The sequence below is a fragment of the Hibiscus syriacus genome, unplaced genomic scaffold (assembly GCF_006381635.1).
Source record: "Hibiscus syriacus cultivar Baekdansim isolate YM2019G1 unplaced genomic scaffold, ASM638163v2 tig00116997_pilon, whole genome shotgun sequence".
Classification (NCBI taxonomy): Eukaryota; Viridiplantae; Streptophyta; class Magnoliopsida; order Malvales; family Malvaceae; genus Hibiscus; species Hibiscus syriacus.
The window spans coordinates 1946692-2090870 of NW_024063513.1; the positions used below are offsets into that span (position 1 = coordinate 1946692).

The window sequence follows — 144179 nt, forward strand, 5'->3', positions numbered from 1 at the left end:
GGTAAGGTAGCCTCCTTTCAGTTTTCTTTGATTTACTGCCCTTTTTCGTTTGGAATCCGAATCTCTAAAAGGGATGTTTCACACAGAGAAAAGGAGGTGGGTTTATTTTAATTGGATATTCTTTGTTTTTTTAAGAGACCCTTCTTCTGTTCTTCCCTTTAGTAAAAGAAGTTTAAGGTGACATGACTTTTTTGATAAATCTATATAGCTGAAAGTTTCAAACTTTAAATCCACTTCTGCAGTTAATTGTAGATAGTGTTTTACGTGTCCGAAAATCCAAAATCACAGTACACTGATGAAGTAGAAGAGGATTTTGTTTTATCAGTGCAGAAAATGGATGCAAAAGCTTTCATTATGTTGAAGGATTTTTAAGCCAGATTGAGTTCAAGACAAGGGACCTAACACGACGGCCTAACTAATGGATATATTCTTTGCCGACAGCTGGATTCACGTAGATTCTTCCTACCCTGTTTCCATTTTTACACATTTCACTAGATACACGTAGTTTGGAGGTCAGAGGTATCTGATTAAGGCAAATCTCCACTACAAGCAAAGTGCATTCATGAGTTCCGGTCCACTCGTATATCGAATGTCGGCAAACCTATTCGATTATAAAGGTGTTGGATTATTTGTAAAGAATAAGTAGTGTATTTGTTGCTGATGAACTTAAAGGCAAAACTCGAAGCCAAGATATGCCTGCAATTCTTGGTTAACTTGATGCATGAATAAGAAGATTTTATGAGGTTTTAGAGATGAACAAACCAGGCTGGTTCATTGTAATATCTAGTAACTTTGAACTTTGTAGTTCAAATCCTGAAATCCACAGTCCAAAACTAAAAAAAAAAAATAAGAAGAAGAAAAGGTTTCCTAACCACTCAACCCAGGGCCGAAAAGTTACTGCAGCAACTACCAGATACCAGTAGATCTTTACTTGAGGACACATAAAACCCAGATCTCAAATGATGTGATAGAGGAAAGGTGACACAGGCTGAAAGTTCATGTGATGGCGATCATAGGCTAACCAAAAATCAAAACACTAACTAGAGTTAAAACATCTATTACCATGTTCTCTAGGCATATCCCTTTTTTCATTTTCTTTTCCTTTCCTGTGTGCTAAGCAGATCTAGCTACTCTTTCCTATTTCAATTGGTAAAAAAGATTGTTCATTGGAAAAAAAACCTTTCAGATTTGAAGCACTATGTGACAATTACCAGAGAACCAAACAACCATGTATAAGCCACCTTCAGAGAAACTAGCAAACTGAAAGCTTAAACGCAGTCAATTGGTCAAATTCCAACTGATGTTTAGCCAAAAAAGCATAAACAAGTCTATAATCTCAATTCTTCAGTAAACCGTATCTTAATCTTTCAACAGTACAAAAATAATACATAGATATTCAATATTCAAATTTCCAAATAATGTAGAAACTCATTGTCTATTCTCATTTTTGACAAGCAAAACCTGCCCATCATGACTGACGATAAAATCCAAGAATTCCCTAACTTCTCCACAATCCTCAAGACACTGAGGTGCCAGAAGATCACTATCCAAGTTGTACCAAACTCCATCAATCCTTCTTACAGCAATCCAATACCTACTTTTCCAAAGCCCAGCATATCGTTTAACAGGAACATTGACCACAATTCCCATCAATAATCCATCGTCGAGATCGATACTTGATGCCCCGTTTCGACCATCATGCCAAATCACAGTCTTCCCTCTCCCTTCTAGTGCAGCAATTAAAACATTTATATCATAGTTTCCAGTAAGTGAATTGTGGTGAGGCTTGAAGACTAAAGAAAAGGGTGTCCAACTTTCCTTTCCTGGGTCACCAAGAACGAGTCTTTCGGCTACTGAATCCAAACTTGCACGAGTAAAGGCATCCTTTTGCTGAATTGTAACAAAAGATACGAATTATTAATGAAAACCCATTGCCAATACTAGGAAAGAAAAAGGGGGAAGGTACCTGAAAGAGATTGTTAAGCGAATGCAAGAGGCAAAATTGTAATCTTTGCCTTTCGTGATAGATTTTATTATGCTCGCTTGCCATTGACCAGAGGTTTTTTATTTTGAAATTTGATTCCTGCAAACGAACCCTAATAGCAGATTGGCTCGCCAATTTCAAGGATTCTGAAATCTTTGATCAGAAAGCTCAACTTAGTGGCTCAAGCTGCTGGTTTTACCGACTTTAAAACAGGTAAATAGATTTCTTCAAAAAAAAAAATAGTAAAAAAATAAATAAGATAAAAGATGTCGTTTTCATTCTCGAACTGTTGAATAAAATTATTTAGTTCGATTTGATTTTTCATTTTAATTAAATTAAATTGTTGATAAATAATAATAGTAATTTATTAAATTATTCTGTTTTATAAATTTATTATAATATAAATAATTATTTAATACATATGATATATTGATTTATAGACAAAATTGTCATAATAATTAATATCCTATTAGTTCTAACTTAAAATTTTCCAAAAAAATATATTCCAATTTAAATATTTATAATTTATTTTTTTATGGCACAGGTAAAATTTTTGTAATAAACATATTACATATCTATGCACTTTAAAAAGGTAAAATAGACTGAGTTAATAGATGAAACCAAGACTTGCCTAATTTCAGTTTAAATCTATATTACAATAAATAACGTTATCGATTCACCCGACTTTAAATTGTTGAAAGCAAATGTCCTTTCAACGACTAATATTTGTTGTTAGGTATATTATAGAGAATTTAAATTTGAACTCGAATTTAACATAGATAATATACAACACAACATACACTGGAGACCAACCTGGATATCCACACCATGTCCAAGGATGGGGGACACAAGCTTGAAAGCAATCTTCAGGAAATTGATCTTCAGCCTCTTTCACTATGTTTCCTTCTGGTAAGTGTTGTGAGAATAAAAGCAATGAATAAACTTGATACCGTTAACAATAAAAAAGCCAAAATTCACCTTGTTTGAGATATACAAAAATTTGTCAAGGGAGCCCACTGATGGTAACCCCAGGAGGGTCATATGATCATTGACGTGGTTCAAGACCTGAAGAAAGCTGCAGTTGACACTAAATGAGCATTATATTCTTGCCTGCCTCTGATGAAGGCTGTTAGTTCCTCAGGCGCAGCGACCAATTTCAACCATTCTTGAAGCTTTTCACCTTCAACTTTCTCAATTTCTGAATAAAAGGAAAGCGTATACAATGAAGCGTATACAACCAATTAGAAGTATCATAGAAATAAAAGTGTAGATATTATTAAAGTTATATTTATAATTCGATAAGGGGCAGAGTTATAAGTACATACAATAACTGATTCTTAAATCAGCTATATAAAGGGGTTATGGTCCCAAAAAAATACACAATCTCGTATTTACTCTCATCTCCATCCAAGAATTTATACTCAAGAGAACTCTATCTTCTTGGACGATCACAACCAAAGAAAGATTCAAGTATTTCAATCTATCAATTAATATAGATACGCTTCCGCATTCTAGTATTTTATACTTAATAATTTGACATAATTAGATCTGAATTAATTTTCATATTTATTATGATTTTAGTTCTAACATTATGCTCGTATTATATGTTCACGAGTCTATAACTTGAAATCAAGTGTACAAGAATGTTTTATATATTCTCAACTATATATTATAAACGAATCAATTGAAACTATGAAATATTTTAAATTTATTATTTAAGAAGGTATATATATATATATAAATATCCACAATTTGCATAGAGAATAACAAGAAATGCATTATTAGATGAACAACTATCTTAACATAATAACAAAATTCAATTTTACTATTAAAGGTTGGATATTATTTCAAATGGTTTCAAATGGACCTGACATATAAAATAAGGGATGTTGACAACCTAATATAAGGTTAAGGAAAGGTATTACCGGGAATGTTACTATTTTTTAAATATTTTTTGTAGAACGGTACCTAAAATGTTATTTTTTCTATAAGAAATATTAATATCAGGTGCTACCTAAAATGTTATTTTTTTCTACCGAAAATGTTAATATCAAAAATATTCATTTTAAGTGGCGAAATTAGTGTTTCCGGTAAAAAAAATAACATTTTAATTAGCGCTCTATCGAAAATATTGAAAAAAATATTAACATTTCTGACAGTGTATTTCCTTAACCTTATATTAGGCTACCATACAACAAAACTACATATAAAAGAATATTGACCAACACATACTCATTTGATGATATTATTTTAAGATGAAGATTAAAATTAGGACACAAGTACAGGTGGCATTGAATAGTTGTGTAGAAATCCAATGTCATATGGCTAAATTAGACAGCAATATTAACTACCATATTCCCTTACATGTACCGGTTTTCTATTTTGCTCTGTATATATTCCATAAATCAAGGGAAGCGGAGAAATGAAAACGGCAAAGGGAGTTCTAAAATGGAGGATTAGAAACCCAAAATCACTCCTCACCTCTCTTCTACAATTTTGCTTTGTTTTTCTCCTCAACACAAAAAATAAGGAAAATATCTTTTTTATCGTTATTTTAATTATGTTGGAGATTCAAGTTTGAGCCGAAATTCTTCAAGTTCGGGTGGGGTTATAGACACTTATATTTGATTATTTATGCCCGGTTATGTTGTTCATTTTATTGGTTTGATTTCTAAAAATTTAGGAAAATAGAAAAGAAATGGGTTTTGGTGCAAAAGGTATTGGACTTTTTGTCTGCAAAATCATTCGATTTTCTGGAAGTTGTAGTTATAAATTTGTAAGAAAATATCCATTTCTGTCAGGTTTTGTTATCTGTGCTTTCTTCGTGTACACGTATTTTCCTACTTTTTTCCCCATTTTGATTTACTTTTCCCCGATTATTATCTGCACTGCGATTTACGTCCGATTTTATTGGAAAACCAAACATCCTGAAGTCCAAATGGTTGAGAAAAAAGACAGTGAGGAGAGATCATCTGCTTATGTAGACAGATCAAACGAGGAGAAACGATCTCCCGACGTAAATAAACTCAAGGTCCCTTCGTTACGACACCAGAAAAGTGTTCGAAGAAATGCTCGAAAGGAAGTCCTAGAATGGGATAGAGACGATAGTCCACACGTGCTTTTTTCGAGAGGTATATATGATATTCAGCCCGGTAAATCCAGTTTGTTGGAAGAAGATTCGAAGTTGGCCTTAGATGTGAATGGAAGCTCTAATATGGAACTTGGAGGGAGTTCTTCCCAGAATGAGACTCGAAATGATCAAGCACTGAATGAGGGGAATTCGCTCTTTGATAATGAGACGTCGGAACCTCGTAGCGTGTTGGGTGATAGCTTCGGAGGCCACTCAGGAAAAAGTCTTAGCAATGGTGGTCGGGGTGGGACTGGTGGTGTATTTGATGTAGGAAGATCGGAAGAAAGGAGAAATGCTGAGGACGTAGAGGTGCAGGAAGATAGGAATAAGATGGTTGAATGGACGAAGGAAGATGAGAAGAATTTAATGGATCTTGGGTCAGAAAGACACCAAAGGTTGGAAAGTTTAATGGCTAAACGTAGAGCAAGAAAGATGTTCAAAATGGCAATTGAGAAAAGCCTGATGGACAAGGGCATTGTTCCCCATAGTCAAATTGCTCCAATTCTAATAGTTAAAAACAACATTCTCGGTGCTTCAAATAATGCCAATGATGAAGGGTTACAAATGCCTGGTTCTGCCCCTTCCGTCTTGCAGCCTACACAGAATCCATTTGACCTACCTTATGACCCATTTGAAGAAAAACCAAATCTCACGGCTGATAGTTTTCTAAAAGAATTCATTCCAGCCAACCAAAAGGAAATGCTTTTCTGCAGGCATGAGAGCTTCTGTCATGGACCGTTGTTTACATTCGATACCACTCCAGATCCCAATGATCAGTTTAATCCCTACTATGGTGCAGAAAATAGGCTTGTAGGAGGTCCTGCAGTCGATAGATTCAGAAGGTCACCAGGTAAGCAAAACATTAAAAAATTCAGCATTTTTCTCCATTGTCCATCTCCATTTTTTATATTGTTAAAAGGTCCTTGATATCCATAGTTTCTTGCTACACTTATCCATATTGGAAGTCTTATAAAATTTTGTGGATATCAATGAAAAGAACGAATTTCCTGAAGGCTCTGCCTAAAACTGTGCTAAAAAATGGAACTTAAAGATTTTAAACTACCTAAAGGGGAAGAACATGTTTAGGACAATAATTTGATTGTGCAGTCTACTGCTAATTATGTGTAGGAAAAAAATTCTTTCTTTTTGTAGTGTGTTATTTCCTAACGGAATTATTTAACACTTACCCTTTTCTCAGATGATGGAGGTCCGCTTCGGCAGAATTCCATTGCTTTTGGAAGTGAAATTGATGTTATTGAGATAGAAGAGTCCAATCACAATGAGGAAATGAACTCGTCGGGAGAGAAAAATGAAAAGATTACAGAAGCTGCTAATGATAAGACTGAAATAGCAGAAAACAATGAAAACCCTCATGTTTTGAGTGGAAGTGAAATAAGAATGGATATAGATTCAACAAAAAACAATGATTCATGCTCCTCACCATCTTCATCTGATGACTCTGCATCAGGCTTAGATCAAACGACTAAACCTCTGACTCTATGTGCCAATCAAGTCCGAAAGGCTCTTAATCTTTCGATTCCTCCCAAGGGGAGAAATTTTAGCAAACTTCCATTTGATCCCAGCCCATCTCCACGCAGGACTGAATTTAATTTGTTTTACAATACATTTAGGCGACAAAGTCATACTCGAAACTGTTCCATAGCTTCTGATTTGCAAGTTGAAGTCTCAGAAGTTGGTTCAACTACCTTATCAACCGATGGAACAGGTTCACCTGTTGAAGGTGATGTTACATATGATGGAGATGTTGAAAGGGATATCAATTCTGACAATGAAGAATTGTGGTCAGGTTCCTTTAACTTAACAAGAGAGGCAAATCAAGAAAAACTGAGAGAATTGGATGATATTATTGAAGAGGATTCTGTTGAAGTAAAGCTTTCTGGTTTAGACAAGAAACCTGAGGAGCCAACTGCATCAATCTTTCCATCTGAACAGGAAGCCACACAAATTTTGAATGACACAAGTTCACTATCTTCAAGGTTAGATACAACTGAAGACGGTGCATCCTATCCAGCAAATATTAACCGTGAAACTCATGAAGATGCGACTCCCAATGTTTCAGAAAATATATCACCTGAAGATCAGAGAAAAACCATGCAGTTAACAGAGAAGTCGTTGGTTCGTTCACCTCCTGAGCCTTGTTTCCAGCAGCCAGAGGTCAGTTAGTTATTTCACTACTGTTCTGAGGTATTGAGAATGTAAACTATATTTCCCAAACTCTTTATTTTTCCTAAAGTAAATGTATTCTTTGAAACTTGTTTGCAACACATTGATATTGGAATATGATCCTCCAAATATATGAGTATACTATTGTCGGATATATATACTTGTGTCAGGTACTCGTCTCAGAGTCTAATCTAAGTAATCTAAATAGTAAAATAAAGCAAACACAAAACTTTAGGATTGATTAACAATTTAGCCTGTGGTCTGTCAGTTATTTCATTTTGGAGAAATAAAAGCAAACATAACTTTTAGCATTGAAATGAAATGAGATCAAGTTTTTCCTCATATCCAGTTCTTATTTAGGCTTACTTCTGTGTTTGCAACTTTATTACCTCCTTTTGTGGAAGTTAGGACATTTGTTTTACCTTTATTTGCTGCTGATTTCTGAATATCAGGAAAATGGTGTTAAACTAACCTACTGTAACTATTCAACAGCAGAAGCCTATAGAAGAATTGAACATCGTTTGTAATGTGAAGCCGATAACTCAAGGAAATGCTAACACTTTAGAATTGAAGTCATCTGAAACCAGAGACGATGGAGCCCAAGCATTCATCGAACCGGCAGCTTTAGGAGAGATGAGAAAACCAGATGAGGCAATCAATTTAGATTCCTGCAAGTACAAGCACTGCAATATAGAAACATCTCATGAGTCTACAAGAACTATAGACTCTCAAAAGAAGATGGAGGAAAGCCAACAGTCGAAATATGTTGAAGAAGATACTCATAACTTAACTAATAATGACACTGCAGACACACCAAATGCAGTTCAAAGTAGAGACCAACCTTCAAAGAATATTGGACAAGATACACTAAACTTAACCGAGTATAATAATGGGGATGCACCTAATTCTGTTCAAAGCATAGTTAATCAAGATATTGTTGAGGATAATGTTTCTGGAGTGGAACAAAGATTAGAAAGTTCTATTGCAATGGATCTAACTCACAGATTGGCGATTGAACAAACTCATCTCAGCTCGTATGTGTCGCCAAAGTCTGTGTTACCACAAAACATCCCGGTACAGAGAATACCCATATCAAATGTGGAGCAACAAAGACAAAACGGTCGGCCACAATCTGTTATGGAAGACATAGAGAGGTACAATTCAGCAAGCAACCAACCACAGGAGAGCTCAACTTTTAACATGCTCCCAATTTCACAGCATTTGGTTGAGAATTCACTAGATGACTCGTCCAGTAATTGCAATCCTGGAACATCAGAGGTCTGTATGAGAGTATCAATAACTGATTTCCATATTTTTAATGCATTTCACTGTTCATGAAATCATGTTTAACGTTTGAAGTTTATGAATTCACATCTGGAAATAAATACTTTTTCCATTTTCTTTTGTTCCTACACCTCCATTCTCTGCACCTTACACTTGTATGGATGTGTATTTAGTAGTCTTAAAGTACAGTTTTAGCATGTTTTGACTCGCATAACAGGGTTCGTCTAGCACAACAAAGGAGAGTCCTATTGGTAGCCCTGTCCATAACATGAATGAACTTGTCCTAGAAGGCACTCATGGAAAGGAAGATTCTTCTATAAAATCCAGTAAAGATGAATCTAAAACTTCGACGAATTCAATGGATGCGAAAGAAGCATTAAAACCATATGGTGAAAGTAATCCTGATTTTATCGAGCGTCTTGGAGGATCAGAAAAATTGACTGAACATAACTCTGGAACTGATCCATCAAAATCAAATGAAGGAAATGCCAAGTCAGCTGATCCTAACACTATGGAGACAGAAAAGGTAATCCCACTTCTTAATCTTAGCACTAAATTGCAACAACAATACAGTATCCTTTGATTTTATGTTTTAGTAACTTCTATATCACGTCATTGTTTCTCCTTTATGTTTCATGGAATGTCCCCCTTTTAATTCGTAATAGATGAAAATCTTATATCAACTAGCTATGCTGTAAACTAATGCAGCATGTTTCCAGTTAAACTATATCAAAACCACCAAAATTTTGTCTGTTCCCAATTATTACTCTACTTATTGATCAGAAAGTTATATTAGTTATTCATTCTTTACTGACATTGAGTTGAAACCTTTCTAATGAAGTCTGCAGCAAAAGTTGATCTAATCTGCAATGTAATTGAGTCCTTAACTGATAAGATGGCCAACAACGAGTGCTTGACCCATGTTCTTGATGGAGAAGGTGAGCCCCAAATATCCAGCAGCCAAAAGGCTATCATGAAACCATCAAATATCAGTGGGGCAACTAGTGCAGGATCTGTTAAAGATACAGAACATGAATCCAGAACATTAGCCAAAGCCAATTCCAGTGTTGGGCTACCTACTTCAAAAGGAGAAAGTATCAGCTTGAAGGACATTAAAAATAGTGGAGATGCACAAAATTTGAGTAGTCAAGAAAGTGTTTCAGGTGCACTGGAATCAAAGGAGGATAATCCCAAGGCCATTGGTCAAAGCATCTCAGGTGTAGATACTACTGCAAAAAGCATGCTGGTAGACCATACGACCGCCATAGAAGCATCTAAACCGGAAGAATCTGAATTCAAGGCTGTCAACACCATGGAAAATGATAGTAACGAAGTGGCAAAATGAGGCAATATACACAATATTGGCACATCTAAAAACCATCAGTTCGGGGACAGAAACAGTTTAGAGTAACTTTCAGCATATAGAAAAGCTGAAACTCTTCCATGAATTAATGTAAGCAGATATATACTGTAAATCTTGAACATATAGACAAAAGTAGGATATACGTTTAAACTAGAACTGCAACTAAATAGTAAAAAAGAAAACCCCAATTGTTCCAGTTACCTTGAAGATAAGTTAATGTTCTAGTTCCATTGCATCATAAATTGAATGTTACAGTTGAGAGGAAATAAATTTCTTCATTTTTTTTACCTAAGAAACATCTAGGAGGTTTCTCCACTGTGACAATGCTCAACTACTGTAGAGCTTGAAATAGTTGTTTCAGTTTTGTTTTAAGCCTACAATCCGTCATTGAAATTTTCATACATGACACATGTATTCAATACATAGTCGGACATATGTATAAGAACACTAAATGTACCAGGAAAATTTAATATTGTAGAAGTATTTTGTACTATTTGATGAAATGAAAAGAAAAAAAAAGATTTAATGGTTTTCTAAGGTTCTCGAACTTTAAAATAAATTAGTTATCTCTGAATTTTTTCACTCTCAATTAAGCCCTTAAATCCATAGTCGTTATTGACCGTTATAGTACTGATGTAATAGTTTACGATGCTAATGTAAAGGTCCACGCAGGTCCGTCCATTGACAAGTGTAGCATGTGATGCGTCACAAAGCCTCAAAGTTTCGAGGTCTATACTTTAAAAAATAATCTGTTAACCTAGAAATAATTATTTTCCTTTGACAAAATTTAAAAAGTATAAGCTTCTATTTTTTTCTTTATTGTCTCAAGAATTCAATTGTAATAATTTCTTTCTAAAAATATCAGTAAATTTATGGTGTTTATCGGACAAAAAAAATCTTATTTATGTTCATCTTAGATTCAATCTTCTTAAATTTTAATATGTTACAATTTCACCTTATTATAAAACATTGTAGGAACCTCATTATAAAAAATAAAACAAGACCTACATATCTTTTAGGATGAATCTAGGTCTACGGTAATTGATAGTCTGAGGTACTAATGTGATAGTTCACATGACGTTACAAAGAGATTTAATTTATTCGTTTAAAAACGCCATTATAGGATTATAAAAACACCACTAAAAATATGTTTTTGCTATAGAGTGCGAGAAGAAACTCTTGAACACAAAACGTTAAAGGACAAACACTAATTACGTTCAAATATACTGGTATGCCAAAACGGTACAAAAAGATTAATTAAGTTCAATGATTGAGATTAAGACATTCAAATATAACATATTTTTTCTCGTAAAAGTCTCCTCATTTATGACAGTTGATTTCAACCATCCACGTTTATATTTTGAATTAAATCAAATACTTTTGTTTGAGGATATATTAAATGTTTATTTTATAGACCAGACTATGAATTGCCTAATATTTATCGATATGGATAATGATTTATCAGTATGTATAATCCATGTATACACCTATAGCCATCGTGAAATGTTTATTTTATAAATTTTGTTAAGATTATCCCATGAAAATTTAAAATTTAAGAGCAGGCGATAATTAGGATAATTCTTTATAAAATACTAATAATATAGATTTTTAAATGTTAATGTCACATTCCAAATTACAAGGACTGAATTAAGGTGTTTTAAGATTTTGGTACAAATTTGGAAACTCTAGAAAGTGTGAGGATTTATAACGTAATTTGCTCATACGTTATTTTAAAACCCTATCCTTTTCTTTTTCACTCTTTTTCCCTGGTACGTGTGATTCCCCGCCATTCTCTCTATCATGTACTCTCTCTCCCAACCATCTTTTGATTTGGTTTTTTTCTTCTATTTGTCGCTAATTGTGTTGTTGTGTTTTACACCTCTGGCAGCATTGTGTTCTCGTCGATCCCGTTTATTTGGTGTTATTGGTTCGTCGTCCGCTGTTGTCATTTGTAATCGGAGAAGGGTTAAATATTCGAGTTTCGCTAAAATCTCATCTCCGTCAATCTTTTCGAGAAACTGACGTTTGTAAGTGATTCACGTATTCTAAAATATTTTCTGGTGGCCCTGAGTTGATCTAACCTCTGAATCGATCTGAGAGAATTGCTAATTGAACTGGATTAGTGACCGTTAACTGTTGACTATGACATGTTTCTGCAGTCCGTTTTGCCAATCTAACCCAAAAATCTTGTTTTACATTATTTATTGCTTAAAGTCTTAATTATGTTAAATAAAATGTGACTTTTAGACACACTTTTTGGTGTTATTTTCTGAAAATGATTTGAAAAGGTGTCGTAGCGTACTTTGCTTATATTCTGGATTCGAGGAAGTCTATTATTGAAATTGAACAGATTCATACTGTGAGAGATTTTTCGAATGTATTCTTGGAAAAGTTATTTGTTGTACCACCTAAGGGGAAGTATAGTTCGGAATTGAACTAAATTTGAGAGCAAATTTGAATAATGATGCATATATGTCATTCTGCATTGGATTATATTCATGTCCTGATTCTGTATGAAATTATATTTTCATTCTGATTCTGCATTGGATTATATCCATGTCCTAATACATGGGATTATATCTCATCATGTTTCTGCATTAGATTATATTCACGATCCTGTTTCTGTATGTGATTATATTCACGTCCTAATTTGTTTAGGATCCTCTTCGGAGGGCTAAATCCCCGTTCTGACTTCTGTTTGTGATTGGGATACTCTTCTGACCCATCCAATTATCCGTTACAAAAGGTAAAGTTGTGTAAATTTCATGTTATATCTTTACTGTTGTTTGATTTTATATTGCATCATTAAGATATTTTTGTTTTGCTTTAGAGGACACATTGGACTTTATAACTCACTCTTTTAGTTTGTCTTTTTAGGTCCTTTTGACTTTTAGATACGACTGATATTTAGATGATCGACTAGTCACACATTTTCATTTTAATATTGTATGGACTATTTTAGATTTTTTTTACCTATTATTCCATTATTTTATTTTTGTATATTTAAAAGGGAATTTGGGTTATTATTTTATTGGATTTGGACTTTTAAACTCGTTTTATGATATATATATATATTTATACTATGAATTTTACTACAGATTTAAGATCATATTATTTTCTGACAATGATGTTATAATATGAAAATTATGTTATTAACGTCACGAATTGTGGAAGATAGATCCTTTATTAAACGCCACAAAATCTAACTATTTTGCTATATATGTGTACAGGAGTGGTAGGGATGAACGAATTCCTGATGAAGTTCTTCCCCAATGTATACATTAAAAAGCACCACGCCCATGAAAACAACTACTGCAAATTCGTCGACGAATATCTTCAGCTCTTCACGTCGTCCCTCTGCTTAAAAAACATAGAAAAATCTAAAAAATAATGTAATTTTAAAATTTCAGAGAGACTACACTCACCCGATCCCCTCGGTCCATCCATGTGTGCAACCTCCTTTATGAGCAAGAAATTTGGTCGAAAACCAACCATGCAAGCTGCCTCTATCTTCTTCTTCGTTGGAGCTGTTCTCAACGTTACGGCCAACAAACTCGGTATGTTAATCCTCGGAAGGCTATTCCTTGGTGCCGGTGTAGGCTGTGGAAACCAGGTAGTCCCACTGATCATTACAGAAATTGCACCGGCGAAATATGGAGGAGGACTCAATGTTTGCTTTCAGTTGCTTATCACTGTCGGCATCCTGATAGCTAACTTGGTTAACTATTTCACATCGAACAAAAAACCCTACGGTTGGCGTATTTCATTGGGCGTCGCCGCCGTGCCAGCCATAATCATCCTTGTCGGGTCTTTCAATTGTGGAGACCCCGGCGAGTCTAATAGAAAGAGAAAGAAATAAAGAGGTCATAAAACTCATAAGAGAATTAGAGGCGTAGATGATGTCGAAAAAGAGTTCGAAGAGATCGTTGGTGCCACCGAAATCTCCGATAAAATCAAACACCCTTTCAGGGAACTAACCAAAAAGCAAAGCATCCCGTCGGTGCCCTGCGGCACCATCATTCATGTTTTCCAGCAGTTTACAGGGATCAACGTGGCCATGTTTTACGCACCAGTGTTGTTCCAAACCACGGGGTTCAGGTCCAATGCATCGCTTTTATCGGCTGTTATAATCGGCACGATCAATTCATTGTCAACACTAATTAAGATGATATTGTTTATCTGTAAGGGGAAAAACATTTGAGCAAAGTTTTTATTTTATTTTTTATATAGATCAGAATCAAAGTGTTTGAAAGTAAATGTTGAAATATTAAGTTTTTAAGATGATTTTAACTACCGCTAACGATGAACACACTAATTTAATTTATAAAAATTTAAAATTCTAAATTACTCGACGTATAATTATAAGAGAAAATAACCTCAGTGACCAAAAATCCCATATAATATACGATTTTAACCAACTTTTTTCGGATTTGCCAAAATGACCAACAAAATCGCAATGCGATCGCTAATTCGCAACGCGATCTCCATTATCGCAAATTCGCGTTGCATTTCGCGTTGCGATAGTTGAAAATCGCGTTGCGATGGTCTACAGTATCGTTGCGATTTTCCCAATTCACAATGCGAATAAGTAAATCGCAACGCGAATTGGGAAAATCGCAATGCGATACTGACTATCGCAATGTGATACTTACTATCGCAATGCGATACTTACTATCGCAATGCGATAATACAAAATCGCAATGAGATACTGACTTTCGCAACGCGATAATACATAATCGCAATGCGATTTTCAAAGCGCCATTAGTATCCTGGCCAAGTATTTTATTTTTAAATTCCAAACACGAATATTAATATATTGGAACACTGAACTGTCCACAGTATATCCCGTAATCGTAACTCATAACCTAAAACCTAAAATCACAACTCAGTCCCATCTCCATCTCTCACTCTCTCACCCATCTCCGACGAAATCCGTCCCCATCTCCGGCGAAATCCGTCTATCTCCATCTCTCAGAGCCACCCTCACAATCAGAAATGGAAAATCAACCAAATCAACCAACGAGAGTTAGTTTTTTTAATTATTTTCTTTTTGAAATTTTTGCATTATTAGGTTTTCATATTGAAATTGATGATAAGTTTACTGGTAATTTCAATAATAGATTAACCATTTCACTTAGATTGCTTATTAAATCAACCGAGAATCGCAACGCGAAATGCAAATCGCAACGCGATTTTAGTTTCGCGTTGCGATTCTCTCGTTGCGATAGTCAAATTCGCGTTGCGATAGTCATTTTCGTGTTGCGATTTTCATTTTCAGAAACTATTCTTCTTCTGCAAATTGAAACTTGAATGAATTGCATTACTTCAACCAAAAAACAAAGACAACTACGAAATTCACAGTGTTGCAAATTTAAGTTTGAAGAATAAACTACTACTCTTTATGTTTATTATTGTTTTTGGTATATCTTCACAGTGTAGTTTTTGGTATATCTAACTTAGTATGTTTATTGTTTTTGTAGAACTTTTATTCGGCTCAATTGACCTTAAGAAATAAAGTCAGCCTGGCCAAAACAATTGCGTCGAAGCTTTCACCTGCACAAAGAAAAATGTTTGAGGATACATGCTTCGGGCCATGGCTGAAAGTACAACATCCCGGTAGAGATGCGATATTGACACACCTGTTTCTTCAAACCATGACTAGCGATCTAACAGAGACTATACAACGTCGTGATGAAGAGATATGGTTTGATTTTCCACCGACGTATACGTGTTTTGGGCGGGAGGAGTTTTGCTTAATCACCGGTCTACGCTTCGGACACGATGATGTAGGTCGGTACACTAGACACATTACCCGCCCATCATGGCTATCCCGGGTTTTTCTTGAGCTGGAGAGGCCGAATCTACACGTAGAAGACCTGACAAGATTGTTGAATAAGAAAGATGGTTTTACTCGGATGGATGACGTCGACGTTGTCCGAGTATGCCTTCTAATTCTTTTGCATGCCGGTTTTTTAGGCAGAGAGGCCAGACAACCTATTCCAAATGATCTAATCAAATTGGTAGAAGACCTAAATGCATGGAACCTGTTTCCGTGAGGCTCGTATTTATGGAAAGCTACATGGAATAAGTTATCGTCTGCCTTGGATGATCGAAAAAGTTTGCATGGCGATGGTTCCAAATACACTTTTACAGGCTTTATTTGGGCCTTTAAGGTAAGAATTTTTATATAATGTTTCCAAAATTATAAGTAATTATTTAACAATTACTAATGTTTGTTATTATATTGTTTGTAGATTTGGATATTTGAGGCCTTTCCCTCCATGAAGACATATGCAATAAAAACTTCAAATGATATTCCTAGGGCTATTTCCTGGAAGAGGAAACGGACCTTGCAATGGGAAGATTTACTACGGTATACGACAATAAATAATGTAAGTTAATATAAATACTACCATATGTTTATAAACAAGTTATTACTAGTACACGTTTAACTTTGTTTGAGCTTTTATATTGTTAGGAGGCCAACACTCCTCTACAGAGGCTGACACCCACGGAAGCTGAGCTTGCCACTGATTGGTGGCAAGCTAGTAAGCGTTTTTTTGATGGAACAGTTGATGAGCAGCCTCTACTTCGGGAGCCATCACCTCGCCCAGAGCTATCACCTCACCCAGAGCCATCATCTGATCGACCCGACTATACACCTCCACAACGACAGCCATCACCTATTCTGTCACATCATCGAGCCTCTTCTCCACCATCACCGCAAGATAGGCGACCGGCAAAGATGCCACGACGTTTATCTCCATGTTCTCCACCTCCACCTCAAAGGGATGAGTTAGGGGAGTTACGTGATGAGGTCAATGCCTTGCGTGAGGAGGTCGGTACTTTACGCAAAGACGATGGTGCATGGCGTGTTGAGGTGTCTACATTACGCGGTGAGGTAGCCGCTCTACGTGAGATAGTAGCATCGTTGCAGAATGAGGTTCATACTCTACGCAACGAGGTAAGTTTAAGATTTTTCATACTCGTAATTCATTCGGTTGCTGCCAATACTGCTAAACTGTTTTTGTTAGTATTTGTTTTTGGTTTTGTTTTTGTCTTTTGGTTGAAGTAATGCAATCCATTCAAGTTTCAATTTGCAGAAGAATAATAGTTTACTTTCGCAACACGAAAATGACTATCGCAACGCTGAAATGGCTATCGCAATGCGAAATGAAAATCGCAACGACAAAATCGTAATGCAAAATGAAAATCGCAACGACAAAATCGCAACGCGAAATGAAAATCGCAATGCGATTTGTGTTTCGCGTTGCGATTTTGTCGTTGCGATTTCATTTCGCATTGCGATTTTGTCGTTGCGATTTTCATTTCGCATTGCGATTTTGTCGTTGCGATTTTCATTTCGCATTACGATAGCAATCTCCGCGTTGCGATAGTCATTTTCGCGTTGCGATTTTAAGTTTCGTGCTGTGAAAGTAAACTATTCTTCTTCTGGAATGTTTATATATGTTGTCCTTTTAAATGTTTATATAAGTGCTTACTTCTGGAATGTTATCTGAGCATTTTGTGAACTATGATAGAATAATGACTTGGGTGAATACAATGCTAGTTTGAAACATATTTGTCTTTGTTTAATATCATGTTTCTTTATTTACTGATTTATGTATTAATTTTTTTAGCGGCTCGATAAGGTGGATGCTTTATGTCGGGTTTTCCTTGAACGACAGAGTTCACGCATCAGACGGCGTGGACGTGCTATTACGTCTCCGTTCACCCCAATGGTGCGAAGACTCTGCAAGAAGAAGCCCGACTCACCTGTCATCCCTCAAGAGTCCCCTCCAATCGTTCAAGAGGCCCCTATCCTCCCTCAAGAGTCCCCCCACCGTTCAAGAGGCCACTGTCATCGTTGAAGAGGTCCCTCCCACCATTCCAGAGCCCAATTCATATGGGGTAATATATCGAAGTATTGAGAAACCCCCACCGGTTCCGGACATGATGGATGAGAGTTGGCTCTCGTATGAGTTACCGGCTAGTACCCTTCCGGTATCTGAAGTGGAGAGGAGACAACTACCGGAAACAATTGTGGATAATACCCTTTGGGCTAAGACCGCAGTTGATTTTTATCTACATGAGCGGAGCCAAGGGTGTTACACTGACATAAGCAAACTCAACGATGAAATGTTTTTGTTGCTTGATTGGTCTTGGTGGGGTGTGCTATTAGGGGTTGAAGACAGTGGCTATTTCGATGGGGAGGTAAGTATTATATTTGTCTTATATATGATTTTGATTAATTGTTTTTAAAATTAATGTAATTCACTAATATATGTATTTTTTTGTAAAACAACATATCGATGCATGGGTGTCACGTCTACTAATAATAAGGAAGCTTAGGAAAAATAAAAAAAAATTCGAGATATACAATAATGCCGGCAGCTTTTCACGTAGTTCACTTGAAGAATCAACGAGATGAATCATTTTCGTTGGGCAACAGACAAGCTAAACTTTATCCTGCATGGTGGGAGGTCGATACGGTTAGTGTTTATTTTTTAAATTTTTTAAAGGTGTTCATAAATAAGTGCGCAAATAAATGAATTATTACTTATGATTGTAGGTGTTTATCCCTGTTTTGGAACGTCGTCATTGGTTTCTCGTCCAACTTCAGCTCCCATCCCTGAAGATAATAGTGTATGACAGCATGATAAATTACATATCACTGTCTGATTTGAGAGATATGATCAAGGGATGGAGCTCTCATTTGGCTAAATTCTTGGATGGGATTAATTATTGGACTCATTCTGGACACAAGAAGCCAAAGAAGTTCAATGTCACAGTTGTCAGAGACGAGACCGCGCCACAACAATCGCTAGGAGCCAGAGGGGATTGTGGTCCTCTCGTATTTTTGTGCTTGGCGCGTTTGACGACGGGAAGCACATAATTTCTACCTCCCACCGATAAAGATAGAGCTGCAGTAGGCTTGTGGTTTCGGTATTATATGGCTAGAGCAATATATTCGAGACGTTGCCTACCTGCATCCGCCTTATGAAAGTGTCCATTGTTAATTGGTAAGTCAAATGCAAGTTTTGTTAACATATATACTCATTTTGGTTTGAAAATGTTTGGTTAAGTACCTAGAATTCAATAATTTGCTGTTTGTAGGTTTTAGATGTGTAGGAAGTCTTGTTTGAGCAAATGTTTGGTTTCTGCAGGTTAATCCTTAAGTGAGCTGCGTGAAATGGATGTACGGGGTCACAAAGTTGTTGATTCATTGATTCAATTATTTATGAAGAAATAAGAATTATTATTATTTTTTGATTGTTTAATTGATTTGTAAAAGATGATTTGTAAATGTTGACTTGTTTAATTGATGTGTACATAATTCTTATTTGTGCTTGTTTAATTGATTGAAATGTAATAGTTGATTTGTTGATTTTCAATCTGCATTATGTTGAAGGCAAAATAGACTATCGCAACACGAAACTGACTATCGCAACGAGAAAATCGCAATGCGAAATAAAAATCGCAATGCGAAATAAAAATCGCAATGCGAAATGAAAATCGCAACGAGAAAATCGCAATTTTCGCATTGCGATTTTCTAGTTGCGATAGCCATTTTCGCGTTGCGATTTTTCATTTCGAATTGCGATAGCCAGTTTCGCGTTGCGATAGCCATTTTCGCGTTGCGATTTCCCCGTTGCGATAGTCAAATGAATGTCTAATAAGTGATAACAACTGAACAGTTCATAGCAATGTTCAAACTCAAGTTACTAATACATGCCTAACTGAAAATGTTAAAAGTGCACACATAAAATACACATAATACAACGTTTGCATTTAAAAATCACCTAAGTTAACAGTCCCAAAAGGTGAAGCCGGTTGTGATTGGGATTTTGAAGATGATTGCGATTTTCAGAATCTCGTTGCGAAAGTCAGAATCTCGTTGCGATTTTGTATTATCTCGTTGCGATAGTCAGTATCGCATTGCGATTTCCCAAATTCGCATTGCGATTTACTTATTCGCATTGCGAATTAGGAAAATCACAACGCGATACTTACTTTCGCAACGAGATAATACAGAATCACAATGCGATTTTCAAAGTTCGCAATAGGTTTTAGTTTCGCAACACAAATTTTTTGTGTATATATCTACGCAGAAGCAACAACTCATAACCTAAATCCCTAAATCGCAACTCATTCCATCTCCATCTATCACTCTCTCCGGCGACATCCGTTCCTATATCCCGTTCCTACATCATTCCCCATCCGGCAACAGGTCTTAGTTTCACAGCTCGTTTGTTTAGTAAATTAATTTACAACCATGAAATCATCTAATGTTGATCATGTTTGGATAGATTTGTGTTTTGGAGGGTCATGGGAGAATGTTCATGGTGTTTTACAATATATGCCTTTACCCATGAATCTTCAACTAAAACTGTCATTAAAAAAGTTAACTTATGAAACTCTAATGTTACGTGTTTCAAAGAAATTGAATTTAGAGCCCCTAAGTGGATTTAGGCTATCTTATCAGAGGAATGATAAAGTTTATTTGTTAACCGACAATGAAGATGTTTGAACGATTCATTGCTTACATTAGTGTTTCAAGTGATGATGTTACATTGTATGTTGTTGAACCTAGAAGTAGTATTGTTGGGTCAGTAGCGGATAGTAATCAACTAAGTTTTTCTCAAAACCCACAACCTTTCTCTAATCCAAATCCCAATCAACTTTCAGCACCAAATTCCGGTTTTCGTATTGACCAATTAGACGATGATGAGCCAAGAGAAAAAATTGTGAGTACTAGTCAGTATTCGAAATATGATCTTGGTCAATACCCGGACTTTGATATTGGTCAATACTCGGATTTTGATGATGTTTCAGAAGAAGAAACAGACCCTGCGTGTAATGATTTTGATATTGGTCAATACCCGAATTTTGATGATGAAACAACCGTTGCCGAGGAAGATGTTATTGATGATAATGAGGAGAAAGTGGAGGCTGTGAATGAACATGTTGAACATCCATTCTGTAATTCACATAATCCTGAAGAAGAAAAAGAAGAAGAAAAAGAAGAAGAAAAAGTTCCCGAAGAAAAGAAAATGCCACGAGAGTATAACTGGAATATGCCAGAATTACTTCAGATACCGGAAGAAGAGTTGGTAAAGAAAGCAGTTGATTGTTACACAAAAGTTATTCGTATCAAGAAAGATGATTGTTTTGATACAAAGGAAGACTTGAAGATAGCTTTGTATACGAAATGTGTGGAAGATGGCTATCAACTAAAAGTTAACAAATCAAGCAAAGATCGTTTCGAAACAAGGTGTATGATTGACAAAAACTGTACGTGGTGTATGATTGCAAAGAGGATAAAAGATTGCGAAATGTTTCAAGTTAGGACTTTTATTGATAAACATACATGTTCAAGAACCCAAGTTTTTCCTCACCATAGACAGGCAAACAAAAAGGTGTTGGGTGGTTTCTGGCTGAGTTAATGTTTTTGAATGGCAGGGTATATCGGGGACATGAAATATGACTGACATGAATGCTCGGTTCAAGATTAGTATATCATATCTCAAGCTTGGAGAGCCAAATGTTATGCCTTGGAATTGTTGAGGGGGTCGCCAGAAGCATCGTTTGCCCAACTGCCGGCTTATTGTTACAATTTAAAGCTGAAAAATCCTGGGTCGGTAACTCATATCAAAACAGATAGAGATGGACACTTTGAGTTGCTGTTTATCGCCATTGGTGCTGCGGTTAGTAAATCAATATAATTCTGTTGACTCATTTCTGTTAGTTACATGCATTTCACATTTAAATGATTATATTTCTTGTGTATATTATTTTGTAGATTCGTTCGTTTATTACTTGCATGCGCCCAGTTATTATAGTTGACGGAGCACATTTGAAAGGTCGATACCTTGGAGTAAACTTATTAGCAGTAGCCATGGATGCTAACAATGGGATATTGCCAATAGCTTACGGGGTTGGCAAATCTGAAACCTATGATTCATGGACATGGTTTATGGGGCATCTTAGGGATTGCATAGGTCCTATTAGCAATCTGACAATCATATCCGATAGGGCAAACTCAAATGACAACGCTGTTAGAAGGTGTTTCCCAGATGCTTTTCATGGACTTTGTGGTGTTCATTTGTATAGAAATCTAAAATCAATGTCTGCTGGTATAAAAAAGCACAAATGGACATACTGGAAGGCTGTAAAAGCTTATCGGGAAGTGGATTTCAATAAGCATATAAACTGTTTAAGACGTGTTTTGCCTCAGTGTGCTCAAACACTAGAAGATGTCGGGTTTGAAAGATGGTCAAGAGTACATCAACTTGGAGCAAGATATGGTTTCATGACGTCTAATAGTGCAGAATCAATCAATGCTCTAAGTTGTCATTCTCGGAAATTACCCATTACTATGTTAATGGAGTTTTTTCGAGCCTCTATTCAATAGTGGTACTACAAGAAAAGAAACCATGCAGGTATTATTTCTTTGAATTCGTAACGTATCATATATTTTACTAAGTATTATTATTTAAATTTACAGGAACATTGGAACATCGTGTTACACCATGGACTGAAAAAAAGATAACGAAACGTGTTGTGAAGTCAACGTCATGGAGAGTTGAACCATGTTCAAACACTTTGTTTGAAGTACTGGATAATAACTTAAATGAGCTTGTCGATCTAAATGCAAGGACGTGTAGTTGTATGAAATGGCAAACATCTGGTTATCCATGTGGCCATGTTATAAAAGTTGCTCTTCATCTAAACCAAGATGATTCAAGCACATACGCTATGGATTGCTACACTACAGAAGTATATCGACAGACTTATGCCGAGATTGTCTACCCCTATTCCACATCCTTCTGAGTGGGACATACCAGATGACTTACAAACAATTTTGCCACCAGCCATGGACAGAAGGCTACCTGGCCGACCCAAAAAGTCACGATCGTATACCGTCTAAGGGTGAAGAGAAGAAGAGATCGACATATAGTCGGTGCAAGGAAAGTGGTCATACAAGGTTGACATGTGGATCACCAGTGCCATCACAATCATCTTTTCCTCTACCAAAATATGGATCATCATCAAAATCCAAAGCTCATATGGTGTCAAGAAAAAGGCAATCAAAATCGCAATCATCTTTAAAATCCCAATCACAACTGGCTTCACCTTTTGGGACTGTTAACTTAGGTGATTTTTAAATGCAAACGTTGTATTATGTAGATTTTATATGTGAACTTTTAACATTTTCAGTTAGGCATGTATTAGTAACTTGAGTTTGAAAATTGCTATGATCTGTTCAGTTGTTATCACTTAATAAACGCGAAAATTACTATCGCAATGCGAAATGAAAATCGCAACGAGAGAATCGCAATGCGAAATGAAAATCGCAACGCTAATTTCGCATTGCGATAGTACTTTTTGCCTTCAACATAATGCAGATTGAAATCAACAAAATCAACCATTACATTTCAATCAATTAAACAAGCACAAATAAGAATTAGTTAACATCAATTAAACAAATCAACTTTTACAAATCACCTTTTACAAATCAATTAAACAATAAAAAAATAAGCAATAATTCTTAGAGAAAATAACACTTCTACTATTGAATCAACTTTTGCAGCCATACATCATTTTCACGCAACTCATTTATGAGATTAACCTGCATAAACCAAACATTTGCTCAAACAACACTTTCTACACATCTAAAACCTACAAACAGCAAATTATTGAATTCTAGGTACTTAACCAAACATTTTCAAACCGCAAGCCTATAAACATACCAATTGTTTATGAACATTTTTATAACGCGAATGCAGGTAGGCAGCGTCTCGTATATATCGATCTAGCCATATAATGTCGAAACCACAAGCCTACTGCAGCTCTATCTATATCGATGGGAGGTAGATACTTTATACTTCCTGTGATCAAACGGTCCAACGCCAAGCATACGAGAGGACCACAATCCCCTCTGGGTCCTTTCGTTTATTGTGGTGCGGTCTCGTCTCTGCTAACTGTAATATTGAGCTTCTTTGGCTTCTTGTTTCCAGAACGAGTCCAATAATTTATCGCATCCAAGAATTTAGCCAAATAAGAGCTCTATCCCTAAATAATATCTCTTAAATCAGCCAATGATATGTAATTTATCATGCTGTCATATACTATTGCCTTAAGGGATGGGATCTGAAGCTCGACGAGAAGCCAATGGTTACGTTCCAAAACAGGGATAAACACCTGCAATCATAAGTAATAATTCATTCATTTGCGCACTTATTTATGAATACCTTTAAACTTAATCTAAAATAAACACTAACCTTATCGACCTCCCACCATGCAGGATAAAGTTTAGCTTGTCCATTGCCCAACGCAAATGATTCATCTCGTTGATTCTTCAAGTGAACGACGTTAAAAGACGTTGGCATAATTGTATATCGTGTATTTCTTTTATTTTCCTTAAGTTTCCTAATTATTAGAAGACGTGACACCCACGCATCGATATGCTGTTTTACAAAAAAAGACATATATTAGTAACTTACATAAATTTACAAAACAATAATCAAATTAAAATATAAGAAAAATATAAGACTTACCCCTCCATCGAAATAGCCATTGTCTTCGAACCCTAATAATACGCCCCACCAAGACCGATCAAGCAACAAATAGATATCATCGTTGAGCTTGCATATGTCAGTGAAACACCCATGGCTTCGCTCATGTAGATAAAAATCAACTGCGGTCTTAGCCCAAAGGGTGTTATCCAGAATTGTGTCCGGTAGTTGTTTCCTCTCCACTTCAGATACCGGTATGGTACTGGCCGGTAACTCATACGAGAGACAACTTGAATCCATCATGTCCGGCACGTCAGAGGGTTTCTCAAGAATCCTACATATGACGCCATGTGAATCGGGCTCTTGAATGGTGGGAGTGACATCTTCAACGATGACAGTGGCCTCTTGAACGGTGGGAGGGGACTCTCGAGGAATGATAGGGGCCTCTTCAACGATAGGAGTGGACTCTTGAGGGATGACAGGCGAGTCGGGCTTCTTCTTGCGGTGTCTTCGCACTATTGGGGTATACGGAGACTTAATAGCACGTGCAAGCCGTCTGATGCATGAACTCTGTCGTGCAAGAAAAACCCGACGTAAAGCATCCACCTTATCGGTCCGCTAAATAATTAAATACAAATATCAGTAAATAAACAGACATGATATTTAAACAGTGAAAACAAAGACAAATATATTTCAAACTTTCAACCAAAAGACAAAACAAAGACAATACTAACTTCACAGTGTTAAAGAATACACAGTTTGCAGAATTGGCAGCAACCGAATAAATTTACTTCAACCAAAAGATAAAACAAAAAGACAAATACTAACTTCACAGTGTTAATAAACAGTTTAGCAGTATTGGCAGCAACCGAATAAATTTTCTAAGCAATCTAAGTGAAATGGTTAAATTAAGTGAAATTACGAGTAAATTTATCATCAAGTTAAATATGGAAAATCTTAAACTTACCTCGTTGCGTAGAGTATGAACCTCATTCTGCAACGATACTACCATCTCACGTAGAGCGGCAACCTCACCACGTAAAGTAGACGCCTCCACACGCCATGCACCATCGTTATCGCGTAGAGTACCGATCTCCTCACGCAAGGCATTGACCTCATCACGTAACTCCCTTGACTCATCCCGTGGAAGTAGAGAATAGGGAGATAGAAGTCGTGGCATCTTTGCCGGTCGCCTATCATGAGGTGATGGAGAAGAGGCTCGAGATGTGACGGGATAGGTGATAGCTCGTTGTAGAGGTGTATAGTCGGGTCGATCAGGTGATGGCTCTGGGTGAGGTGATGGCTCTCGAAGTAGAGGAAGTGGAGGCTGCTCATCATTCGTGCCATCAAGAAAACGCTGACTAGCTTGCCACCAATCAGTGGCAAGCTCAGCCTCTGTGGGTGTCAGTCTCATTAATGGAATGTTGGCCTCCTAAAAATATAAAAACTCAAACAAAGTTAAACGTCTACTATTAATAACTTTTTTATATATGATAGTATTTGTGTTAACTTACATTATTTATTGTCGCATATGGTATTAAGTCTTCCCAATCCAACAGACGTTTCCTCTTCCAGGAAATAGCCCTGGGAATATCATTTGAAGTTTTTATTGCATATGTCTTCATGGCGGGAAAGGCATCGAATATCCAAATCTACAAACAATATAATAACAAACATTAGTAATTGTTAAATAATTAATTATAATTTTGAAAACATTATATAGAAATTCTTACCTTAAAGGCCCAAACAAAGCCTGACAAAGTGTATTTCGACCCATCGCCCCGCAAACTTTTGCGGTCATCAAAGGCAGACGACAACTTAGTCCAGGTAGCTTTCCATATATACGAACCCCACGGAAACAGATTCCATGCATTTAGGTCATCTACCAATAATATTAGCTCCTGAGGAATAGGTTGTCTGGCCTCTCTGCCTAAAAAGCCGGCATACAAAAGTAATAGAAGGCATACTCGGACAACATCGACGTCATTCATCCGAGTAAAATCATCTTTCTTATTAAACAATTTCTTCATGTCGTCGACGTGTAAGTTCGGCTTCTCTATTGACTCATCAGGAAAAACCCTGGATAACCATGATGGGCGGGTGATATGACGAGTGTACCGGCCTACATCATCGTGTCCGAATCGTAGACCAGTGATTAAGCAGAACTCCTTCCGCCCAAAACAAGTATACGCCGGTGGAAAATGAAACCATATCTCTTCCTCACCACGTTGTATACTGTCGGGTAGATCGCTAGTCATGGTCTGAAGCCACAAATGGGTCAAATTAGCATCTCCACCCGGATGCTGTACTCTCAGCCATGGCTCGAAGCAGGTTTCCTCAAACAATTTTCTTTGTGCAGGTGAAAGCTTCGAAGCAATTGTAGTGACTAAGCTAACTTTATTCCTTAATGTCAATGAAGCAGAAAAAAATTTCTACAAAAACAATAAACATACCAAGTTAGATATACCAAAAACTACACTGTCAAGATATACCAAAAACAATAAAAATAAATAGTAGTTTATTCTTGAAACTAAAATTTGCAACACTGTTTTGTCTTTTGGTTGAAATGAAATCGCAACGAGATAATGAGAATCGCAACGCGGAAATGACTATCGCAACGAGAGAATCGCAACGCGAAATGACTATCGCAACGAGAGAATCGCAACGCGAAATGAAAATCGCAACGCGAAATGAAAATCGCAACGCAAAATGAAAATCGCAACGCAAAATGAAAATCGCAACGCAAAATGAAAATCGCAACGCGAAATGAAAATCGCAATGCGATTTGGTTTCGCGTTGCGATTTTATTTCGCGTTGCGATAGTTATTTCCGCGTTGCGATTTCATTCTCGAAACTATTCTTCTTCTGCATTACTTCAACCAAAAGACAAAACAAAGACAAATACTAACTTCACAGGCTAAACAGTTTAGCAGTATTGGCAGCAATCGAATGAATTTAATAAGAAATCTAAGTGAAATGGTTAATCTATTATTGAAATTACCAGTAAACTATCATCAATCTCAATATGAAAAACCTAAAATAATGCAAAAATTTCAAAAAAAAAAAAAACAAAACTAACCCTCGGAGGTTGATTTTCCATTTCTGAATGATTGTGAGGGATTTTTGACTGTGAATGGTTGTGAGGGATTCGCCGGCGATGGGGACGGAAATCTTCGGAGATGGGACGGATTTCGCCGTAGAGACTGAGAGATGGAGATGGGACTGAGTGTTGTGATTTTGGGTTTGAGGTTATGAGTTGCGATTACTGTGGGCGGTTCAGTTTCCGATTTATTAAGAAAAAATTCGTGTTTGGAATTTGAAAAAAAATACGCGTTAATACGAATGGCACTATGTAAATCGCGTTGCGAAAGTCAGAATCGCGTTGCGAAAGTCAGTATCTCGTTGCGATTTTGTATTATCGCATTGCGATAGTAAGTATCGCATTGCGATAGTCAGTATCGCATTGCGATTTTCCCAATTCGCGTTGCGATTTACTTATTCGCATAGCGAATTGGGAAAATCGCAACGATACTGTAGACCATCGCAACGCGATTTTCAACTATCGCAACGCGAAATGCAACGCGAATTTGCGATAATGGAGATCGCGTTGCGAATTAGCGATCGCATTGCGATTTTGTTGGTCATTTTGGCAAATCCGGAAAAAGTTGGTTAAAATCGTATATTATATGAGATTTTTGGTCACTGAGGTTATTTTCTCTAATTATAAATCAGTTAAAAATTTAAAGATAAATTATTTAAGACCACCTAACTATTATCTCTTTTTATTTTGACTCAACGTATTTGAAATTTTGTCAATCATGTCACTAAACTATTTAAATGTATTCAGTTAAGTCACTTGCCGTTAATATTTAACGGAAAAGCTAATGTGACAATTAAAATATTTAATATAATTACACATTTGGTCCATGTTACTTATATATTCTATGCCAAAGTAGTGACCAATTTAATTCATGTTGCACATTTGGTTCATTTACTTGTATAGTCTATCAATTTAGTCTTAATTTTAACAAACATAAGAGAACGAATTTTAAATAATTACATATAAGATGTCAATTACCAACCTCCACCAAGAAAAATTAACCACCTAAAACAAGAGAAGAAAACAAAACAAAAAATACAGTTTAACTCGTGGAGTATTTTACAATTAAACCCTATATTTATAACTACCACCGTTTGTCGATTTCCCGCTTTGTGAATTGGAATGACAGGATAATTGCGTTGACCATTGTGCAAATCCGAATCCATTTTCCACAATTGAAGCATATTTTAATGAAGAACCGTCCCAACTACAACACAAAAGCAATGAAACATTTCTTCTTATCTGCTTTCTCTTCCACTTCAGCAGTCAGCGGAGGAGATGAGTTGCGTTTACAAGAATCCAAAAGCGCCAATAGAAGATCGAGTCAAAGACCTTGTTTCTCGGATGACCCTGCAAGAAAAGATTGGTCAAATGACACAAATCGAGCTCTGTGTTGCTGTTCTTGACGATGTCACGAACCTTTCCATCGGTACAGTTTTTAACTTCTTTTGCTTCACATGCTTGACTTTATTTGAAACTTAACGATGAGACCCCAATTCCACTTGGGGAACTCTCAGGAGTCAGGATTGATATGTAATATAGACTTAAGCTGGTATTTGTGAGGTGTCTTGCCCAATTCAACTTGAGGAACTCTCAGGAGTCAGGATTGATATGTAATATTGGTATTTGTGAGGTGTCTTGCCCAATTCAACTTGACTAAGATACTAGTGATTTAAATAGCCGTTTCAGATAGGTTTTGTCGTGGTTACAGACATAATGAGTCGCATTGCAGTTGCTATTTAGATCCCTGACGTGAACCTTAACAGTTAACACACATGCTTCTACCGCTATGATTTCCTTTTTCAAGCAATTGTTGTTGGACGGTTTTGTAGGGAGCATGGTCAGCGGTGCAGGGAAACCACCTCTAGAGAAAGTACTGCCATCAGATTGGGCTGAAACCGTTGACAGGTTTCAGCAGGCAGCACTTAATTCGAGGCTCGGCATACCACTTGCTTATGGGATCGATGCGGTTCACGGTAATAACCGATTCTATGGTGCCACTATATTTCCTCACAATATTGGCCTTGGAGCCACGGGGTAAGTTTCATCTCTAACCCCAAGTTTCAATTATGAATCACCATTCTGATTCTAGGGATAACTATGCTGATAAGTAAAAAGGGAAAAGGAGTTTTAAACTAAAAGAAACTAGACTTGCCACTTAGCAGAAACTTGGAGAGCATATAAAAAATATGTATTAATATTTCCTAAAATTATACTTAGTGTTTCAAATATGCAATAGAGATGCAGATCTGGCTCAAAGGATAGGGGCAGCAGTAGCTCTTGAAGTTAGGGCAAGTGGCATTCACTTCAACTTTGCTCCCTGTGTTGCTGTAAGTCGATATAAAAGTAATCTGTAAAATCTTCTTTTGTTGAAGTAATGGTGTTGGTTAAATTGACTTTTTTTATGAAATTGAGAATACCAATAATTTACTGAATAATAGCAATCAAACTTCATTTCTCCATATTGCGAAGTTATGAAAGGTAAGGAAGCTTTTCCCTGCTTAAAATTGCTTTATCCTTTGAAACCATGTATATCATATTTTCTTTCAATTGTCCAAGTTATTTCTTGCGAGTGATAGCCATTTTAGCCTTCAGCAGTTCCAGTCTTGTTGCTTAATTGAACTCAATAACCAATCCAGTTCTAATTGAAAATCATATGAACTAGATGTTAGTTTTTGAGTCTTAACTGGATATTTGGTAATTGGTGTCCAACCAGTGATCAAGTTACAAGTTATCGGTTCATTACATTCTTTAATCTGAAGCTTTAAGTTGACTTTACAAGACCAATTTTGTCTGAGCAGTTTGTTTGATTGGATCAAGACAGGTATGCAGAGATCCCCGATGGGGAAGATGCTATGAGAGTTTTAGTGAGGATACTAACATTGTTAGAAAGATGACTTCCATCATCACAGGTTTACAGGGACAGCCACCGGTGGGACATCCGAAGGGCTATCCTTTTGTAGCTGGCAGGTTTTGCCTACTCATTTTCAATTTATTAGTTTAGAAATATAAGGCTTGTTTGGAAAAGACTATCCAAAATATCCAGTCAACAGAAACCATTAAAGTATGAACAATAAAGCACTTTAACTTAATCCTTTCCCTTTTCACGTCATTTTATGATATAATGTGCAGGTTTTACAGATTCATAAGAATTTGAAAGCTTCTTTATTCACCTTTTTACATCGGTTTTTCTACATATAGCTCACTATATATTTCTTATAAAATTCATGTTTACCAATAGTCTAACACATTAGATACGGTTAGAACTTAATGATTTACTTATTTGATTTCAGATACAAGGTCATTGCATGTGCCAAGCATTTTGTTGGAGATGGTGGTACAGAAAATGGTATAAATGAGGGAAATACTATATCATCATATGATGATTTAGAGAGGATCCACATGGAACCTTACCTTGATTGTCTTAATCAGGGAGTTTCAACAGTTATGGCATCTTATTCTAGTTGGAATGGATGTAAACTTCATGCTCACCAATTCCTCTTGACAGATATTTTGAAAGACAAATTGGGTTTCAAGGTAGACATCGTATTTGCAATATCTGAAGGCACATACTGTTTTGATTCTCAAGCTTTTGGGAAATCTCTGTGGCAGGGATTTCTGATATCGGATTGGAAAGCACTTGACAGACTTAGTAAACCAAGAGGCTCAAACTATCGTCATTGTGTTAATACCGCCATTAGTGCCGGAATAGACATGGTATAATTTGATTCAAGGCATAAAGACTTCTTTTTGGGATTTATATCTTTTTCTACTCTCAACTGACTAAAACATGTATGCAGGTCATGGTGCCTCATAGATATAAGCAATTTATTGAGGATTTGAATCCTGGAATCAGGGGAGATAAAAATGTCCAGGATAGATGATGCTGTTGAAGAATACTGAGAGTCAAGTTTGCTGGTCTTTTTGAATATCCCTTCTCTGACAGATCTTTGCTAGATACGGTTGGCTGCAAGGTAGTATTTGTTGAGTTCAGCATTCAATCTGTTAACATCAATCATATGTGATATGCTCTACAAAGTTTCTCCAGATTCCAATGACTTACCACACAAGAAATGCTTGGAACATTATTAATCGTTTTGTTGTTCTAAAGAATATATTTGTATGCAAATTTTATTGCTGTCATTTGCTTTAGATATTGAATGTCTTAACTAATGCCGCTCTGCTTAAAATTTTTAATTGATATTATACCAGACCTTATAGATTCATTGTGACCACCATGATTTCCTGCAGCTGCACAGGGAACTAGCCCGTGAAGCCGTACGCAAGTCCTTAGTTTTATTGAAGAATGGAAAGAATCATGGGAAGCCTTTCCTTCCATTGGAAAAAAATGCAAAAAGAATTATTATAGCTGGAACACATGCTGATGATCTCGGATACCAGTGCGGGGGTTGGACACGTTACTGGCAAGGAAGTAATGGCAGGATTACAATTGGTAAGCAGTTATATAAAACTAGACATGTTTTCTTCCCCTTACTAAAACCCCACCAGCCATCTGTAAATTTTTCCTTCTCCACTTCAACTTCCCAATACATATGATGTTATTGTATGTTTCACATAGTATTCGCCTATTACTGATGATTGTTAACTGGCTGTCTAGCATCATGTGTTGAAGCCACGTTATTGAATCGAAAATTATCTAAAATATACATGTAAATATTACTTAGGCTACAAGTAATATGAATGTTGGATTCATTTCTTTCTAGGCACGACAATTTTGGATGCATTCAGAGAAGTGATGGGAGAAAAAACAGAGGTGGTTTATGAAAAGTGTCCTTTGCCAAGCACCTTGGATGAGTCAGACTTTTCTTTTGCCATTGTAGCTGTTGGTGAAGAACCATACGCCGAGTCTGCGGGAGACAATTCGGAGCTAGCAATCCCCTTAAATGGAAGTGAACTAATAAGCACTATTGCTGACAGAATCCCCACATTGGTGATCCTGATATCTGGAAGACCTTTGCTCATAGAGCCATGGCTTTTGGAGAAAATGGATGCTCTGATTGCTGCCTGGTTACCAGGAACTGAAGGAAGGGGAATCTCTGATGTAGTTTTTGGAGACTACGAATTTGAGGGGCGATTGCCAATGACATGGTTTAGGACAAACAAACAGCTGCCAATCAACAATGGAGACAATTCATGTGATCCTTTGTTTCCCCTTGGCTTTGGTTTGACATGCAGCAAGGAGAAACCTACAGAGTAAATGATTTGCATGGCCCAGGTCGGCAGTGCCAGGTCAGCAATGGCAGTTATCTTTTCTTTTTTAATAATCAAGGCATAGACATCTTGTCCCTTGGCAAATTTCATCATTGATTTTTTTCCTTTTTGGACTTTGTCTTTGTAAGGCTTGCGCCTAATGGATGAATTCAAACCACATTGTTGTGGCACTTCAATCTCTCACAGTTTCCAAGTGGCAATTATGTCAGTCATCATGTCTAGGGACCTGTTTCTCCTTTTTCTTGATAGTGATTTATGGTGTTTTCACTAGCATAAATCAAGCTCGATATCTTAACATGCATGAATGCATTTCTGAGGATGAAATTGATCCATGAAAAAAAAATGGGCATTTTGAGTCTTATCTAATAAGAAGAAATCTCGGGACAAGAATTGATGCCCCCTTCCCCCTCCACCTCCCCCTCACATTCTCAACAAAATCTCAGGCCCATCAAAAAATACTAGTGACTAATGTTCTGAATGGCATATATATGTCCTTTCTGCTTTATCATTTTCTACTGTCCTAAAGATACCCTGAAAACACATTGTTGTATTCTAATTTGTTTCACTTGAAACAGTTATGCATTCTTTTGATTGCATTAATTATTGCATACTTTTTCTTCTTTGAAATGTGTCCAACGACCCCCAGAATTAGATCAATTTCAAATCAACTTTAAGCCATTGAAGAACAGCATAGGAATTACCCTTTCCCCCAATGTAGTTGCAGATAAGAGCTTCAGTTACAAACATCATTTTTTTTTAGTTTTCTTAAGAGCAAATCAGAATAATGTCAGATAACCGAAAGTGTCATATTATGACACAATATATATGTGGTCGTAACTTGTTAAGATGCTGGTAAAAAAAAATAAGAATAAAGTTACCCAGATGCCTTTTTTGTTAGACTATTCTGGCTAGTTTTGTCAAGCTACCTTCAAAAGGCTAGCTACTTGATATGACCATATTAGTCCTTTTCCCCCTGTTTTCTTTGCTTCATACATGGGACTGAATATACAATATGATACCAACTCTGTGTGGTAGGATAGGTTTTCTATTAATTTTTTTGGGATAAATTAAGGCTAGTTTGGATAAATTATGTCTCACTTAAGATATTTACTAAAAAAAATCTCTATTATAACTTTGTTAGTACTTTTATATTTTAATTAGAACTTGTTAAATCATTACAAAAGTTAAGTGTATAAATCATTGAAAAAATATAGAATAATAAAAAAATACTAAATGACAACTTAAGAAAATGCACAAGGAATGGGAATAGCACAATAAATTAAAACTCCTTGTATTTACATTTTGTCTTTAAAGTCGAAATAAAAAATGTAAAGTTAAATAATTATATGGTCATAGAAGAAATGTTTAGGAAGAGAGAGAGAGAAAAAAAGAATGAAACGTCTTACTTCAATTCAATGAACAATATGGGTCCTATTAGTTAATAATCATTTCTAATTTGTCTTATTAAAAATGATACAAATCATTAGTTCAAATCAGCACTTAATTAGCGAGAAGATTCCTTTTTTCCCCTCATTTTATGAAAGAAACTTAAAGTCAGTGAAATCCCACTAAAGAGAATTTCATGCTCTCAAAAGCTCATTCATAAATTTCAAAGAAATTGGGAAAAAACGTTTTTATATCCAATGAAAGCTTAATAGTTTGTCTCCATTAAGGTTCACAGTTTGAGCTTAAGATATAAAACAAGTGGAACCCTTTACTATATTCATCAAGTTGGTTGCAGACGTGCACTTAGTATCACAAAATCATGGACTAGCCAGTTGCCACCATTGTTAAGAAGATTGAAAGGAAGATCTTGGATAAACACACTTTAAAAAGGGTTTTAGTTTTACTTCAATTATATAAATAACGAGGAAATCAACAGGGCAATCTAACCTGAACCTTGCTTTTGAATGAGTGTAACCAATACCTATATAACGTACAAGGAGGAATCTTCTTTTTCACAAGACGATCTCTTAACAAAGATCTCGAGGGAAGAAAAAGGGAGCATTGAAGAATATGATGCTCAAGTTAGTGGGTTTCAGAGTCAGCCTCGACTACGGTTTTGAAGGTCAAGAAAAGTCAAGTAGGCCATTTTGGGTTATTTGGAAAAATGGGTTTACTGCAATACTCTCAAATGCCCTATGACTCGGTCAATATGAGCTAAGAACCAACAAAACCGGTTCAAAAATGTACTGGCACAGCCATTATAATGGTTGAGGCTTTACCTAGAAATTTTACCCTACATGCGGGATGCTCCAAAGCCTTTCAACCTATAGACTACAACTTTTTCAATAGAAGCAAAATTTGAAGTCTTTTCTTTTCTTGGAAACTGGAATTATTGGTCTTGAATCAAATTACTAGGATTTACAACATGGAACTGCCAAAATTTTACACCTAGTTGATGAACTTCTGAAAATTACAACCACTCGTTCATGCTTGCAACTGTCTAAACTTTGAACTTCTGGTTGTAGATGCTTATTCTATGCTTCATTCTCCGTGTGAGCCTGCAATAAAAAACCTGCTAGCCGATGCATGTATGGTCCAATCTGATCTTATCTTTGAGCCTTCTTAAGGTGCCAAATATAGTAAAAAGGTTGTGTATTCTTCTCTTATGCTTCAAATCATATTCCTAAACTCGAAGAAGCCTTATCCGGAATTCATACCCCGCATGTCTATGCAATCAGGATAAGCTCACCACTATTACCGAGTAGCATAGTAATTGGCCAAGGGAAATCAGATTCAACTACAGAATCCTGAATACAGGGAAATCCTCCTTTAAGAATCTTCCCTCGGAGTTTTCACATTTCATACTCTCAAGTTCCTAGCAAAACAATCCTATCACCTCTTGTTTTGAGCTATGACTAATCAAGTCTTGATAATAAACATTAAACCATAAAAGCACAAGACAGCTACATAATTAATTCTGGCAGGAGGAACTCACAATAGGTGTTCTAGGGTATTTTCCGCTGATTGCATCTGAATGTCCGGGGAAGCAGTTCTCACGTCGCTGAAATTGACTGTTGTTATGTCATGAATGCTAGCTCTTCTCTTATCCTTCCCTCCTGAAAGCTGCCTGATGAAATACTTCTGAGCATGACTAGCCACCTGAGTCGGTGTCCGAGTGACAACGAAATTGCGAGATATATTTCTCCAATCCCCTTTGCCATACTTCTTTAGCCCCATTAGAAACAATCTGTTAAAAATCCATTAGAAACCAAAAGAAAATTATATTACTCAAACAACTAAAATCTTCACAAATAATTTCTTAGCCTGAAGGTACTGCCGATACAAACAGATAGTATGGATCATAAAAGAATGAGCACAATTATAATTTGTTATGAATTACTATAAAATTTTAAGTGAAAACTTACTTATGCTCCTCTTCTGTCCAAGGAACCCCTTTTTTCCTCTCATGATCTCCAGGCCTGCCTGATGAAGATCTCTTTCCACCGAGACCATATGAATGTTTCAATTCATCATAGCCGTGGCTATTCACCCAATCCAATGTGAATGGAGAGGTGTTATACCCAGGAATTGGAACCAGCCCTGCTTCTATACTGCTAACATCAGCTTCTAATTCTCTATATTGCTTGATTACATCTCCTACCGTCTTCCCCGGGATCATCGCAGCCACTTTTTGCCATCGGTCCGGCTTATCTTTATCGTATACCGCCAAGGCATTCTCGAACATTTTGTTCTCTGCTGATGTCCATTTCGTGCTCTTACTCTCTTCAGCAAACCAATTTGTGCTGGAGAGATAAGATGCTGACGACAGAATTTCCATGTCCCACTTCATGTATCAAATTTAACCAACAAAAACCGCCAAAACGCGGAAGTTTTGTCCAAACAAGTTCCTAATTCACTAATCGTTTCAGAAGATTGATCACTCGAAGAATGGAATTCCCGTTATAGCATTCGATAAGAATTAAAACAGAGCGAGAAACTATTCGGAAAATGAAGAGTTGATAGGGTATCATAGGAAAAATATCAGCGTTAAATCAGGCAGCATTTGCAAGGAATCGAAATACTTTTTTTTAAGTGTGTAGGCAGTCCTCGAGGAATCTAGAAAATACCCACTTAAAAAAAATTGAAAGAAGAACTACAAAGTAAAAACACTAATGAAAACCCTAACACCACAAATCCACACAATTTAAAGATCTAAAATGGTGTGAACTTTTCAATACTAACAACAGAACAAGCCGTAAAAGAGGAAATACCCATAAAAACTTTTTGAAATGAAACAGGGATAACAACTCTATATTTATAACATGTGTGAGAAAAATAATTATATATTTTTTTCTCTTTTGTAGAGTAGTAATAACTGAAACAACTAACACTGAGCTTCAACTTCCTCGATAACCCAACTAGGGGGAAAAGGAGAAGTTGACAGCAGAATCCAAGAAACTAAGCTGAACCCAATAAACAAAAAGGGCTGGAAATGAAAACCCAATTTGGAAACTTTAAAGAATTGAAGAAAAAAAACAGAGAATTGAGTAGAAGAATGATGGAAACTGAGAAAACTGTGTTATTTTCTTATTTTTCCTTGGGAAATTAACAACAAATTGAAAGAGACGAAAGATGGAGTAAAAAGAGCTCTAAGCTCGACAAATAAAGAAGCAAAGCTACTACTAAGCTTCAACCAATGAATGTGTTAAAATCTTTGGGAAGAGAGAGAAGAAGAGGGGAAACGAGGAAAGGCTATTGGAGGAAAAAAGCGGCAGTGGGGGGATACGTTCAGCTTGAAATGGGTAGCCGCCAAAAGAACGGCCCAGATCAACGGTAAAATTACATGCGGGCAACTTGATTTAGTGGGGCCCTCGGTCGGTTACAACTCATTGATTGGTCAGTCACCCTACATAATTGTACAGGTTACGATCTCAAGGGGCACGAAAAACTGAGTCCCCTGATATGATCCCAACACGTGGTGTTAAATGTTGGCCTACCAGGACTATAATGTTCGGCCCACCGATAGGTAGCCTGGGTCACTCTTGAACCAATGAGCTGAATACACGTATAAGGTTATAAAATTTAGTATTTAATTGAGCCCAATGGAAAATTTTGAGTTAATCTAATGACTCAATTATAAAATAAGTCATCAAATTATAGTGTTTTTCATAAATATGTGTTTAAATTATTTTTAAATGATTATGTGTTTAATGATACATTATCATTTTAGGTGTTTGGGTTGTAAACATCGTAAATTTTCTTCGTTAAATGTTACATTTTGATAATTTTAAAAAAATTATTTAATATTAAAAAACTAAAATTATATATATTTTTAAAATTCATAGAATTTTCAAAAAATTAAAATTTTGAAAACCTTCATTTTAACCCCTAAACCCATACCGACTATCATCATTTGTCGTCGATGAAGCTCCACCCAACGTCACCTCCCCTCGATGAATAATACTCCTATGAAATCGCGATCAATCGATGGTCAATAGGTGTTTTGTACCCCCACGAACCCTAAGATAAAAATTATGATCTCACGCGATTCTGATGGCCAATGACGACAACTACGACGGCGTATAACTAGGAAGATGGTAAAGAGTACGTCAGCGACAATGGCCGTGTTCGAAAAAGGTGATAGCGGGAGGTTAGGATTAGGGATTTAGGATTTTTTAGGGTTTTTTGTTATAAATCTAATAATATTTTTTATTTTTTTAAAAAGATAAATTTTAAAATTACAAGAATGTAACACGTGTCTCTTAATGGAGGAAATTAAAGACGTTTATGGCTCGACCCATGAACCTAAAATGGTAATGCTTATAACGTTAGGCATCGGGATCATTCAAAAAATAGTTTAGGTGCCTATTCATGAAAAATGAAATCGTTTAGGCACTTGTTTTATAATTAAATCTAATCTAATTTATAAGATTATTTAAAATTATTGAATTTGCAGTTCGACTAAATTTATGAATTTTGAATAGAGTCAAATCTAATATATTTATTCGAGTTTTTATTTAAATTTAAATATAATTAATTCTAACATTATGATTATGTTAATTCTCATTTAAACTAGGCATGATGATAAAAAAAATTAATGTTTGACAAAATAATCACTTTGACTCCTATTATTTTTCGGTAAACTACACATTAGTAACTAGACTATCAATTTTGGTGTTTAATATCTAAACTTTATTTTTTCAAAATCATACATAATATGTGTTTTCATTTCATTTTAGTATCCGTCGTTAAAAACTTGACGCGTTTAGTACCTAAAATATTAATTTTGGTCTGCTTTAGTACCTGAACTTTCAATTTTTCAAAACATAATGTTAAATTTTGAATGAGGGTACTAAAATGAAACAAACTAAAGTTTTGAACGATAGGGTACTAAAATGAAATAAAAACTAAACTTTATGTATAATTTGAAATTGAAAGTTTAGGTGCTAAACGAACCAAAACTGATAGTTTAGATATTAAATGTATAATTTAACCTATGTTTTAGTACTTTAGACCCAATATATTATTTTGAGACAAAAGAACCCTCTCGCAGGTAGAACATTAATCAACTCACACCAATACCTTGAATCACGTGGCAGACCCATATGGCATTATACCTGATATGGTAGTACCACATATATAAGGTGTTAATGTGACCTCAGTGGTCAAGGAGTTGTTATTTTCTGAGGTCCTAGGTTTGAGCACTAGGAATATCATGGATATGAGCGTTTAATGTCAAATGATTAAAAATTATATTTGAACATATATTGCATTGTAATTACCACAAATTAATCAAAAATAATAATGTGACAAAATATAATAATTTTTTATTTAATATTCTTCATCCATAAAATGATGACATGCCATCATCTCATTGATTTAAATTTAGGGTAAATTACACATTTAGTACCTAAACTATCAGTTTTGGTCCGTTTTAGTACATAAGCTTTCAATTTTTCAAAATTATACCTAATGTTAGTTTTTTTTTTTGTTTTAGTACCTTGTTGTTAAAAACTTAGCGGGAGATTTGCACGTGCACTTTTTATGGATAAATTGCATTTCATCACCAATTTGGCCACTAAAGTTTATTTTTTCAATTAAATTACTTAACTTTCAAATTACTACTATTCAATCACTCTAATTTAAAAAATAATGTTTTTATTTTTAATTATATTAATAAAATAATAAAAAATCATGTCACAAAATTATTAATAAAATAAATTAGAGTGATGTAAATACGAGCATTTTTAAAGTTGAGTAGTTAAATTGAAATTTTTTAAACTTTAGTACCAAAATAAGAATGAGAAGATAATTGAGTGATGAATGATGTAATTTACCCATAAAATGTAGCGTCGATAAGTTTTTAATGGCGAGGTACTAAAATGAAACAAAAACTAAATGTTAGGTATGATTTTGAAAAAAATAAAAGTTTAAATATCAAACAGACTAAAACTGATAGTTTAAGTACTAAACGTAATTACTCTTAAAGTTAATTTAGTGAAATACGCAATTGTTGAGACTTAAATCTGGATTGTCCAGAGAGAAAACATAACACCAACCACCAAGCCAAATTCTATTCTTAGGGAAAATTCAAAAGTGCATGTTGTATATCGCACCAAATCATTAAAGCGACGTACCTTAACACGTCACTAGTTGAATTGTTCTTATCAAATAAATATTAAAATAGATAAATTACACATTTTATACTTAAATTAACTAGTTAATTTTCTTGAAAATTTGATTCGAAGTTAATTGAAATTGAAATGATTAAAGTAATTCAAATAATATTTTTTAAAACTCATAATATGATTAATATTAAAAAAATAGATAAAATATAATAAAATTTTTAGGTTATCGGGGGTTTAGGGTATATTGTCAAAATCTAAATGATTAATATGTAAATAAGAGAAAATAACCTCAGTGACAAAAAATCCAAGATAATATACAATTTTGACCATTTTTTTTTGGATTTGCGAAAATGACCAACAAGATCGCAATGTGATCTCTAATTCGCATTGCGATCTCCACTATCGCAAATTCGCGTTGCATTTCGCATTGCGGTTTTCCATTTCGCGTTGCGATTTTCCAGTTCGCGTTGCGATTTTCCAGTTCGCGTTGCGATAGTTGAAAATCGTGTTGCGATTTTCCAGTTCGCGTTGCGATAGTTGAAAATCGTGTTGCGATTTTTCATTTTCGCGTTGCGATAGTCTACAGTTGTGATAGTTAAAAAAAAGATTTTGTTTCTTAAGAATTTTCTCTAAAAAGATAGTATCCGCGCGGACGTGTCGAAGACACGTATTACCACGACCACGACCACGACCACGACCACGACCCGACCACGACCCGACCCGACCCGAGACGAGACGAGACGGACGGCGGCCGTGCGCGAGAGTCCCCCTTGTTCTCTATCACTCAACAAGGAAGTGAGAAAGTCAAGCCTTAAATACTATTCCCAATAGTGTTTCCAATACTATGTGGGATTTGAGCATTACCAACACTTGTTCCCAATACTATGTGGGATTGAGCCTTAAATAGTGATATTATTTTGAATGTTTTGCTTAAAATTAATAATCGCGATTGATTGTAGATGACTTTTAATTATGACATATTTAATCGTATAATACTAATGCAATTGGTTGCTAATTCAGTTGTTTTAAGGTGCATGATTGTTAATTGTTTCCTGAATAATCACATTGTATTGGAAACAAGTGTTGGTAATGCTCAATCCCACATAGTATTGGAAACACTATTGGGAATGATATTTAAGGCTTGGCTTTCCTACTTCCTTGTTGAGTGATAGAGAACAAGGAGGACTCTCGCGCGCCGCCGCCGCCGCCGTCCGTCTCGGGTATGGTCGGGTCGGGTCGTGGTCGTGGTCGTGGTAATACATGTTTTCGACACGTCCGCGCGGATACTATCTTTTTAGAGAAAATTCTTAAGAAACAAAATATTTTTTTTAACTATCACAACGAATTTGGAAAATCGCAACGACAACTGTAGACTATCGCAACGCGAAATGGAAAACCGCAACGCGATTTTCAACTATCGCAACGCGAAATGCAACGCGAATTTGCGATAGTGGAGATCGCAATACGAATTAGAGATCGCATTGCGATTTTATTGGTCATTTTCGCAAATCCAAAAAAAGGTGGTCAAAATCGTATATTATCTAGGATTTTTGGTCACTGAGGTTATTTTCTCTGTAAATAATAATAGGTTTTTTTTTTGGAGGAACTTAAGGCAATTTAGATGAAAAAATAATTTTAACGTGTCATGTCAATATTTCTAACGATAATGACCCTAATAAAAATAAATTAACAAATTAATGAATGTATTGTTAGTTATAGAAGTTTAATAACTAAAATACCTAAAAGTGCCTTAGATGTTAATAAAATAGAATTAAACTATAGGGACCAACATCATAATTTAATACATATTGGTTACATGATTTGAAGTGCTTAATGGTGTTAGTTTATATAAATATATTGGAGTGTTTAAGTTATATTTCTTGACAATATAGGATAAAAGTTAAAAAGTGTATTCCTTAACTTTTTATCTATATATCTAATGAATCCACTTATATACTATTGTTAAATTTTATTATGTTAATATTTATTATTAAGGTTTATATTAACTAAGATTAGATATTTTTTATATGTTAATATATTTAATTTTTTTAAGTATGAATTCAAAAAATTTAAGTAACACAAATTAAAAATATTTCATTGACATATAAAAATATTATTTATTAAATATGATTAATTAGATTGTTATGTGATCGTAATTGTATGATTATATAACTTATAAAAATATTTATATTATCATTTTTTAAACTAATTTATATTATCATTTTCGTATTAACAACTAATGGTGTTATCATTTATATACATAAATTTTGTTCTATGATTTTGTTAATCATTCGTGATGACAAATTTCTATATAAACTTCACATCTTACATGTTCATGGCACCAAGCAATATTTTTTTCATATTTTTTTAAATAGATTCAACTTAAATTATAGATCTAATTAATCATATTCATATATAATACATTTATATGTCAATGAATATTTTTAATTTGTGTACATAAATTTTTTGAACTCATAATTAAAAATAAGTATTTAGTATATTAACATATAAAAAATACATAATCTTAATTAATAAACATAATAATAAATATAACCAAATGTAATTTAACAATATGTATAAGTGAATTCATTATATATAGAAAATATAAAAATGTTAAGAAATACTCATTTAGCTTTATTACACATTGTTAATAAACATTAACTAAACACTCCAATTACAATATGCATGTGTAAACTAATATCATTAGTCTCTTCAACTCATGAAACTAATATGTATTAAATTACTTTGTTGGTCCCTATAATTTTATTTTTAAAATTTGTTTTAGTATATTTTTTTAAATATACTTTTAGGAAATATGATGTGGCAAGAAAACTCCCGGAAGACACGCTCCTTGCAATGCACCTTCTTACTTGGTGTCATGTCAATATTTTCCATGGAAAGCACATGCTAGAGGACGCACCTTCTGTCTATCTAAACAAAGGCGCGTTTCTTGAAATTAGCTTCTTTTTTTTAGAAGGGGTGTTACTTCAGCTAGTATTCGGGAAAATGTGTTAATGTGGTTTTTTTTTTAATTTAAGGGTTACTTTCTGAAAAGTATCGCCATGTTTGGTGTTTTTTCCAACTGAAACCAATGACAACCCCATTTCATTTTCCCATTTAATTCGATAAAGGAAAGAAAAAAGAAATTGATTCCGTCAACAGTAATAAAATGAACTAAGCAAGATTTTCGTGACACATGAATTCCGTCATAAATGTTAATGGATTTTATCTTAATAAGTTTAATTTTAAGAGTATCCATACTCCTACTCAGAAAACACACATTTTGCTTGGAATGATGAACAAGTATCGATACAATCCCTATAGTATCGATACTCCACCTACAAAAAACACATTTTCACTCGAAAATCTCCTATTCATCTAACCCAAAGACCTTAGTGAGGTCCCCCAAATGTTCTTAAAGTCTTATGTGATTAAAGAGAAGCATAAATAAGGCTTAGAAACATGCTAAAAACATTAAACATAAAATCTACCGTGGAAGGCTACTAAACATGCTCATAATTAACTTTCAAGCTAAACTTCTTTCTAATGATCCTACAACTGGTATGGAAAAGCTAACAGTGTGTTACTTGGATTCTTTGGATGCTAGAACACTTCTTAAATCAACTAGGGATTCACTTTTCTTTTTTCCTTGGCTTGAACTCTCTCTTCAACCTCTTTAACTAATCAAGGTATAAAAATGGATTACTTACTTAACTAGGTTTTGGATAAAGCTTAGATACACTCCCTGCAACTCAAACACTCTCCTAAAATGACTTAAAACACTTGATTTCTAAAAACCCATAAAAATCCATTTTTGAAAAACTAAGCCAAAGCTTGAAGTTTATGGCTTTAATGGAAGCTTAGAAGATGAAGAATAAATTTCTTACCTTGATTGCTTCAATCTAGACTTAGGTTTCCTTAATGTTTGATCTTGGCTAAGTAGAAGAAATGAAGAAGAAGAGTCTGGAGAAGAAGAAAATTGGAAGATATTTTTGGGGAATGACTCACGTGAAAAATAAGGGAGATAAGAGGCTTTTTAACCTTTAAAACTAGCTAAAGTAACTCGGGTGTCCTAGCTATTTCTCAAGCATCACACAAAGTGTACTTTTATGTTGTCCTAGTTGATATCATTTCTAGCTGCAATTGTATTGATTATTATTGTTTTCACTTGTAGTTTTATTTTAGTTACAATCTAGTGTTAATGGGCCCCTTCTTTCTAACCCCCTAATCAATTGGGTTTCTTACCTAAAATTGTACGTTGGTACCGATACTAAGCCCTTGAGTATCGGTACTGACACTTGAGTATCGATACCCACCCTTGGTACCGATACTAAAAATGACTACTGAAATCTGAGGGAACTGGGTGGTATCGATACCCTTAGCAGGAGTATTGATACTTCTGAACTGGGTATCAATACCATCCTAAGTATCGATACCAAGATGGGCTTCGATGTTTTGAAATTTAATTATGTATTGATCCCCTTATTGAGAATATTGATACTCATGAGTACCGATATCAAAATGGGTTATTAAAATCTGCAATGTGAACTCGGTATCGATACTTCTTATGTGAGTATCGATACCCAACCAATAGTATCGATACCCGATGAATAGGTAGTGATACTCCTAGCCCAAAATCCCCTTAACTTAGGTCATCTGATGAACAATATCGGTATTTTTCTTCCAGTATTGGTACTTAAACCCATAAATACCCTGTTTGGGTACGAAAATGACCCCATATATTCCCTCAATATCGATATTGTTCTTCAAGTACCGGTACTTAAACCTCTTAACAATATAGGTTCCCAAATGTTATTTAAGTTTCATGTATGTTAGAAGGGGTCATGACAAGCCAAAAAACATGTTGAAAAACACCAAATACCGAAATTTACTAGGAACATGCTTATATGCTTCATAATTCGTACAAGTTAACAAAACACACCTAATGATCTACAGGTGGTAGAGTGAATTACAAATGTGTTACCTTGAACTCTTAAGCTGCTTAAACAATTCTCTACTCAAATCAAGGGCTAGCTATTCCTTTCCTTTGATTTTAGAGTTTTCTCCTACTTCTCTTACTAAATAAAAATCAATGAATACGTTACTAACTTACTTAAAGAGCTTGGAAAGATATTAAAAACAATTCCTAAAATTTTGGCTCAGAACCAAGACATTTCATTAATCGATCATCTGCCAAATTAATAGAAAAGAGTGAGTCATTAAACGAGGCCTCCGACCCACAACTACAATAACTAAAATTCATGTCACCTGCGGATTTTGGCTCTGGAACAATACTTTAGGAGGTGCAGGATGGTGGAATTAAGAAGTTAAGTTAAAATTTATAATTCAAAGAAAAAATAAATATTAAATTAAATTAGAAAAATCAAATTGTAGCATCATTTCAAATAGATATTCAAGTTTAGATGTTTAATTAAACTAAAAGGAATTTTTTTTTATTTTTTGTTTGGATCCGCATCGCATCCTTAATTTTCATTGAACCGTGTGCCCAAACGTGACTTGGAAGACCAGAGGAGCACGAGAAAAATATATCGAAGAAAAATTCGGTTTTGTAGATTAAAAACAAATATGATGTTCATATATGTAATATTATGAGAATAATATTAAAATAATTTTTTAATCAAAATTGGCATTAAAATAATATATTTGTTTGAAAAATAAGTAATAGAGGTATGCGGTTTATCATGATATAGAAATGTGGATAGTTTTTTTCAAAGAAATATTTATTATTTTAATTAAAAAGCATAAAAACATTTTGTAGTTAGTAGAGAGCGGCCGACATTCCCTTTAATGGGCTTGAGGTTTGAGAGCTATCCCTAAGTCTTAGAACCCAAATTCAAACATTGAGACCAGTAGAATATCAAAAGAAAAAAATGGTAACACTTCATCTTCATTTCAAACAGAATTTGTAAAATACAAATAACATTTGAAACCTCTAAATTTTCCACACCTGCTCTACCCAATAGCTCAAACATGTAGGGCAAATGAAGAAGAAGAAGAGGATTTTCAAATGTCTTTTATTGACATTGGAGATTTGGAGTAGAATTTGCTAAAAGAGAATTCTTATTTGCAATGATTTAGCTTTCAGCCGCTCTATATAATTTCCATTTCCTTTGTTTCTTTGAAGCTACTTTCTATCACTTGGGGAGGTCACTGGGTGGTGGTAAAAGAGATTCATTTGGTCCTTTGCCATTATCCATAACAAATGCCATTTTAAGCCCGCAAGTCGTATGCACTTCCAGATGGCAATGCATGAACCAAACCCCTGCAAGAGAACAAACAAATTACGAAGGCCTTTTTTTTCCACTTGAAAAATCAAACCACTTGACTTTCCCTACCCGGATTATCTGCCCTGAATCTCATAGCAGTCCACCCACCTGGTGGGACTCCAATTGTGTTCCTCTCAACAGTGTCAACGAGATTGAAGTTTTTAGGGTCCTTTTTGGGGTCAAAAATTCCCCACTCCCCTTCCAACCTCAAAGAAATTGAATCCATGCAAATGAAGAGGGTGGTTCTCTGGAGTAATCATCCCAGTATCTTACAACACCAGCTGCACAGTGTCGTTATAACCCAATCTGTATAGTTTCGTCCCTCGTTTGGTCGCCAAGTTTGTTAGTTGTGTGCTCGTGTAGTTAAATGGGACAGGAGGATTTCCAGGGAAATCACTTGTGAAAACCGCATTAATGTTGAAGAAATGGGCTTGAAGTAGAGCCGTTTTCGGCATAACAAACGAAACATTGTTGATAGAAGCTACGACACGGCTTCCATTGACACATGTAGGACAAGGGTTGATGCCGAGGCCGACGGTGAAGAGAAGGGAATGGTCGATCTTCAAAGGGACATTAGCAAGATATTGCTTAGAGTTCAAGCTCCGAAGTGCATTCGTAAAGCTTGTTGCTACTGAGGTAGCGTTTTTAGGAGGGGGTGACACTAGAGTAGTGGCCGTACTGGTAAGAGAACCGGAGTAATATAATGTAGCCGTGGCGGTTACATTGTCTACCGCAATGGATGCATCCATGAAAGGCGAGGCGACAACCAAGTACTTCCCGGCACGACTGTTTGTTGTTAAGAGGACATTTGTGGTCTGCCCTGGGGATATGACAATGGTGTCTGTCTTAAAAGGTTTCGAAGCATTGACGATTCGAAGCATGTATGTCTTCCCAGGTTTAACTGCCAATTTATAGCCTCCTGCAAATTGAATGAAATATAACGCACGGTTCAGCTTGAGGTGTTGGTTTAATTTGCAAATCTCGTGGTACATAGTTCTTTAATTTTGCTTTTACCCTTTGAAGAGCAGCTTGGGCTAGATCCAGGGTGGCCATTGATGGTGTGCGCATCAGAGACATTTGGGGCTAAACCAGATTTCAAAGCTTCATTAATGACGGCTTCAACATCTGATTTCCACCATTCACCTTCAAGAAAAGAAAAGAAATAGTTTTATTTATGAAAAGTAACACTATCACTGCTTCTTATCGTGCCTAATTACCTAAGATAACGATCTCTTCCTTGTGGGGTTTAGGGAAAGGATAGGAACACCACGCTTGGGCTAGATAACGATTGCACCGTGGACGGTGGCTCTCAGCCATAGAATATGAGTGTGCCACCAAAGGGTGCCTCTTTGGCCGGTCAATGTGAAGTTGTAAACGTAGCTCTGACCTGGTTGAATCGGGCACTGTGTTATATATGCCGGCCCATCTGCCCAACCTGTACGTATTTGCCTAATTCCATGCCTGCAACCAAAATCAGAATCCATGGAAAAAGCTAATGATCCTAAGAACCTGATCAATGATGGGGAATTAAGAATTATTACCAGTCGATGGAGACATTGTATTTGACATGGTTAACCGCTTTGACAAGAATGATGTCATCCTCTCTAGCAACTAAAGTAGGGCCAGGGTAGCGTCCGTTGACGGTGACAATCGGCTTGGTTGAGCACAATCTTGTTGTATTTTTCAACACCACCTGCACATTTTTACAAAACATCGGTGTACACTACTGACAAGACAAGACTTTAGACCTGAAATATGTACCATTCAGCAAATAAAATTGAGCTTACATTGAACTTGTAGTGCCGAACCATGCACTCTACTGATGCCGGAAACCATAAACAAGCTATAAGCATAAGAATTCTAACAATCGAAGCTGCCATCTCCAATGATTCTCTAATTTTCACTCAATGCCAACCCCTATTTCGGGCTCTTTTTCGATCGATGTACACTCTCTCAAGGCCAACTCAAACATATATAAAGAGGCAAAAACTAGGTCTTGGGAGAGCCTCTGCTGCCAAGTCGTTTTACATAGTTTGGTGGAAATGGAGAATACTTGAGAAGGAAGGGGTGACAATATATAAAACCAGAGGATATATTTTAAAGATTTATTGTGTATCACACAAAGTAGTTATCTATCAAACTAAAACATATTTAGAAGCTAAGCTAGTTGGGAGCTCCGAATGCCATTTTTTAATTGTCAGCCACGGGGGAGGTTGGCCTAAATGTATAGAGTATAGTACACCTTATGTCTACCACAATGTTGATAGGTAAGGTCAACATGAACAAGAAGCAATGTGACAAACTAGCTTTATATTTTAATCAAGTGTACAATTTTTTAAGTTTATGTTTCGAGCATTTGATTGGCTGATTAGTATAATATAAATCTCACTAATACTAGTTGGATTAGCTATGCTAAAGTCATTAACCACTAAACTTGTTTTGGTCTAATAATATTTTTGACCCTTAATTTTTTTTTAAAAAAAAGTTCATTTTAACCCATAAACTTTTTCTCACCTTCTTTTACCTCGAATTTTTATTATTTAGTTAAACTGGTCGAAGTGATGGAAAAGTGACAGAAATTTTCATTGAATGATTATATAGGTTGGCTTGTTAAAGCAACTATAAATTATTCCCTCTTTCAATATTTTTGAGCCACTTTCTTGTTTTCCTTTGAATTTTGTTTAGCCGACGACTACACTAATCATAATATTGGTTGCCCACCGTCGGTAATTATTAGTTATTTCTTATGTTATGTCATTTGTTTTAATTTTTTTTGAATAATAATATGTCTTTGTGACACGTTTCTCTATGCTCCTGTGGCACAATTCTTATGGCTTTTGGTACGTTTTTTTTTGCATACCTTTGTTGTCTTTTTGTTGCTCATACAAACGGCATTTTTTTATTGGTTTGTCGGTAGTCAAGGATAGTCAGATCCCCTATTTGGTAAAAGGTTGTTTGCTGATATAATAAGAATTGTATAGTGGAGCAGTCTGCCAGATAATTTGGTTCACACACCACTCCTTTATCATTTTGTAAAGCATCTCGTTCAGCATAGACAATGAGTTATCTTTGAACAGATATTACCTTGTACTTACCCCAAATTATTAAAAAAATGAGTTTTACTTAAGATTACTGGATTCTTTTGATGTTAGTTGTCATTCTCAATAGAAGATTTCGTTTTTCTTCATATCTTTGAACTTAATTTTTATTTTTGTAAGAGTTTTTTTTACTATGATCCCCATTTTTTTCAATGTTAGGTGCATTGTAATACCAATTGATTTCTTTGTTTTCATTAATGAAATTAAATTACCATTATTAAAAAAATAAATTTTTCTCTCCCTACTCAAAGAAGAATTGTAGAATATCCCCTTATTTACAGTTTTTTTAACCCTTTATATACAGTCTCTAAGTCAAATGTTCCAAATTGATAGTTTATCGTTGTCGTTTGCTTTAAGTTGTCGAGAAATTGTAAAAAGAGTGGTTCATTTTTCAAATACGGAAAAACATGGTCATAATTCTTAAATAAATAATGTAAGTACAATATAATAAAATTACAACAACCGTTTGTAGTCCAATGGTTAGGATAATTGCCTTCCAAGCAATGATCCGAGTTTGACTCCCGGCAAACGCGTAGCTTGCCACGACAACTGCATCCATTTGTTTTAGTTTTTGCCGAAAAAGCTGTCACTAAACTTCAGATCAGCTGGTTGAACGTAGTTCAGTTGTTCGAAGCAACAAGGCTGTGGCTCATCAACTAAATCAATTAACAGATTAAAAAAATAGACTAGTCCACTCCAAACGTATTGTTAAGAAGAAGAGTCTAGATTTCAGGTCAAGTTGCTGCCTTGTTGATGTAGAAATAGACAAAAGCTCAACCAACCGTAGCAAATTGCAAAATGGGGTCTGTGGTGGGCACATGATAAATTATCCCCCAAGCACTTTTCGCTCCGTCCAGTCATATACATTCTAGTTTTCCTCCCATAATTCAGAACAAATCCAAGTGCAAAATGACTGTAAATAACCAGTAAGCATCATGCATGTAAGCCAGGTTTTGATGCATATACATACGGACGGTGACAAAAGCAGCCGAGTTTTGTGCTACATATAGCCATGTACCTCAATCATATATCCTCCTACGTCGATCAATACATGTAATACCAGTTTGACGGAAGCTAGCTAGCAAAGTTTTTTGGCTTCCCTTTGTCCTGTTTCTTGCTGACAGTGATTCCCTCAATCAATGTTGATTCCTGGTCCGGACACCTCCAGAAGACTGTGATCCAACAAGCACTTGCAGACACTTTCCACGATCTAATGAAAAGCAAGCCATTTTCCTAGTCCCAAATAAACCAATCAGTGATAAAACATAACTATCAAAGCCACATTTCTAAAAATATCTCATTTTTTTATTCTTCTTTTACAAAAATATCCCTATACCCGGTCTCAGTAAAACTATAGACAAGTCGACTCTTCAACATATCTATATCCTATATAAGTTCGATTCCGGCTCTAAAAATATAGATTTACATTATAATTTGATCTGATTTGATTTATTAAATCAGTTTTTTAATTACACGTATGTTCATTGAAGTGTATTTTTGTAGAAAGCTTCCAAATTTTTTAAGGTGAGTCTCAATGAAATTATTAAACTTTTTACAGACTAAAATACATTATAATATCAACGAGAGAGTCGTATAATTTAAATTTGATTATATTGATCGTAAAACAGAAAATATTTAATTTAATTGATTTATGTAATTTTTTAGTAAATTTTAAAAAAGTCTAACATCTACAGTTTTGAAAAATTTTATTTTAGGATCTCCGATGTAAATAAAACACGGCGAGATAAGGTTTAAAGTGATCTTCAATAATGCCTTGGGAAAATATCTATACGAATTAAATTAAAATCTGTCTCATTTAAAATAATAGCAATGATATAAATTGTATCATCCCCATAACACAACAATAAAAAAGCAACAAATCCCAGCAAAGCACTGAAACGCAAAATAATTTTCATGTATATCTATATTCTGAAGTTAAACATTTTTAATAATTAATTTATATTTGAAAATCAAAGTAGGGAATTTAAGGGAGAATTTTATTTTTTTATTAACTAATATTTTCATGTCTGTTATCCAATTCATATTCATAATTTAGTATTGCTTGTTTTGTTAATGTTGTCTTTAAAATTTAAATACTGTACGCTGCACACTTATTGATTTATTTTCATACATTTAATAATTAATGCATGAATCTCCTAATGAAGTATACTCTGATATAGACGGGACTTCAAAAATTTCTTTCACATGATACTTGTTACTTGAATTGTAACATCCTTAACCCATACCCGAATACGAGTTAAAGATGTCACATAGTATTTATAGACATTTTATAGTTGAAAAACCGGTACAAATTTGTTTTTTTAACTTATCAAATTTAACCCTTTCAATATAATAAATTAGTCACGTAAAATCACAATATAAAATTTAGAACACCCAAACCAATAATAGTTTTAGGCATCAACTAGATAGTTCTATAATGTTTTCTATCCTAACATAAGTTGTTGATAATCATCTAATTTAAAATATTTCTTGATAAAATATATATTTTTTCTAAATCAAATATCTTAGATTCATATTTATATTCATAGCTATATATCGCAGGTATATCTTATTCGCATACATGTCATCTAGGAAATTAAAATAAAAGGATGTCATTATTGATACATGTAATTACTCTTGGTTGATTGATGCTAAGCTCAACTCCTTACTTTGTTTGCTCTTCTTTACCTACGCGTAAAAATCATCACACACTATGTATATATTTAGTGAGACATTAAATGTAACTGAAATGATATAGGAAAAATATTTCAACTTAATAAAATCAAAACAATATATTCCTTAATTAATAAAAAGAACTTCCGATATTCACAAACAGATTTTAACCAATTATTTCTTCATCCATAAAATCTGTTAAAACCAATATCTCACATGTTTATAAAAATCATGATAATAAAATGTCAAATCTATTTATTCAAGTCATTTTCTTTTCTCGTCAGAAAATCATCATTTCATGATTTTGTCAAAATCATGATAACCAATAACTGACATAATAATTATGTCATAATTTTTTATTTCAGATATATTTGAGAAATTCCATATTTCTTTTCATAATCGTTATTTTCAAATTTCATAATTCACTTTCTAATTCAGAACTTATTTTCATATTCATACTTTCTTTTCGAATTTATCGCTAATTTTTATATTCTTATTCTAATGTATATTTATGAGAATGCAAGATACATGAGTTAAACGAGTGTGTGCAATAAGCACTTCATTGCTAAATCGTCAGAATCATAACATAATATGCACTCCAAGTGCAATCATTTCATTTGCACCCACAATGTCAGACATAATTAACCTGAAGGTACCACATACGTAATCATAATCACTCCACCTCATGGCATATCAATTGTACCTACGACTCTCAATACAACATACAATGGGCTTCCATATTATATTTTATTCATTCAATATTCACATTTCATATCAAAATTTATTTCAACTTATCATTATAAAAAACATATCTTGGGGAATTTCATACCAAAATAATTCAAGTAATTTTTCTACGATCATCAAGTAAATATTCCATTAATAAAAATATTCAGATCATTCTTTAAAATTATAGAAGAAAATTCCTTCAAACATCTTTTCAGAAAATATTATATGAAATATATTAAATAATACATACCCAAAATAAATCATAAACATTTCAGTAATTGTCATGGAAATATTCTATGATTCAATTCAAATTTTTCTTTTAAAAATAAAGTATTCGAGGTTGACTTATCGCAAGTCTTCCTTGATCAGCATAAGTGAATAAATACTCCACACTTATTAATTTTGACACTTTATTTATAAGTCAAATTATAAGGCTCACTAAGTTTTAGGTTTAATCATTCGCTTTCGGTTGTTTCGATTACAAAATTTATCATAATTTACTACTCTAACAGTTTGCACTATCTTTAAAGAAATATTATTTTGTATTAAACTACTTTCGTTTATACCATTGAAAACTAAGCTCGAATACAAATCTAACCATATAAGGCACCCCTATTTCAATTTGTACAATTTATAATAAATTTTCAAAGCTAACTTACATAAGCTGTTTTGAGCATAATCTGCTACCCTATTTTCTGACCTATCGTCGATTAAAAATTCACATCTTTTTGTATACTTCTCGAAATTAGTATATGTGTTTTTGTTTTAGACAAAATTAGATTGATAAATGAATCCAACGGTATAAGATTCATCCTCTAACCATTTATGTAGAATTTATGGTGATTTTCTAAACTTATTGTTCAAGTCATAAGTTTGAGCATATTTCACTAATTTACATCCTTAGCTTATTTACTAATTCTACTAGCTTACCAATTGAACATATAGGTTTGAATCACAATTCACATAACATTAGGAGTCACTTCTTATCATAATAACTCTTTCATTGGCTCATCGCAAGCCAATGTTTGTTCGATAACATAAATACAAATTAAATGCATTCACCTAGTGTCCTTAGCTTGCTACATTCCCTAGAAATTTACATTGCATCATTAAGCTTCTCCTTAGCTTTAATATTGTTTAATCTTGAATTTAAGCACATAATCTAAATGAGCATCATTTACACCAAATTAGTAATTCAAATCATATATTATTGGGTTGGTGTTCAGTGTACCGCACCGTGGGTACAAGATCGAAAAGAATGAAAAGCATTCCAAGCCCAAGAAAAAAGGAACGAGGGGAAGAATCGACAAGGAATCCATAAAAAAAAAAAGAAAAGAAAATAGTGAATGAAAAAAAAGCGTGACGAGAATTCTCAACCCGAGATGTTAGAAGGTGCAAAATCAATGGGTGCCGGAGCTGCTACAATTGCTTCAGCGGGAGCTGCTGTCGGTATTGGAAACGTATTCAGTTCTTTGATCCATTCCGTGGCGCGAAATCCATCATTGGCTAAACAATTATTTGGTTATGCCATTTTGGGCTTTGCTCTAACCGAAGCTATTGCATCGTTTGCCCCAATGATGGCCTTTCTGATCCCTCCGTTGTTTTCTTTTCCTCCCGCACCTTTTTCCTCGAAATGAGAAAGAAGATGGTACACTCGAATTGTATTATTTAAGTGCTTATTGCTTGCCAAAGATCCTACTTCTACAATTGGTAGGTCACCGGGTTATTCAAATAAGTTGTGTTTTCTGTGGTTTTCCCATGTTACAACTTCCGTACCAATTCGGTCAATCCGGAATGGACACATCAGAAAATACTTCTATTTCAAGTCGACCTTAATACTTCAAGTTGACCATTCAAGTCTATTTTTACCCAAATTCATTAAAATTTCCCATAACATTTTTAACTTTGCACTTTTAACCACAAATTATGAATTCTTTTAGAATTCATCACAACTTTTCAATTTCATTCGAAATGATCTTTTACTCTTTGCTCACTTCAAATTCAATAATGAAAATTCCAGCATCGAATCAACATAATCAATCTAGTACATTTACAATTGCATAATTACCTTTAAACCCTCCAAACTTTCCAAATTGACCACCAAACTTACCCAATTTCTAAAAGGATCCAATTTCACATTCTAACATAAATTTCAACACTCTAACTTTAATTTCCAACACCTCAATAAAATACTCAAATTATACTTTAACATTCAAAAGCTTGCAATTTCACCCTAAACTTTCTTAGACTTTTCAAATTCAACCATCCACTTTATAAACTTGAAATTCGATGTGCCAACTCCATATTTAAACTTAAAAATCAGCATACTAATAAAAATGAAAGCATCATAATGTCTTGTTCAAAATAATATCAACGCATTTTCAAACTTACAAACAAGTCCCTAAACTTCTAGGACTTTTAGAATTCCACCCTTGACTTTTACCAAATTTGCAATTTGGTTCCAAACAACTTCCTAAATTAAAATTCCAGCATATAATCATTATAAATAAACATTGAGTACATCAATTTGCACATTTATTCAATAATGTCCTACAATTCTCATAACTTGTAAACTAGCTTTTTTTTCCAATTCAAGCTTCCAAATTGCTCCAAGTTGATCTCCAAAACACATAGAACACTTCTAATATCAATTCTAAGCCATATGAATTTTTTCAACATTTTCCCCTAATTTATTTCCCTATGGCCGAATAATCCAAGTCTTCTAGGGCTTAATTTTCATTCAACCTTAAGCATGAATTTAACTTCTTTGCATCAAAATTATGTTATTCTAATCGTTACAACGTCAAATTAAATCAAAACCCAACCATCTCTTAAAACCCTAATTTGACCGAATTCACTACAAAGCTTTACACATAGTTTTGATCATCACACATGCCTTAGAATGAATCTCCAACATCAAATACATATTAATCTTTCATTAAATCCTCAAAATCCAACATGTTCTTCAACCACCCAATTCATGAATCTCAACATCTAAACATGATTTCCATGAATTTTTTATACCAAATGATAGAGAATTCTCTATCTAATATCTTAATCCAAAAATCAATTGAATAAGCTTAAAATTTTTGAAAATCTTACCTCTTCAACCATGGATGTTCACGATAGCTTGAAGGAAAAATGGCTAATAGTTTTCATGATTCTCTTCACCTTTCTTTAATACATGTCACCTTACAATTTAATTAGGAATTTAAAATTCATTTAATAGGAAATTCCAACTTTATCCTTTAAAATCTTTAATAATTTCCATCATGCCACCAAAATATCTTCCAATTAAATATTCAAAATAAAAATGAACAAATAAAAATTCACTTTCCACCTTTTCCCTTTCAAATTTCAAAAGGTACTATTTAGTCACTAATTTTCCCCAATTTCGACTTAACTTCAAAAATCAACCTTAACTCCATTGATTTATGTTAAATTTAAATGTTATAAATTATGGATATAATGTTTCCAACCTTTTTCTATCATACTTCAAATTTCGTGTAATTTCGGTTCGATCTGATTATCCGAATTCTTATCGAACTTTACTACATTGGAGCTTTTAATACAAATTCCAAATCAAAATTTCGATTCACACGAAAACAATTATTTCAAGACAAACTATTGATTTGTGGCCAAAATATATAACTTTTAAAAATTATATTTTTAGTCCATGGACTTTTCTAAATTTATACTCTGACCACTGAACTTTCAAAATTTGTGTTTTGGTCACTAGCAAAATTTTGGGATATTACATGAATGGCTTCATATGGAACCAACATCTTTCATATTTCTGGCTTCTTTATTAATGGTACATAATAGGGGTGCTCAATGAGTTGAGCATCTCGTGAGCAGTTCAAACTCGACTCGGTCAAAGCTCTGTAAAAATTCGACTCGGGTTGACTTGACTTGATACCTTAAAGAGTTGAGTCGAGCAAAGTCCAACTTGACTCGATTAGTTCGCAAGCAACTCGATAATTTTTTATATAATTTTTTTTAGTAATTATCTTAAAAAATTATTTCATAGACTCAAAAAATGATCCTTATTTATTATTTTGATGTATCTGTGGATTGTTACTTTCGAGTTTAAACCTTAAAATTACTTCATACATTCTTTTGATAAAATTTTTAGTTAAATTTATTAATTTATTTTTATATTAATTTATATATAGTATTAATAGATTTTACCTATAGTTAAAAAAATAAGGTAAAAGTTTCGATGAACTTAACGTACAACGAGGCGAGCAATGAGCATCGAGCTCAACAAGTAACGACCTTAATGAGCAACGAGTCAAGCAAAATTTTAACGAGCTTAACGAGCAACGAGTCGAGTCGAGCAACAAATTTTTTTAACGAGAACGAGTCGAGCACAGCCCAACTAGGGATCGACTCGCTCAATAAGCATCCCTAGTATATAAATTATTCAATATGTATAGATCAAACTTTGAATCAAATATTAGTTAATTACAGTTTCATCCTTCTATAAAAATTAGTAGAAGGTTAGTGGATCGACGGTAAATAAATATGAACTTAAACTACTATTTGACGCATTTATATTGTACATAATTTGTTTAAAAATATTATTCAACCACATTAATATTATAAAATTTTATTTTTTAAAATAGAATGGAAAAATTCATAATTATATTAATAAAATGTATGCATTAAAAATTGCATCTAAATTTTCATTTTTTTAACTTTCAGATGCCATCGAATTTAAATCCCAATTAAATTAGGGTAATCTATGTCAAATATCACTCACCTTTAGGCTCGGGCTCGTTTATGCAGTAACGTTTCAATTATGTCAATTCTAACACTAACGTTTAAGTTTAACTGCAACTATGCCACTCCGCCGTTAATGGCGTAACGGCACGATGACATGGCACATCCACGCTGTGACGTTGCTGACGTGGCTCTCTCACCAAAACGACGTCGTTTTGGCATGACTGTGTTGGTGCTTAAAAAAGCCTCAAAACGACGTAGTTTTATTTGAGAAAAATTAGTAAATAATGCATATAAAGGGATTTAAACCCATAACCTTTTGAAATAAAGGTTAATACTTAACCACTATGCCAAATTAGATTTTTTGACATAATTCTATAAACATAATATACATAACATAAGTCAGCATTCGAAAAGTTATTTTCATAAAAAACCTATGAAATTATTAAAATTCCAAAAACAAAACCTTAAATTCCATAAAATTTCAAAAAACTCCTAAATTCCTAAAAATTCTAGAAAAATTTAGGGATCAAAGTTGATTCCAGTATTCTCTTGTTCACTAAATGCCTGCTCTGTATCATCATCATTTCCAAACGGATTAACTTCCCTATCTCTCCCACGACCCCAACCACCACTTCTGCCACCTCATCCACCAGGTCGAACACCACCACTACCATACCCAGATCGATTGTTATAATCATTCCTAGGAGCAGTCCAATGCGATCCCCCTTGTCCAGGTCGATCGTTACTTGAAGCATGGTCACTGGAAGTAGGAGCAGGTGGGTCTGCTGACGGCGGACGATTACGGAGATATGGAGGAACATAAGCAGGTCGCCCACCACCCGAAGTGGAACCAGAAACTTTGATGCTATCAGAGGAAGAACCAACATCTACATTCTCAACCGCAGAATTTGCAGCCAAATCTGCCCATGATGTTCATGTAGTCATTACAATTCACAAGCACCCAAGATCCCAATTTTTCAACAAAACCCTTTTTAGTCAAAATCCACCAAGCTAACTTTCCCAATATGAAATTTAATTGAACCTGGACAAATCATTAAAAAAACCATAAACCCATCAAAACAAACGATGCAATCATCTCTTACTTCATTAATCACCCAAATGCAGCATGTTAATGTAATCCATCAGCTCGAAGAAACATCGAATAGACCTCGAAACTTAATATCCAAAACAGAAACAACGATTCATTCGATCGATTGGGGGGGAAAGCTGCCAGTGCCACAGAATCAACAAACAAAAACCCCCAAGTGCATTATAGAATTATGTCAAAAAATCTAAGTTGGCATAGTGGTTAAAAGTTAACTTTTATTTCACAAGGTTATGGGTTCAAATCCCTTCAAATGCATTATTTACTAATTTTTCTCAAACAAAACTACGTCGTTTTGAGGCTTTTTTAGTACCAACACAGTAATGCCAAAACGACATCGTTTTGGTGAGGGAGCCACGTCAGCAACGTCACGACGCGGAGATGTCATGTCATCGTGCCGTTATGCCATAACAGCGGAGTGGCATAATTGCAGTTAAACTTAAATGTTAGTGTTAAAATTGACAAAATTGAAACGTTGCTGGCATAAACGAGCCCGAGCCTAAAGGTGAGTTGTATTTGACATAAATTACCCATTAAATTACTAATGGAGCGAAAAACATATGACTGAAATAATAATATCAAAATACTTGAAGAAAACATGATAATATGATTTGGTTCTAAAAGGACTTAGAAATTGTTATATTAATATTAGTGACGGATCTCAAAATATTTTTTAGGGTATATATATATATATTAACAACATAAAATTTTTAAATGAAATAGATACAAATAAAATTTCAAGATAGATATTGTCCGTAAAATAAATAACTAAAAACTCAAATTTTATGTTTGACACCAAAATTTTCAGAGTGAAAACATCAATAAAATAAGTAAATAATTAAAAAAATGAATTTCAATACACACTCTCACGAAACTGTAGCTCACTGATTACTAATAATTATGTTTTATCGAATCGTCTAGTAATATATTATTAAACATATCGGCGTCTAAATCATACCAAGTTCAACGAGTGGCCTACAAACTATAGCCTTTTTCAGTCTTTAAATACCCAAGCTTCTAAAAAAATGAAATATTCCCAAGCATCGATGGAATCCGAATAATTTAGTGCACATCACTAGCCTCCTGCGTTTTTCATTGTATTTTTCTGTTACTTAGCCTTTGCATTTAGCTTTGCCAGTGTTGGTGTGTGCATCCGCGGGAGACGATGCTTCCAAGCAGCTTACTTTGTTCCATGAGGCCAAGCTTCTCAAGGTATTTCTTTGTTTATTCCTTGAATTTAACCTACTTTTCATCCATATTTCTGAGTTTTTTTTTTCGGTATTCATCAATTTTTGGGGGTTTCGCTAATAAGTTCATTTAATTTAAAGGATGGATATGGAGAAATGGAACCTCTTGATCGAATGTAAACTATGGTTTTCCGTTTTCAGTACATCATAATTTTTGCTATGGGTGTCTGATTTTTGGTAGTTTTGAAGAGATTTTAATTTGGATGAAATTGCAAAATCTTTAAGAAAATGGATAGATGATAGCGTAGATCCTAAACAAACAAAACGATACTCGACAAGCTCTGTAAAAAAGGAGATATGATGGGCACGGGCGGCTGCGTCAGTTTTTTCCCTTCTTGTCCGATCTTATTTAAAATTTGATGGTGCTCACCGTCAATAAGTTTATTTAATAGAATGGATAGAAATAAATAAAATTAGGAGGATCACTAACTTATTTATTAATAAGTGTGTAATGTGATACATCATACTACCTCAATATTTTGGGATAATAAGTGTGTAATCAATTCTTCTTAAATAAATCACCAAATTTATAGTATTTAATAGACAAAAATTCTTATTATATAATATTTTGATATTTATAATTTCATCTTATTATAATATATTTCAGGAGTCTTATTTTAATAAGGTAGCACAAGACTCGCATATTTTTTTTAGACAGGCTGATGGATCATAAACTTTTGCAATATTTAATTCATTTTTTAAAATAAAGTCCACCTTGTCCTTCCTCAAGTATATTTTTACTCGATAATATAAATAAATACTTTAAAATATATATATATAAATATGCAACTGTTCATTATAATAATTGTCTTTAAATATACATATAAAAGATTATAACATTAAATTCAAATTCAAATTTTTCTCATCCTAAATTCAATTTTGTTCCAACATAAACTCACTTCATCCCAAAATTTATTTTGAATTCAAATTTAAATTTAAAAGATAACATAGAATAAAATCGAACTAAAATTTATATTATAATTTAATTATCTCTAATAAGAGACGAGATATTTCGAATCATACGTCATATAGTTTCATTTCATGGTATACATATTTATTTTCTATAACCTTAGTCTAAATGAAACTTGACTTTAATGTAAAGCAAAGTTGCAAAACGTCAACAGCTCGTGACAACTGATTAATCTGTCAAAAACTTAACATTCACTTTTCAAATGTCTCTTCCCCAAGAGAAAGGCTTTCTCTTCCTTTTTTTTTTTTGTTTTAAAGTAATGAAACAGGGCTAACGTCTTCTAATGGATTATTGATGATTTGATTCTCAGATCTGCAATGTGACCAACTTAACAAGACATCGTCACCGTGTAATGAAGCACGAGAGGCTTCGTATTTTTTTAACATTACAAATAGAGGTTATAGTCACAGATTTTAAATGTAGGCATTTAAAATGTGGTGCTCCTTATATAAGAGTTGAATTGATTTTGAATTTAAAATTTAAATATTTTTTTTATTAAATCAAATTATTTTACAACAACAACTTTTTTTCCAGCTTGAGTGAAATTCTATCTACAAAGGAAAAGCAATAGAGGGCAAGATGCCAAAACACGAGAGCAAGTTGTTTGGGGGACCTCCCCAAATAATATTGTAAACACAAATAGCCCAACACTTTGAGAACACACACATTAACACGAACAAAAACCTACACCGTATACGTGTCTCAAAGGTTATTTTGGTAAAAAAATGACTGGAGCAATCACACGTGTGAACCATGTACACAGTAAAAAGCCTTTAACAATGGCTTGAATTTTTGTGCTGGGCTAGCAGGAAGAAGAAAGGTAACCGGGATAGCCTGGAAACTGAAGCCGAAGATCTCGATTGTCGATACTCCGTTCCGTTTCACAGAGATCCGTTTAAGAATCATTCGTCTTCAAGATTCTCTTTACGATCGGATAATCCTCCCTTTTCCAGGTCTGCCTCCTTTTATATCATTATAAATAGCTATTTTTTATTTCTTTTCATTTTCTTTTTTATTGGTATTTGGTTTTTGATATCTTCAACCGATGTGGTGTTACGTTTAACCCTGCGCATCCTCGTTTAATACGGAACTTTCCAACTTTGCTTGAAAAGACTCGAAAGCTTCTTCTTTTTTGGCAACTCACTGAGTTCGCTGCTTATCTCATTTTGGTTGTTTCAGAAAGGGAGCAGCGGTGAAGGCGAAGAAGAAAGGGGAAATGGCGACCAAAGTATCCAACTTTTCGGATCTGATACAACGAGTTGCAGCATCTTGTTTATTGCACCCGCTCGCCGCCGGCAGGCAAGAATCCGGCGATTCTGACTCCCTGACTCATTCCGTTATCGAGGAGGACCCCGACGAAGAAGAATACTACGAGTATAATAATTCAAGCGAGGATGAAGGGAAAGAAAATGAGGTGAAGGACATTGAGAAGTCGAGGAGAATAACGCGGGTTTGGAACCATAACGGAGAGAAAACGAAGGAAATGGTAGCGTTAATGGAGGAGGTTTTCGAGGCGGTGGCTGAAATGAAGAAGGCTTACTTAAGGTTACAAGAAGCGCATTGCCCGTGGGACCCAGAGAGGATGAGGGCGGCTGACGTTGCGGTGGTGGGTGAACTGAGGAAGCTTGGGGTGTTGAGGGAAAGGTTTAGGAGGGAAACACGTGGCGGTGGACGCGGTGGCGGGAAAGGGCACGTGGCTATGCTGAGGGAAGTGGTGGCGCCGTACGAAGCGGCGGTGGAGGACTTGAAGAGGGAAGTGAAGGTTAAGGAGGTGGAAATCGAGAACCTGAAAGAGAAGCTCAATACTGTTACTTGCCTTTCCAGTGGTGGAACGAAAGGGCGGAGTCTTTCCAAGAGGAAAGTCAGCTGCAGTCATGGTAAGTCGCGTCGAAATTACCTTTTTAGACTAGCTGTTTTTCTTTCTATATTTGATGAAGTATAGGGTTATATTGGTAATTAGACAACATGCAAACGATGATGTTGCCTGCCAATGGTGTTACGCCACGTTATCAGGAAGCCATAGTCAAACCAACTATTCCTCTTTCATGTCCAAAAGACCTAGGAAATCATTAGTTTCTTGGCAAACTATTATTCAATGATTAAAAAATATTGGTTTTTGTTGAAGTACCCGCAATTAAAACTTACTATTTAAAATTTATGAAATATTGGAAAAATTAACCATATTAGTGTTAAAATCGACTGTTTTCGAGATGGCAATTGACTCCGAATAACATGGTTTAGAACATCAATATGATATGAGTTTTGAGTTTTTTTTTTTTGCTCGTTCCTGGTGGCAATACTTGCAGCAGCACCAACGCCAGAGCTGTTTGAGGCTACAGTGAGTCAGGTGAAGGAAGCATCAAAGTCCTTCACATCTCTCCTCCTTTCCCTCATGCGCGAGGCTCGTTGGGATATTGCAGCCGCTGTCCGATCCATTGAAGCTGCAACAGCCACTCCTGACAACACCAATTATACCACCACGATGATAACTCCATCCGTCGTTGCAAATCACCATGCCAAGTACGCGCTAGAGTCGTATGTCTCGCGCAAATTTTTCCAAGGGTTCGACAATGAGACTTTCTACATGGATGGCAGCCTCTCTTCCTTGCTTAATCCCGATCAGTACCATCGGGAGTGCTTCACTCAATACCGTGACATGAAAGCAATGGACCCGGTCGAGCTTCTGGGGATCTTGCCTACATGCAATTTCGGCAAGTTCTGCTCCAAGAAGTACCTCGCCATTGTCCATCCCAAGATGGAGGAATCCTTGTTCGGAGGCTTGGAGCAGCGCAATCAAGTAATGGCCGGAAATCACCCCAGGAGTCAGTTTTACGGGGAGTTCCTGGGGCTGGCCAAGGCAATTTGGTTGCTTCATTTGCTTGCATTCTCGCTTGACCCAGCACCAAGCCAATTCGAAGCTAGTCGGGGAGCAGAGTTTCATCCACATTATATGGAGAGCGTGGGCAAGATTTCAGGTGGGCGAGTGCCTGCAGGTCAGATTGTGGGCTTCCCTGTTAGCCCTGGGTTCAAGCTGGGAAATGGTTCTGTTGTAAAGGCTAGGGTTTACCTAGTGACTAGCACATAGACTTGTTGCATCTGGTTTTGATAGGTTTTAGAATCTACAGTAGGGGGAATTCAGCTTAGGACTTTTTGAGACTATTATTTTAAGAATCTGATTTGATGTCCTGGGATGTTGCTTTGTTATCTCGGGTGCTTGCATTTCTAGAAGCCTAATCATTTGTCAGTCAGCAAATAATGTGTATGCAACTGCATGTAATCTCTTCTTTACACACGAAGATTGATCGAGTCAGGGTTTGATATATGCAAATTATCATCTCATTTTGTTCCCACAGCATTGAAAGGAAAACAATGAAAATTATGATGTAGGAGGAATGCCATAAGCTACGTGCCAAAGGGAATCGTGTATTGATTGATTTGATTGAACAAGGCCAAACGTATTATTTCCACCTTCAACAAACTTCGTTACCACTAACAAATTGGGAAATTCTTCATCAAACAGGGTTCCAATTTAAAAAATATTGGAGAATATATTCTAACACATTTTTTCTTTTAAAGTGTATATTTATTAAATATTATAATTAATCCAATTGTTTAACTTTAAACAAAATATCAAATATATTTTATAATTTAAATTCAACACTTATATTTAACATTTGAACATTAAAATTAATTAGCTCACACACCATAAAATAACACATCTCCACTTAATCAAAAATAATAGTACATAGTTTTTTTTAAAAATTTTGTGTTAATTAAAAATTTAATTTCATAGCAAACATATTTTAAAAAAACTTATTTATTAAAAAATTTCATTTTCAATAAAACAAAAGGTATAAATAAATTAACAAACACGCACACAAACCAACTTACCTCAGTGGTCAATAAATCGTTATTGTTTCTAGAGCTCATGGGTTCGAGCACCAACGACTGCAGTAGGGTGATTGAGCGTTCATTGTCAAATGATTGAGAGTCTATTTAAAATAGATACTACTTGTAATCACCTTGCTTGATTCCAAAAATGAATTAACAAACACTCCAGGAAAGAAGATTAAATAAAAAAATTAATAAAAAATAAATATAAGATAATAATAAAATATCCAATAATTATATATAATTTTATTTAATATCAAAATTAAATGACATAAAAAAACCCGACAAAACTGAACAAATTTATGGAAAACAAGATTTATCCCAAGTCAGTCTCGTTTTTGCTCAACTCTTTGGCAGTAACAACTAACCAACAAGCAGCCCCTTCTCCCGCCAATTTCCCACGATTCAAAGTCGCATCGCATTCGCTTTCTATATAAACCCCACTTCCTCCCTAATCTTTCCATCTTTTCTCAGAATCCTAAGCCCTAACCGTAAATCTCGCACATACAAAGCAACGAGAAGAAAGAAAACACCCCAAAATGCGGAGCTCAGGCTGGTTCAAGGGTCGCTTCTAAAGAAAGTATTGGACGCGATTAAGGACTTGGTCAACGATGCGAACTTCGACTGTTCGGCGACCGGATTCTCGTTGCAGGCGATGGATTCGAGCCACGTGGCGTTGGTGGCTCTGTTGCTCAGATCGGAAGGGTTCGAGCACTATCGCTGCGATAGGAACCTATCAATGGGGATGAATCTGGGTAACATGTCCAAGATGCTAAAATGTGCCGCTAATGATGACATCATCACTATCAGGGCTGATGACGGTAGCGATACTGTTACTTTCATGTTCGAGAACCCAAGTGAGCTTTCCGTTTTCCTGGTTTTTCATTTTAATTTTGTTCCCGTTCAATGATTAGTTTAGAGGAAAACTATCTGTTTGGTTGATGTGGTTATGTGTTTTTCTCAATTAGAACGACACTATACACCACGTTCAGTTTTCTTGGGTAAAAAAGTTTGCTAGATTTGTTCGCAATTTAAGTCTGAACTGACATTTTGTTTGTTTCTTTATGCATGTGGATAATGGATTAAAGAACAAGATAAGATAGCAGACTTTGAGATGAAGCTAATGGATTGATAGCGAGCACCTTGGAATTCCAGATGCTGAGTACCAAGCTATTGTTAGGATGCCTTCATCTGAATTTGCAAAGATTTGTAAAGATCTTGCTAGCCTTGGTGATACTGGTACCTGTCAATATTTGCTTTATAAGATTTTTTTAGATAATAATTCTTTGGCCTTTATTTTCATTTTTATGATTGACCTTATTTACATGTACCTTTGCAAATCTTAACTCTAGTTTGATTTGGTTGCAGTTGTTATCTCTGTAACCAAAGAAGGTGTTAAGTTTTCCACAGCTGGTGATATTGGGACTGCAAATATTGTTCTCAGGCAAAATACCGCTGTAGATAAAGTATGTCCTTTGTCCTGTCATGTTATTGTTTGTACTTTTTTTGGACATGTTTATTGATACTAAGATATTCCCTGTTTTCTAGTATGTAACTTCTATGTTGCTTAGAACCTAGTGTGTGTTGGGTGTGAATATTTTATCTATTAGAATATTATTTGGGGTTTAGAATCTGCTATGTATGTCTAGCCATCTGAGATGTGATGGTCATACACGAATACTTCAATGAATAGTTTAAGCAATATAGTGTTACATTACTGCCAACAAGTTACTACCCTAGTATAAAAATCTTATGATACATCAGGTCTAGGATTCAAACTCTATGAAGCTCCTCTCTTTGAATTGTACCAGGAAAACATATTGATATGACATTATTATTCTTTGTATAAACATTTGCAGCCAGAAGAAGCTACATCATAGAGATAAACAATCCGGTATCGATGACGTTTGCATTGAGGTACATGAATTCATTTACAAAGGCTACCCCGTTGTCGAATACAGTGTCGATCAGCTTGTCTTCAGAACTGCCTGTTGTGGTTGAGTACAAGATAGCTGAGATGGGTTATATCAGGTTTTTCTTGGCTCCCAAGATTGAAGATGAAATGGATGGATGAGACTGCAGTAGATAAGTTTAGAATAGATATATGATAGGTGATAGCATTCATTTGTCTTTCAATACAAATATGACTTGAAAATGTAGAGTCGTTTAGAATTTGATTTGAAAGAATTTCATCTTTTCTAAGCACTGGAAATCAAACGAGGTACATGAGTTGAGGCAGCATTACAGCAACAATTTCAGATTCACTCATGTTGTTTTAAGTAATAACCTAAAGGCAATTCATTACACGAATAGCTTAAAAATAACTAAGCTTCCAAGATGCTGCCATGGTGCCGTACCATGCTTTCATTAATAGCTCTGAGCTTTTATTTTCTCATGTCACTACAAAAGCACTTGATGAACCGGTGAAATGCCGAATTGATCCTAAAAGCCCCTTGAAGCACCAAAATGTCTTATTCTGTATATCCTGCCGAGGCAGATGACGGGATTGTCCATCCGATTGTTGCCTTACTTCGGGGACTTAGCTTTGAAGGTCTTGTCCACTTAAAGAAGGCACCAATCATCATCATCATACATTGGGATCCATGTATCCTTCCCTTGGAGCATCTCAACTAGGGCGAGCATACCTTCTGTCAAGAGATCATTCCTTAGGCAAGCCGACCAGAGGGCAACAGTCACGTTTCTGCCTGTCTTGAAGGTTGAGTTGACTGGAACATCAAAGACATCTCCTAAGTTTATACCAGCAGGGGTTGAGTCCATTACAACATGAGTAAGTAAAAGCATATTTTCTTTTTAGAAGATCCGTAGGTTGTGGACCGGCTTCAACTGGTTGACCTTTGATGAGAGCGCTTGCAAGCTTCTTGAACTCCTGAATGTAAACACCGAGTGTGTGGACCATGCAGTGTAGAGGCACCCTAAGAAACAAAAACACTAGATAATGAAGTACACAAAAGCTGAGAAGAAAGCTGCAGATAAAAATATTGTAAAACCAATTTTCTTCACTTGAATGTCTTTTATAGTCAATAAATGGCAATATTGAGGCAATTATATTCGGATATCGTCGTCTATTTCACACTGACCTCATATCTCTACACTTGGTGTCCCTCCGAGGTAGCAACATACTGAGAATATTGTTGAAAGTCAACATGCAATTCGGTGCACATGCACCGAAAGTGTGAAATAAAAAAAAGGCAGCCTCAATTGTTGACAAAATGAAAGGGTAAATTACAAACTTTAGTCACTTAAAGTTAGGGTATTTACAAATTAATCCTTAAAGCTTCAACTATAAATACCCTAGCTCATTTAGCTTAAAATCATCCCAAAGCATTCTAGCTTTCTTCCAATACTAGATAGAATTTAGAGAGTTTCTTGAGAGTTGTTTTCTCCTTTTTAAGAGAGAATTATCATTATTTTCCCTTGGTCGATCGAGAGAAGTTGTAATTCCTATTTTCTCATAGTGAAATTCTTCTACCGTTGCCTGTGGTTTTTACCCTATATTATTCAGGGGTTTTCCACGTAAATTTTGTGCTCTTTTATCTTCATTTTTATTTTCTCAAATTATCAGTTGCGATTTTGCTCTATCCGATAGCCGTCTTCCGCAACAATTGGTATCCGAGCTAGATTAGAGTGTGTAATATCTGCTTATTGTCTTTGTGGTTGCCACCAAAATGTGGATCCTCCAACATAAGAAAGTAAGAAGGTATTACCCATTCTTTGAAGGTTCCAGAGAACTATTCACGATAGTGAAATAGTGGGAGCTATCCGTAAAAGAAGCTATGGCAACGAAATTTGATATTGAAAAATTCAATGGGAGAAATTTCTCATTATGGAAATTGAAGATGAAGGCCATCCTGAGGAAAGACGTGTCTAGCATCTATCAGTGAAAGGCCGGTAGATTTCACAGATGACAACAAATGGATCGAATAGACGGGAATGCTATGGCAAACTTTCATCTAGCATTAGCAGATGAAGTATTGTCAAGCATCGAGGAGAAAAAGACAGCTAAGGAGATATGGGATCATCTCACCAAACTGTACGAGGCCACATCGATGCACAATAAAATTTTTCTTAAGAGAAAATTGTACACTCTTCGTATGCCAGAATCTACTTCAGTGACGGAGCACTTAAATACACTGAACACTTTATTTTCTCAGCTTACATCTTTAAGCTGTAAAATAGGAGAACAAGAACGTGTTGAACTTCTACTTCAAAGTCTACCGGATTCGTATGATCAACTCATCATCAACTTGACAAACAGTAATGTCACCAGTCTAGTCTTCGATGACGTTGCAGCTGCTGTTCTACAAGAAGAAAATCGGCGCAAGAACAAGGAAGACAGACAAGTAAATCTGTAACAAGCAGAAGCGTTGATAACAATGACAACGATGAGAGGGAGATCAACAGAACGTGGCCAAAGCAGCAGTCACAAACATGGTAGATCGAAGTCGAGAAGCAAAAAATTTAAAGTGTTACAACTGTGGAAAGAAGGGTCACTTGAAGAAGGATTGTTGGAGTCTAAATAAAAACTCCAATCCACAAGGCAATACCGCAAACACTTCAGATCATGGAGATGCTCTATGCTGTGAAGCGTCAACCACCGTGGAAGGAAGAAAACGATTTGCAGATATATGGCTCATTGATTCGGGAGCAACATATCACATGACCTCAAGAAGAGAATAGTTTCATCATTATGAACCTGTCTCAGGAGGATCTGTGTATAGTTGCAATGATCATGCCTTAGAGATCATTGGCGTGGGAACCATCAAATTGAAGATGTACGATGGAACAATCAAAGTTGTTCGAGATATGCGGCACGTGAAAGGCCTGAAGAAAAATTTATTATCCTACGGATTGTTGGATAATAATGCAAGCAAGATTGAAACACAGAAAGGAATCATGAAGGTGTTCCGTGGAGCACTTGTGGTGCTGAAGGGCGAAAGATAGCTGCAAACTTGTACATGCTGAAGGGAGAGACTTTGCTAGAAGCAGAAGCCTCTGTTGCCTCATGTAGTTCAGATTCTTCAATGTTATGGCATCAGAAACTTGGACACATGTCAGAACAAGGAATGAAAGTTCTTGTGGAGCAAAAGCTACTTCCAGGCTTAATAAAGGTATCACTTACTTTGTGTGAGCATTGCATAACAAGTAAGCAGCACCGGTTGAAATTCAACACGTCAAATTCTAGAGGCAAAAATGTTCTACAATTAGTCCATTCTGACGTATGGCAAGCACCAGTTACATCTCTAGGTGGAGCAAAATACTTTGTCTCATTCATTGATGACTACTCTAGGAGATGTTGGGTGTATCCTGTTAAGAAGAAGTCAGATGTGTTTTCAACTTTCAAAATCTTCAAAGCGCGGGTGGAACTTGATTCTGGAAATAAGATCAAGTGTTTCAGAACAGATAATGGAGGTGAATACACAAGCGAAGAATTTGATGACTTTTGCATGAAAGAATGCATCAAAAGACAGTTCACAGTGGCAAACACTCCTCAACAAAATAGAGTGGCAGAGCGGATGAACAGAACCTTGTTAGAAAGAACAAGAGCAATATTGAGGGATGCAGGCCTAGAAAAATCATTATGGGCAGAAGCAGTCAATACCGCATGTTATTTGGTGAATCGAGCTCCATCAACTGCAATAGAGCTGAAGACACCAATGGAGATGTGGACTGGTAAACCAACTGATTATTCAAACCTCCATATATTTGGAAGTATTGTGTACGTGATGTACAACTCCCAAGAAATCTCAAAGTTGGATCCAAAATCCATGAAATGCAAATTCTTGGGGTATGCTGATGGAGTCAATGGGTATCGCTTGTGGGATCCCACTGCCCGCAAAGTGATCATCAGCATGGATGTTATCTTTGTAGAGGATAAACTACAAAGAAAAGAAGACGATGATAGCACTGAAAAGTCAGAGACTACACAGATAAATGTGGAAATGAGTTTGAACAAGGAGATTCTTCTGAAGCAGAACCAGCACATAATGAACAAGAACCAGAGAGTTCTGAAGCACCAACAACTCATCAATCAGATCGCGTGAGAAGACGTCTCAATTGGCACTCAGATTATGTTATAGAAGGTAATATTGCATACTGCCTTTTAACAGAGGACGGTGAGCCATCAACATACCAGGAGGCAATAAAAGCTCAGATGCTTCACTGTGGATGATGGCGATGCAAGAAGAAATCGAAGCCCTTCATAAAAATAATACATGGGACCTTGTGCCACTACCACAAGGAAGGAAGCCGATTGGTAACAAATGGGTCTTCAAAATCAAACGAAATGGTGACGATCAAGTTGAGAGGTATCGTGCAAGACTGGTGGTCAAAGGATATGCTCAAAAATAAGGTATTGATTTCAATGAAATATTTTCTCCTGTGGTTCGACTAACAACAGTTCGAGTAGTTTTGTCAATGTGTGCTACATTGGACTTACATCTAGAGCAGCTAGATGTTAAAACAGCTTTTCTTCATGGAAATCTTGAAGAAGAGATTTACATGCTCCAGCCTGAAGGTTTTGAAGAAAAAGAAAAGAAGAACTTGGTTTGTAGGTTGAACAAATCTATGTACGGTCTAAAGCAGGCGCTGAGGTGTTGGTATAAGAGATTTGATTCCTTCATTATGTGCCTTGGATACAACAGACTTAACGCAGACCCTTGTGCTTATTTCAAGAGGTCTGGTGATAACGATTTTGTTATATTGCTGTTGTATGTAGATGACATGTTGGTTGCATGACCCAACAAAGATCATATTGAAGAATTGAAGGCACAAATGGCTAGGGAATTTGAAATGAAGGACTTGGGATCAGCAAACAAGATTCTAGGGATGCAAATTCACCGAGACAGAAGTAATAGGAAGATTTGGCTTTCACAAAAGAATTACTTGAAGAAAATATTGTCACGATTTAGCATACAAGATTGTAAGCCAATTTCTACCCCTCTTCCTATTAACTTCAAATTATCCTCCAGTATGAGTCCTAGCAGTGAAGAAGAGAGATGGAGATGTTTCGTACCGTATGCATCAGCAGTGGGAAGTTTGATGTTCGCTATGATATGCACAAGACCAGACCTTGCACAAGTAGTGGGAGTGGTTAGTCGGTACATGGCGAATCCAGGCAAAGAGCATTGGAATATTGTAAAGAGGATCCTAAGATACATCAAAGGGACCTCAAATATTGCATTATGTTACGGAGGATCAAACTTACTAATCAATGGTTATGTAGATTCTGACTATGCAGGAGATTTGGATAAAAGCAAATCTACTACAGGATATGTGTTCAAAATTGCTGGTGGAGTTGTAAGTTGGGTTTCAAAATTGCAGTCAGTTGTGGCTACATCCACAACAGAGGCAGAATATGTAGCAGCTACACAAGCCAGTAAAGAAGCAATTTGGTTGAAGATGCTATTAGAGGAGCTTGGGCATAATCAAGAGTATGTCTCTCTATTTTGTGACAGTCAAAGCGCCTTGCATCTAGCAAGGAATCCAACATTTCATTCAAGGACAAAACACATACGAGTTTAGTACCATTTTATTCGTGAAAATGTGGAAGAAGGGATGGTAGATATGCAGAAGATCCATACCAAAGACAACATAGCAGATTTCATGACGAAGGCGATCAATGCTGATAAATTTACTTAGAGTCGATCCTCTTGTGGCCTGTCAGAGACGTAAGCAACATGAATGCACAAGGTAGAAAGAATGATGTGAAGATATGATTGTTCCAATCAAATCTTCAAGTGAGAGATTGTTGAAAGTCAGCATGCAATTCGGTGCACATGTACCGAAAGTGTGAAATAAAAAAAGGCAACCTTAATTGTTGACAAAATGAAAGGGCAAATTATAAACTTTAGTCACTAAAGTTTAGGGTATTTACAAATTGATCCTTAAAGCTTCAACTATAAATACCCTAGCTCATTTAGCTTAAAACCATCCCAAAGCATTCTAGCTTTCTTCCAATACTAGAGATAATTTAGAGAGTTTCTTGAGAGTTGTTTTCTCCTTTTTAAGAGAGAATTATCATTGTTTTCTCCTTGGTCTATCGAGAGAAGTTGTAATTCCTATTTTCTCATAGTGAAATTCTTCTGCCGTTGCCCGTGGTTTTTACCCTATATTATTCAGGGGTTTTTCATGTAAATTTTGTGTCTCTTTTATCTTCATTTTTATTTTCTCAAATTATCATTTGTGATTTTGCTCTATCTAATAGCCGTCTTTCGCAACAAATATGTATTAGTCAAGCCAGCTATAACAACATGAATGTCACTACCAAATTGTCCATTCCGACTACTTGTAAGCACTGTCTTCACAGTATCCCGGAGACGCCTCCCAGACATTGTCGTAAATTCTGATAGAGACAAAAATGGTAAGAATTGATCTGATTATTGCTTGAGTGAACAAAGAAATCTAGTTCTAGAATGTAACCTCTTGACATGCTACTGCCCTATCCAATTCAAAGTGAACATAGAAGATAAGAATTTAAAGAAGCTACTACCTCCTGGTACACTGAGAATGACTAACCGCCCGATCCAAATGATCTGGATTGGAAGTATTGAAGGCTACAGGATAAAGAATAAACAAATATTTTCATCAGTGAACTTAAAGGAAAATGAATCACGAGGACAGTTCTTTCCTAATGACAAGGTCAATTAACAGAAGAATATATGCCATCAAAGGAACCCGTAGATTCAAATGATTGGAATACTTAATCAGGCATCTAAACCAATATTCTGGAAAGAGTCTACATTTATGAAGACTCAATCGGAATAGCATGTTTCGTAAGATACAGTTGTAACTTACCGCACAATGGTAGGCTAGCTTCGTTTCACCAGTATTTAGCAAGATGGGCTTTGGATGCTGACAATCGACTTGTTTCTTATCGGGAGTTTTAAGTAAGTTGCGGACAAGCCTCCAAAAAGGATTTCCCTGATATCGACAACATTAAGTATACAAAGCAGGCAAGCATATGGTATAGAAATCGTACACATATAGTTGCTGCAGTCTTAATTCACCTGGTCATCTCCTTGCTTAAAATCAAATGCCTCTGGTCCATCGGTTGTTCCTGCAGTAAATCCGAATCCCATAGCGGCATAACGAGGTTTAACTACCTTAGAACCTCCTCCCTCTTTCGCAAGCGTTACCTTTAGCCGGAAAAGTCAGGTAAGTGTGGCGATAATCAACCTTCCCTTTTGACTGTTCAAATGCTTTCTCATACAGATCCACAGCTTTTCTGAATTGTCTCTCTCCGATAACACGAGTATTTTTAAACTCATTGGGATTCGGGATAGCTGCCAAATGAAGCACACTTTAGTCTTATGGAACAACTAGTATTTGTGAAAAAAGTGCATATCAGAAAGAGGAAGTATACCCTGGTCCTCGACCGTAGCACAGTTTATTCTTTCCACCGCAGGTACTATAATTGAAGCCATAAGGAAGACCAGTGTCGGTACAAAATGCTCCGACTACATTGGGACTAACATCACCATAATTTGTTTGGCAAAATGCAGATACAAATCCGGGCTTATCAGCCTGTCTAATAGTGCTCCTGACACGCCTAGCAACACTTTGTCCGGGCTGCTGGCCTACCGGAAGAAGAGCAGAATGATGCAGCAAGCTTCAGCAACTAATGTTCTGCATCAAGGAGTTTGAGCTACATCAGGGTTTCAAACAGTGGTCCACGACCGCGATAGCGCCCGTTAAATAGTGGTAGCGCTGCATTCCGATATACCTGTTACATCCGTAATAGTGCCTAATAGCGCCCGCTACGGCTACAATCGCCGTAAACACGAAATGACCAAAATGCGACCACGACGAATTGAAACCCTGAGCTACATATTATGGATCTATTGACTATAGATACTAGATTTCCAATTGCTCTTTCTATTTATTTTTAACATTACTACATAGTGCGTGAAATAGAAGGCTAAAAACTTACGATTATCATGACCGTTGGGTATGATGTTTGTAATTCTTTGAGGGCCGTGTTGGCTACTTCAGTTCTTCAAGGTTGGATGATACGTCAGATTGATATTAACAACAAGGTTTTGAACGGGCTTTTGAATGAAGAAATCTACATGATTCAGCCACCTGAATTTGAGCAGCATGATCCTAATAGTGAGAAACTAGTTTGTTGTCACAAGAAAGCAATCTAACAAGCTCTTAGAGACTGGTACAATACCTTGAAGGCTTTTCTTACGACCAAATTATGGTTTCTTGAGTCGAAAGCTGATTCTTCATTATTCATTCGGAATAGGCTTGAGTCCAAACTCTTGCTGATGGTTTATGTCGATGAAATAATTATTACGGGCAACAGTTCTGATAAGGTTGATAGTAAGGAACCGGAAATCTGAAGGGAAAATCTTCCTTGGTTGGTGTTATTTGTTCTCAAAGATTCAGTGTTTTCAACATTACTAGTAGATGCTGGTGTAAACCGTAGCCCCAGTGCCCATCTTAATAACCTTGCATCCGAACGGAGCAAATATAAATATGATGTTGATAAAGAAATGACCCTTATTCATAGAAATAGATCCGGGTCGAAGATTTTCGTGAGCTTGTATAATACTTTTCTCGATGTCGTCTACCAGTACATCAAATGACTGACGAACGAAGCCTAAAGATGTCACAAGATATGTCACATGTTGGAGATAACCTCTCGGACCAGCATGTGTATGAATACCACTGATGGCCACATTTTGTTCAGTGTATGGTGTTGTGGAATTCGGGTTAATTTCCACTAATAATAACAAATTCACCTTTCAAACTATTATCTAGGTGACTAGTGTGAAAACGATTGTACTAAAAATCACACCAAGGTTGATTCCCAGGAAAGAGGAGGGGTCACAATGGTCCCTCTTAAAACCCACTTTCCTTAGACAAAACTACCAAGACAAGTAATTTTAATAGGACAATAATTAACAACAACTATACCCGACAATAGCTATTAAATAGACATAAAGAGAACACCAATATTTAACGAGGTTAGGACAAAATTATGCCTACCTCCTCGAACACTACTAAAATAATATTTCACTAATAGAGGAAATATTACAAAGAGAAAGAAAGAATACAAATAGCCTTTATATTGTGGGATACTTAACTAAGGAGGAGGATGGCTCTATTTATACAAAAGAATTTCCCCTCCTCCGTATACACAACCAATGTGGGACTTTGCAAAAAAAACCAACAAATCTCCACCTTGGCAAATTCCACACACATCTCTCAAAAATCCAATCTTCAATAGTGTCTGCAAATTCATCTTTCAATTTGTAACAATATTGACCAAGTCTAAACAATGTTTAAATTTGACCACAGTTACCACTTTTGTCAAAATATCAGCAGGATTCTTAGTAGACCGAATCTTCTGGATTATGACTCCACCTTCTTCTAGAATCTCTCGTACAAAGTGATATCGAACATCGATGAACTTCGTCCTTGCATGGTAAACCTGGTTCTTTGCTAAATGAATAGCACTCTGACTGTCACAATGCACTTTGATATGCTTATGTTCCATTCCCAATTCACCAAGCAACCCTTGAAGCCAAATTGCCTCTTTCACAGCCTCTGTAACTGTCATATACTCTGCCTCTGTTGTAGAAAAAGCCACTATTGACTGTAAGGTGGACTTCCAACTGACTGGTGCCTTTGCAAATGTAAACACATAACTAGTAGTTGATCGACGCTTGTCCAAATCACCTGTATAGTCTGAATCACAATACCCAACTACACACTGACCATTTTGTTTGTCTTTCTGAAAGACTAAACCAACATATACGATGTTCAGAATATACCGCATAATCCATTTCACAGCTTGCCAATGCTCATTTCCAGGATCATACATATACATGCTTACAACCCCAACTGCCTATGAAATATCGGGTCTCGTACACACCATTGCATACATCAAGCTACCAACAGCACTTGCATACGAAACCTTTGACATGTATTCCCGTTCTGCATCATCCTTAGGTGACATGGATGCACTGAGCTTGAAATGAGGAGCAAGAGGTGTACTAACTGGTTTTGACTTCTCATCCATGCCAAAACGTTTTAGTACCTTCCTCAGATATTCTTTCTGAGACAAACAAAGCCTCCCCAATTTCTTATCCCTTGATATCTCCATGCCTAGAATCTTCTTTGCTTCACCAAGATCCTTCATCTCAAACTCCCTGTTCAATTGAGTCTTTAGTTTCGCAATTTCTGTCTGACTCCTAGAAGCTATCAGCATATCATCAACATAAAGAAGAAGATATATATAGGATTCGTCTTGTAGCTTGCGTAAATACACACAATGATCATATTTGCTTCTTGTGTACTTCTGCCCTATCATAAACTTGTCAAATCTCTTGTACCACTGTCTTGGAGATTGCTTCAATCTGTATAGCGATTTTTCTAATTTGCACACCATTTCTTATTTTTCAGCAACTTTGAATCCATCTGGCTGAGTCATGTAGATTTCCTCATCCAAGTCTCCATGTAAAAATGCAGTTTTTACATCCATCTGAACTAGATCCAAATCCAACTGTGCTACTAAAGCCAACAAAATTCTGATGGAAGAATGTTTTACAACTGGAGAAAATAATTCATTATAATCAACTCCCTCCGTTTGAGCGTAGCCTTTAGCCACCAATCTTGCTTTGTAGCGGATGTTATTCTTGTCAGGAAATCCATCTTTCTTTGCATATACCCACTTGCACCCAATTGCCTTCTTTCCCTTCGAAAGATTAGCTAGTTTCCACGTCTCATTCTTTTGAAGGGATTGTATTTCTTCATTCATGGTGATCCTCCACTTTTTATGTTCTGAACTTTGGACTGCTTCATTAAAAGTGGCAGGAACGTCATCACTTGCAATTGGTGATGCAAAAGAGACCATATCAGCATAACGAGCAGGTTGTCTAATGGTCCTCTTTCCCTTTCTGAGTGCAATTGATTCATGTTGTTGTGGAGGTTCTTGGGTTTGAACCTCTTCTTCATCTGACTCTTCTTCTACCATAGGAGAGTCAACATTAGTTTCTTTACTGGCTGGGTCAATTCTGCTTCCTTCAAACTCCACCTGTTTGGGAGTTACATCTGTCTGCTCCAATTTTTATGAAGTCATATTTCTCAACATGATAGATTCATCAAAGGTAACATCCATGCTAAAGATTATTTCTTTGTTTCTGGACACCAAAGACGATAGCCTTTCACACCAGAGGTGATCCCCATAAAGATCGCCTTCTTTTCTCTTGGATCCAGCTTTGACTCCTTAACATGGTAGTATGCAGTGGAACCAAACACATGTAAGGAATCATAATCTGTAGCAGGTACACCAAACCATTTCTCTAATGGTGTTTTACCACCAATAATAGTCGATGGTAAGCGGTTGACAAGGTGACAAGCATAGACCAAAGCCTCAGCCCAAATTCTTTGCCTAACCCAGCATTAGACAACATACACCGAACCTTCTCCACTAATATTCGGTTCATACGCTCTGCCACCCCATTCTGTTGTGGTGTACTTCTGACAGTGAAGTGTCAGACAATACCTTCTTCTTCACAGACTTTCAGAAATGGATCATTTTTGTACTCTCCACCATTGTCTGTACGGAGACGTTTGATTTTTCTGCATGTTTGAGTCTCCACCATCTTTTTCCATTTAAGGAAAAATCGTAGCACCTCATCCTTTGTCTTCATTGTATACACCCAAACTCTCCGGGAAAAATCATCAACAAATGTGACTTAATAGTGTGTTCCTCCCAATGAAGTTGTCTTGGAAGGCCCCCATACATCTGAATGAACATAATCCAAAATACCTTTAGTATCATGGATTGTTGTTCCAAATTTCACCCTCGTCTTCTTCCCTTTGATGCAATGCTCACAAAAAGCTAATTTGCAAGCCCGAGCACCCTTCAATAATCCTTGATCTATCAGCAATTTCAAGGATTTTTCACCAACATGCCCCAAGCGCATATGCCATAACCTGGTTGCTTCTGACTCCTGTTCATCAGTAGAAGCTGCCACTGCTGCTATCCCAATAATTGTACTACCCAGAAAGTAATACACATTGTTTCTTTTCCGATTCCCTTCATTATCACTAGTGCACCAGAGATAATCCTCATAATCTCATCTTTTGCCATCACTTCTAAACCTTTTGACTCTAAGGTTCCCACAGAGATGAGATTTCTCATTAAATCTGGTACATAATGGACACCTGTTAAGGTTCTGATTGATCCATCCTGATTCCTCAAGTGAATTGAACCAATCCCAAGTGTGTCAAGAGGGGAATTATTTGTTGTGTAGACAAGTCCACCTTTTAGTTCTTTAAAATCAAAGAACCATTCTCTATTGGGGGTCATATGATGGCTACAAGCTGAATCTAACAGCCATGAACTGGAACAGCTGGTTGATGGCGTAACAGCGAATGCGAAATCTGAATCTGCATCATCATACTCGACCATATTTGATTCCGAGACAGCCTTTCCCCTTTCAGGTTTGCCTTTGTTCTTTAGCCTGGGACATCCTTTCTTCCAGTGCTTTTTTTCTCGACAAAAGGCACATTTATCTTTGCTCAATCTGGACTTTGACTTCGATCTTTCCTTTATTCTGACTCTTCGAACAGCCTCTAACAACAAGAGTTTCTGCTTCGACACTTGTGTTTTCTTGTTTGTCTTTCTTTCTCAATTCATAATTATACAAGGCAACAGTTACTTCACTGAGAGACACATCAACTTTCCCATGAAGTAGAGTAGTTTCAAGATACTCAAACTCATCAGGAAGTGATCCCATCATCATCAGAGCCAGATCTTCGTCTTTAAAAGTCACGTCCATATTCATCAGATCAGTCACCAGCTGATTAAAGCTAGTAATGTGATCATTCATAGTGGTACCTGGTACATAGTTGAAGCGGAACAATCTCTTTTTCATGTAGAGCTTGTTCTGACCTTTTTTCTTCGAAAATTTCTCCTCCAGTGCCTTCCACAATTTACTTGCAGAAATTTCCTTAGAAAATGCATACTTCTGCTCTCTAGAAAGACACGATCGAATAGTACCACATGTCAATCTATTGATCCTCTTCCATTCTTTCTCCACAACATCATCTGGTTTCTCTCCTTCAATAGCAATGTCTAGACCCTGCTGAAATAGGGCATCTAGAACCTCACTTTGCCACATGACGAAATGACCGGTGCCATCAAAAATCTCCACTGCAAATCTAACATTTGTCACAGCTGTTGACGACGATGTGGATGTTTTTGTTGCGTCTGTCATTTCTGCTACAAATTCTATTTAATAGTTGTCAATGCGGAATGCCAATTATCCCAATAAAATTTTTTCTAATGTGAAAGATCAGCCTAAGCCGCAACCACAGAGCATACTAAAATAAACCAAGAGCACTGATATCAATTGTTGTGGAATTCGAGTTAATTTCCACAAATAATAACAAATTCACCTTTCGAACTATTATCTAGGTGACTAGTGTGAAAATGATTGTACTAAAAATCACACCAAGGTAAATTCCCAGGAAAGAGGAGGAGTCACAATGGTCCCTCTTAAAACCCACTTTCTTTAGACATAACTACCAAGACAAGTAATTTTAATAGGACAATAATTAACAACAACTATATCCGACAATAGCTATTAAATAGACATAAAGAGAACACCAATATTTAACGAGGTTAGGCCAAAATTATGTCTACCTCCTCGAACACTACTAAAATAATATTTCACTAATAGAGGAAATATTACAAAGAGAAAGAAAGAAAACAAATAGCCTTTAATATAGAAGAAAGCTTATATTTGTGGGATACTTAACTAAGGAGGATGATGACTCTATTTATAACAAAAGAATTTTCCCTCCTCCTTATACACAACTAATGTGAGACTTTGCCAAAAAAAACCAACATATGAGTCCCCATATCTGCATGTATATACATGCAGCAGTTGTAGACGAGTCAAAAGATAAAATCCTCATAACATGTTATGATAATAATTACCTTGCTTTCAATCTTTCGAGCACCGTAATCGTCACTAATTGTGAAAACATGCAAGCATCGAGATTAACAAATACAACTCGTTTCCCCTTTGGCTCTGCGACGATAAATGAGCGAGCTCGCAGCCTGAAGTGAATCCCCGAAGCATTTGTTCTGCGTTATCGTATCCCATCATGTTAACATCGGCTGCTGGTCCGATAATGTCGTAGCTTCCTATGCTTGTGGGGATCAAGATCTATTTAGTCAACATTTCTGTTTCAGTTTTTTGTAATGATGAGATTAACAATTTTCTTTTTGGTTTGGTGCATTTTTAAAACCAAAAATTTGTCATTTTTGGCTAAATTTAGGAACATTCGAAAGTGAACATTATACGATGTGTTTTGTTCCAGTAATCTTAATCAACCTGGCTTAGTATTTTTTAAGGGTAAATTACTGAAATTTTAAGATGTTTGCTATTTGGTCAGTAAAATTAGAAAATTTTCATTCGAGTTAATGTACTTACATTAAAGTTATTGAACTGTTAAATCATTAACAATAGTCAACATGACATGTCCACATATTATCAAGTAAAGGGGTGAGATTCAAATCTGGAATCCCTATAAAGGGGTCTAAACCTAACAACCGAGTTAAGTTAATTACTTCGTATAATCTTCACAAAATATCATTAATTTATAAAAAAAATGACATATTGACTATGTTTCCATTGGCATATGGATGTGTCACATGATTGATAATAGTTTAATGATTTAATGAATGAAATAAAAGTTTTTCTTGACAAGTGTGACTCTAATAAAAGCTTTTCTATTTTGGTAACCAAAGTAAAATAAATCTAAAAGTTTAGTGACTATAATGCAGTTTACCATATTTAGGTTACACTAGAGTTGAAATTATATTTATTGAATGTCATTAATTTATTAAAAAAGTTAACATATTGACTTGGATGCCATTGGTATATGGACATGCCATATCGTTTTTAATGGTTTAATGATTCAATGACCGAAATAAAAATTTTCCTTGAAGACTATGACTCCAATAAAAAAAATTATTTTGGTAATCAAAGTGAAAGTAATCTAAAAGTATACCGACTATAGTGTAGTTTACCCAATTTTTAACAAAGAAAAAAACGTGAATAAGAAATGAAAACGAAGTATCAACGTGAATATTACTCATAATTCAAAGAACTCTTTGCCCTATGGTATTTCCATTTTTCTTATTTAAAATTCTTTGGTGGAAGGAATTCATGATTGAGACGATAAGTTTATAGGTTGGATACGTTATACTCATTTCAATATTAAAATATTTTCTTGGCGTAAATGGAATTTTGAGCCTTTTACACCGTTTTTATTACTTTATTATTATTAAAATATGATGAATATAAATGATTATGGGTATTTATCAAGCGGGTCGATTGGGAGTTGGGCAATGTTTGACTTGTGCTCGTTAAAATCTTTTGTTGCTCGACTCATTGCTCATTAAGCTCATTAAAATTTTGTTCGACTCGTGCTCGTTAAGAAAATTTGTTGCTCGGCTCATTGCATGTTAAGCTCGTTAAAATTTTGATCGACTCATGCTCATTAAGAAATTTTGTTGTTCGACTCATTGCTTATTAAGGTCATTAAACTCTTGCTCATCTCATTGCTTGTTAAGTTCACCGAATTTTTTAATTTATTTTTTAACTATAAGTAAAATCTACTAATACTATATTGAACTTAATATAAACATAAATTAATAAATTTAACCAAAAAATTATTAAAAGATTGTATGAAATAAATTGAAATTCTAAACACCAAATAACAATCCATAAATATATTAAAAAATAATTAGAGTTTGATTTTTGGGTGTAGTAAAATAATAATTACTAAATAATAACTTAGTATTTTTTATTATTTATTAGAAAATTAATAGATTAGTAATTTATCATCTTGTATATTATCTATTAGTAAACCAGTAATCTTTTTAATTAAATAGATTTTTTATATAACTACTAAAAAGTTATAAAAAAATTAACGAGTTGCTCGTGAACTTATTGAGTCAAGTTGGACTTTGCTCAAATCACCTCGTTAAGGTCTCGAGTCGAGCTCGAGTTGAGTCAACTTGAGTCGAGTTTTAGTTGAGTCGAGTTCGAGTTGCTCACGAACTGCTCAACTCAATGAGCACCCCTAGCCTACAAGTGGTAGTATATATTCTAAAAACTCTCAATTACTTTTGATATATATTCTAAAAACCCTAAACTATTTGAAGGTAAATGCTTAGATACTCTGCATTTTGTAGTGCTCGAACCTAAGGCTTCTAGGAATAACAACTATTCTTTTAACTAGTGAGGTAGCTTGATTCGTGCCTTTTTACACCGTTCTTTAAGATACATTCGATTGAATCAGATTATTTAATTGAATTTGAAGATGTTTTATACCGAAGATAATAGATAGATGTACATTTTTTGAAACGTCATTCATGGTTAGAGATCTCTTGTTTAAGTTTATATGAAACAAACAAAATGCAATATAATTAATTTATTTGTTAAAAGAATATAGTCAGTCAATGACCATTTTTCTATTGATCAGGCATTACTTGAAATCATATGCTCACGGACATAATTCCTTGTATATGATTTGATAAATTGTATTTGTTCTGAAGTAAAACCTTACATCCCTATATTGAAAAAAATTCAAATATACAGTTCACATGGAACATTGTTCTTGAATCGCTGTAAGTAGTCTAAATCTGGCCTCCTGTGTTGAATTTGAGGACAGTGTTGGATGTTTAATTAATTAAAAGCCATATTCCGGGGCCCGAAAATTGTTGATGGTTTGGTGGAATGCAGTGTTTGAACCAACTGCTAATACCTGTTTTTCTGCTGTCCTATAGAGTACGATTTATTTGTGAAGGTTAGAGGCAAGAACTGAAGGGAGAGAACAGAGTCCTGAACCACGACCAAGGATTGCTAGAAAAATCGTTAATTCGAGGATGAAATAGAAAAATAGTGATAATAATGTTAAAATATTATTATAAAATTAAAGATAAATAATAAGTTTATTCTATCTAAGATTATTATAAGTGTAACAACAGTAGACTATAATCACCACCGAGACGATAAAACAAACGAAATTAAACTTATTAAATAATAACAAAAATTAGTACATAAATAAATACTCCATGTGATAAACCAATCGATCTAAAACAGTTGAGGCATGTCGCTACACAATTTCCTTAAGATAGATTTCCAACCACTCCCTTGGTGCTCGAGATCGTTGGTCGTCTGTATACCAAATACAAAAACTAGATGTTCATCTACAATAACACAAACATAAAAATCACGAGCTATACTCTTGTTTTTATCTATCGTCGGATTACTAGTGGAAGAGAAAAAGATTTTATTTTCAAATTCTTGAATTATGAATTGTGAAAGCTTTTGAAACTCGTTAAAACCTCTTAACTAGTGTTTAACTTAGAAGGTTAATACTATATCTATAAGGAATTCTCAAAGTAAAACAATCCATCCGGAACTACAATATCATATTTCAATCTAATATAAATTTGTACTAATATATTTATATTTCAATTGAATATATATTCATAAATAATATATTTGTATTTAATCAAATATTAATGTATAAATAAGATATTTTTATTTTAATTGAATATAAATTGGTTAACATATTCGCATTTTATCTGAATATAAATCATTAAGTATTATAGAATATTATCTTATTAATAAAAAATTCACATAATATCTTAATAATCTAAAATATTCAAACAAATATGTTACATTTAAGAAAAAATCAATTATCAATGAATTCGATATATTTTTCCAACAAGATTTTTGCTGGTTCGGTGGAAGGCAAGGAAGGGTATGTTGGGATGGAAAGTGGGATATTTCTTTTATATCACTTGAGTTCATATGGAAGGCATGAGTCAATCCTTGGGAGAGGGAATGGCATAGTCTTAATTTGTTTATCTGTTGAGGTCGACAAAGGATGGAGTGCTCTGATATATATTTGCCATTTGCTTGTTTTGTAATTTTCCCACTTTTCACTTGGCGGGTGAGCCCACCTCCCATAAATGCTACTACATATTTGTTTAGCACAAACAACTAGTACTGTAATATACTGTCACACCCCATAATAATTAATTAAATAAATTATAATTTTATCATTTAATTTTATTTTTATTCTTATTTTTCTAAATAAATTATAAATTATATTTGTAAGTTGTGTATGCATCAATTATTTAAAAAGATTTTGACTATATATTATTAAAAAAACCCAAACATATTATTAAATTTATTCATTAAATTTTAATTATTTTTCTACTTCAGTCATTCATGTATTAAATCATAAATGAAAGAATAACATGATAGACACTTGTGTTGGTATGGATTATCTTCAATTGATATGAAATTCATATATCATTAATGTCATTTTTCTTTTTCTATATTTTTCAATTTTATCTTCTTTTAAATATAAAATTTTTATAATTTCATTTTTGTGTCACGTTGATGTTGCAATTATCATTATTCGACATGTTTCAAGATATTGATGAATTTGTCTAAAATTATCTCATACAACTTTATTACTTTAGATTTTGCCTAAATTATTTCAAAATTTATACAACTTGATTATAAAAATTTAAAACTCTTTCAATGTTAAATCAATTTGATTTGTAATATTTATAATTTGATTAACGTATAATCAAAGTATATATTTTGTGAAAACCCTATGGATGAGCATTGTTCCCCATTGTGTCGCCTCTAATTTTCTCTCGCTTGAGCTCACCGATTGGCTTGAGAAGCATATTAATTCTCATTTGCAGGTTCCTTCACTTGAAGTTCCTTGGAACTTGTTATTCTCGTCCCTTACATGAAATATATGGAAAAGCAGGAATGACTTTGTCTTCAACGATATCCCTCGCTCAAATGTTGCCATCCTAGCTAGAAGCACCATCTGGGCCCAACACTTTCACAGTTCCCTCCCTGCTAATTTAAACGCTCACAAAAGGTCAGAACCGCTTTCCAATGGCAAAAGCCACCAGTTGAGTGGAGCTTCTTGAATACCGAAGCATCTGTCTCTCGCTCCGGCCTTGGTTCCATTGGTGGTGTCATCCGGGCTCACGAGGGGAATTGGCTAGCTGGTTTCCACAAGACAGTTGGCATAAGTGACGCCCTTCACTCGGAACTGTGGGCTCTTTACGTTTGCCTTCAAGAAGATAGGTCTCTCGGTCTTCTCCACTTGAAGATTCAATCTGATTGCCTTGCTGTTGTCAATCTCTTCTCGGAAGGTGATCCATCGCTCAGCCACTTTCCCCTTGTTCGAGCCATTCACCGTCTCCGACAGCGCAATTGGAAGACTTCAATTACCTGGATTCCTCGAGAGTGCAACATGCTTGCTGATGCAATTAAAAAGCTCCCCGGTGTGTCTTCTTATAGTATCACTTTGCTTCCATCGGCTCCTCATGCTCTTCTGCTCCTTAGTCACTTTGCACCTGGCTGCTTTAGCTAGGTCTCTTCGATATTCCCAAAAAAACAAATTGAAAATTTTGTTGAATAGTTGTTATTTGTAATCATCTTTAACTATTAAAAAATATTTTTTTCATATTTTTTTTTCACTTTTTTACTGTTAGAATTTAGAGAAAAATCTTATCAATAAATTATAGGGAAATTAAAAATGTAATTTCCTTATAACAAATAAAGTAAATAAAAAATTTAATGGGTAAATTATTTTTTTAAAATTTTAACGATTATAAACGATGGATTTGGGTGATTTTCCCGAAAAATCACCCTAACCCTTTTATTTTCTTATCAAATATCGTTTAGACTATATTTTTTGATTTAATACTTTAACGGTGTAGGGGACGCTCCTTTCTAAACAATCCTTTTATTTTCTTATCAGATATCATTTAGATTATATTTTTTGATTTAATATCTTAACGGTGCAAGGACGCTCCTTTCTGAACAGAATATTAGATCAAAAAATATAATCTAAACGATTCTTACAAGAAAATAAAAGAGGCTAAGTGATTTTTCGAGAAAATCACCATGGATTTGTAATTTACCCTGAATTAAACTTTTGATGTGATTTTTAAAATACTATTGGATGGATGTTAACGTTACGTGCAAGCTATTCATGCCTGACACTATACTAGAATCAAGTGGCCGACAATCGTAGCCAGCTGTCTCTGCAATTTTAATTTTTAAAGAAAAAATATATTATTACTAACAGCATTCTCTCTTTCCTATTTTTCTCCCTTAACTTTTATTTATTTTATTCACTTAATTTTACAAATTGAATTATTTTATACTCTCCATGTTTTCTCTCTAATAGCGGATAATGTGGCATTTATTATTATTATTTAATATAAATATTAAAGAAATAAAATAAAAATAGAAGGTGACTAGATATTACTATCGGTTATGGGTGCTTAACGAGTTGAGCAGCTCGTGAGCAACTCAAACTCGATTCAATCACAATTCGGTAAAAACTCGACTCGAGACTTGATTTAGCTCGAGCCGAACTCGAACTCGACTCGAGACATTAACGAATTAAGCCGAGCAAAGTCTAACTCGATTCGATAAGTTTGCGATGAACTCGTTAATTTTTAAAAATATATTTTTAGTAATTACTTCAAAATTATTTCATTCAAAAAATAAATATAAATAATAATTATTAATTTATTAATAAATAATAATAAAAATGATAAGTTAGCTAATATACTAATCTATTAGTTTTAAATAAATAATAAAATATTATTTTAATACAAAAAACTCAACCCTAATATCCTCGTATATTATTAGTAAATTTTATTTTTCAGTTGCTTGGCCTCGATGTCGTGAGCTCGAAATGAGAAGGGTCGCTTCGCCTCGATATCGTGAGCTCGAAATTCGAATTCTATTTTGTCGGAATTTACTCTGAAGACCACAAATTTGATATTGAAATTGAGGAAACCAAAACATTTCAATTCAAATTCACGAGTTTTGTGACATTTTGCTGTGAAAATGACGTGGTCAGCTGGCGGAGAGAAAATGAAGAAGTTAAAAAAGGGTAAATTACACAATGAGTCACTGAACTTTACCCTCTCTCATATTTTACTCACCAACATGACGTCATTTTGGAGTATACATTATAAGTCCGTTAAATAGTTAATGGCATGATAATCAAAATGATTCAATCTATATAATTCAGTGAATAAAATAGAAAAAAATAAAAGTACAGTAAGTAAAATAAGGGTGGGAGCATAGCACAGTGAAAAATAGTGTATATTACCCTTTTTTTAATCTTCAATTTTTAGTTTAACTTATCCGTTGCTTTTTGTTACTGTTTGTCAGCCACTGCATCTTAACCATTGATTCAAATTTCAAAAAAATCAAAATACAAACGAGCCAACCAAACCAAGCCAAGAGTCGAACTGTACAGTAAAAAATAATTAAAATTTGGGAAAACTACATGATTGACCATCAAACTATAATCATTAACAATTTTGACCACCAACGTTTAAAAGCGATCAAACAGACCAGTGACGGTTAATTTTTAACAGAGGTAATGTCGTGATTGTTAATAAAATTGACATAATTATATATTTATTCCTTAATATTTATTCATTCTATCAATTTAATCACTCTTTTAATTCATTCAAAATATCACCATCTATGTAAAAGGAAAATATTTCATAATAGAAAGTGAGCTTGTGGGTTTCAAACGTGACCCCTTGGCTCAATGGATATGGTTTTGCCATTAAGATAGACCATTCAATTGCTGTTTAATTAGACAATGTTCTATATGTTCTGTCTAACATATATATATATATATATAAATTTATTAAAACAAATATAATAAATAAATTATATTTCACATATATATTAAATTATAGTTATTGTAATATTTAAAAATAAAACAGAGAGTAATATTTTATTTATTTTTTACGATTTTTAAAAATAATAATATATAAATTATATTGAACAATAAGATTATATTAAAATTATTTAGAGAATCCAAATCACAAAATAAGAATATTTTAACTTAAATATTTAAAATATTAAAATAATGTTAAATTAAATTAAATTGTTTATAGAAAATGAGTTTAATATTTTAATTTTTAAATTATTTTAAATTATATATATGAAATAACATTAAACACAACATATACAACATTGTGTAACTAAAGACCAATTGAATGGCCTAGCCTAGTGGCAAAGTCGTATTGATTGAGCCAAGGTGTCACTAATTTGAAACCCTTTAAGATAATTTTCTATTCTAAAATATTTTCCACGTTTATTTTTTTTAAGTAAATTAAAATAGTGACTAAATTGATAGAATACGTAAATATTAAAGACTAAATATATAATTATGTCAATTTTATTAATAGTAACATCATCACCTTTATTAAAAATTAATTGCCAGTGGTTGCATTGAACAATTTAAATAGTTGGATGGTCTTTTTGATCGTTTTTAAACTTTGGTGCTCAAAATGGTTAATGATCATAGTTCATTATCACCCATGTAGTTTATCCTTAAAATTTTATAAAAAATAGAAGGACAAAAAATGAAAAATCTCATAACCCGCAACCTCCCTCAAAAATATAAAAATCCCTGGAAGCCCTTTCGTTTCATATCTCTGCTTTCCCTTTTTCTTCGTTACAGCCTGCCATATCCCCTGAACAAAATGCGTGAGATCCTTCACATTCAAGGTGGCCAATGCGGCAACCAAATCGGAGCCAAGTTCTGGGAAGTTGTTTGTGCCGAACACGGCATAGATCCCACCGGTCGTTACCAAGGGGACATGGATCTTCAACTTGAGCGCATTAATGTCTACTACAATGAAGCCAGCTGTGGTAGATTCGTCCCTCGTGCTGTTCTCATGGACCTTGAACCTGGAACCATGGACAGTATCAGATCCGGTCCCGTCGGTCAGATCTTTAGGCCAGATAACTTCGTTTTTGGGCAGTCCGGTGCTGGTAACAACTGGGCTAAAGGTCATTACACTGAAGGTGCTGAGTTAATCGACTCTGTACTTGACGTTGTTCGTAAAGAGGCTGAAAACTGCGACTGCCTTCAAGGTAAACTATCTTTTGAAACCTTTCTACACCGGATCTGAGCGATTTAGCTTCTTGTATGTTTAACCGGTGTTAAACTGTTTTCTAGGCTTTCAGGTTTGTCATTCCTTGGGAGGAGGAACTGGATCTGGAATGGGAACACTGTTGATATCAAAGATAAGGGAGGAATACCCTGATAGGATGATGCTGACCTTCTCAGTTTTCCCATCTCCTAAGGTCTCTGACACAGTCGTGGAGCCTTACAATGCTACTTTATCTGTTCACCAATTGGTTGAAAACGCTGATGAATGTATGGTTCTTGACAATGAGGCCTTGTACGACATCTGTTTTCGCACACTTAAGCTCACTACTCCCAGCTGTAAGTTTCCCCCTAATTATACCTTAGTTTTGCTTAGATTGTTAACCATTCTTAGATTTAGTAGTTCTAAAGTTAACTATCATCGCTCATTGTTTGGATCTGGTGCTATTGTGGGTTTTGCATCTGGTAGCTCTTTGCTATGCTTAACTGGTTTGTTTGGGGCTAAAATTAAGTTGGTTTAGAATTTAGAACTAAGATTTGTTTTGTGATTTTTAGAAGTCTTACATCATTTTTTGTTTTACTTTTGATCTTTACGCAGTTGGTGATTTGAACCATTTGATATCTGCAACAATGTCTGGAGTTACATGCTGCTTACGATTCCCTGGCCAGCTCAACTCTGATCTCAGGAAACTTGCTGTGAATCTCATCCCCTTCCCCAGGCTTCACTTTTTCATGGTTGGTTTTGCTCCACTCACTTCCAGAGGATCCCAACAGTATCGAGCTCTAACAGTCCCCGAGCTCACTCAGCAAATGTGGGACGCCAAGAACATGATGTGTGCAGCTGATCCACGACATGGTCGTTACTTGACTGCATCGGCCATGTTCCGTGGTAAAATGAGCACCAAGGAAGTGGATGAGCAGATGCTGAATGTTCAGAACAAGAACTCGTCATACTTTGTTGAGTGGATTCCAAACAACGTGAAGTCTACAGTTTGTGACATTCCACCCACCGGCCTCAAGATGGCGTCAACATTCATCGGCAATTCAACATCCATCCAGGAGATGTTCAGGCGTGTGAGCGAGCAGTTTACAGCCATGTTTAGGAGGAAGGCTTTCTTGCATTGGTACACAGGGGAAGGCATGGATGAGATGGAGTTCACTGAAGCAGAGAGCAACATGAATGATCTGGTCTCGGAGTATCAGCAGTACCAAGATGCAACAGCTGATGATGAAGAGTACGAGGAAGAGGAACCAGAATATGAGGAGGAATGATGAGGATAGTTATTGCCATTTTGGCAATTCTAAACCTCAACTTCCTGTTCTGCTGCTTTTCTTTTAGTGTGAAAGATTTAGTCGTTTGTTTTTGCTGCAACTGTTGTTGCATTCTGGATATTTTCATGCTCATTATGCCTGCTTTTTCTTTTATGTGAAACCCAGACTAAGTTTCTAAATGATCTGTTTTCTTGCATTCTACAAAGCAAGTTTAACCGAGTTATCTGCTAAATTTTCAACTGATGAAACAAGAAATGATGAAATCTCCGGTGTGTGAAGAATTTGTGTCAACTTATAGACCAAAAATGTTTTTATCGTTCCTCCATGAATAAAAAAAATTGATAACCAGAAGTAAAACTTGGAAAGAAAGGATACTCACTTCTGAAGACGAATTGTCAAAACAAGTACTAATATTGAACCTTGAACCAGTGTAGTTTGAAAGAAGAGAGCTTGAATTTCCAGTATTTTGAACTCTAAATGATAACTCGACGGGGAATACTGTAACCAGAAATCACCCCAACTGGGCTGCAAATTAGAATAGTATCATTTTTCAACATGATGGGTTATCAGTTATTTTAATATCCATATTCTTTTTCTTTTTAGAAACTGACCTCATTAAAAAAACCACTTCTATCCTAGAAAGGGTAAAAGAGTGTCCACTATAAATATATTACTGAGGAAAAAAGTCATTCTCAATAATCTCGGGACAACCGAGTCAAAAAAACATTACCAGAACAAGAACCCCATGGAGCTAAATTCTGAGTCACATTACAACGTTACAAGAACGTGGTAAGTATTGAATACTAAATTCCACATTACCAGATAAAATAACTCGAACCTCTTCCAAATAAACTCCAAGCGTGGAAATGTCTCCGCCCGATCGTTGCAGCTTATTAATGATAAACATGGAGTCCGATTCAACAACCACCTCCCTTCATCGGCGATCGCAAGCCATCTACGCGTTTGCTATAACAGCTGCATAGGTCTCAGCTAACCCTGCCTCCACACACCCATGAGAAGCTATGGCAAGACCACCAAGGACAGAACCAGCAAAATCCCTCGCAATAACTCCAACAACTGCAAGACGTTTGCTCGAGTTAAAAGCACCATCAACATTAATCTTCACGACTCCAATTGAGGGGCTTCCAAGTAGTTGTCGGGGGCCTAGAAGAAGAAGGCATTTGTCCACCACCTGGACTAGTTTGTGCCTGAAGATTAAACCGAGCCTGTAAGAAATCTTGCTGGAGCGTCTTAGCATTCGCTACCAACACCCAGGGAGGTTGCATATACCATCGCATTTTGCCCATTCTATATACTCCAAAGAAGAAGAGTAAAACCTGCAAAATTGTCTGGATCAAGAGCAGCCAATGCTGCTTCAAGCCAATTCAAAGGAGGAAGTAATTGGCTAGCAAGGAAAGCGCCACTTACACCTACAGAGATAAAAGCTTCCTGTGCATACGAGCAATCACGAAGAATATGAACCACAGTCTCCTCTTCTCTTTGACCATCGGGCAAATTCCATTCCCAAACCTGTTGCTTGGAGCCGATAGCCAATTGGGAATCCGTTGTGTGCCATCCTCCAAGCAAATAAGCTGACCTTAGGGAGCATTGGAAGCTTGGCAAATAAGCAAATTCCAGACCTTTAAGGCAGCCTCCGTAGTGTGAGTAAGTCGTCGTAACCACCTATATCCAGAATGAACTGAATACCGGCAGGAATCGTGGTTACTCCAAAAAATGGGCTCCATAGCACTTGGAGCGATAGACGTATCAAGAATTACTTTTGTATCGGATACTGTAAACGTCGTATGGACCTTATCCTCATCCTACACTGATCGATCTGCAAACATAAAGCTCGAACCACAGAAGCTTTGTATGGATATGTGCGAGTAATCTCTAGATAAATTCACCATTTTTAAGCCACCCACTTATCAAAAACCAGATTTAGCCTACTCGTACCTATCCTCCAATAAAGCGCACTTGAAAAGGCTTGTATCGCCTTGTAAATTCCTTTCCAGCCATAAGAACTATTATTGCCAATACGAGCACTCAGTAAATTCCCATCCGGATAATATTTAGTCCGAAGAACGCTCGAAAGCAAACTGGCGGGATGTTTTGCGAGACGCCAATCCCGCTTTCCAAATAAGGTCATATCAAAGGATCGAAGATACGTAAACCAAGGCCTTCCCGACACTTAGGCTTACAAATAGTTGAGCCAACCACGTGCTAACATCTTTCTCGTCCACTAATATCGACCCATAATAGCAGTCATTTCATCAAGCAGATGTTCAGAAAGTAGATAGCATGACATTATATACTGAGACAAAACTTGTACCATAGATTTAAGGAAGATCTCCACACCCATAGGATAGTAGACGCTTGGTCCAACCTGTAACTCGAGCCGTAACCTTATCACGTATATAACCAAAGGTAAGTGTTTTATTCTTTCTGATATGCAACGGTAGCTCAAGATAATGACCTAAGGACTCCACTGCTTGTATGCTAAAGATAGAAATCATGCGTTGCCTATGTGGTTGTATCGCGTTTGGATTAAAATATATGACAAATTTAACCAAGTTAACCTTTTGTCTAGAAGCAGAGGCATAGATATTCAAGACCTCTTTTATATTGTTGGGTTCAGACATAAATTTTTTTATGAATACTAAACTGTCATCAGCATATAACAAGTGTGAAACACGAGGACCGGTCTCACAAGCATGCATACCTTTAATGACCATTTTGTTGAGCCTTGTGAAATAATGTCAATAGTTTATGTGACAAAAAGAAACAAAGGAGAGAGAAAAGATCACCGTCTCAATCTTCGGGAAAAAATAAATTCGTTTGTGAGAGAACCATTTACCCTAGCAGAAATGGTTACGGTTTTCTAAACCTCTCTAAATTGGGATGTCTAAGGTACGATAGTCTTAATATACATTTAAGGAAACGAGTTATAAAAAAAGTTAATATTTTTTAATATTTCCAATAAAACACTATCTAAAACATTACTTTTTCTATCGAAAATGTTAATATTGAGCGCTAACTAAAATGTTTAACATTTCTAGTAAAACGATACCTAAAATATTAATTTTTTCAACCGGAAATGTTAATATTGGGCGCTACCTAAAATATTATTTTTTCTACCATAAATTAGGTAGCAAAATTAATATTTCTGGTAAAAAAATTATATTTTAAGTAGTATTTTACCGGAAATGTTAGAAAAATATTAACATTTTCGATATGATCTTTACTTAACCGTGTATTAAAACTATCGTTCAGCAGAACTACCCTCTAAGTCGCCTGATTTTTATTCGGTTTTAGGCATAGAGTAAATCCAATTTACAAATTTAGCCCCAGACTTCATTTAAGCAATGACGTGGCATGTTTTTAATCAGAGTAAATCCAATTTCCCGTACATCGCAGTTACACCTTAGAATTATATCTAGAACCCTAATTTGATATCGAATTTAACGAACGTAGCAAAGACTCACTGAGCAGGGATCTCTTAAAAAAATGCAAATATTGATAGCTACTAACTAAATGAAATTTATTTAAAAAGATTATTTTTTAGACAGAGTATGATTAAAAAGATGATTGAACACGAAAGAAATGAGTTTTGGCAACCTTAAAATGAAATGTTAGATTAAATTGTGTTAAAAGTGTATCTATATGAAGCAGAAGGATTAAATTGTGTTAAAATGACGTAGCATGTTTTTAATCAGAGTAAATCCAATTTCCCGTACATCGCAGTTACACCTTAGAATTATATTTAGAACCCTAATTCGATATCGAATTTAATGAACGTAGCAAAGACTCGCTGAGCAATGATCTCTTAAAAAATGCAAATATTGATAGCTACTAACTAAATGAAATTTATTTAAAAAGATTATTTTTTAAACAGAGTATGATTAAAAAGATGATAGAACACGAAAGAAATATGAGTTTTGCCAACCTTAAAATGATATGAAGGATTAAATTGTGTTAAAATGACGTGGCATGTTTTTAATCAGAGTAAATCCAATTTCTCGTACATCACAGTTACACCTTAGAATTATATCTAGAACCCTAATTCGATATCGAATTTAACGAACATAGCAAAGACTCACTGAGCATGGATCTCTTAAAAAATGCAAATAATGATAGCTACTAACTATATGAAATTTATTTAAAAAGATTATTTTTTAAACAGAGTGATTGAAAAGATGATTGAACACGAAAGAAATATGAGTTTTGCCAACCTTAAAATGATATGAAGGATTAAATTGTGTTAAAGACGTGGCATGTTTTTAATCAGAGTAAATCCAATTTCCCGTACATTGCAGTTACACCTTAGAATTATATCTAGAACCCTAATTCAATATCGAATTTAACGAACGTAGCAAAGACTCGATGAGCAGGGATCTCTTAAAAAAATGCAAATATTGATAGCTACTAACTAAATGAAATTTATTTTAAAAAAATTATTTTTTAAACAGAGTATGATTAAAAAGATGATTGAACACGAAAGAAATATGAGTTTTGGAAATGTTAGATTAAATTGTGTTAAAAGTGTATCTATATGAAGCAGAAGGATTAAATTGTGTTAAAATGACGTGGCATGTTTTTAATCAGAGTAAATCCAATTTCCCGTACATTGCAGTTACACCTTAGAATTATATTTAAAACCCTAATTCGATATCAAATTTAACGAACGTAGCAAAGACTCGTTGAGCAGGGATCTCTTAAAAAAATGCAAATATTGATAGCTACTAACTAAATGAAATTTATTTAAAACGATTATTTTTAAACAGAGTATGATTAAAAAGATGATTGAACACGAAAGAAATATGAGTTTTGCCAACCTTAAAATAAAATGTTAGATTAAATTGTGTTAAAATGACGTGACATGTTTTTAATCAGAGTAAATCCAATTTCCCGTACATCGCAGTTACACCTTAGAATTATATCTAGAACCCTAATTTGATATCGAATTTAACGAACGTAGCAAAGACTCGCTGAGCTGGGATCTCTTAAAAAATGCAAATATTGATAGCTACTAACTAAATGAAATTTATTTAAAAAGATTATTTTTTAGACAGAGTATGATTAAAAAGATGATTGAACACGAAAGAAATATGAGTTTTGGCAACCTTAAAATGAAATGTTAGATTAAATTGTGTTAAAAGTGTATCTATATGAAGCAGAAGGATTAAATTGTGTTAAAATGACGTTGCATGTTTTTAATCAGAGTAAATCCAATTTCCCGTACATCACAGTTACACCTTAGAATTATATTTAGAACCCTAATTCGATATCGAATTTAACGAACGTAGCAAAGACTCGCTGAGCAATGATCTCTTAAAAAAATGCAAATATTGATAGCTACTAACTAAATTAAATTTATTTAAAAAGATTATTTGTTAAACAGAGTATGATTAAAAAGATGATAGAACACGAAAGAAATATGAGTTTTGCTAACCTTAAAATGATATGAAGGATTAAATTGTGTTAAAATGACATGGCTTGTTTTTAATCAGAGTAAATCCAATTTCTCATACATCACAGTTACACCTTAGAATTATATCTAGAACCCTAATTCAATATCGAATTTAACGAACGTAGCAAAGACTCGCTGAGCAGGGATCTCTTAAAAAATGCAAATATTGATAGCTACTAACTATATGAAATTTATTTAAAAAGATTATTTTTTAAACAGAGTGATTAAAAAGATGATTGAACACGAAAGAAATATGAGTTTTGCCAACCTTAAAATGATACGAAGGATTAAATTGTGTTAAAAGTGTATCTATACGAAGCAGAAGAGAAATGAAACATTCATTGTTGTTATCGTCTAAGACAAAACGCCGTAAGCAGACTATGGACGTTACAATTACCGTGGTGCAGAGATAACATGGGAAGGTGGAAATATGACAGGAAGATACAAGATGAACTCAAAGGACCCAATAAAAAGGCTACAGAATTTTAGGTCTATGTTTTTTGGATTCCAAGTTTGTACCGTCTTTCAGGATTTCCTGTGCATCTTTGTCCATCCCGAGGCTAAACAGGGCGGCGGCTTGTAGATAGAATGCCGTCGGCCACTCTGGAGATATTACCTGTGCTTGCATAGCATCTCCGAGTGCTTCTTGTGCCATGTCGTTCATCAAGTAGCACAAGCAGCGTCTAGCAAACACAGTTGGAGATATCATTGTCCCACCATCAATGAACTATACGCAAGGCACATCATTAAACTGTTATTAGCATCATGGGTTGAAATTTTAATCTGGAGGTACTGCGGAATTTTGTTGCAGGTTGCCAAATTGTAAATAGAAGACTTACGTCCGTGTAGCATTCAACAGCTGTACCAAAGTCTTTTGCCCGGAAAGCAGTATCTCCGCGTTTTTTGGAATTCAGAGTCTCCTGTATTTGATTTGTCCACATTTGGAAAGAAAGCTAGCAGCAGCAAAATTCAATACCCCTTAGCATAAGGAATTTCAAAAGAGGATTCATTTGACAAATTCACTTGAACAATTTTGATAATGTAATCATAGCATTTCTGTTCTTATATCAGGGTTTGAACGATGAAACAGTAATTCATGCAGTACATGTTTTATCGACACGTTAACTTTTCGAAAATGCAACCAACGATCCTATCAGCTAGCTTTTATCCAACCCCACCAAAGCAAGGTTAAGGCTTTCTTTTGATTTTATATTATATGTAACAAAAACTGTATAGATTGCTGACCTCATTTGCAATCCCCTCATCATCTTTGTATCCAATATTTTCTAATATTTCATGTACTGCAGTAAGATCCATCCTTGTGCATGCTTCACCTAGAGGTGTTAGTAACATTGTTTGCTTTGACGATGCTCCGTGGGGAATGCCCATCAAAACATGTGATGGTACCTGTTAAAATAATACAAGTTAAAAGGTAGCAAAGTGTTCACAGAAAAACATATCCCAGTTCAGCACTCAATGTTTCAAAGCCTTCAAGAAAAGTTCATTTTTTTTATCACTATCATAAAAGGCTTCAAGCTATTAGTAACTTCCATACAAAATTAAAAAAGATGGTCTTATCAGTCACAGCAAATCCATTGTTCACCAAGCTAATAGAGAACATTTGCACTAACAGGGTCTAGTTTGGTTTCACATTGAAGGCACTAATATTTTGGTGTGGACTTTCTAGAATAAAGGTTGAAGATAAGAAATTAGGGAAGAAAGCGGAGAATATGCAATTATACCTCGGTTTCCTTCTGAAGAGGGGTAAGAGCAGTTACAAGAGACTTCACATTTGGCCTCTCACGAGCTTCATACTGCAAGCAGCGTGAGGCTAACCGCACTAGTTCAGTTCCATCATCATTTGAAAACTGACCCACCAGGTTCGAGTCCATTAGCATCAGAAAGTTTTTACCCTGTATTAGGTCCAATGCCTGCAACGATGATAAGCATTTAAATTAGAGTGCAGTTATTCACAATTTTAATAGTTTATTAAATTCCTATGACAGAAGATTTCAAACAAGACTTTCGCCTTAATCGAGATTAAGACAAGAGAACTCACATGGCTTGGTGGTATATGCTTGCCACTGAGAAGATCAAGCAAAAGAGTTCCAAAACTGTAAACCACGCTCTCCGGGATAACCCTTCCTGCCATTTTAATGCATCTAAATTAGCTCAGCCAAAGAAACAATACATGTTTCATGAGCAACAAAACGAACCCAAAATTAAAAGGACATACTTTGCACTATATACATAAATCTTAATAATATAACCGACAGTTGCAATCTGTTCAAGAGTTCCATAAACTTTATCTATCAGCACGTATTTTACCTGTCCTTAGATACTCTGGAGGGGTGAAAGCCAAGTTTGTACTATAGCTTTTTCCATCTCTGCAGTTCTTCATAAGGCCAAAGCTAGAGAGTCTGGGATTACCATCCTGTCAAGAAGTAACCCACTGCTGTAAGCAATTATGTACAAATCTAAATGCAAACATATGAGCTAAGGTCCGAATACGTATGGTATAAAGAATAAAATTACCTGATCAAACAGGATTCTATAAGCATTAAGGTCATGATACAAAGCTCTCCCTTTACTGCTGCAATATTCTAGTGCCTGCGCTAGATATAGTGCGACTCTCAGCCTCATTGGCCATTTCATATGCTGATTCTCCCCTACACCATTTCAACAGAGTACAACAAAAAACAATAGCATAATTAGTAAGATACAAAGATATCCATTAGCAGCATATTGAAGGAAATGAAGACTCTGAGAGACTGATACTTATTTGCTAGACTATAATCAAATCCCAGTATAAATATTATATATACATGTAAACTAGATGAAAAGAGCGAAAATTACAGTGAAAAAGATGCTTAGAGAGAGTCTCATTAGGCATAAACTCAGCTACTAACAATCTCTCATCTCCTTCACAGCAACAACCAATCAAATTTCCTAACCGATCGGTTCTTAACTGTCCAACTGCTCTCGCTTCCTCCTGGAATAACGCCAAAAAGAAGAGAAAGCGATAATTACAAACCAACCAAAAAAGAAGAATAAAAACTGCAGTAAAAAATGGAAAAGTAAATATATTTATATACATACGAGGAACTGTCGAGGGTCAGGCCAAGCCGATCTATTGAAGCGTTTAACGGCGATCAAACGATCCTCGTCGAGCTTCCCTCGGTACACTACATTGGGAGCTTTCTCTCCATGCTCCGATACAATGTTGTCCGTCGAGAAACCTGAAGTGGCAGCTCTTAATTGATCCAAGCTGTACTCGCTGAATCCAGGTAAAGCTTCCTCTCCATTCTCTGATTTGAACGGAAACCAAATAAATTTTAAAATTTATGAAACAGAAAAGGAAACAAATTTGAATACTCAAATATTTTCTCGAGAAAGTGACGGAAACAAGTTAACTAACTAACCAAGATCGGAAGAGTCGTTGAAGTTTGACTTGAGATTTAACGGCCACCAGCAAAGTGATATTTTGGAGCAACGAGCTCCCATTGGCTTAACCCTCAATTTTCAACCAAACTCCCCAAGAAAAAAAGTTGGTTCTTTTCGCCTTTCTTTGCTTTGAGCGTGATGGAATTCGTGTGAAGGACAGGTAGAAGAACGCTACTGATAGTCCAGTACCAAGCAGGGGAGAGCAAAAGTTGTGTTTGGGAAGCGAGAAAGTAAGGGGGGAAAAAAAGCTTTTAACTTTTTGGATCAAAGGTTTCTTCTTGTTCTTCCCCTTTTTCACCACCTCATCATTCCTTCGTTTCCTCACCTTTTACATTTCATTTCATTTTCACGTAAAAGATTTCCCCCTTCTTTTCTCCCTTGATCATAAACCCATTCTTTTCTTACCGCGTGGATTCCATCATCCAATGAAGTTGATAACACTGCAATGGTGTGTACGTAAACGAAGTGAAATGGAGAGTGAGAGAATGGGAGTCATAACGGGAGTCAAAGTCAAAGATAAGGATTAAACAAATAAAAAAACATTTATTTATGCTTTAGATAAATCTTTACAATAATAAATAAATAATGCAAGTGTTTTCAGAAAATAAGATAAGATCATGGTGTAAAAGTAGTAATGCTTGTATTTAACAGAGTAATGTCCTTTAAAAAAATCCAACAAATATTATAGAGAGTTTTTTTTTAATATTATAGAGATTAAATATGATAATGGTATTTTTAATTAAATTTATTTTATTTCTAATATTAAGATTCAAATCATAAATCTTAATATAGTGTTTCACCCTGATATTTAATTTTGTTTGCTACTTTAATTTGTAAGGTCCTATAGATAGGGAAGGTGAATTTTTTACTAATATGGGTAAGTACAAAGAGTATATGTTTAAAGATAACTCTCAATCATTTGATATTGAACTCTCACATTTCAGATATTCCTAATATTCAAACTCAATACCACAAGGAATAACAACGATTCGTTTACTATCGAGATCGCTTAGCTAAACTATTATAAACATCTAATAAATTCAAGTATTTGAGAAATAATATAATTGTTACATTTGTATATTTTATTATTTAATTTACACATTTTTATTCATTAAATTTAATTCGACAAATATCGTCCGTACATATAATTTTATTTTCTTTCGTAATAAAATTTTCTTTTGAAAAAGTCGAATTTGTTTGCTCACTATCCTAAAAGAGATTTATTTCCCTCGTACTATTTTCAGAATATGCAATTTACTTTTGAGTTGGACCTTAATATTCATAGAAAATGTGATTAGTGCGATAATTTTCAATTTTCTTAAGATTATTCCATTAATCTTGACATCTATGAACACCAACAATAATCTAAACTTAAAAATCATTATATTTTATATTGACATTACACTAATATAAACATCATAGATATTAATGTCCAAATAAAAATATATTAGAAAATAATCACATGAAACATATATAATGGAAATACTTAACTTTTACAATAATAAGGGGAAAAAACCCTAGTGCTCCCACTATAATTTTCAAACATTTTCTACTTATTCCAATGAATAAAATATTTTGTGGACATTGTAAAGTGATGAATAAAGCTGAAATGATGACTCCTGGACTTGAATTTCAAGCAAAAATGAATTGAATATTGGGGCAATTACATTATCTAGAACTGTGACTCCTTGCCCTCTAAAAGAATAGTCAAGCTTTCGTGGGTGCTTTCATTGTTAATTATGAGATTGGATATAATAACATCAACTGAGCTCAAGGATTTCAGGTTCCCTTTTGCAAATAATGTTTAAAGTATCAAAAGCTCCTTTTAATGGGGGAAAAGGGACCCCATAATGTCTTTTAATAAGCACACTGCAACTTTTTTCATAACAAATATACATTAAAGCTTCAAGTTAAGTCATTTACTTCTTTTAGAAGTTCAAGAACTTTTTTTATGTTAATTTACAATGTTTTAAGTCACATTCAACTTGAAACTGATTTAATGAATATTGAGGTTGAAACCTGGTCAGTATGGGGTTTTTTTTTTACCCTTGGATCTTGCCCAACTTTTTCCAGTCAAATTTGACAGAGAAAACCCAACAACAACACTGTGGTCTCCCAATTCCGAAGAGGAAAGAAAGTAGGTACAATTTTATAAGGGAAAACCCACATGGGGGAAGCTTAGCACTGGCAATGGCAAACCCCAAAATATTAAATAGAACTTTATATTTTTCTGCTAGAATTTCAGCACAGACACGAAAGATCCCATCTCAGGATCTGTTGGGCAACTTTCCAACAGTGTTAAACAGGGTGGTTTTTCTTGGAGTTGGGAAGCATGACACCGATGGTATCATTTTAACCCCGTTAATTAAAAAGAAGAGAGAATTATGTTTTATTTCATAGGACCACTTGAAATAATGGATATAAGCATGTTCAACAGGGGAAACATGTCCGCATCTCTTAGCCATTTATGTGGTTTATTATGCAAAGATCTTTTTGCATTCCTTATTTATTATGAGGTTGGCATGGCAGCTTCAAAACATCAGTCATCAAAAGAAGGAAACATGGAACTGAAATATTTTATGATATGTGATCTCTCTCTCCCACTGTTGCCTGGTGGATATGGGCTAAAACAACAGTGTAAAATGTAGTGAAGTTGCGGCAAACAGCTTTAAAAACAGGCTTTTTAGGCTGCAGTTGAACTAAGACACAGATACAGAAAGAAAAAGTGCATGCAAACTGGGAAATCAAATAATAGATCTTTTGACGATGGGAGGTCAAGTAAATCAGATAAGGCAGCAATTCCAAAGATTGGATCGAAAAAGGAAAGGGGAAACAGTAGGCTTTGATGGTGAAAGGAAATATGAAAAGCATGTGACATAACAAGTGCTGTCTCCAATTTCATATCCTATTATGTATAAAAATGTAATCGTAAAATAGTAGAAAAGGTGGGTGGTGGTGGCAATGGCAATGGTGGGACATCAGACAAGAAGCATAATTCGATTGAATCATTGGATCATGCCAGCTTCATATTTGCCAAAAGAGAAAGCCATCTCACATGCACTCTAATCTTGTCACTGTGCTCAAAAAGTTGAAGGCCCTGAATTTCGACTTCACAGTACCAGGCCCTCAGTAACAGGGAGGGATGGACCTATGCAGTGTGTCCTGAAAATTTAAATTTACTATATATTTTAAATTTTTATATATTTTTTAATTAAAAATTTGTTTTCCTCCCAACTGAAATTTTATAAATTGATTTTATAAGTTAAAAAATTCTGCGTCCGTAAACCTTACCAGCTTTGAATCTGTACATAACTAAATCAGTCAACATATTCTCCGGATTCATCTATGAATGTGAGAGACAACCTGATATAAATAAAGCGGGTATGGAGCGAGGATTAGATAAGGGGAGGGATTAAATTATCTAATTTCAAAGTTGATGGGGACCTAAGTAATATTGAATTCAAATTTAAGATGAACAAGGTTTAATTTGACAGGCATTTAAACTAGTAGAGACAAAAATTATCTGTCATTCTGACGTTTTCAGCAATCAAACTACCACCTTAAAGTTGAATCAGACCTAATGTGCCACTCTGTTGGATCGTATACGGAAAGCATAATTCAAAATTGGTCATCTTAAGTATTTCATAATCGCTTGATTTTATATGCACGCTTACAATGATCAAAATATTTTGCTTGTACTACAGATGATATTGAATCATTTGTCATAAGTAGATCAAACTACAATGCTCCAAAGCTCGCAGGGAACCAGTCCGCGACTACTATAGACAAGCCTTTATTCTCCATTGGTGACCCTTACCTTACCGGTGACACATATTTCACCGACATTGCCCAACCAATAAACCAGATATATATATATATATATAATTCTATCTTTCACTTAATTACATCATATCATTCGTAGTGTCGAACTAGACCCTTCCGACTGGGGAAACAGGTGGATATTGGACATATCTAGCAGCAGTATCACCTTCTATAGGATTAGGAGCATTTAATCTTCCATTTAGTATGTTTTTCCCCGAAGTTCTTTCTTCAGAGGTGGTTACTGGTTCTGGTTCTGAAAGCACACTGTTTTTCCTACTATCCCAAACTGCTATACAAATGGAAAATGCTTGCATAAGTGAGAGCGAAGAATTGAACTCAACTGAATAGATCCCATCCTTGAAAGCGGCCAAACTGAAAAATGGCTTCTTGTCTTGATCTCCTCCCTGATAGAGTGATAGTTATGATTACAACATGGAGAATTCAGTCAACATTTTCAAATACAGTGGTTATGACAGTTTAATTGGCATAAGATCAACAATTATACCTGAAAAAAGAGTTCGAAATCAGATCCATGACTGAATTGGCTCTTATTGGAAAGAACCCCAAGCTTGCAACCTAAATCCCAACCACCACAATCACATGCTCCACCTGATTTCCATCGTTGGATTAGTGATGAAGGTTCACCTTTATTTGGCACGCTATGTACACCACTTGGAAGTATGACTGCAGCACTAATGTCTGGACCATCCATAAGAGGACCAATTTTCCCAGAATCAAATTCAAGTTTCACCCCTGGTCGACGCTCTTTTAATGTAGCCTCAGCCAAGCTGTTACACTTGTCAATCAAGTACCCATCTCTGATTGGAATTCTTCTGTTCCTTTTTGGGATCTTGACAACGATAGCTGCCTGCTCATTTCTTGACTGGAAATCAGAAGCTTGTGGATTTGACTGTCCTAAATCCAAGGTAAGAAGAACAAATTCTCTGATGCTAAATTGATCCACATAGTTCGGCCTGGACAAATGAGAAAACTCGGAACCAGAGACCTTCATCTGGGCAACAATATTAGGGACATAATCCTGACCTTTGCCCTGATTTATCCACCTTCCATTCTTTTTCTGACTACTTGAATGGAAAAGAATGTGTAAATGTATCCATAATCACCCTTCCCTGATGCACTTGACATCTTCACAGTAGCTGCAAGAATATTACTCTCGTTATCAACAGCAAACGTGAACAGAGGCAACCCATTCTTAACTTGAACTCTTAGAAGAGCTTGAACTGCTGAAGATCCACACACTTTGTTTTGTGTTGAATCATTTACATTGTTTGTGCAATGGCTCGCCATATCTGATTTCACTTTGGCTGACTGCAAGTGCAAAGCTGAATGTCTAAGCTGTTCTGATGATTTACAGGCACCTTCTGTACTATTGAGTCCTGCAATTGGTTGGTAAAATTGCGACAGTTAACTGCCTTTGGTTTTAGAAGCGGGTCTAATAATCTTCTCAAAGGACTGGACCTGCTTCTGCTTTTAGCATTGAGTTTGTCACCACAACAAGTATCAACACCAAAAGAAACAGCATTCTGAGGATTTTGTAAATCTGATTTGACAGAATCATGTGTTAAACCTGCCTGAGGTATAGAAGTACCCTCTTTGGCCAAGAAACTTTGCCAGCCTTACCCATGCTGAAGCTAAAACGACAGAAGGTGAAGTGCTTCGTACTTTTTCATATGCAGCCTTGCTTCCCTTAGCGTCTGATCCTTTCCAAGCCTCATTTGCATTAGGCTTTACGGTTGTTTCATTTGACCTTCTCTCCTCTAGATTTCTGCTTCTGGAAGAATTAGATTCAATCCTTGTTGCACGAGGTACAGAATGAGATCTTTCTGATGGAATGTTGTTTCCACTTGAATTGAAACCCGTCACTTTAATCTGAAAATGTTCACTGTCATCAAGCTCATAAGGCAATGGGCCTGAATGATGGAAATTGGAGCTGACTGCTGCATGTTGAACCTCTTTAGATGTTTCCAGGAAGGTCCTCTGTCTAGGTTCTGCTTCTTTTGACTTGACTTTGCTGCTAAATTAGAAAGGTCCCCTTCTCCTGAATGATCCATGTTGGGCAGATCTCCTGGCAAAAGGAGGACAACTGTGTTTCTTTTTTCAGTGACAATTACTTTATCCCCGTTTGGAATAACTTCTTCAAACTTCTCAACTTTCTTCAGAACTTCACCAACTTGGTTCTTCATTTTCACCTTGTCATATGATGCCGCATAATCTTTTACCCCATTTGGCACTATTGAACTTGCTGAACTAATCTTTGGGACTATTTCCATTCTCTTGCATTTTTCAAACTTCATTCGCGGATTAGTTTTGCAAAATGATTTACCTTCTCTCTTGAATTTTCCGTGAGCCGCGAAGCTGGTGCTCTCTGAAGCCTTGGGATCTTGAAGCTTTCCAACACTTCCCCTGGAAGTTTTTTCAAATGGAAAATGGCCTTCTACAGGGACTGACATCAGATGAGTCTGCAGGGAAGGAGGTTGTAACCTTTGACTGGCAGGAGACCAACTATGACCTCTGCTCGAACGTGCTGATGATTCATCTGTCGAAAACGAGGAAGATGTGTTGCTACTGGGTGAAGAGATACTTCTATATAAGATCTGTTTATTGCTACACTGCCATTTTTCAAGGCGCCCCCACGGAAGGACCCCAACATTTAAAACTTTTTCTTGGGGGTTTGCTCCTCTCTCCAGGTAACTTGGTAGATGTGACATGTACTTCACAAGCTCATCTTCTTTATCTGCCTTGAGATCAGTATGTTGTTTTGTGTGCTTCAGTGAAGAATCAACTGACACGTCTCCACCTTTCAGAACTTCATGATGAAGATCAGCATATGACAAATTAGACTTTTCAGGTTTAAACCTGCCTTGCTTAATTGCCCTATGCCTTGCTTGGGGTAACATGGTCTTTACAAAAATTCCAAAGGATTAATCTCTTGAATTCCTCAGAAGCTCTAAATGCCGTTCCATAGACTGGACAGGTCTTAATCACTCGAGATCCTTTTAGCTGCACAGTTTTAACTCTGTTCAAAATGCAGACCACTGTGGAGATGAAAACAAACATTGTAAAACAATTTTACAATCATATCACTAATTGAAAACAACTGTATCACATGCGTAGTGGCATAAGGTTCTCAAAACAAGTGAGCTTAAAGTTCGAAAACTGCAGCAACCAATAGAACACATGTCCAAAAGAAGCAAGCATTGATTCATTTAAGTCTTAACCATGATGAAGCCGTGACATATCCACATGAATGAAAATCTCTGTTGTATCAACATCTTCAACTAGTCATTACCATTTAATAGCTGAACATTTTCAACATAAAAGCTTTTTTTTTTCTTTCTTTCTACAATGGTTATATTACTTAACAGAAACTTACCATACTCCTTTAATATCCTTCATTGCAAATTAATGCATGAGAAAATAAAAGCGTGTAAATGTCTAAATTTGAAATAACCCATAATTTGGGCATCGCCCCCAGCATCACCGCACATACTGGGATTTTATCGTCACTCGTGGATACATGAAGGTATTGTGATCCTTCATTACCTGCAGACCCCCACGCTTTGTCATCCAAATGTATGTCTCCAAACCAAATCCCTTTCGAATTTGGGGATTTGCAACCTCATGTGATAAAGTCTTTAAGGGGTCTTCGAATATCCAAACGAAATGATACCTTTGATATAATTGCACATAAGGGGCAACCAAATCTCAGAATGTGAGGTGATGCGAAGGAAACATCCAAATTTGCTTAGAAAGTAACATTTCTAACAAAGTAAGACGTGTAATTATCAAATTTACTACAATTCACAAGTGAAATACATATACTCTTGGGAGCTGCCCAAAATCGACTGCAATTTCCACGATTCCTAACTAAACAGTAAAAGTTATGCTTTTTTTTTCTTAAAAAATTTCCAGATAATATGGTGAGTACTAATTCCCAATAAACACAGCTAAAAGCCTCGAATCACTTTCAAGTTCCAAACAAGCATATTCACAGCAAAATACACCTCAACTGAGATTTTCGCTAAAGGGTTCCAAAATAGTTGAAGTCTTAAAGAATGAAGATTCTCAACTTTTTCAGAGCTCATAGTTGGCAAATAAATAGAAGACGATGAAAACAAGGCTGAAAACGAATCCGCAGAATCTTGATATATGTAGTTTGCAAAGAAATCGAGAGTAAGTGGTCCATAGGAACAAACAAAACCAAAAAATGAAGTGAAAGCAATTCTTCAGTTAAGTTAGATATGAAGGGTCATCATCAAATCCTGTTATGTTTAATTGGAATCGACAAGATCTCCTTAAGCTTAAGCAAAAGAACAAGCGCAATCATTTTTCATTTCAATTATCGAACACTAAGAGCTTCGTTTACCGCATCAAATTATTTAAGACAATTTCTTTTGTTTTAGGAAAAGTACAATTCACTTCAAAGTTACAGTGCTGGCAAAAATTAAATTCCGTTCGCGGAAAAGGGAAATAAATCCGTGTTTGATGTGTCAATCACTCAAAACTTTCCAGTCCGAGTGACTGTGAGAGGAAGAAAAATACCAGTACGAGTACAGGAAATGCAGAACGAAACAGCGCTCAATAACGGAAAACGTGAACACCTCGATGAAATAGAAGAAGAACCTCGTGTCGGCGGACAGTGAGAACCACAACGAAAAATGGCGAAATAACAGAGGATCAGAGTTGAAAAAGAGATGTTGAAACATGAAACGCTCAAAGTAATGATGATATCCTAGTAGAAAAGGTGAACTTTCAGAACAAAAGAAAAATATCAAAATCCTAACCCCTCATTAGCATTTTTTGTTACAAAAATTTCAAAAGCTCAAAGTCGAAACATGGAGAGAGGGCCATAAAGGGAAGCTAAAGGGGAAAAAAATACTTTTTTAATTACTTAATGGCCGGAGCTCATTTCATTTCTATTATTTTTCTTCGGCTTTTTGCTTTGCATGCAGCAAGTAGTCAAATTGGCAGGGAAAGCGTCAAGGAGTTCGAGAGGGAATTGTTTGTATTAGTAGTTGCCGAAAAAAATATTTTCTATCAGACTGTTAGATTTAACAATTAAAAATGGTCACATCATATGATCAGATCAGAAAGTTGCGGGACGGGGAAGGTTCTGTTCAGGTAGTCCCCACCCTACAGTGTGTATTACTTTAATATTTATTTTTTCTTACTATAATTTATGGCGAATTTCTCGAAAATTAATTTTATAATTATTATTTCCCTGTCATAAATCGTTTAAACTTTATTTCTTGATCTAATATATTTTGTAAGAAAACGTGATCCCGCAACTTACGTTAATGTGGGGGTAAGATACGCCTGTGCCTTGAAAAAAATGTAAAAAATTTAGATACTAATTTTATAATAATTTTTAAAATAATGTCTTATATGTAATTAATTTTATTACAGTGATATTTGTGTAAAACATTCAACTTTGTTTATTTATTTTTTGTGTAAAAAAACTTTCTACATTAAAATCTCCAAATATTCTTTTACAAATTATTTTATAACTCGATAAATTTTAATATTTGCATGAAATTACACAATATGTATAATCTGGTATAAAAAACTTTGAGGGTAAGTATTTTAAAATATGAATAATTTTATAAAAATTTTATAACTAATATTTCTTTTATAAAATGATGACGATGATAATGATGATAAATATTTTATAATTTAAAAAATTATAAATTTCATATATTTTTAAAATATTAATTGACTTTAAAATTAATTGTTTAAAAATATAAAATAAATCAAAATAAATTTTTAATTACAATTGAAGGATCAAATGAATTATTATTTATTAATTATTATTTTTTAACAACGGTTGATAATATTTATTCATTTTTAATATTTTGATTTTTGCATAAAATTATATAATACGTATAATATAGTATAGGAAAATTTTGAGGGTAAATATTTTAAAATATGAATAATTTTATAAAAGTTTTATAACTAGTATTTTTTTACAAAATGATGATAATGATAATAAATTTTTATAATTAAAAAATTATAAATTTCATATTTTTGAAAATTTTATTGACTTTTAAAATTAATTGTTTAAAAATATAAAAAAATTAAAATAAACTTTTAATTACAATTGAGAGATTAAATGAATTATTATTCATTAATTATTATTTTTTAACAACATTGATAATGTTTATTTATTTTTAATAAAATTAATTTGATTTTAATTTTATTTTTTAAAATTAATATTAAATAATATTTTAAATAAAAAGGTAATATTTTTTATCTTTACATTCTTTTTTTATTGAAATTTATTCACTTTTAATTATTTTTTATTACATTTTGTTGATTTTTTAAAAAAGTGAATAATAATTCATTTGATCTCTCAATTATAATTAAAAGTTTATTTTATATTTTATATTTTAAAAAATTAATTTTAAAAGTCAATAAACATTATTAACCATTGTTAAAAAATAATATCACATAAAAATAAATAAATTTGACGTTTTTACATAAATAACATCCTAATAAAAATTAATTATATATTAGGCACCATTTAAAAATTATTTATAAAATAACACCCAAAGTTTTACATATTTTAAAAAGCTCGGTGCATGTGTAATGTTTTTCTGCAAATGGTGTTAGTTTAAAAAATAAAATTAAAATAATATATGACAATAAATAATTATTATAAGGATGATTTTTTGAGAAATTCGTCATAATTTTGTGAAGAGATAGAGCTAACAAATCTTATGGAACCCTAGCGTCATTATTGAAGCACGTAGCTCCTCGATCCTGCTCACGAATCCAGCTATATAGAGAATCGGAGTGATTTTTATCTCTCTTAAAATTTTTAATTTAATAATATTTTAAATCTTAAATTTAAGTAAATTAAATTTTTATCATTATCAAAATTTTAAATCAAATACATAATAAGTTTTTATATTTTAAAATTAAATATTTTATTCTTTTAATATTTAATAAGATAATTATGAATAATTTATTAAATATTCATACTTCTAATATTTATAGTTCTTGAGCCCAATATCGAAAGAAACAACAATAATTTTTTTACCGTCTAAATCACTTAATTCGTACTATTATTATTATTATACTTTTTTTATTTAGCTAATATAATTATAAAAGAGTATATATTCTAAATATTTTTAATTATTTTATAATTAATGTTTAATTATTTTATAATTAATGTTTAATTACTTTATTTTAACCGCTAATACTTAAATGACCTCTAATAATAATAACAATTTTTTTAATAATAAATATAAATTGGTTTGTGTCATTACTATTATATTCAATAATCATAAAGGTGCTTTTAATTTCATCAAATAGTGGTCCACTCTAAATTAGATCTATAATCTAGTGCTACGAGTAGGGTCCACTATTGATAGGATGAAGGGTCTGGTGGATTGTTGATCATCAGGATTAGGATATGATGTGACTTTATATATGAAATATCTTTTTAATTTCTGGAAAAAAATCCGCAATTCTATTTAAAAAATTATTATAAAAAATTTAATATAAATTATTAATATATATACGGTGCATAACATATTGTGAATAATTCAGATAATAAAGCTGGAGAAAGTGTGACTTTCTTTTGGGAAATATTGCATGGGATTCCTTGAAAAATCAAGTCCGAACAGTCACTATCTTTAGTCTTTATTTCTTAGTGTAAACTATAATTAGAAACATGCAAATTTTATTCGCTTTATTCACACAACAATATGATTGTTTACAAGAAGAAAGTAAAAAGATGGCAATGCTTTTAATCCCGCGCCCGATATCAAAGTTCTAAAGTCTCTCCACTCCGCTCCAACGCAAACAGTGGAAAGCAAGTATGAAAAAGCGAATATGCAAGAATAATTTGATAATTTTATATTAGGATAAATTATATCATTGATCATTTAGTTATTTAGCCATTTTACTTTTATCATTGATTTTTTAGTTTTGTTAATCAAAACCATTTAATTATTTCAATCAAACCATTAGCGGTAAATGGTTGATAGGAATGCTGATGTGGTTGTTAAAAATAGCATAATTATACATCTAATTTTAATATTTATATATTCTATTATTTGATCTTAAATTAAATAAAATCTAATAAATTAATCATTCAATTAGGATCTAATATGTCATGGTGACAAATGTCACCACCTAATTGAAAGTTTTTTAGTTTTCAATTTTTTAAATTAAATAATTTTTTTCCAATCAAATTATGACATATGTCAACATCCTATTGTAGAAAATTTAAGTTACAATGAAGGTGTAAAATTTGGACGTTGGTACAGACTTGAACTGGGTCACGCAGATGAAGGCCACACGCTAGAACCACTAAGTTAGCATCATCATTTGTATTGAGGAATACACTATAATACATATATTGGTAGTATAACTAATGCAAAAAAAAAAATTATATTTGAAAGTAGGATAGATTTCATATATTTTTTAAATATTAGTTGATACAAGATTTCAAAAAATAAATTTAAGAATTTTATATTTTTAAACTAAATTTAATATTTATATTTTTTTCATATCTATAATTCATTATTATATGTATAATCTTAAATTGAGTATTTTTTATATAATTAGTAATTTTAATTTCTTATTAAAATTAAAATATTTAAAAATATAAAAGACTCATACATATAATTTTAATTTCTTAAATTGAATATTTCTGATATAATTAATAAGTTTAATTTTAAGAAATTAAGTATTTCTGATATAAATAATAATTTTAATTTTTTATTAAAATATAAAAAAGATTAAATAGTTAAAGAGTCAATGACATAGTTACCGTTTATATTATATGTACTGTATACATATAAATATAGTATAATTCTAAATCCATTTATTAGAATAATTAAAGAAATGGTTAATGAGGAGAGAAAGATGAGGGTGTAAGTAAAAGTTTGACAACGAAAACAGATGCGTAGGTGTAGGTGACTTAGGGACGAGATGGAGGATGATGACGATCGCGCATTTTCTGATTGCAGAGGATGATCGTCATCTTCACGTGAATCTCTGAAATACAAAATATAATATACATACATGTCAGTCATCACAGTGAGTGAGGCCATCACAGGAAAGAACAAAATCACCGACAACAGCACATGTGCGTTCCAATATCGAAGCACCACCGTACTTTCCTTCCTTCACCACTCCCATTATATCTCTTCTTCTTTATTTCCCGCCGAAAAAGCAATGTGGAAAAAGAACAAAAGCGGACAAGGATTGTCGCCATTTGTACGGCTCTCAACGTTAGTCCACTTCCTCATTATTTATCTATCAATTTCAACATTTTCAGCCTCGTATAGCTTGTGTACAAATTTTGGATGTAAAGAAACACGTGAAAATGTGTGGGTACAAAAATTTCGCAGTTCAATAGCAGGTTCGCTATGTACTTGGATTATGTTTTGCCTTTTTAAATCAATGAGAACGCTTCATTTCAAGTGGAAAGCCTGGGTTTTTCATCCTGTTTGATTTATTTGGCTTAAAAATTATGAAATATTCCCCCAAAAACTCTGCATCATTGGCAAGTTATGGAATGGACAAGTGGAAAGTTAGATGGCAATTTAGGTTTTGCCTATCTGCATCCATAGATGTTCATACACGTTAGGCAAGGAGATCCTACTGATGTTCGTTCTGGGTATTTAAACAACAAAGAATGCATCAACATAGCGATTACTGGAGAATCATACTGGATCATATAAGCTTCGATTTTCCTCATTTTTATGAAATTAATTTTAATTTTTATGAAAACATTTACATTTTTAAATTCTATTTTTTTCTAAAATAAAATTGTTTTTAATATTTTTAATTGTTCATTACTAATTTTAATTATTCTCACGTATGTTTTTAATAATTTCTTTTGTCATTTTCATCAATTCTAACATTTATCATTTTATTCAAGCTTAAATGTATTGATACTTAAATTAGATACTTCCTATTAAATTAGTATTTAAACATTTTTCATTTCTAGTTGATATCTGAACTAAACACTCTTAGATTGATGTTCAAAAAAAAAAATCAGCTCTTAAACTTTAATTTTATAAGTTATTTTGATAATTTCATCAATAACGTTAACTTCTGATAAATAACAATATAAAATTATATCACACGTTAATAAAGATGTCATCATGTATGCTTTAAAAATATAAAAATAAATATAATTTAAATTTAAAATATTAATTTAAGAAAAAAAATCTAGTTCCCAATTAAAGAGTAAAAAAATCTATTAATTCAAGAATTATATGTATATTTAACCTTTATATTTAAAAAAGAAAGATTAAAGATTCAGGTTAGGGTGAGTAAGACTTAAATCGTAAGAATAAAGTCCATTTGAGTTGTATTGAGATTTAAACCTAAAATAGAATAATATTCTCAACACTAATTCCAAAAAGAAGTAAATAGAAAATCTTTTCCAAGACTAATTCTCCCCCATGGCCTATAAAACCCCATTTCAGCTGCTCAAGTATTCTGAGAAGCAAAACGTGGAATAACCAAGGCAGCTGATCTCTCAATTTTCCCAAACAAGTTACCCAGTTTCTCTTTGCATGCCTTACTCCATGTATGCAACATAAGCTTTCTTAGAACCCTTTTTCCCTTTGATCACCGGAAGATTGGTGATAAATAGTTCGGATTGATGCACAAATACTTCCCTCGTTAAGTGGTTGAAAGGATCGAAGACGCTGCTACCTCGGTTGCCATAGAAACACTGGATCATGGACATTTCTCTTGCACCATCGAAACAAACGTCAATGGAAAGCAATTTAAAGTCTTGAGTGTTTCAGATAACCTGATTGTATCTTCCCGATGCTGGGGAACTAGGATAACTGGAATGGTCTGGATTCTACGGTATTTTTGGCCCAATAAAGGATAACTGGTTTTTTACTTAGCCCATTAGGGCATCTCGGTATTTTTTTTATAATATTCATAAAACTTATCAATTCGAAGTGATGAATTTCAATAAAAATATTTTTATACGAACTCATCATATTAAGGTAACGAGTTTTAATAAAATATAATTTTTTATTAAAATCTATTACATCGAATAATGATTTTTATGTCATTATAAAAATATTGATACTTACCCTATAAGACTAAATAAATAAAAAACTCATAGACCGGGTCAATTTTGCATGAATTCTACCGAGGTTTCAGAACAAAATTACAAGGCTTCACAGGCCCACAAAAGCGGGCCCTACCTAAAAAAACTGAAACTGTTTTTCCTAAGTTCATTCGGACTGGATCTCAACGGTCCAAATATTTTACTATACTTAAATATAATTAATAGAATTATATTTAAATAAAAATATCAGTTATATTATAGAATTCATTGTTAAGTCTATTTCCAAAAATAAATAAAATAAAATCTGGTCAATATAATCAAAATATCTTATCTGATTTAAATCTATTGAGTTATTAGTCATAAAAATGTATTGAATTATTATTTATGTTTCTATAGTCTATTATTTATGTTCAAGATACAAGCTTAACTTGAAGGGTACGATCCAACCACCATCATGAATTCCTAGCACCTGCTGGATGCTCCACCGCAAGAAGATAATAATGATGCATGTCACCTATTCATATACAACTTAGATCGAACAAGGTTGATGGGACAATCACATATTCTAAAATTTTAAATTTTTATATAACTTACATATTTTTTTTTGTATTTTTATTGATAATTCATTTTTAACTTTAAAATTTTATAAGTTTGATTCTTTTAACATAAAATCATATATATATTTTAATGTTAGATTTTTTTCTCATACGAACATATATCTCATTCTCGTTGGACCAAACAATCTGTTGGTTGCTATGGGGCGAACTTTGTGGCGAGCCATGAGGGTTGGTCTTTACTTATTAAGTTATTTGATAATGCTTGATGTCATACCTTTAAATGGTGGGTAGGTCGGTCTCAAAAAATGTAGAGGTCATATATTATTTTTTCAAAATAGGTTCTTAAAATATTTTATACGAAACTGTAAATTGTTATAATTTGTCTGATTGTTTCTTATAAAATAAAAAAATTCAATTATATGAAATTAAATATTCTTCACTAAATTTTCTTTACGTATGCGTATAATAGGAATATATTTTTTAGTCAATAATTCTTTTAAAGCGTAAGGTTTTTAAATTTTGAGATTCTTTAACGCATCACAAATTACATTTACTCCAAGAGAAACGTAGACATATTGTCTAGTAGAATGGAAGAGCACCCGACCTACAAGAGAAATAAATATATGGAATCATCAATACCGTAGAGATAAAAATAAATTAAATAATGACTAACAGTTGAAATTCAATTTTTTTCCTTCCAATTAACTTGAAAAATAAATTTTTGAATTAACAGAGATGGGCGGAACTAGACATTTTAATTGGAAGGACCAATTATTGAAAACAAATTTAATAATAGTTTTATTTATTAAATCTCATATATTTTTATATAATTTTATTAAAAAAATGTAGATTTATTAGATTTTTTTATATAAATTATCCATTAAGACCTTCTTGAAAGAAAATGAAATTAAATTATAGTAGTAGGTTTTGACATTCAAATCGTAGATGAAACAAGTATTGAGAAAATCAATATGAATTTATTTTTACTTATAGAATAAAGTAAGAGCCTAAAAGTGTTTAAATTATTACGTGAGATAGTTGAATTTTTTAAATTTTCATCCATTAAAATATGAAGAAAATTTGAATTTTGGTCTCCTCTAGTATAGTTTTTCTTATTTTATTTTATTTCAAAGTAACTATAAAAATAGAAGAAAATAAGAAAATCATGAGTTGAGAAATATAAAAACAATATTGAAATAAAAACGTGATAATATTAATTTTTTTATAGAAGCAAATAATTTTATTAAAAATAGAAAGTATCACAAATTACAATAAAGATTTACAATCACAATCGTAAATTAAGTACATAATTAAGAAAATTTCTTATAATCATTGAAACAAAACTAACAACTTAAGAACACATAAGAACTATACAAGGAAAGATTAAAAATCAAACCAAGAAACTCGAACAAAGATAGATACAAACAAATCTGATCATATCGGCAAACGAACCGCAAAATGAGATCAAGCTATTGAAAAACCATCGACGAACCACAAATTATACTCAAACAATGTGAAAAACTATCCACGAACGTAAATCGATTATCCAAATCCAATATGAGGGTCAAAAGCAGGGAAAATCAACAAGAAATCATATAAGCGCCATATTGGTCAATCATGGCGATGTCAAATAAACCTTTAGATAAAAGATAAGTGAAAAAACAACCAAACAACCGAAAAACATGCATAAAAGCATAAGAAAACTTGTTATAAAGGCAGATGAAAACGTGTCATAAGGGCAAACTTATTAAAATAAAAAATAAAATAAAATAAAGATACAATATAGAAGAAAATGATAATAAAGAATACTAATGGTTGACAACCAATATTAAAGTTGATATCGTCGTCGATCAAAAAATACGAAAGATAAAAAGATGAGCCGCACACCAATCACATAAAACTAAGTTTTTTTCTTCAATAATTGATAATATTAAATTTATAAGTATAATAATTAAATATTATCAACGTTTTTTTAGATGTAAGCTACTAGAAATAAAAACATTAATATTTAATAAATAAGTTTAAATCAATATATTTATGATTTTTATTTATGAGAATTCAAATTATATATATATAAATCTTATACTTTTAAAATATTAATTTAATTTCATTTATAAATATATAAGGATGTATGTATGTTAATATGAAATTTTAATAATTTGAAAAGAACAAAAAAAATTCTAAATATTCTAAGTGATATAAATAAAATTTTTTAAAAAATTGAGGGGTCTTATAAGAATTTTGTCAAATTTTGAGGCATGTCCCCCCTCTAGTTCCTATGTAGTTTCGCCTATCACGCAAATGAATTAGTTTTTCTCTGGTTACGTTTGTCTATTAGTATTAATTTTTTCACACAAAAAGATCAAGTGGGTATTCTCCGTAGAATTTGAGTATAAGACGAAAAATAAAATTTTTTGAGTCTGGGCTATAGCAGTTGTTGCCCCACGCTCCTTGTAGAGCGGTAGAACTTTTACTTCATTTTTTAAGCACAACAAATTTGTACATAAAAGGGACATAATAACTAATATTTTGATTTTGTTTACATTCTTAAGATGTGCAAATGAAATACTTTCAAGGCGTAATATATATATAAATCAAAAACTTAATTATTAAACCCATTGAGTTAATTGTTTCTTTTGAGAATTTTAATTATCATACAGTTTAGTTACTTTTATATTTTTATTCATAAGATTTTAAAAATAAATATTTTTTAAATTTAAAAGTTCATCCGGTTAACATAAAATTATATGTTTATCTTTTATCATTATTATAATGGTTCTCTATAAGATTTAGCTACGTATAATATAAAGATGGGTTTAAAATCCCAAAGGATAGCCGCTTTTTATTACAAGTATTTTACAAGATACATCTTGAAACAAGACTTAAGCCAGCCATAGGAAGGTACAGATACTGTACCCATCATTTTCATAGCAAATTTATTTTAATTTTCCCATCTAAGTTGAACCCTTTGAAACAAGGGCTAAAGGCCGAAAGAAAGAAAGAAAACAAATCAATACATATACAAACTTAACCCTAGATTCCAAATATTTTTTGACCACTGTCTGTCTTTATTTCTTTTATTCTGCCTTGAAATACAATCTAAAGCTTGAATTGATGGAAAACAAACAACCCCATGTGGGTGGTTGTTTGCATTAATATGTCCATTCTTGAGGTAGACACATTTCTTGAAGGTTCATAGCCGGCGCTGCCTTGGACGGGCCCTTGTGCAGTGAATGCTTGTTATGATTCCTCCCACTTCCGCAAGCATCTGTATGGAATAAAAAAAAAGTAATTAGATTGCCAAATGCTAAAAGCTATAAAGATGACAAAATTTGCTTGGTGTTGGATCAGTTTGGCTACCGTGTTGTGGAGGGAAACCACTATTGTTGGACCTTGTTGGAACACCTGTTTTCTCAAAGTGGAGCTTCAGTGCCTGAACTACTCTTGCTGGAATCAGAACTGTGGCACATCCTGATCAAAACAGACCAAAATCCAGGTATAAAATATCTGGCCCCAAAAATCCCAAAACTATCATGGTCTTAAGTATTTTTTTTCTATAAAAAAAATCGAATTTTGATATTATGAATGGAGAGTAACATGCAAATAGACTAAACTGGGGGACCAGGACAAGGACAAGGGAAGATTCCACTTCACATTAATCAAATCTTGGACGCTAGCTATGGAGGAAAGATTTGTCGAGGAAATGGAATCTGAGAACACGGGTGGGAATAAAAAAAAACCATTTACCAGAATCCCAGGTCAGATGTCTCGAAAACCATAATTCGGAAAACAGGATAGTTGATAGTTCACTGAACACTTAACCACTCCCCCCAACAAATCCAACCAAACCTTTGCCTAAATCCTAAAAGTAAACTTTCAATTACTCACGAACCAAAAAGTCAAAAATAAATTAAAAAAAACTAATGAAAGGTACTTTTTTTGGGACCTTGTTTCTTGCGTGACTCGGTAGGGTTTCCTCCTATTCCACGAGGCAAGAAAACCCCGGTTCCACTAGAACCACTTCTTGAACCGGATGCATTGAGGAAAACCGCCCTCATGTGTGAACCGGTCTGTTGGTTGCCCTGTTGTAGTTGTTGCGGCTGGGGCAGATTATACCAGGGATTATTAGAGTTAGGGGCAGCTTTATGGCCATTGTTGAACCCACCAAGAACTCTTCCTCTGCCTTGATGGTAATGCTTAGTTCTCGGCTTTTGCAACTTCTGTTCCGTTTGCTTCATAGCTTGCTCTTGTTTAAGCCTGTAGAACTGTGAGTTATATGAAGAAAATTAGAGCCGTTTCATTTGTAAATGAATTCTAAATGGAGAAAAAACAGGTAATGATTTTCGTTCTTACTTGGATTGCTCTTATTTGATCATCGATAAGGGATTTCTTTGCATTCAGGTTTCCTCCAGAAACTTGTATTGAATTGGATGTAGTTGAAAATGGCTCACCCTGGTTATATCTTGCTGTTTCTTCATTTATCTTCATCTTTTCAAAATTCTCAACCATGGGTGTCAATGGAGGAGATGGCTCCCTAGATGGTCCAACAGGACTATTAAGGTTCGAGCCAAACTGTGACCACAGCGTTGATTCTGGTGAACCAGGCAAATCCCATGGCTAAAAACCAACAGAAAAAAGTGGAGAGGCGGGGGGGAGAGATCAGTTTCTAAAGTAAAAACCAATCGAATCTTTGGTATTAAGACCATGATCAAGAGGATGGAATACCTTTCCAACTTTATCTTCATCAGGAAGCATGTACTGAGCCATCTGTCGAGTCAACTCACCAATGTAATCGTCTTCTTCTTCTTCCTCCTCCCGGCTGCTCTCTGTGGAGCTAGAACACAGCCGATCAGACCCAATAGGTGAACTCAACTCGGATCCGAGGTGATCTTCTTGAGGATTGTAAAGCTGAGAAGGAAGCAATAACTCACGGTTGTGTAGGTCAACAGTCATCATTAAACGAAACTACAAAGCTTTTCACTTTAAAGTGGATACTGGAAAATAAAAAATCAGGTGAGTGGGTTGATGATCTGCTATTATGGATGTCGCTGGTTCGACAAGATACAACTATTACCTGATCTATCACACATGAACACTGAAAAGAATAAAAGGGAGCGAAATAAATAAAGAGAGGGTGGGGGAGAGAATCCTGTGGGAACTTTTTTAACTGACGCATTAAGGAATGCGAATATGGAACTTGGGTCCCTTATAGGGTTCATTTTGAACATAAAGACATAATAAAAAAACAAGACAAATTGTGCAAAGAAAGACTCATATAATGTTTTCCCCTTTCATTTTGTGTTATATGTTGTTGGTTCTTGCAGGTACGACTTTAAACTTGTCAATTTCCGCAAATTCGCCTCACCTGCCATTTGTTAGGGAGTTGCCCTCTGAGTTTATTTTTAAAAAATCTACTTTTTTATTCATATTAATGTTCAAAATTTAAATACAAAATATAAACAAGTTCGATTAAATTGAGTTTGTTAAATTAAAATGAAATATAATTAATAATTTATTGATTAATTAATTCAGATAATTTTATTCACAATGTAGGATTCAAACTATTAATATTGTTTAAGAAATATGCTATCTCAATCCCACTATATCAATTGATTGTTGGTAGAAATAACATGTTAAATTTCTTATTCTGAAATTCTATGTAGAGAAGATAGGATTAAAATAAGGTTTAATACAAAAATAAGTGTCTAAATTACACCGAGATTTACTTTTGGTGCCAAAAGATTTATTTTTGTTAAGAATATGTGTCTAATATTTTCTCGGTTACACTTTTAGGTGCCTATCGTTAAAAACATTAAGTGACACGTGTCAAGTTTATATTTTTAAGTTTTTAAAATGAAATATTATTTAAAAATAATTTAAAAAAAACTAAATGTGACGTACACTTAACGATTTTTTTAACGGTAGACACCTAAAAGTATAACTGAGAAAATATTAGGCACATATTTTTAACAAAAACTTCTTTAGACACCAAAATTCAAGTTCGAGTATAGTTTAGGCATTTGTTTTTATATTAAACCTTAAAAGAATTATCTGAATATCTGATCAAAATTATTAGATTAATAATTAAATATCGATAATTATGGAAATTTGAAATTTGGGGTTTGGAGGGATTGTTGTTTCCACAAACAAGAGAGAGGTTAATATGGTAGACTGAGGAATGATGATTGTACTTCTCTTCTGTCTTGACATACAGGAGTATAAACAGAACCATTTTATTCCATTTGTTATCCAAAACAAAGATTGGGACAAATTGGACTTTGTTAAAAAGAGGAGATTTTCACACACGAAAGCAGAGAGAAAGAGGAGATTTTCCCTCCTCTTTATCTTATTTTCTTTAGGGTTTAACAATTATTCAAAATAAAAAAAAAGAAGGTGATCAATTGGGGTGGGTGAGAACGAAGGGAGGATTTCTTTTTTCGAGAAAGCAGATTTTGGTTGGAAATGTTATCTTTAGTTTCCACGAGCTCAAGTGCTTGCCTCCATTCGAGACCAGAGCTCGAAAGTTCATTTTTGGGCCGGCTTTGACCCAAGCACGGACCGAAATGGATTGGGCTCTTCAGGTTTTCATTTGGTTTTGAATGGTTCATGTTTTAACGACTTTAACAGTCTTTACAGTTTTGCTGCTACCGTCCGGTATGGAGCTTTAGTCCCGTGAAGCTGCTTATCGAGTTAATCACGAGTTGAGCAGTATTTTATTCAATTAAAAAAATTATTTGATTTATATTTAATATCTGATGGATTCGATAAATTTTTGTTTAATTTGTACTCGTTTAAAAAAATTATTGTTCTATTCGACTCATTATTAGTTAAATTCACCATAATTTTTATCATTTATATATGTAAGATAAGATTCACTTACAGTTAAGAGTTTTACACATTTTAGGATCATTGGATTAAAGAAAATCAAAGGTTGAAATTAACTCATTGTTTTTTTCCCATTGAATATCTTCTCATTTCCTACTATTAATCTCAATATTTGATTTCTCTCATTCAGTGATCCTAAAAAGGACACACACTAGCAAAAAAAAAATGATCAAAATAGTATGTGTAGCAATTCTAAAGTCTTAACTCCAAAGTAACAATTCAAAAATATATCAAACTAACATATTACAACAATTCTTGAAAACAAAAGAAGATTAACAATACATAATCAATTCTAAGACAATCAATATCCTACAAATTATTTAAAAAAATTAACAAGATCTCAGTCCTACAAATTATCAAACTTGAACTTTTTCGAGTTAAATTGACACTTGATCGACTTGACTCGTTAAGGTCTCAGTCGTACTCGAATTCAAATCAAATCAACTAAAATCAAACATTGACCGAATTTTGATCAAATCAAACTCGAATTAGTTGTGAATTGCTCAACTCAATTATCACCTATAGTCAGGGACGAACGCAAGTTTTTATGTTGGGGGGACGAACTTAAACTTAAGGGGGCGAACTAAAATTCCAAGGGGCGAAAACACATTTTTTCAATAAAAAATACATAGAAAAAAATCTAAAATATATGACAAATTTAAATTTTACGACTGCCCCCACCGGGGAGCCTTCAATCCATCCCTACCTATATCTTGTCACCACGTGTTATCTACTTGTATTTTTATTTATACCTAATCCCTAAATTCCGAGAAAGTCTCACGTGCGGCAACCTTAATATACGGCTAAGGAAAGACGCTATTGGTTTTGTTATTATTTAAAAAAAAATGGTAAACAATTACGGGAAACATTATTATTTCTACCGGTTTTGTTATTATTTGACGCTTTACCGGTTTTGTTAACATATCTGGTAAAGTGCTACCTAAATATTATTTTTTCTTCCGGTTTTGTATTTGACACTTTACCAGAAATGTTAAAAAACATTAATGTTTTAGGTAAACTTTTACCGGTTTTGTTAAAAAAAATAATAACAAAACCGATAGCGCCTTTTCTTAGTCGTATATTAAGGCTGTTGCACGGTAGAACTCCCCCTATATCCATGCCAATTAATTTAGTTGAGTTGTTATTCATAAGTCAAATTTTAGTGAGGATTCGTTATTGTCCTAATTGTAAGTTGCGGACTCAATGTTTATACTTTAATTTGATATTGATCAGTTTTCTAATTTTTAATTTTTTGATATTTTAGTTTTTAACTCATGATAGATGATTAATATAATTAAACTATATAATTAAAAATAATCTAATTAAGAGTAAAAATTAAAATATTTTAAGCATAGTATAAAGAATAATAATAATTTTTAACTTTTCAAATTAAGATTAAAATCAAAACTTTATCTTGCCGACGAGGTTCCTTGGCTTTCTTCTTGTTGTCAAGAGGCTTTCAATTGAGATTGTAGCCCGTTGTTTGACTGTTTTGTTCAAAGACTTCAAAGTTGAAGACAACTTTCTTATGCGGAGAAGCGTCAGTTGATCCAATCAATTCTATTTAGTGTTCAAGCTTTTTAGAGCAAACATCTTGTGTTAGGATTGCTACTGATAGAATAAACCAATTTATGCATGATTCTTTTGGAATGCTGAAGATAAGTCCGCGAAGGGTGCTCGGATTAGTTGATCGTCGATTTGTCAGCCTAAATCTCAAGGGGTTTGAGGATTAAAGACATTGGTTATTGGAATCATGTTTGCTTGTTTTTTCCCCCTTTTGATTAGGAATATTCTTTTTAATAATGATTCGATTTGGGTTGCATGGATTCATTTGTAAGTGTTGCAGGATTATTATTATTATTATTATTATTATTATTATTATTATTATTATTATTTTGCAGGCTTCTGAATCCTTTTGAAGGGTTTGAGTGTAGTTGCGTTTGTTGCAGTTGTGGACTAAGGCTGCCTCGATTTCCATCATTTGGAATGCCATACGTGCATGGCGACAATGCTCCTTGAGATAAATTGGTGTGGCATTCATGTCACATTTCGAGGATTTCGGTCATCACTCGGATGGCAGTTTTGGATAGACTACCAACAAGAAGTCGACTTATTTCTTTTGGCTTCAATATAGAGGGAACTTATGTTTTGCTTGAACGAGTTTGAGATTTGTGATCATTTTTAAGGTAAATTACACGTTAGTATTTAAACTATCAGTTTGGTCAATTTTAGTACGTAAAATTTCATTTTTTTTTTCAAAATCATACATAACATTTAGTTTTTTGTTTCATTTTAGTAACCGACGGGCTCACCGACCTTTGCATCTACAATCGTCGGCTGTTGCATTCGCAGACCAATAAAACCCAAACTTTCTAGCTCGCACATTTTCGACCCCCTGAACATGATTTCGGCCTCCGTTTTACCAGAAAATGCCTCAATCTTTCCAAATAAATGATAAACTCTTTGACTTCTTTTCTTGCGGTTCATCGTTCGGATTTGTCGGTCGTCCACTGGAGCTATGCCCCGTTAGCTCATTTGTTAAGTTTTTAACGACGGGTACTAAAATGAAATAAATACTAAACGTTAGATATGATTTAAAAAAATGAAAGTTTAAGTATTAAACTAGACTAAAATTGATAGTTTACGTACTAAACACGAAATTTACCCTTTTTATTGTGCTTATTCTATATATATAAATAAATACTAAACGTTAGATATGATTTAAAAAAAATGAAAGTTTAAGTATTAAACTAGACTAAAATTGATAGTTTACGTACTAAACACAAAATTTACCCTTTTTATTGTGCTTATTCTATATATATTTGGGAGTGGTTTGTGCATGCTTGTGGTTTGTCTATACCCATTTTACGTTTAGATCAAGAACTAAGCCGGGCTTGCATGAATGCTAAGGGCAAGTCGTTGCTTTCGATGGTGTTTCGTTTGGCATGAAATGATTGTATTGCCTTGATTTGGAAGGAAAGGAACAGGCGTTTTTTTGGGTGGCTTGAGGTTGATCTGGTGGCCTGCCTGAAGGATGCTGTTCGTTGGAAGCTGGGCAGCTTGCACGGGGTTAAGGGAAGGCATTTAAGCAGGGAGTGTAGTGTTGAATTTGGGCTGCTTATTTGTACATGTATAGTATAAACTGTTGTACAGGGATATCTGATTTCTTTTGGATACAAAAATCTGTATTTATCCACACAAAAAATGAACTATTAAAAGACTAAAATAGAATTGACCTTATTTAAACCCACTCAATTATTATTTGGGCTTAGATGAGTCATCGAGTGTATATTTAAACAAATTTCAGCCAAACATGGTAAAAATGCAACAGTAGATTTAGCTTTCTTGCTCAGTGCCACATGAAATATGTGGGTTTTCTATGTCCACTGGTCTTTCATTTTTTGAATTTCTTGTGAAATGTCATCTGAATGTATGAATAGTGGAAAAAAGACACCGCTTGTATTCTAATTCTTGCTGTTCTACTTGCAAACATAGCAAAAAGACTGCATCTTTGATACAGAATCTCAAGCATATGATGTTTTACATTTAAAAGGGAAAATGGCCTAATTTTCCATCAGTTTCTCAGCCCTCATCTCAGAGCTGAGCTACGATGTAATTTAGAACTTCTCAAGCTTCATTCCCAGATTAAAATCATGAAAAAAACCGAAGATATTACTGAAAGGATTTGTGAATCCCAAGTGCCGGAAACTTATTCATGCTTCATGTTCTTCCATATGATCACTTGGAGGATTCAAATGCATAGGAAAGTAAGGGTCTAATAATAAAGGGAACCTGCAGAAATCCGAAGTCAAGTGTTTTAGATGTTGGTATTAGTTCTAAATGCGTATTTCAATTGATTATCAATTTGAAGCTTTCAAGTAGATCAATATGAGTACCTTGCCACCAATTCCCTCTAGAAACATCCATTGAATTGTTTCCATTAGGGTCATCTTCTCCCCCATCCTTCTTAAACTATATTCATTCACAAAATATGGAACTATTAAGTACTTTCATACACACATGTATCACAAAACTAGTTTTTACATCAGAATTTGATATGTCAAGACTCACAATTGGATATGGTGTTGAAGTTCGGCCACTCGAGGGATGGGAATATGAGTCTCGGCCACCATAGTAAAGAGATGAACTAAAATGGCATGGTTCCACCCTTTCTTCCTTGTTCGGTAGTTGATCTGCAATAATAATAATCAGACAATGTTATCAGGAGAGCAGTGCTCTAGGCACCAGTAAAACACTAGCTAAGCAGATCCGATTGATATCATCGGTCCGTGAAACAAAGGCTCAAGAGGGGCAGTAAACATATGGAAGAGTTTTAAAGTGAAAAATGATAATAGTTCTGTTGATGATGAATACAGAAAAAACTCGGGTTATGTTCTATATATATACGGTGGGGATCAATAACCTTGCATAGGCTGTTTTGGCCAAGATTCTAACACCTTAGAGCCTGAGGAGTTCCTCCCCCCAACCTGAAATTTAAGACATAGAAAGCTTCCGATTAGACTAGGAATACTTTCTTATGCAAAATAGAAAATATTTAGAGGTTTTATAATCACACATGTACAAAGTCAAAAGAGAGCCTAGAAATGAACTGAAAAAATTAAAAACATAACAAATGCAATCACCAAACATAGAACAGTATGTATATACCGAAGTTGGAGGTGAAAAAATGGAGCTGAAGATCCCTTTTGATGGAGATGCTGATGAGTCTTTGGAGCCAAAAAGATCAGCAGCGAAGGAGGAAGAAGAACCAACTTGTCTCTTAGTCTCCATTGCTTTTGTCTTCCTTGAGCCCTGAATTCCCAAGTCAAATAAAGGTGAGGAAACTAATCAAATTCAGTGTACCAGCACCCTGCAAGAAAAGACTGCCCTAGTTGAAAGGAAAATAGATAAGATTTGCTGAGAAAATACAATGGAAAATCCAGCAGTGCACGTGAAGATCACAGTATATGAGAGGGGTGTACCTCAAACTCTCTCTCAAATACCATCATATATAAATATATATATATATATATACAGAAATTAATTGACATTTGCAGTCCACCCCATGTGCCTATCATCATCAAACCAAAAAAGGTATTCTATGACTATACTTTATGGCAAAAAATTCTTATTCTATGACTATACTTATATGGCAAAAAAATCTTTATTTTTTCTTTTAAAATCAAAAGATGTGAAGGAATTTCCCCCCAGAAGCTTCCTCTAATGCAAATTTGGTTCTCTGCATATAATATTAATCTTACTTTTTTTTCCCAACTATAAACATGAGGGATAATACAAGTAGCACGAGTGGTCCACTTGGTATCCCAACTGGCGCACCATTTACTGCCATATGTACTCTAATGGATAAATGTAGCCTCCGTTGCCCTATAGGGTCAAAAACAAACCCAAGTTAATCATCTTTCTTGACCCTTCCCTTTTTCTTGTGAATAGTGCCCCTTCATGTCTTTCCCTTTTCACAAGGGAGGTATATGCTGGAGATTGAGGAAAAAGTCGCAGATATTAAATTCGAATTTATTTCTTAATAGATATCATATCATTTTTAAGAGCTATTATATGGATTAAGAGTGTTAAACTCAAATTCAGAGAATAAATTCTTTGAATTTAGCTTTTTAAGTTGAAAGAAATATATATTATTTTGACCTACATGACAATAAGATAACTAGATAAGGTTGTATAATTTCTCCCCACTCAACCTTTCTCCTCCATCGTGCCCTTAATAGTTGACCTTTAATTATTCTTTTTTAATCACCGAAGTTGATACTAAAGTGGTACTCGAAACTACCCGACTAATCAGATATCGTTTGTATTTTGTCAGGAAGATTACTAAAAGCCGTCACCAAATACCCTTTCCCTCGTCTGCTTTCCTTTTGAGCTGTCTGTCACTAGATGGGTTCAATGAGAAGAATTAAGAAAGTGTCCAGAGGGATAAAAGATTTTCTTATCCAAATCTCCTACTGCTTTTCGGAATAGTTTTCAATTGGGGGATTCTGAGCTATAGTGTGAAGTGGGGTCCCGATCACATATATCACAAGTAGGCCTGTAAACGAACCGAACGCACACGAACAGATGTATGTTCATGTTCGTTTATTTAAAAAATAAATGAACATAAACGAACACGAACATAAGCGAACACATTTTTTTTTGTTCATGTTCGTTTATTAAGAAATATAACTTGTTCATGTTCGTTCATTTAATAAATAAACGAACATAAACGCGCACGAACATAAACGAACACGAACATAAATGAACACGAACATAAACGAACATAAACGTTGGAGACCCTACCTAGGGGTGTAAACAAGTCAAGTTGAGCTCGAGTATTGCTGAGCTCGACTCGAACTCGAAAACTTTTAAAGTCAGCTCGGCTCGACTCGAAAACTCGCGAGCTTAAAATTATCAAGCTCGACTCGAACTCGAAATATAATATTGAAACTCGACTCGAACTCGAAAAGGCTCTAACTCAAAAAATAATTAAGAGCTCGATTAAAACTCGAGACTTGAGCTCGATTGAAGCTCGATTCAAGCTCAATTCTAAGCTCGATTCAAGCTCGACATTGCCCCAAGTGCAAAGATGCTTAAACCTATTATCCCCCATCTTCTTTTATATAAGTTACCAACCCCGAGCTACTTATTTGCTACTGATATGGGATTGCATAATGTTCCTCCACTTTCTTTCTTCCTATCTCATTCAACAACAGTCGAGATGAACACAGATTGTGTTTTATGTGATTGCCGACCTTAATCCTTGGGGATCAAATAAACATGTCCTTAGCTTCGTGCTATGTAGAAGTTGAAAATTGGGAAATGAGAGAAGTAGGTTGGCTAAACTTCCATATCCGGATGACGCACAAAATTTGTTTGATGAAACGCGTTAAAGAACTTCTCAACCTATGGAATAAGGCCTTACCATTATTGGGTTCTTGAGTTCAAAGTAAGCTGACTTGAGTTACTGGTTGATCACTATTTACTTGTAAATTCGAATACTCCATTATAAATGAAAGAAAAGAAGATTATTTGAGTAGAAGAAACGATACTTAATACTTAACATCCCTTCCGGAATCCATCACCTTTGGACTTGGTTTCGAAAGCAACCGGTTTCTGGGACTCCTCTTTGCTCATCGGATAACCAGCTGGTGGTGCAGTCACATAGGGTTCCGGCATAGTGGATGTTGACGGTGCTGGGTATGCAGCTTATGGATCGTTCAAAATGAACTAAACCATATTAATATTGTTGGGTTTTCCAAATAAAATTGGGTTAATTATAGAGTTGGTCATCAGAATATCAAATTAATTAATATTTTTAAGATACTTACAAATTGATCACCAAAATTGATTTAAGAAGATTGGGATAAACATAAATGAATGAACATAAACGAACATAACCGAACGAACATAAACGAACATAACAGAACGAACATAACCGAACGTTCACAAACATAAATGAACGAACGAGACCTATGTTCAAGTTCGTTCATTTAATTAAACGAACACAAAATCTTGTTCATGTCCGTTCATTTAATAAATAAACGCACATAAACGAACTTCCCGCCGCACGGTTCATGAACGGTTCGCTGAACGTTCAGTTCATTTACAGGCCTAATCACAGGCAAATTACATGTTATTTAAAAAGCACAGTTGGTGCTGTTTTAGGTCTAAACTAAGGTAGTTAGGATCATTTCAGCCACGATGATTTCGTGTTGGGAAGTTATGGATGAGATAGCAAGCTGGAATTTTGTTCGATGATAGCTTGAATCTTAAGTCTCATCGTGTTGAAAAGATTCATGTAACTAGTAAATTCTATCGATTATTATGGTTTTTAAAAACAGAATTTGATCTAATTATTTTAATAAATAGGTACATGACATTCTAAGTTGGGGGAACTCCTCAATGACACAGACAACATGAAGACCATTCAATATCTGAACATGTGCTTCTTCCTTGTAAAACGTTGGTGCCTTAACGCTGTGGGTGTCCGGCACCCCTATGTGCCTGGTGCCTGAGATCTCTCCCCTCTAACGCCCCCAAAAAACATGAAAGATCGAATCAAAGAAGGAAATAGATATCGCATAATATGAGTGCAATGCAATTTATTCAGTGCATTTGTTGATTGGAAAACTGCATTACTAGCAAATCATTGATTGCATTGAGTAAAAAACTAATCACATCGGAAAAAATAAAAAATAAAAACTATTCATCAAATATTACAATTCACAAGTCTTGGTCCTCACCGAAACAGATAAAGAAGATATGCATCGAGACACTAGGACACTCACCTAAGAGATAATACATTTGAGTGAAGAAGAGGCACTTGTTCAACCACGGTAATGACTGATGCCAAGCCGGGGTAAGTTTAAGTTGATGGTTTCATAGCTCAACTAATTCAGCTAGCTGCATGCATACATAAACCTTTCTTAATGAGTTAGAACTAAACTACACTAAAAACTGTTGACTCATTGCCCTGGTTATAACTGTTATTTCTTAAAATGAAAGAAAGAAAACTCAAAAACTGGAAAGAGCAAAGGTCCCTCTACAAACCTCAGCATCTGCCAAAAATTTCTTCCGGAGGATCGTAAGCATGTTTTTCCGGAAAGAGCTCCTCGAAATCTTTCTTAACTTTGTTCCTTAAAAGAGGATGCGGGAGAAGCCCTTTTAGTAAAATCCTGAACGGTAACTCCTCCGGTGGATCTGGAGATTTAATCATATCCTCGTATATGTTCATTGCATCGGCAGGAGATCCGTCCCTCAGGAAGCCCCTAATGATCTCGGTGTATGTCTGAGAATCAGGAAACAGATCTTCCTTTCTCATAGATTCCCATAACTTCATTGCTTCATCCATTTTCCTACATTTCGCTAATGCAATAATCAAGTCCTTATACAGAAAGACGTCAGGTTTATACCAGTCCTGCTTTTGAATCACCTCAAAAACCTGGAAATTCAGCAAAAATAAAAATCCAAGAAGATGTCATAACTCAGAAACAACCTTATCTACTTCACTCAGGGGGAAACAACCCGATTAAGTTCACTTTTTATGTCACATTATAAACACCCATTCTCATTCTCAAAAACTATATAAAGGAAATATATATTCAATTTCTCAAGGTAAAACAGCCCGGAAATTCAATGCTCACCAAGAAAATATCAAAATCTTTTTCGAGCATTTGATCGAACAGAATAAAAGCAATCTCAATTCACTTTAACCCAAACAACAATAACGAATCCCACAGATTTAAGATAAACCCAATTAAGAAAAATTAAAAAGAATTAATAAGAGTGAAAAATGCGAGTACCTTCACAGCCAGAGAAGTCTCCTCTTGGCGTTCAAGCTCTGAGAGAACCGCAATCAAATCCATCTTCAATAGCCTTAAAACATGGGTTTTAATAAATTTTTGAAGTTTATCTTCATCATCCTTAAATCTTTTTAAACCCAATATTACAAAAAGGGCTTCTTTCCCTATCAGCTTTTTACCTCTCCAAAGGGGACCTCTTGGTCTCCCATCATGATAGTGCTTAAACCCTGAAATTGGTTTGTGGAAAACGGGTAGGGGAGGTGAAATTTGAGGTTTTCGAAGAAACGGGGATCTCGTTATGCCATTTTTTGTGAGGTTCTGAAGGAGGATCGCCGTTAAAATGGGGAACTTCGATTTTGAAAAGGCGCGAGTTGTCATTAGAGCTGGAAGAATACGAGAACGTTAAGGGTTTAGGCGAAGTAAAATGCTCTCAAGTCCAAGCAATGAGAAATGGCGCGTTTTGAATATGGAACGAAAAAATAGCACGACAGATCTACCTGCCTTTACGGGGGGCATTTGATGTTTGGGTAAACAATTAACAATTAACAATTAACAATTATTTAATCTTTGAATCAATCGTGCCACATGTCACAATTTAATTGGAGAGTTTAATTTATTTTAATTTAATAATTTTATTTTCCACCAACTAGAGGGTGACAATTCAACCACGGAACCAAGCAAAGATTTTAGTTCTACATATGCTATATATATTTAATACTAGTCTAAACTTAAATTCTTATTATTTTATATATCTTTAATTTAAATTCCCATATTAATTAAATTAATATCTTAACATTAAAAATATATATTTTATTATTATCTTAACTTAAAAATATATTTTATTCATATTTTAACTTAAAAAATTAAAATATATATTTTTAATTAAAAATAAGAATAATATATTAAAATAAGGATAAATTATATTTAATAATTTAAGGTAAAATTAGAATATATTTAATAATTTAAGTTAAAAATATAACATATGTAAGAAGATAAAATAAAAATATGATATATTTTTAAAAGTTAAGATAAAAATAAAATATATTTTTAAGTTATGCTAATATTAAAATATATTTTAAGTTAAAATAAAAATAAAATATATTTTTAGGTTAAGACAATAATAAAATAGATTTCATAATTTAAAATAAAAAATATATATTTTTAATGTTAATATATGAATTTAAGTTAAAGTATAAAATACTATATAAAATACTAAGAATTTAAATTTAGATTAATATATAAAATATATATCATATGTAGTATATCTTGTATGAGCTAATTTGCTTGGTTTACTGGTTTAAAGGCTGCCCAGCTAATCCCAATACTTGGGTTCTATTCCCCACTCTTTTATTTATACAACTTTAATTTTTTTCCCACCCAAGGATAACACGTGTCACCTTTGATTGATGAAAAATAAATATATTAAATTAAATTAAATTCTCCAATCAAATGGTGACACGTGTATAATATTTGACTCTAGAAACACGTTACGCGATCTAATTCAAAGAATAAATTTATTTTAATAAATTAAAATTAGGATCAAATTGATAGAATATATAAATAACAGTTACCAAATGTATAATTATACCAATTAAATTATCACATCATCATTTTCGTTAATTGTTAACTATTAGTGGCTTAATTAAATGTATTTAAATAGTTGAGTGGTCTGATTAAGAAGAATTTAAAAATGGTTGTCAAAATGAAAAGAGATTATAATTAGGTGGTTGCTGGTATAATTTACCCTTGATGTTTTTAGGCTTGTAAACGAACATAACGTTCAACAAACCGTTCGTGAATGAATTTCGTTTATTTATTAAATGAATGAATATAAACAAGATTTTATGTTCGTTTAATTAAATGAACAAATAAGAACAAAAGGCTTGTTCGTTCATTTACGTTCGATAATATGTTCATTCATTTATGTCCGTTTATATTTATTTATTTTCGTTCGTTTATGTTCGTTCATTTATGTTTAACATAATCTCTCTAGACTCATTTAAAATATTAAGACCCAATAAATTTTAGAGAAAATAACCTCAGTGACCAAAAATGCCTTATAATATACGATTTTAACCAACTTTTTTTGGATTTGCCAAAATGACCAACTAAATCGCAATGCGATCGATAATTCGCAACGCGATCTCCGGTATCGCAAATCAGTTTCCAGATTCGCAACGCGAACATCGACTATCGCAACGCGAACTTCGACTATCGCAATGCGATTTTCCAAATTCGTTGCGATAGTCCAAGTTCGCGTTGCGATAGTCGAAGTTCGTTGCGATAGTCGAAGTTCGTTGCGATAGTCGAAGTTCGCGTTGCGATTTATTCCAAGTTCGTTGCGATAGTCGAAGTTCGCGTTGCGATTTATTCCAAGTTCATTGCGATAGTCGAAGTTCGCGTTGCGATTTATTCCAAGTTCGTTGCGATAGTCCAAAATCGCAACGACTGGTGGTATTGTATTTGTTTCTTAAGAATTTTCTCTAAAAAGATAGTATTCGCGCGGACGTGTCGAAGACACGTATTACCACGACCACGACCACGACCCGACCCGAGACGAGACGGACGGCGATGGCGCGCGAGAGTCCCCATTGTTCTCTATCACTCAACAAGGAAGTGGGAAAGCCAAGCCTTAAATATCATTCCCAATAGTATTTTCAATACTATGTGGGATTGAGCATTACCAACAATTGTTCCCAATACTATGTGGGATTGAGCCTTAAATAGTGATATTATTTGTGAATTATAGTTAATGACTTTAGTATTTGTATGAAAAGTATTTGTGGTTCGTTTAGTTTTCATGCAATTCTAATTTATTTTCAATTGATTGTAATTGCACGATAATAATTTTTTTTATTCTCGCGAGTGATGCAATTTTTTTGAATGTTTTGCTTAAAATTGCAATAATCGCGATTGATTGTAGATTGAATTTTAATTATGACATATTTAATCGTATAATACTAATGCAATTGGTTGCTGATTCAGTTGTTTTAAGGTGCATGATTGTTAATTGTTTCCTGAATAATCACATAGTATTGGAAACAAGTGTTGGTAATGCTCAATCCCACATAGTATTGGAAACACTATTGGGAATGGTATTTAAGGCTTGGCTTTCCCACTTCCTTGTTGAGTGATAGAGAACAAGGGGACTCTCGCGCGCCGCCGCCGTCCGTCTCGTCTCGTGGTCGTGGTAATACGTGTCTTCGACACGTCCGCGCGAATACTATCTTTTTAGAGAAAATTCTTAAGAAACAAATGCAATACCACCAGTCGTTGCGAATTTGGAATAAATCGCAACACGAACTTCGACTATCGCAACGAACTTGGTATAAATCGCAACGCGAACTTCGACTATCGCAACGAATTTGTAATAAATCGCAACGCGAACTTCGACTATCGCAAATCAGTTTCTAGATTCGCAACGCAAACTTCGACTATCGCAATGCGAATATGTAAATCGCAATGCGATAGTCGAAGTTCGCGTTGCGAATCTGGAAACTAATTTGCGATACCGGAGATCGCGTTGCGAATTATCGATCGTATTGCGATTTATTTGGTCATTTTGGCAAATCCAAAAAAAATTGGTTAAAATCGTATATTATAAGATATTTTTGGTCACTGAGGTTATTTTCTCTAAATTTTAATATGATAATCATTAATATTTTAAAATTCAATTGATTTTAAATACAAACAAAAAAGCCCAAAACAATTAAATACAAATTAACTATGAAGTTACAACTTATACTAATAAATTTTATGTGGTTATTGTTGTTGTTGTTTATATTCATTTATGTTCGTTTACGTTTGTTTATGTTAATTGTTATGTTCGTTCGTTTATGTTCGTTTACATTTGTTTATTGTGTTCGTTTACATCCATTCATTTATGTTTGTTCGTTTGTGTTCATTTATTATTTAAAAAACGAACATGAACGAACACAAACAAGCCACATTCCTTAACGAACGAACACAGACAAGAAATTTTTTGTTCGTTTATATTCATGTTTGTTCATTTATTCGGTTAAAGTGACACGAACGAACATGAACATACCTCGTTCGTGTTCGTTTGGTTTGTTTACAGGCCTAGATGTTTTCTAATGTTGTCAATAAATTTATTCGAATGTGATTATTGAAAAATTTATTCGAACTAAAATGAATCAAAATTGAAAAATTAAAAGTTTAGGTATTAAAACGGATTAAAATTGATAATTTAGGTACTAAATATGTACTTTACCCTTAATAAAAATAGGATAAGCTACACATTTAGTATCTCAACATTCACTTTTATTTCATATTGGTCATCTAACTTTTTTTTTATTTCAAAATCAAATATAACATTACATTTTAGTCACATTTAGTAAAAAAAATAAACCTCATAAGATAATATCATATCATCATTGATTTATTTTTTAAAAAATATCCCATAAGTAGTTATGTAAAATATTTAACGACGAGTGACTAAAATAAACCAAAGCGTAACATTATATATATATTTTTTAAAAAAAATAATGATTGAATGATCAAAATAGAACAAAAGTGATAGTTAGGATACTAAATTTGTAGTTTACCCTAAATAATATTGAAATTAAATTAAAAATAATAATCTAATTAAAAATAAATTATTATTATTTAAATAATAAATTTCAATTATTTTTATTTTTATTATTAAATAAATAAAAAAGGCTATTTGGAGACTGAAATTGATGAAAACCAGACAAGAAGTCTAACCAAAATATCAAACATTGGACCTTATACTAGGATGTGTATGTACAACAATTGGACTTGTGACGGTATGAGTTCCATCCGACCAGATCAATGTCGTCGACACCATCGACTCTTTTCTCAAACCTCCACCATTAACAGTCACGGTAAAAGCTTTCATCTCGTTCAACGCCTTGAAAGACAAAACCTCGGGCACCACTTTAACTTCAAGTCCCGTGTTCGCAGAGACTTGAAACCTTGTAAATGGAGTTTGCAGGTCCAGCATTCTTGACACTTCTATGAATACTAACAGTGAAAGGATTATTAGCTGCAACTGAAGCTGTCAATGAAGGATAATTCAGATCCCTTGGTGGAACATTTTTAGAACCTTCAGGGCAAGAACTGTTGTTTCCTGAAACTCGTTTTATATTATCTGGCGTGTATCCCAAACTGCACATCAGTTTTATGTATTCTTCGTTCAGGGTTTCGTATACAAGTCCAGGATCAATGGCTTTGCAGGATTGACGTGCCCAGATCCATATGAAATTTTACCGTCTGGGTTTTTGGACCTATCCATTGGTTTATTGGTTTATTGTGCCCGGATCCAATTGTTATACCAGTAGTCATGAGAGCAGATTTGATGGCCGAAGGAGACCAATCAGGGTGAAATGATTTAACGAATGCGGCTACACCAGCAACATGAGGGCAAGCCATTGAGGTTCCGGACATGACATTGTATTTGATTTGCCTTTGGTCTCCTGGTGTCTCACTGGGTGAACCAATAGGTGAAAATGCTGCTAAAATGTCCACACCCGGGGCTGTTATATCTGGCTTTACAAAATGAAGAGTTGTATAAGGGCAATATCATAGATAGTGTAAGGCATGACTCATAAATATACCGGTAAAGAGGACAGGGGATGGTTAATTTTGGAATTATGTACCAGGGTTTTCTATTATAAATAGAGATGTAACCTAAACCTATTATCATTGAATAAAAATTTTCTAGCGCCGCCTAGGCACCGAGGACGTAAGCACATTGCCGAACCTCGTTAAAATTCTTGTGTTCTTTCGTTTACTTTGCCCGATTTATCAACAATTGGTATCAGATGTCAAGAGCAAAATTCGAAGTTGCGAAATTCGATGGTCTGGGTAACTTCGGATTATGGAAAACGAGGGTGAAGGATCTGTTGGCGCAGCAGGGGATCCTGAAGGCTTTGCGACCTACAAAGCCGGCGTCGATGGAGGAGGAAGATTGGGAAGAATTGCAACAACGAGCGGCAGGAACCATACGATTATGCTTGGCGGACGAGGTTATGTATCACGTCATGCATCTATCGTCTCCGGACGAAATTTGGAGAAAGTTGGAAAGTCAGTTTATGTCCAAATCCTTAATGACAAAACTGTATCTAAAGCAGCGACTATATGGGCTGAAGATGCAGGACGATCATGATTTGGCGCAACACGTGAATGTCTTCAATCAAATCGTTTCTGATTTGGCTCGGCTTGGTGTAAAAATTGAGGATGAAGACAGAGCGATGATTTTGTTGTGTTCGTTGCCTCCCTCTTACGAACACATGGTGACTACTCTTACATATGGGAAAGAGACTATCAACGTTGAGGAGATTACTGCAGCCTTGTTGGCTCATAACCAGCGGAAGCAGAATGCAGGGGAAAACTCTCAATCCGATAGCTTATATGTCAAGGGTAATCGAGACCGTGGACGGAAGCCAGAGAAGGCAGGGTCTGGCAAGCGGAATTCCAGATCCAAATCTAGGGATAAGAAGACAATTCACTGTTACAAGTGCAAGGAGGCGGGACATATGAAGCGAGACTGTCCGAAGTTGAAAAAGCAGACTGATGAGAAGCGTGATGTTTCATCCAAGTCTGTGAACGTGGTCGAGGATGACAATTCTGATTGCAGTGAGGGTGATATGCTTTCTATTTCAACGACTCAATTGACGGATGCGTGGATTCTTGATTCTGGATGTTCTTATCACATCACGCCAAATAGGGAATGGTTTTCGACATACAGGTCGGTTGATTCTGGTTCTGTTTATTTGGGTGATGATCGATGTTGCAATATTGTTGGTATTGGTGATGTCAGAATTAAGATGTATGATGGCTCTGTTCGGACGTTGAGTGGTGTTCGACATATCCTAGATTTGAAGAAGAATTTGATTTCTTTGGGCACTTTGCACAAGAATGGTTTTATCCCTAAGGCTGATGAGGATAGGGAAACCATTCGGATTGTTAAAGGTGCTTTGACTGTGATGAAAGGAAAGATGACTGCAGGAAATATTTATAGATTGTTAGGGAGTATCGTTGCAGGTGGAGTTCATTCTGTTGAACCCTGTGATGATACTACAAAACTGTGGCATATGTGTCTTGCTCATCTTAGTGAACGTGGTATGACAGAATTACACAAAAGAAATATGTTGCATGGTGTCAAAAGCTGTAAGCTTGATTTTTGCAAGTATTGTGTTCTTGGTAAACAGAATAAAGTCCGTTTCAAGACTGAGAAGCACACAACTCAAGGGATTCTTGATTATGTGCATTCTGATGTATGGGGGCCTTCCACGACATCGTCTTTGGGTGGATCTAGGTATTATGTTACTTTTATTGATGATTTTTCACGGAAAGTTTGGGTGTATTTTTTGAAACAGAAATATGAAGTTTTTGAGAAGTTCAAGCTGTGGAAAAGAGAGGTAGAAAACCAAACAGGATGAAAAATCAAGTGTTTGCGGTCTGACAATGGTACGGAGTACACAGATTCACAGTTCTTACACTTCTGTAAGGAGCACGGGATTAAGAGACATTTTATAGTGCGCAAGACACCACAACAGAATGGTGTTACGGAACGGATGAACAGGTCGTTGAATAAAAGAGCCAGATGTTTGCGGTTGAATGCGGGGCTTCCCAAACACTTCTGGGCCGAGGCTGTTAACATGGCGTGTTATCTTATCAACAGATCGCCAAGGGTATCATTGGCTGGGAAAGTTGCAGAAGAGGTATGGACTGGTCATGATGTTAGTTTTGATAACTTACAAATTTTTTGTTGTCCTGCTTATATGCATGTACCTGCTGATGAGAGATCCAAACTTGATGCAAAATCGAAGGAGTGCATTTTTCTGGGTTACAAGAAAGGTGTCAAAGGATTCAAGTTCTGGAATCCAGTTGCGAAGAAAATTGTGATCAGTAGAGATGTTGTTTTTGATGAACAATCCATGTTGCAACAGAAGAAAGAGACGACAGTGGTGGATTTCGAGCAGTTTCCAGTTGAGAAATCAGAAACGTCTCAACCGACTTCTGGTGGTTCCACTACGGATGATTTGCAGGATTATAGTCTCGCCAGAGACAGGATGAGACGGACGAATATAAAGCCTCCGAGTAGATTGGGTTTTGAATACTTGGTCTCTTTTGCACTTATTGTTAGCAGTGATGATCCGGTTACTTTTCATGATGCTGTTACTAGTCAGGAAAACGACAAGTGGATGGCAGCCATGGTTGAGGAGATGGAGTCTTTGAATCACAATCGTACATGGGAGTTGGTTCCCCTTCCTGAGGGTAAAAAGTCGATTGGTTGCAAATGGGTGTATAAGAAGAAACCAGCAGTAACAGAAAAAGAGGGGGAGAAGTTCAAGGCTCGTTTGGTAACAAAAGGTTTTTCACAGCAAAAAGGAGTTGATTATGATGAAATCTTTTCTCCTGTGGTCAGATACACTTCAATCCGAGCAGTACTTGCATTGGTGGCCAGTTGGGATTTGCATTTAGAGCATATGGATGTTAAAACTGCTTTTTTGCATGGCGATTTAGAGGATCATATCTACATGCGGTAACTTGAAGGTTTCACTCAACCTGGAAACGAGCATTTAGTTTGCAGATTGAAGAAATCTTTGTACGGGTTAAAACAGTCTCCGAGACAGTGGTATAAACGGTTTGACTCCTATATGATCAAGATTGGCTACAACCGATGTGAGTATGATTGTTGTGTCTATGTTAAGAGCCTTGATGATGGTTCTTTTATTTTTCTATTACTCTATGTTGATGATATGTTGATTGCTGCGAAGAACATGGATGATGTTATCGGTTTGAAAACTTTATTGAGTCAGGAATTTGATATGAAAGATTTAGGTGCTGCAAAGAAAATTCTTGGAATGAAAATTTGCAAGGACAGAGACTCAAGGAAACTGTGGCTATCTCAACGGGGTTATGTTAAAAAAATGCTAGAAAGGTTTTCGATGAGCAGCGCAAAACCAGTTAGCACTCCATTGGCGAACCACTTTAAGCTCTCATCAGAACAGTGCCCTAAGACAGATAAGGAAACTGAAGATATGGCAAAGGTTCCGTATTCTAATGTTGTTGGCTATTTGTTAGAAGTTTTATGGCTCACTTGTTTAGCGAAGGAGTTGGGTGTTCAGCAAGATGGAGTTCAGCTGCTCTGCGACAATCAAAGTGCTATTCACTTAGCTAAGAATCAAGTATATCGTGTTAGAACTAAGCACATTGATGTACGTTTTCACAAGATCAGAGAGTTGGTTGCATCTGGAGAGATTTTGTTTCAGAAGGTACACACTGATGAGAATGCCGCTGATATGTTCACCAAGCCAGTTACAACAGACAAGTTCAAGCATTGCTTGGACTTGTTGAATGTTTCAAGTTGTTAAAGAAGTAAGGTAACCCAACCCACATTGAATGTTTCCTAAGGGGCATGATATTCGCCAAGTTGGAGATTTGTAAGGTATGACTCATAAATATACCGGTAAAGAGGATAGGGGGATAGAGCGGAGTGAGCGAACATCAACTGTCCTTACAAAGAAAGTCTTGTAGAGGGGGTTACGATTATGTGGGTTGGGGGCTGTGCCCCTGCGGTACGGTACAGGGTTAATTTTGTAATTATATACCAGGGTTTTCTATTATAAATAGAGATATAACCTAAACCTATTATCATTGAATAAAAATTTTCTAGCGCTGCCTAGGCACCGAAGACATAAGCACATTGTCGAACCTCGTTAAAATTCTTGTGTTCTTTCGTTTACTTTGCCCGATTTATCAACAGATATATTCCTTGCTGGTTCGATTAGGTCGAAGGTTCGAAATCTGTTTCAAGGTACCGAGAGGTAAATGTGTTAACGCATACCTTCAGAATATCTGACACGATATTATTTGGCCCAAGTGAAGAAAATTGAGCAACCACAGGAGAATATAAATCTTTAATGATTTCACTTCTCAGTATTTCTGCAACAGGATTCCTACAACATAAAACATGGAAATCAGGTTATTCAACCATGCCGGAAGGGATGCTAGCCACACTTTAAAAAATGAACAATTTAGCATACAACATACTTTGTTAAGTTCATGTAGGACTTGACCAAATCATTATTTCTAATGTTTAAAGCGGATGCAAGCAGCAGCGTAACGGTTAGTGATTAAAGTGTAAGATTTTAAAATTCAATGACTAGATTAGATAAATTGAAAAGTGAATGAATTAATTGAAATGTACTATGTAGGATGATTTAACAAATAAAGGAAGAAGAAAGGGTAAAAGGGTCTTTGAACAAGGGAAATAATAAAATAATAATTGGTGAGTATTTTATAAACCCACGTGAATCATAATTTGGAGAAACAAAGGTTTCCAAACCATTCCTTCATCTCCTTCTCCTTCTTCAATGTGAAGCCCCAAGCTAAGGTAAGTTGGATTTCTTTTGGATTAATCCTTAAAATTTAAGTATGGTTTTGGTTAAGGAAGACTTAGGAAACATGATGGAGGTAAAAAAAGTCATAGAAACTCAAAGATTTGTAAGATATGAAGGATTAAAGATAAGAAGTGGATAAGTGAAATTTTGAATAAGAGGGTTTAAATGAATTTGGAGGTTGAATTTGTCTTGTCATTTATGAGAATAAGAAGTTATAAGTGTAAGAATTAAGTTTGGATAACATGGAAAACTGAGTATGATTATTAACTTTAAGAATTTGGATGAAATATGTGAGATTCTAAAGTGTTGGAATGATATAAATTAGTTAAAGTTGTTATAGATGAGTTTAGTAGCATAATAAGGGTTGTATACATGAAAAGTTGGGTGAAGTGTAGATGATTTTCAGGTGAAACCAGTTTATTATTGATAGGTGCATAAGTACATTATGAGTGGGTACCGATGCACTAAGACCAACTTTGAAGGTGCATCGATACATTAAGGGGTGCATCGATGCATGGGAATTTCGAACCTAATTTGTGTACCGATGCACCCATAGTGCATCGGTACACCCCTAAAGGAAAATTGAATTTTGGGTTCATTAAATTAACTCAAGTTATTAATATCAAATTATAAGGTTTATGTTTCTTATAATTGTCTTGAAAATTATATTTATGTAGATATTGAGTCTAAACAAGTTCCGGAACAATTGACAAGTAAGATCGATCGAGGAAAAGGCAAATAGATATAGGTGAGTGCATATGCATAGCATGATTATAGAAATATAATACTTTGATATATGATTCATTTCATATTATGAAACATGATATGAGTTCATACCATATGCATTATGTGACATGAATATGCAGGAAAAGTTATATGAGCTACGTGATAAAGGTATGAAAATGATATGTCTATGAGATACAGTATGTGAATTATGAAAGCCCATGTTATGTAGATGAGAACTATAGGTATAGTTGACATGCCAAGAGTAGAAGGTCTACACGGTCCTTCGGGAAAAATTCTACGTGGTCCTTCGGAACATATATGTATTCTTTGGAACATGTATGAGGTCTTTTGAGACACCTACATGATCCTTGGTATATGCATATGATTCTTAAGGAATTTCTATGTGGTTTTTATAGACAATCTTATATGGCACTATGGTACAATTCTACGCGGCACCTACGTGGCACTTCGGTGCAAATTTATACGAGCTGTGGTGACAACATAGTGCACAACCTCACAGTACTCACATACCTCAGGTTCTCAGTATTGTATCATGGGCTATTGAACTTATTGATGTGAATTCATGATGGATAATTTAATAATATCATGGGTAGGATACATGGTTATATGACTTGCATGGATTGAATATATGATTTCATGATTTTGCATTTCGTTATGACATTTTCATTATGTTTTATTATCATTATTATTATGCATCACTAAGTCGATGACTTAGCGTGTGAGTGTTTCACACGTAGGATCATAGAAGATAGACAAGCAAGGTTAGACAGCAGAACAACATATCTCCACTTGAAGATCAAATTAGAAGAAACTTAAATAGTATGTATTATTATGTGATAAATAGGTTGACATGTAAACAAAGTATTTAAATTATGTGTGCTTTGATCAAGTTTTGGAATGTTTTAAACGTATTTATGTAAATGGTAAATGTATAGTGATGAACGGTTTGATTTTTATGAGTTTTATATAATTTGAGCTGAAGTTATTGTAGCAGTATTGTAGTAGTGCATCGGTACACTGTAGCAGTGCATCGGTACACTGTAACACCGTTCATGATATTGTTTATTACTGTTTAC

The 144179-nt window shown here is 34.6% G+C and overlaps 13 protein-coding genes and 5 pseudogenes across 16 annotated transcripts; 7 read left to right on the plus strand and 11 right to left on the minus strand.

Moving 5' to 3' along the window:
- Nucleotides 1-1413: 1413 nt before the first annotated feature.
- Nucleotides 1414-2193, minus strand: LOC120193839 (josephin-like protein). The gene is made up of 2 exons (XM_039196269.1): nucleotides 1967-2193; nucleotides 1414-1890 (listed from the first exon to the last, which is right to left on the minus strand). Exons 1-2 carry the CDS (start codon nucleotides 2048-2050, stop codon nucleotides 1429-1431), a joined length of 546 nt encoding a protein of 181 aa, XP_039052200.1. The 5' UTR covers nucleotides 2051-2193; the 3' UTR covers nucleotides 1414-1428.
- Nucleotides 2194-4922: 2729 nt separating this feature from the next.
- Nucleotides 4923-10002, plus strand: LOC120194271 (dentin sialophosphoprotein-like). The gene is made up of 5 exons (XM_039196628.1): nucleotides 4923-5964; nucleotides 6313-7289; nucleotides 7791-8576; nucleotides 8800-9108; nucleotides 9424-10002. Exons 1-5 carry the CDS (start codon nucleotides 4923-4925, stop codon nucleotides 9925-9927), a joined length of 3618 nt encoding a protein of 1205 aa, XP_039052559.1. The 3' UTR covers nucleotides 9928-10002.
- Nucleotides 10003-13186: 3184 nt separating this feature from the next.
- LOC120194273 lies at nucleotides 13187-14146 on the plus strand (annotated as a pseudogene).
- Nucleotides 14147-28772: 14626 nt separating this feature from the next.
- Nucleotides 28773-33156, plus strand: LOC120193864 (annotated as a pseudogene).
- Nucleotides 33157-35733: 2577 nt separating this feature from the next.
- LOC120194274 (transcription factor DIVARICATA-like) lies at nucleotides 35734-36886 on the minus strand. The gene is made up of 2 exons (XM_039196629.1): nucleotides 36168-36886; nucleotides 35734-35989 (listed from the first exon to the last, which is right to left on the minus strand). The coding sequence occupies exons 1-2, from the start codon at nucleotides 36590-36592 to the stop codon at nucleotides 35734-35736; spliced, it is 681 nt and encodes a 226-aa protein (XP_039052560.1). The 5' UTR covers nucleotides 36593-36886.
- A 9639-nt stretch (nucleotides 36887-46525) lies between these two features.
- Nucleotides 46526-48547, minus strand: LOC120193992 (annotated as a pseudogene).
- A 5852-nt stretch (nucleotides 48548-54399) lies between these two features.
- LOC120193843 (ATP synthase subunit 9, mitochondrial) lies at nucleotides 54400-54806 on the plus strand. The gene has a single exon (XM_039196272.1). It carries the CDS (start codon nucleotides 54501-54503, stop codon nucleotides 54789-54791), a length of 291 nt encoding a protein of 96 aa, XP_039052203.1. The 5' UTR covers nucleotides 54400-54500; the 3' UTR covers nucleotides 54792-54806.
- Nucleotides 54807-60069: 5263 nt separating this feature from the next.
- Nucleotides 60070-64395, plus strand: LOC120193800 (protein GRAVITROPIC IN THE LIGHT 1-like). 3 transcript variants are annotated; one of them, XM_039196230.1, is made up of 4 exons: nucleotides 60076-60199; nucleotides 62011-62157; nucleotides 62384-63081; nucleotides 63502-64395. In XM_039196230.1, exons 1-4 carry the CDS (start codon nucleotides 60153-60155, stop codon nucleotides 64287-64289), a joined length of 1680 nt encoding a protein of 559 aa, XP_039052161.1. In that variant the 5' UTR covers nucleotides 60076-60152; the 3' UTR covers nucleotides 64290-64395. The 3 variants fall into 3 exon arrangements, with proteins under 3 accessions (XP_039052163.1, XP_039052161.1, XP_039052162.1); XM_039196231.1 differs by having other exon boundaries at nucleotides 62014-62157; nucleotides 62384-63079; nucleotides 63500-64395; XM_039196232.1 differs by lacking the exon at nucleotides 62011-62157 and having other exon boundaries at nucleotides 60070-60199; nucleotides 62384-63079; nucleotides 63500-64395.
- A 1355-nt stretch (nucleotides 64396-65750) lies between these two features.
- Nucleotides 65751-67169, plus strand: LOC120194275 (proliferating cell nuclear antigen 2-like). The gene is made up of 4 exons (XM_039196630.1): nucleotides 65751-65952; nucleotides 66251-66334; nucleotides 66464-66592; nucleotides 66955-67169. The coding sequence occupies exons 1-4, from the start codon at nucleotides 65751-65753 to the stop codon at nucleotides 67167-67169; spliced, it is 630 nt and encodes a 209-aa protein (XP_039052561.1).
- Nucleotides 67170-67479: 310 nt separating this feature from the next.
- Nucleotides 67480-82037, minus strand: LOC120194276 (annotated as a pseudogene).
- Nucleotides 82038-89657: 7620 nt separating this feature from the next.
- Nucleotides 89658-91412, plus strand: LOC120194412 (tubulin beta-8 chain-like). Its single transcript, XM_039196722.1, has 3 exons — nucleotides 89658-90117; nucleotides 90203-90472; nucleotides 90732-91412. Exons 1-3 carry the CDS (start codon nucleotides 89724-89726, stop codon nucleotides 91403-91405), a joined length of 1338 nt encoding a protein of 445 aa, XP_039052653.1. The 5' UTR covers nucleotides 89658-89723; the 3' UTR covers nucleotides 91406-91412.
- Nucleotides 91413-97190: 5778 nt separating this feature from the next.
- On the minus strand, nucleotides 97191-116392 carry LOC120194440 (serine/threonine-protein kinase BSK5-like). Its single transcript, XM_039196754.1, has 11 exons — nucleotides 116381-116392; nucleotides 100298-100406; nucleotides 99975-100183; nucleotides 99732-99867; nucleotides 99411-99544; nucleotides 99204-99309; nucleotides 98935-99020; nucleotides 98618-98806; nucleotides 98121-98282; nucleotides 97715-97828; nucleotides 97191-97602 (listed from the first exon to the last, which is right to left on the minus strand). Exons 2-11 carry the CDS (start codon nucleotides 100377-100379, stop codon nucleotides 97351-97353), a joined length of 1470 nt encoding a protein of 489 aa, XP_039052685.1. The 5' UTR covers nucleotides 100380-100406; nucleotides 116381-116392; the 3' UTR covers nucleotides 97191-97350.
- LOC120194442 lies at nucleotides 103964-105495 on the minus strand. Its single transcript, XM_039196756.1, has 2 exons — nucleotides 104647-105495; nucleotides 103964-104545 (listed from the first exon to the last, which is right to left on the minus strand). Exons 1-2 carry the CDS (start codon nucleotides 105151-105153, stop codon nucleotides 104249-104251), a joined length of 804 nt encoding a protein of 267 aa, XP_039052687.1. The 5' UTR covers nucleotides 105154-105495; the 3' UTR covers nucleotides 103964-104248.
- LOC120194441 lies at nucleotides 105533-108923 on the minus strand. The gene is made up of 2 exons (XM_039196755.1): nucleotides 108705-108923; nucleotides 105533-107197 (listed from the first exon to the last, which is right to left on the minus strand). Exon 2 carries the CDS (start codon nucleotides 107057-107059, stop codon nucleotides 106022-106024), a length of 1038 nt encoding a protein of 345 aa, XP_039052686.1. The 5' UTR covers nucleotides 107060-107197; nucleotides 108705-108923; the 3' UTR covers nucleotides 105533-106021.
- A 2285-nt stretch (nucleotides 116393-118677) lies between the features above and the next one.
- Nucleotides 118678-121141, minus strand: LOC120194049. The gene is made up of 5 exons (XM_039196452.1): nucleotides 120498-121141; nucleotides 120126-120389; nucleotides 119719-120037; nucleotides 119133-119243; nucleotides 118678-119040 (listed from the first exon to the last, which is right to left on the minus strand). The coding sequence occupies exons 1-5, from the start codon at nucleotides 120723-120725 to the stop codon at nucleotides 118925-118927; spliced, it is 1038 nt and encodes a 345-aa protein (XP_039052383.1). The 5' UTR covers nucleotides 120726-121141; the 3' UTR covers nucleotides 118678-118924.
- Nucleotides 121142-126094: 4953 nt separating this feature from the next.
- LOC120194277 overlaps nucleotides 126095-144179 on the minus strand; it is a 21130-nt pseudogene continuing 3045 nt past the window's right edge.
- On the minus strand, nucleotides 126168-127650 carry LOC120193894. 2 transcript variants are annotated; one of them, XM_039196317.1, is made up of 6 exons: nucleotides 127587-127650; nucleotides 127326-127469; nucleotides 127081-127144; nucleotides 126729-126850; nucleotides 126554-126629; nucleotides 126168-126449 (listed from the first exon to the last, which is right to left on the minus strand). In XM_039196317.1, the coding sequence occupies exons 2-6, from the start codon at nucleotides 127446-127448 to the stop codon at nucleotides 126433-126435; spliced, it is 402 nt and encodes a 133-aa protein (XP_039052248.1). In that variant the 5' UTR covers nucleotides 127449-127469; nucleotides 127587-127650; the 3' UTR covers nucleotides 126168-126432. The 2 variants fall into 2 exon arrangements, with proteins under 2 accessions (XP_039052248.1, XP_039052247.1); XM_039196316.1 differs by lacking the exon at nucleotides 126168-126449 and having other exon boundaries at nucleotides 126474-126629.
- On the minus strand, nucleotides 131163-132443 carry LOC120193893 (protein THYLAKOID ASSEMBLY 8-like, chloroplastic). Its single transcript, XM_039196315.1, has 2 exons — nucleotides 131966-132443; nucleotides 131163-131604 (listed from the first exon to the last, which is right to left on the minus strand). The coding sequence occupies exons 1-2, from the start codon at nucleotides 132341-132343 to the stop codon at nucleotides 131215-131217; spliced, it is 768 nt and encodes a 255-aa protein (XP_039052246.1). The 5' UTR covers nucleotides 132344-132443; the 3' UTR covers nucleotides 131163-131214.

Bases quoted from the DNA above. Each gene is read 5' to 3' on its own strand.
- LOC120193839 (XM_039196269.1), bottom strand. From the start codon at position 2,050: ATGGCAAGCGAGCATAATAAAATCTATCACGAAAGGCAAAGATTACAA. The intron at 1,891-1,966 runs GTACCTTCCCCC...GTTACAATTCAG, and splicing joins CGCTTAACAATCTCTTTCAG to CAAAAGGATGCCTTTACTCG.
- LOC120194271 (XM_039196628.1), top strand. From the start codon at position 4,923: ATGGTTGAGAAAAAAGACAGTGAGGAGAGATCATCTGCTTATGTAGAC. The intron at 5,965-6,312 runs GTAAGCAAAACA...CCCTTTTCTCAG, and splicing joins TAGATTCAGAAGGTCACCAG to ATGATGGAGGTCCGCTTCGG. The intron at 8,577-8,799 runs GTCTGTATGAGA...CTCGCATAACAG, and splicing joins GCAATCCTGGAACATCAGAG to GGTTCGTCTAGCACAACAAA.
- LOC120194274 (XM_039196629.1), bottom strand. From the start codon at position 36,592: ATGAAGTGGGACATGGAAATTCTGTCGTCAGCATCTTATCTCTCCAGC. The intron at 35,990-36,167 runs GTAAGTTTTCAC...GATTTTTAACAG, and splicing joins TGGACAGAAGAGGAGCATAA to ATTGTTTCTAATGGGGCTAA.
- LOC120193843 (XM_039196272.1), top strand. From the start codon at position 54,501: ATGAAAAAAAAGCGTGACGAGAATTCTCAACCCGAGATGTTAGAAGGT.
- LOC120193800 (XM_039196230.1), top strand. From the start codon at position 60,153: ATGCTTCCAAGCAGCTTACTTTGTTCCATGAGGCCAAGCTTCTCAAG. The intron at 60,200-62,010 runs GTATTTCTTTGT...GTGCTGGGCTAG, and splicing joins ATGAGGCCAAGCTTCTCAAG to CAGGAAGAAGAAAGGTAACC. The intron at 63,082-63,501 runs GTAAGTCGCGTC...TCCTGGTGGCAA, and splicing joins GAAAGTCAGCTGCAGTCATG to TACTTGCAGCAGCACCAACG.
- LOC120194275 (XM_039196630.1), top strand. From the start codon at position 65,751: ATGGATTCGAGCCACGTGGCGTTGGTGGCTCTGTTGCTCAGATCGGAA. The intron at 65,953-66,250 runs GTGAGCTTTCCG...TTGGAATTCCAG, and splicing joins TTTCATGTTCGAGAACCCAA to ATGCTGAGTACCAAGCTATT. The intron at 66,593-66,954 runs GTACTTTTTTTG...AAACATTTGCAG, and splicing joins GTCCTGTCATGTTATTGTTT to CCAGAAGAAGCTACATCATA.
- LOC120194412 (XM_039196722.1), top strand. From the start codon at position 89,724: ATGCGTGAGATCCTTCACATTCAAGGTGGCCAATGCGGCAACCAAATC. The intron at 90,118-90,202 runs GTAAACTATCTT...ACTGTTTTCTAG, and splicing joins AAACTGCGACTGCCTTCAAG to GCTTTCAGGTTTGTCATTCC. The intron at 90,473-90,731 runs GTAAGTTTCCCC...ATCTTTACGCAG, and splicing joins TAAGCTCACTACTCCCAGCT to TTGGTGATTTGAACCATTTG.
- LOC120194440 (XM_039196754.1), bottom strand. From the start codon at position 100,379: ATGGGAGCTCGTTGCTCCAAAATATCACTTTGCTGGTGGCCGTTAAAT. The intron at 99,868-99,974 runs GTATGTATATAA...GCGTTATTCCAG, and splicing joins CTGACCCTCGACAGTTCCTC to GAGGAAGCGAGAGCAGTTGG. The intron at 98,807-98,934 runs GTGAGTTCTCTT...TCATCGTTGCAG, and splicing joins AGCATATACCACCAAGCCAT to GCATTGGACCTAATACAGGG.
- LOC120194442 (XM_039196756.1), bottom strand. From the start codon at position 105,153: ATGAAGGTCTCTGGTTCCGAGTTTTCTCATTTGTCCAGGCCGAACTAT. The intron at 104,546-104,646 runs GTATAATTGTTG...TCACTCTATCAG, and splicing joins ATTTCGAACTCTTTTTTCAG to GGAGGAGATCAAGACAAGAA.
- LOC120194441 (XM_039196755.1), bottom strand. From the start codon at position 107,059: ATGTTACCCCAAGCAAGGCATAGGGCAATTAAGCAAGGCAGGTTTAAA.
- LOC120194049 (XM_039196452.1), bottom strand. From the start codon at position 120,725: ATGACTGTTGACCTACACAACCGTGAGTTATTGCTTCCTTCTCAGCTT. The intron at 120,390-120,497 runs GTATTCCATCCT...GTTGGTTTTTAG, and splicing joins ATGAAGATAAAGTTGGAAAG to CCATGGGATTTGCCTGGTTC. The intron at 119,244-119,718 runs GTCCCAAAAAAA...TGTTTTGATCAG, and splicing joins CGAGTCACGCAAGAAACAAG to GATGTGCCACAGTTCTGATT.
- LOC120193894 (XM_039196316.1), bottom strand. From the start codon at position 127,448: ATGGAGACTAAGAGACAAGTTGGTTCTTCTTCCTCCTTCGCTGCTGAT. The intron at 127,145-127,325 runs GTATATACATAC...CTTAAATTTCAG, and splicing joins TTTTTTCACCTCCAACTTCG to GTTGGGGGGAGGAACTCCTC. The intron at 126,851-127,080 runs GTTATTGATCCC...TTATTATTGCAG, and splicing joins GCCAAAACAGCCTATGCAAG to ATCAACTACCGAACAAGGAA.
- LOC120193893 (XM_039196315.1), bottom strand. From the start codon at position 132,343: ATGACAACTCGCGCCTTTTCAAAATCGAAGTTCCCCATTTTAACGGCG. The intron at 131,605-131,965 runs GTACTCGCATTT...CTGAATTTCCAG, and splicing joins AGACTTCTCTGGCTGTGAAG to GTTTTTGAGGTGATTCAAAA.